Below are 144,179 nucleotides of genomic sequence, written 5' to 3' on the forward strand. Positions count from 1 at the left end.
TATGTTCAACCTTGACCGATACACTTTCAACTAAGCAAAGCCTAGCAGTCCCACTGTGTCAACCATGCTACCGCAGGTCAGCAACTGAAGAGACCACAGGCAGTGTGGTACTGGGCAACACCAGCCTTTTCTAAGCTGATGAAGCTGTGTTTAATTCACATGTCCAACTGTTTACTTGGAAACTTGCAAAGCCTATGGAGAATAGAACTGGTATTGTACCATATATCTCAGTACAGAAGGGCCACCCAGTCTGACTTGAATTTCCTTTAGGGGGTACTGCTAATCTAACACAAGTATTAGGGTATAGGGAGGTTGAGTAGGGGGTCTGTTAGTCTCAGCATAAATAAAAAAATAGCTATTTGTTAATAGGCATATACTATAAGTTTATAATGTATGTTAAGCTGTTGGGGGAGGCTGTGTAAAGTTTAAAACAAAATATTTTGTTGACAAACCTGCCATCACGTATGTTTGCACCATTTTTAATGTATGTGTTTAGCATTAAAGAAATTGTTAGAACTTCCAGCTATGTTTGTATTGCTGTTGGTGCCTTCCTGACCCAGTGACAGCCTCCACCTGGTGACAATTTTTCCCCTAAGGAGTCACTAGACCTGACAGATATATTATAACAATATAGCTTTATTGATGGTTTACAGCGCTCTTAACATCGCCTATTTGAATAGCAGTTTGAGAAATCCTACCCTCAATATTTTAGGCAGCTGGGCTTACTGCAGTCCATCCATTCCATGTCATACACCTTTAAAAAGCTCCACTTTGAACACTCCTATGTAAAAGCCCCAATAGGGGACATTAAAGGAAACTCAGCTCATGCCAGAGAACAAATTCTAACATGACTGAAGAAAAGGAGAGGCTTGTTCCTGAAGACACCAAAGTATAACAATTATATTGGTAATATTTCCTGTAAATAATTATTAGTATGACAAGTAACATCCAGTTGAACTGACTTTAAAGAAGAGTGTGTAATTCTCACGTGGATGTAGGTTTACTGGCCTGGGTGGTGAAATGGTAATTGTTGCCAATTATTTTCTTAAAAAATACTGAAAATGACGTTTATATTTGCCCATTCCTGGAGGCTTCACTCTTGCAAAGTTGCCCAAAGAGTTTTCACCTTGAAGTGTGACAGATGTCTGCAATCATTGTGAGTAGTGTTGCAGGGCCATGGGATGAAATCAAAGCACATGGTAAAGGATAAAGGCAAAATTTATAGTAATGTGTTAGATTCTTCAGGCAACTCTTGACTCCAGAAGGCAGGCAGACTCCAGAAATGGGAACTGGGTAAGGCAAGTGAAAGTGTTTTTTCCAAAGGGATGTTTAAGCCATTAGAGACCCTTTAAAGCCATGTTTTTATTCTTTTTATTTTTTCCTGTCCCTCTCAGATAACAAACGAGGAAATGTCCACACTTACGTCACAGTCACCACTGCAAACTGGTAGGGGTTCGAACTTTCTCTATCCTGAAAAGAGATTGAGTAGAGACATGGTATGGAAAGAGGTCTTCGTGCTGATAAATTAAATGTGTACTGGACTGACAAAATTTAGAAGAACCCCTGAAGTTTAGAACAATCATAGAAATTACCCTTTAGGTTCTCTCCAATTTTATTAGGACCAGGTAAACCTCCCGAATGTGTTGGGTATCATAAAAATGGAGACTGAAAACAAAAACTGAGCCTTTTGTTGCTGTGTTATATTAGTTGCAGTTTCCCTATTACTTCTTGGCAGGTAAAACTATTATCACAGTGTTAGTGAAAAAAAATATATCCTAACTTTGAATAGCAGATGCAATCCAAAGTGTATATTGTTTTAAATCCAAGATGCTGAAATCTGTCCATCATACTCATGAACAGGAAGGCATCAAGGCTATAATAGTGTGGGTCATGTATAAAACTGTCATTCCACCAGTACATTATCTGCTAGGTTGTGGTTCAGCTACTTCCACCAGCCAACTCATAGAACTGGCAAGATACAGGTGCTTACTATAATCTGGTACATTTAAGATATACCATATGTAGTATGCAGTTGTCCAGACTCCTGGCATGACCCAGAAAAGAAATAAACACTGAGCTGGCTCTACATTTGTAAATGGCATTTATGTTAATCTGGAAGGAAAAAAAACACAGAGTAGTCTGTAATTTGAATGTCATTGTAGTATAATTTTATACGTTCATTCCTTGATCTATTATCTTACTAAATGTATGCTAAAAAGGGATTTTGGTATATTTGATGTTATTAGGAGATATTTTTAAAAGAAGAATAAATTACATGTTCCAAGCCACCTACAGGCAGCAGGTGTACCAGGTGTAACTTATATGAAAGCAGCAATTTTATTAATAATATTTATTATATTTAATATTAATATTACTAATATTGGAAAATACTTTAGAAACTACATTGGTATGTAAAAGCTTATATAAAGTTTTAGTAATTAGATTTACATAAACTATATTTCAAAAAGAACCTTCTCAGGTTTCACCTATTCTCTTTTCCACTACTGTGGCCTCAAAAAGCCAGGTTAGCGTCCGGCACATGCAGAAATTTTAAAATGCTTGTGTTCCCTTGTGCATAAAGGTTCCTCCTGCCTCTATATCAGTGGTGGCGAACCTATGGCATGCATGCCAGAGGGGGGAACTCAGAGCCTCTTCTGTGGGCACGCACTGTGCCATTGTCCCTCTGTCAGCCCATGGGGATGGGGGATCTTGTTTTGCTCTGTCCTAGTTAGGGGGAAGTACAATATGAAAGCTGAGGACACTAACCAGAGCTACACAGCCCAGGGACAGGAGTATCAGTCTGCTATACCCAGTCAGGACCAGGTGAACACAAAGCTTGTGATAGAAAGTAAGGGTCTGTTGGATGTAATAGGAACCCTGTAACTGTATTTTGCTGTCCACAGTGCTTTATTAATTATTATTATTAAACAGGATTTATATAGCACCAACATATTACGCAGTGCTGGACATTAAATAGGGGATGTAAATGACAGACGAATACAGACAGTGACACAGAAGGAGAGGACCCTGCCCCGAAGAGCTTTCAATCTAGTAGGTGGGGGAATTAGCACACAATAGGAGGGGAGATATGTAGTGGTGGGAGGTAGTGGTGGTTTTAAAAGACAGAAGAAGATGGGTAGGCAAGTTTAAAAAAAATGGGTTTTGAGTGCTCTTTTAAATGAGCAGAAAGTAAGAGCAAGCCGAATACGATGAGGAAGACCATTCCAGAGAATTGGGGCAGCTCTAGAAAAGTCTTTTTGCCATCCGCGTGATGACGTTATGAGAGAGGAAGTCAGTTGTCCATTATCGAAGGAGCCGAGAGAGTGGCTAGGGGTGTATTTTTTTACTAGGTCAGAGATGTAAGTTGGACAAGAACTGTGGAGTTATTTGAAGTCAAAGCACATGAGCTTGAATTTGATTCTAAGGTGAAATGGAAGCCAGTGTAGAGAACTGCAAAGAGATGCAGCAGAAGAGGAGCAGTGGGAAGGATGAGTCTGGCAGCATTCATAATAGATTGGAGGGGAGAGAGTCGGGTTAGTGGAATACCAGAGAGGAGGATGTTACAGTAGTCCAAACGAGAGATAATAGCATGTACAAGGACTTTGGTGGTTTCTGGGAACAGGTAGGGGTGGATTTTGGAGATGTTGCATAGGTGAAAGTGGCAGGACCTGAAAATGTTCTGAATATGGGGGTAAAAGAGGGCAGAATCAAAGGTGACGCCAAGACAACGTGCCTGAGGGGAGGGACAAATAACAGTGTTGTTAATAGAAATATGTCAGGGGGAGATTTGGAATTTGGTCAGACATCCATGATGAGATTGCCGACAGGCACCATGAGACCTTACCCAGGACTGAAGGAGACAAGTCAGGGGTGGACAGATAGATTTGAGTGTCATCAGCATACCAATGGTACTGTAAGCCAAAGGAGGATATTAGACTACCGAGAGAGAAGGTGTACAGAGAAAAGAGAAGCGGTCCAAGGACTGACCCTTGGGGAACACCAATAGGGAGGAGAGTGGGCAAGGAGGAAATACCATTGAAGGAAACTTGGAAAGGAGCGGTCAGACAGATAGGAAGCAAACCAAAGGAGAGCAGTGTCACTGATACCAATGGAGCGCATGATTTGTATTAAAAGGGGGTGATCAACAGTGTCAAAAGCAGAGGAAAGATCAAGGAGAAGGAGGAGGGAAAAGTTGCCTTGAGACCTAGCTCTGGCGAGGTCACTGGCCACTTTAGTAATGGCTGTTTCAGTGGAACAGGCAGCTAGCAATCCAGGCTGGAGAGGGTCAAGGAGAAAGTTGTTGCTCAGGTAAACAGTGAATTGGGTCAAGTAGACAGATAGTAGATGGAGACGATGAAAGAAGAGAGTAGACTTTGTACACAATACCAGGGCTGAGGAAGGCCAGTGATGACTTACAGGTGAAGGTAAAGGAGGAAGGATGGTTGGGCTCATCCACTGCAACATTAAAGTCACAGAGGATGAGGGTGGGCAGGTCATGGGAAAGAATGTGTGGGAGCCAAGAGGCAAAGTTATCCAAAAATTGTGATAGTGAGCCGGGGGGGCAGGAGACATCAGCAACAATAAGGGGCAGAAAAGAGAAAGAGTGGACTTCAAAAGAGGTGAAAAAGAGAGGGGGCGGGGTAGGTAGGACTCTGTATGTACAGTTAGGTGGGAGAATGGGACCCACACCAAAAAAATAAAAAGTTGTATGCAATGTGCTGCATTGCTATGCAATTGGCATGCGTTTGGTAAAACTCCCTGCATTCTTGTAATATTAGATATAAAAAATATTTTTTATTATTATTGGTATTATTTTTGCTGTCTGCACTCTACTAGCAAGATGTTGATCATTTTTTGTTTTAGTGACAATGTCTTAGTTATTAATATAAATGAAGGCATTAATTCGCAACTGTGGTGATGGCATCTAGCCTAGATGCCTTAAAGAGGGAAGTGGACAAATTTCTAGAGGAAAAGTCCATCACAGGTTACCAGCCTGATGGGTATGTGCGACTTTCTTATTATAGATGTGGGCCACTGTGAGATACAGGAGCTGAACTAGATGGGCCATTGGCCTGATATAGCAGCCTCGTCCTATGTTCTTATCAGGTTATCAGTCTTATCAGGTTGGTGCTTTTTGCTGGCGTTGGATTATGGATTGGTTCTGTCATCCACACCTTTTGACATCTGTTCTATGTGTCCAGTACTTGAAAGGTTACAGTGTCATTGCATAGCAGCAGGTTACATTTACCTGACATCAAATGACCCGTGTAATGCTCGTTGTGCTGGGATAGGTTGGTGTGCAGGGTTCAGCTCCTATGGCCTGTGTGTGTGGTATATAAGAGGACAGAACAGACAAGGCACTCATTGTACTGGGATTGTCAGGGGGAACTTTGTATTGGCATCTGTTCATAGGAACCAACCTGGGCTCCTGCTAATGGGAAAATGAGAGCTTGAATGGAAGTATATAAGTAGTGAGAAGAGAAAAGACAGGCCTTTTATTGCACAATAATCGATTATGTATGGGTGATTTGTTTAAAAAGAATTATTAGAATTAGAGACATAACTCTTCTGTGCTAGAACCTAGCTCTAACACAGTCCTACTAATCTAAATATAGGTGACTTAGTGAACAGTATTGACATGCATATACAATGACAGACATAAGTTATTCTCTGATTCTAGACATGTTTCGCCCAAAGAGGGCTTCTTCAGGGAATTTTTTGAGAAATCAAAACTAGAGTAAAAACAAATGATATAATACAATTAATATAGTTCATAGAAAAACCTGACTTCATACTATATAACATTCACAGATATAACTAAAGATTATTCAATGCATGTGTTTCCTAATAACGGATAGATTAACATGCTAATATTTAGTAAACCAATTAAAAAAGTAATCAACTTACTTGTGTCTGTCGATAATGTCTCTCAAACACCATGTAGCAATGTAATATAAAGTGAATCAAGAACTGGTAGACATAAGACCAGAAAAAGTGGTTTCAACTACTACCGTGTTTCACCGAAAATAAGACACTGTCTTATATTATTTTTTTCTCCAAGAAATGCCCTAGGGCTTATTTTCAGGTAGGGCTTATATTTTGAGAAGAACAACAAACCGCAAAAAAATTAACATTTATTTCAAATGTTATCACATTCTGTGACATCATGGTAACTCTGGAGGCAAAATCTGGTTTCATACAGTTTTCATTCAGTTCCATTGTATTATACATCAAGAAGCTCTTTGTGCCAGGGAAAGCAGCAAAAATGGTGAATTACATAATGGCCCATGCTCTAAATTTGCAACAATTTAAGCACTTCTAGAGGGAGGTTCAGGCACAGTATATTTGTTTACTTATGTACAATAATGTCTGGTGGCTGAGCATAGGATGAGTGTTGGAGAGATTTGTAGTCTGCTTGGATAACATTAGGCTGTTTATGAATGAAAAAGGGCAGGAATATCCACAGCTCACTGATATGGCCTGGCTTACCAACCTCATGGGTTTTACACTACACTTCAACGTACGGAACAAACAACTACAAGGTGTGGGGAAAACAGCAGAAAGGATGTTTTGTGATATTAAAACATTTGGGAGAAAACTGCAGGTTTTTTGAAAATGACTGCTGAAATATTTTCCAAATCTATTAATGCATTTAGAAAATTTTACATTTGCAGACAATCCTACAATCAGGGAATCCACAAGGAATTTTCATTGGCATTGTAGCAGCTGCAAAGGTAAAATTAAATAACAGATTTTTACAGTTCCGTAAGATGGAGACAACCCTGTGTTAAACACTAGAGAAGAAAGAAGGGATGACAAATGACACTTTTACCTTTCAATAAAAAGTTGTTTGTAATATTGAAAGCTCTGTTATTGTGTATAAAAGTGGTGCGTGGGGGCATGGCAAAAGACAAAAGATGTTAAAGTAGGTTTTACTTGGTAGTGTTTGAGGTGTCCAAGGGAATTACAACAGTGCACAGAGAGGACAGGGACACCTAACACATTACACTATCTTTACAATGTCACAAAGTTTCCACATGTCAGGACTGCCAGGACCTATAAAAAAGCTAAATTATTGTTTATACAGTAGGTAAAGATATAGGATGAGCAGGTGAAATATAAAAAAAACATGGTAATTATTGGAATACACACATGTACTACCAACAGGTTCTGTTTATGTTTGTCAGAAAATAGGATATTGAAAAAATAAAGCAACCAATCATATGGTTATTTCAGGATGTGTACTAGGCATACCTTTTGGCTACTGAATGTTTTATACTCCCCTAATATTCTGCGCTGTTCAGGCTTAGTGGTGGTGGAATTTTATCTTATGATTAATATCAGCTGGATGTAAATTTCTTATATTTTATTATGTGCTTAAATACATGTTGATGTTGATTGGTATCACAATGATATGGTCTCTCTATATGCATACAGACATACATACATACATACATTTCTTCTTTTTCCAAATTACAGTAAAAGCTCTTAATAAGTGTATCTTATAAAGAAGCAGACTGTGAAACAAAATGAGAAAAATGTGAGGCTACTGGAACCAAAACAACAATTTTGGATTGTCCCAACATATTTTGAATTTCTTAACCTAATACATTTTTGGAGCCTTTTATTTGTTTAACACATATGTACTGAATTTTGGTTTTTCATTGTTCAATTAAGTTGTTGGGTTTTTTTACTCACTTATTTGTTATACCTAAACTCATGCACTTGTACATCTTTTATCCACATGTAACTGGGATGTGGACACCTCAGAGTTAGTAGATCTGCTTTATTAATCTGTGCTGTGTAAAGGTAGCCATACAAAAATCAATTGGTGCACAACCAGTATAAACAATCAATATCCCCCATATCATTACCATCATGCACCTACCAGCCAGTCCCATTCTTCAACCAATGTGCGCCGTTCTGCCCACCAATAATCGGGAGAGCTCATCCTGCTTAGCAAGGAATAAGAATTCCTGATGAATATTACATTGATATATTGAATAAACATTTAGAGGGCCTTGGTGTTTATATTGAATATAATGAAGAATGTATTAGAAATATCAACCAATGAATAGCCAATACAATTCTCCTTGAGACTGCTTGACTAATCACCAATAATATTTAGAATTCCAATTCAGGCAATGCCACTGTGGATGTGTTTGGGAATTCCTCTCCTGCATTACAAGCAGATAAGCAACTGAAGTTCCCAGATCACAAATAAAAGGGAGAGGGAAGACTACAGCAATACATGAATGTCAAGCTGAATCCCAATACAGTTAGTTTGTGCTTCTTAAAAATATACACGGGAGTAAATACATGAAATGGACCCCCATAATGTTTCTGTTTTAGCTCCAAAAAGTATATTAAGTCTAAAGGGCAATTTGTGTTCAGGTATTATGGGGAAACCTAAATGGAGTTAGGGTTTTTTTGTGTCAATCAGTTTTATTGAGTTTTCAGTGAAAAATAAAACAAACATACATAGCAAACATTATAACATAAAACACAGATATCTTATTTACCCGTAACGGCATTGGCTCCGTATGAGCTTAAAATACACAACCTAGATATAGCATATACTCTGACAAACATAGTAATAAACTGTCGAAGCCCTTAGGATTCAGAATAAGATAAATCAACACAAATATACAGACAATAACAAAAAATACTCATGGAGGCATATAATATAAATAATGCTCTAACAATCTTAAGCCGCCTATATTGATATATATGTATGTATATATCTTTTAACAAAGAACAATAATACCGTAATAAAAAACAAAAAAACAAAAACAATGCAGCCCAGGGGGGGAGGGTTGGGAAGGGAAGGGAAAGAGAGAATGTACACCACACAAGGTTGGAGGAACCATGAAAAGACCCTCAATACAAAGATAGCACCCTAACAAACATACAAGAACATTAAGATAAATACATTTGGAGTCGGGTAGATTCTTTAAACCAATCCCATGTGGAGTTAGGGTTTTTTAATATAATTTACACTTGTTATAAAACTTGTACAAAAAACAAAAACAAATCAACTGCAATACAGCAGAAAGTTAAAAATAGCTTTAAAGCAGGGTCACTTTCTTTGCAAGTTGATGGTAATCCAATGCTTCCGACATTTTATGCCTTTCCCAAAATTCATAAAAATGTACACCACCACATGGGACGCCCTATAGTTTCGGGCCTCAGGCAATTCAATAACATCTAATGCAAGTGAATTCATTGATTAAATTCTAAGACCTTTGGTCTCCCAACTACCATCGTACCTCAAGGACACGATAGAGCTCTTAAAATTTACCAACAACATGAGGATACCACAAGACACTATCCTTGTGGCAATTGATGTCAAAGCTCTGTACAATAGCATCACCCACACCAAATGTCTAGGGGTTTTCTCCAATATACTAAATGAATGCACTCCATCTTCTTGGAATCAAAAAGAATTCGTCCTATCTTTCTAAAATTTATATTTACCAAAAATATTTTTACTTTCATCGACTCCATCTACCACCAGATACATGGCGTAGCGACAAAGTGTGCCCCATCCTAAGCCAATCTGTATCTGGGTAGATGGGAAAAAGATGTTTCGGACACTAGTACGTTCCAATACTTACATCACATTTAGCATTGGAAAAGATACATTGACAATTTTTTGATTCTATGGACGGGTGCACTACATATTGTAGAAACATTTCTTTAGCACCTACAAAATAATCATCAATATAATCTCAAATTTACCATGGAATATAGCAAAATTTGCTTATCATTTCTTGACGTCAAGATAAATGTAAACTCAGACTTAACACTGTCTACTACACTATATAGAAAAAATACTGCAGGGAATAATATCCTCCATGCCAATAGTGCCCATCTATGCCCGCTAATCAGGAGTATACCCTTCTGCCAGTACTTGAGATTGAAGAGGATATGCTCTGACCAGTGGGATTTTTTGAAACAAGCAAAGGCCCTACAACTACGCCTTAAAGCAAGAGGATATAGTAAAAAAATTCTTTAAAAAGTATATTAAAAAGTACTTACCCTGGACAGACAGGAACTTTTAACACTACCAAAGAAATTCCCTATATCCCTTTACCACCTTCTGCACAACAAACAACAAAATCCTTGGTCACATCCTGCACCCCCTGCAATTTGCACCAAAACACCATTCCTGCTAACTTTTTGCTCACTGGCGCTCCAGCTGCAAAATCACAAGCTAGCCCACTCTCGCCACACCGCAGAATATTCTCAGATCCAGACGGGAAACCATGCTGCTCTGCTTCCGCTGACAGCTTGCGAAACCTGTCCCACTGAAAATGAGACAATGTGTCACTGATAACATAGTACAACCCAGGAATGTGACAAGCAAAAATGAAAACATTATGCTGCAAGCATCTCAAAAGCAAATGCCTCAAAAGCCACACAGATGACAGTACTGCCAGTACAGACGACACTGAGAATCTATTAGCAGCCTCAACCACTCCCAGATAGTCACAATGGAAGCAGACCTCCTTGTTATCTAGCTCCCGTCCCACCGCCACAATTCCACTGCCAAAACAATCGGAAACAACTTTAAAACCAACAGATTATGCACCAGCCCAGCCTCAACTCACTCCTTGGGCCATGCCCCCACGCACCACTTTTAAAAATACTCTCCTTCCCACTGAATACCCAACAGGCAAGACTCCCCTGATGTACTGGCAGCAACCGAAGTGTGGCCTCAATGTCCACCTTCGCCAACAATGCTCCTGGCCCCATAACGCCGGACCCACTAAATTGCCACATCAAAGGACATATACTCTGCCACGCATATCTCCGGGTTGATGCCATAATTCACCAACTCCCCCAGAGGAAACAAATGGTGTACCAACCAGAACTTACCTTACTTACTGGAACTATTTCCTCGGCACTATCCCCAGAGGGCATATCACTAAAGCTTCCAGCGGCAGATCACAATACTGGACACTCATCCTGCCCAAACTCACTTCTTTAGCCAATTTCTCCGCCACCACCTACGGGTGCCTCATCCCTGATTTCAAAATGTGCAGGGCCTGCATCAACACCCCTATAGCATTTGAAATACTAAATCCTATCGCAAACCCCGCCCCCAGCACCTAGCCGCCTCCGCGTCTGGGCACTGTAAAGTCTGGAGATTAGCTCATACCGTAGCCAGCACGCTTTCCACCAAAAGGATCTAACAAACGCAAGTCTTTATTGGGATAACTAAAAAACAGCTTCTTTTTAGCAACTCGGGCTATAAACAAAATAGAACATGGCTTACTTCAGCATAGTGGTGTAATTGTCCATAGTCCATCAGAATGGCCCCATAATAAGGATGAGTCCAATACAAGTCTCTCGTGAGGGTCCAATCCCCAGCCTGGGGTTTCCACAGTCCATAAAATCAAGTCAGCTTGAGCCCTTGGGATTCCCACCTTCATGCTGGGCAGGTGCAACTCCTAATGTGTACTTAAATGGACTGAAGAGGCCCACCCAATCCTTCCCCTTCAGTCCAGATTCCAGGTCCCGTGACAACTAGTGTAATACAACATAGTTGCCTAACAAAAGAATAATCCCGGACTCCTTTCCCAACAAACTAGTTTAAAGGGACCAGAGTCCATATATAAAGGAAATGTACCTTCTATCCAGGATCCAACCCTGCAATCCTGTACATATCCCCCGCCCGCGCTTCAACCTCGAGGAGGTGGAGGCACTTTGAACACCGAGGCAATGTATTCTAGAAAGGGCATCAGCATTCTGGTGTGCCTTTCCAGGTCAGTGTTCCACCTTAAAGTTATTCTATAAAGTCATCTTATTTCTCCTCATCCAACTTAGAGGAGCGTGGTGAGAAATCAATCTGAATTTTCTCCCTAACAGGTAAGAGTGGAGAGAGTCTAGTGCCCACTTGATAGCCATGCTAGTAACTCCGCTCTACTACCACATAGTTTTTTCAGCCACTGTCAGTTTCCTGCTTAGAAAAACGAGATGATCCTCTCCATCAATAACCCGGGACAGAACCGCACCCAATCCTACGTCTGAAGCATCAGTTTGAACCACAAATTTTTGTGAAAAGCCTGGCGACACCAAAACAGGCCGTCGGCGCTGTGCTGTTTTTAGACCCAGGAACGCTTTTTCTGTATCCTCATTCCATTTAATCATTACGGACATGCTGCTTTTGGTCAGATCAGAAAGGGGGGCTGCTATGGTTAAAAAATTGGAAAGGAATCGTCGGTAGTAGCCGACGATCTCTAAAAAGGCTCGGACCTGTTTCTTGGTGAGGGTACGGGGCCAGTTCTGAATTGCTTCCACCTTGTTCACCTGAGGCCTCACCAGTCCCCTACCCACAATGTATCCTAGGTACTTTACCTCCTCACACCAAACAGCACAGTTTTTGGAGTTCACTGTGAACCCTTCCCTTTTCCAGACTATCCAGTACCGCCTGGACCTTTGGGAGACTCACTTGCCAGTCTCTGCTGAAAATTACCATATCATCGCAATAGACTGATGCATATGCATGATGGGGACGTAACAGCTTGTCCATGACCCGTTGGATTGTGGCAGGGGCAGTCTGCAAGCCGAATGGCATCCTTTTATACTGGAAGTAACCGTCTGGTGTGGAGAAAGCAGTTTTCTCCCGGGCCTTTTTGGTCAAGAGTATTTGCCAATACCCCTTGGTCAAATCCAGCGGGGTGATAAAGCGCGCAGGGCCTAATCTCTCTGTTAACTCATCCACCTGGGGCATGGGATACCCATCAAACCTCGATATCTCATTTAACTTACGGAAGTCATTGCAAAATCGCAGAGTCCCGGGCTTCGGCACCAACACTATGGGAATGGACCACTCACTCTGTGATTCCTCAATGACCCCAAGTTCTTACATCCTTGTTATCTCCTCGGACACAGCTTTCCTCCAGGCCTCCAGAAAGCGATACGGTTTTACAAAGACCTTGGTATTTTTATCACAATATCTGGAGCATAACCCCAACTTGGGGCACAACTCTAGCACTGGCCATGGCGGGAACTGTCTCTCTCTCTCCAGGGTTTCAATAGGTTAATGTGATACAGCTAATAGGGTTTCCGTTTTCCCGGTTGGTGTATCTTATAGTTTACTTTGCTAACTTTTTCCCCCACCTCAAAAGGCCCCTGCCACCTGGCCAGGAATTTACTTTCCACAGTGGCTATCAACAGAGGGTATACCCCACCTGGAGTTGTATTAGTCTGGCACCTCTATTAGCTTTGGGTTTCTTGGGCTCTCAGGAGATGTTCATGTAACTTGGAAACAAACTCTACACACTCTGATGGGGACTGGTCTCGCTCCCCCATGTTTCCTTCAGCCGTTGGCCACCGCCCGTACACCAATTCAAACAGGGAAAATCCTGTGGAAGCAGGGGGAACTTCTCTAATTGTAAAGAGAACGGCCGGGGGTAGGCAGTCCTAATTTTTTAGTACCACCTTTTTCAACATTATTTTTGTGTTTTATTGAACCTCTCTGCCAGGTCATCTGTCTGAGGGTGGTAGACAGAGGTTCGCAACTGTTTAATGTTAAATAGCTTGCATACATCCCTCATTACCTTAGACATAAAGGGAGTACCCTAGTCTGTGAGGATTTCACGGGGGAAACCTGTCCAGGTGAACATGTTGAACAATTCCAAAGCGATGGCCTTGGACGAGGTCTTTCCTAAAGGAATCGCCTCTGGACAGCGAGTTGCATAATCTAGAATCACTAGGATGTATTGATGCCACCTAGCTGACTTTACCAGGGGCCCCACAATATCCATAGCTATTCACTCAGAGGGAATTTCAATTATAGGTAATGGCACCAAGGGGTTACGAAAATGTGCCATTGGCACTGTTAGCTGGCACGTTGGGCAGGAAGTGCAAAACTGTTTAACTGTCAGTGATACAGGCTTTAATTTTTTCAGCCCCCAGGTGACCCCCTAAAACCTAATTCAGCTCTATTTTCAGAATCATCCTCCTATACTGCCGGGGTACAAGCAACCTATCAACCTTCTGCTTGCGAATTCTGGTAACCTGATACAATAAATCTCTGTTAACCGCAAAATGAGGATGTGTCACGGATAATGGGGGAGGGGAGGAACACCAGAAGGATAAAGACAAGGGACTAGGCCTTCAAAGGCTAGGCAGAAGGAAATGGTCACACCCTACGGACACCCTAACCTAGCCCTGACTCCTGACAGTATGAATATCCCCTAGAGTGGGAATATTCATACACTGGAACCTAGGCCCTAGTTGCCCTGAACTGCCCTAGGAATAGTGATTAGGTTAGAGACTACTGGTTACTTCCCTGATGAAAGAACCAGCATCTCCCTGATACCTAGTAACAACAATAGAACAACAAAACACCAAAAGCAGTTCAACTTATCTTAAGTAGCAAATGGATGAGCAGGAACGCTGAAGAGGGCAACACACCAGCTCTTCCACATCCCAGAAGTGAATATCAACCACATAGCATGAAGTATGAGACCAGACTAAATGGAGGAGCAGAAATGACCACCAGCTGCACCTGATGCAAGAGGAGTGGTCATTACAAACAACAACACAGAAACAAGTAAAAACAAAGAGACTGTCAGATAACCGCACGTGCAGCTTGTCTCACAGATCTTCTAACCTCAGTCACGGAAGGGACCATGACACCCGGGTTCTTGAGGCACTCCATCCACTATCATAATCTGGTCCCTGACATTCACCAAAATAGGGTCCCTCAACTGGACAGTACAAAATTCCCCCTTATTTACTTTTAAAAAGGGTGAGGAAGATTCCCCCCCCCCCATCATCTCCCTCCGTAACCTGGAAGAGGAACCCCCCCCCCATAGGCTGGTCAGGCCCGGGTATGTCATAGTATCACCATGTATACACATTACACAAAGGGGTTTTCCACAAGATGTAACCTCGCTAACCACTTTAGCATGTATCAGAGTCACCATGCTACCGGAGTCCAACAGGGCTTTGGCCGGGACCTGGTTCACCCTGCATTCGAAACTGTACGTGCCTGTCTCGGGACTAGCAGTACACACTCCTTGAGTGTAGAAGGACCTCCTCCGTGATCCTCAACATTGCATAGGTTACTCCTGCAGGGGGCATTTGGCCCTAATGTGGCCCTAGGCCGAACACCGCCAGCAATGTACTGGGTCTCCTCTTCGAGGTTTGATATCTCAAGGCTGGAACTCCTGCTGGAAAGACGCTCAACCTTTGAGTGTAGTCATACAGGTTTCGGGGTTCCTCCAGACAGCATTATCTCCTAGTGAGGAAGACCTGGTTCTCCTGGTGGAGGTGGCATTTTGGGAACAGTGTATCGATCCACATATTCCACCAGCTGGTCTGCTGTTTTAGGGATCCCAATAACTTACTCACCTCTACAAATCCTCAGGCAGCGACCGCAAAAACTGGTTGACCACAATGCAATCCACTATCTTGGGACCAGTCAGTGATCTCTGCTTTGAGCCGGTCCCTTGAGGTAGGGTCATAATAGGCCTTCTGTGGATCCCAAGCCAGGAAAGGGGCGATGAGGCCAGCCCATTTATCTCGGGGCCACCCTTCCCCTTCAGCAGTCCTATCAAACATTAATAGAAAGGTTTCAACATCATCTGTGGGTGTCAAATTTTGGAGAAAATGGCTGGCTCCCCTCATGGTCTAGTTGCTAGAGGCAACCCTCATGGTTTTTTGCCCCTCTGCTAGCCGCTACACAGTCTCAGCCAACATCCTTGATTGTGCCTCTGTTGAATCCCGCAGGACCGCAGCTTGGGCTGCCGTTGCTTCCCTAAGCGCTACCATCTGCGCCTCTGTGGCTTCCTGCTGGTTGGCCAGGCTCCTCTGCAGCTGCACAGTGGCTAGGGCCAGTTGTCACAGCAGCTCCTCCATAGCAAAAATTTTGGGAGCCTAGCCCTTTAAATGTCACTTTACATTTTTAAACGAAAACTTTTTTCTGCAGTGCTGCTGCCTGCATCTTGCCCCAGTTGTAAAGTCTGGGGATTAGCTCATACCGCAGCCAGCACACTTTCCACCAAAAGTTTTTATTGAAATAACTAAAAAAAACTGCTTCTTTTCAGAAAATCAGGGGGTATAAACAAAACAGAAAAGTGCTTACTTCAGCCTAGTGGTGTGATTGTCCATAGTACATCAGAACATCCCCACTAAAAGTGTGAGTCAAATCCCCATCCTGGGGTTTCCACAGTCCATAAATCAAGGAAATCAAGTCAGCATCAACAGCTTCCATTGTAACAGAAACACCACTTCTTAGCTTGATTTCCTCCACAAGCTTGTTTGCAGACTACTTCCTGCAATTCTACTTCCTCTCCCTCTTGCACACCTGAGGCCTTATGGGTTTCCCACCTTCATGCTAGGCAGGTGCAACTCCTGGTGTGTACCCAGATGGACTAAAGAGGCCCACCCAATCCTTCCCCTTCAGTCCGGAGTCCAGCTCCCGTGACAACTAGTGTAATACAGCAACATAGTTGCCTAACCGAAAAATAATTTGAGACTCCTTTCCCAGCACACCAGCTTAAAGGGACCAACATCCATATCTAGGGGAAATGTACCCTCCATCCAGGATCCAACCCTGCAATCCTGTACAGTACCTATTTTTACTGTACAGTACCTACTTGTGCTGCATCCATTCAACACTCACGGTGTCATCCTTCTTTCCACCAACATCGAGACCGGTGGTGAGATATCCCATGGTTACCAGCACAGCCCAAGCACTCATACCTGAAGCTGCACCCCCTCAAAACTTGTATCACCCTAATAAAAAGCCAACAGACCCCCATGTTCTTACGCAACAGCAACCCTCCTGCCTGTGAACCGCAGCCCCCCCAAAAAAAACTGCATGCCCCCCCTGTCTCCCCAGCGTCATCAGTCACATCCACAAACCTTTATCCTTATGGTCCCAGAGCAGCGACGATTGCACAATTTTTCTTCCGGTGGAACTGCTCATTGTACCTCAGCCAAGCGACCACCCATACATCAGTTACGCCTCCCTAATAGTGCCAGGTAACAAAATTGTGCCAAACATTAGTCGGGCTGTTTTATATTGACCTATCAACCTATACCGCCGCTGATCACTCTTGTTGTGCTGCCCCTCACCTCTAACGCCCCAATCCAAAAAAAAGCTCTCCAAAGGCAGCAGGGAAAACACGTCTATGTACTCACCTTTCCAAATCCATTCACGCACTTCCTCCTTCAGATGCACTCTGAGCAGTCCCTTGAAACAGATGTAAACCTCCCCCCTTGCTGAATCGTTCAACCTCGCCGTCTCCGGTCTCAGTCCCCCACCCCTTCCTTCTCTCACGTGGCACCTCGCTTCCCCCTCCCCTCTGCTGCCTCAACCATAGCGCCTCTTCACCACCTCCTGCCTCATCCCCCAGTCCCGTCCCCGACACCCCCGCTGCACTCCATTCTTTACTACCTCCCGTAACCCCTCCAAAACTGCCATTATCCCCCCTTACTTCACCCCACTACCCCCCACATGTCACACAGCCCCCTCATGGCCCCCCTTCAACACAGGCCCCTGCCCCCCATCCCACTCAGCAATCCCCACCAACACCCCACTAGACTCCCCATTACGCCCCCAGACATCTCAAGGCCACTCCTCGTGCTGGGGAGCTTCCTAGAACAGGGCCACGGCTACATCACTTCCAGTCGACCACAGTGACGCAGCTCGACCCCTCCTCACATCACTTCCATCACATCACTGCCATCTTGGATCTCCTTCCGGGCCCGGTCCAGCTTCGGAATGCAGCAGGGTGCCCACCCCTCTTTAACGCCTTTTTCCTGCACCATTTGACCTCTAGTCAACCATCTTCCTCACCACACCCTAGCAATTCCTTTCTCCCCTTAACCCTTATGGCCCCTGGACTATGCCTCGCACCCTGTCATGTAGGTCTTACGCCTATACTTTGTTTGCTGCTGGCCTCTCTATACTTTCACTGGCACTTTTCTACTGTGGTAGATGGTCACCAGCCTTGCAGACAACTTACCCTTTTGGTCTCATCTGCTATAAGATTTCTTGTAATAAACCTTACACTATTCTTTCCTAGAACTGCAATGTACACAATTAATGCTAAACTCCATCCTATTTTATAGGTTCAGGGCATCCCTTCAGCTCCAATGTACACACCCCTGATGAACCTCCCCCACCCCATGAATAATCTGCCAGTACACAGCAACTTTCCTTTGAGTCACTTATGCTTGTTTACCCATACAAATCACTAGGAATGTCAGGGCAAAATGAATAAATAAAGACTACAGTCTTCTCACACCCCCACAATTGGTGCTCACGCCTTGATTTTTTTTGTGTCTTAGCGACACCTTGATTTTTTGTCCTCGTTATCCATTGAGCCAATTACTGTCTCTGACCATGCTCATATCACATTTAGCCTCTCATTCCCAGGTGGAGAACCCAGAATTAAAATCTATAGACTTAATCTTTCTCTACTGGGTGATTTTGCAGTGGTTAATGATGTTCAGTTGGAAGAATACTTTACATACAATGTTAGGCCAGATATGGACCTGGCAATGGTCTGGGCAGCACACAAGAGTTTAATCAGAGGTGCCTTCCTGAAGTGAACAGCTAAGTTTAAAAATCAAGGCAACAAGATTTTACTCTTTTGCTCTTGATTCGTATTCGCAGACTAGAACTAGCACAAAAACGTAGAATACCTGATGGACCTGACAAAAAACAGGCTGGCCTTGCGGCAAAGCAAGCTCTCAATACTGACATATACATCTGAAGTCGGAAGATATAGCCAATCAAGCTGACCTCTCTTACACACAACTATATAACCTACACCCACCCCAACAACCAAAAAGCAAATATACCAAAATAAGTGCTGCCATTTGCGCATTTTTAGGTAGATACGGCCTTTCTAGGATCTCATGAGTCATCTGAGAGACTGGAAAACCAACTCTCGGAAGTGAAATTTACACACGCCTTAAAACAATTATAGCTAGGGAAAAGTCCAGGGCCAGATGGTCTGACTGCCCCGCACTATAGATCTTTTACCTCCTCAATGTCTCCACATTTTCCCTCCCCTCTTTAACTTGTTTGGGGAAGGAAATGTTCCGTCCTCACAATTCTTGGAACCCCATATAACAGTAATCCCTAAAGAGGGTAAGGATGCATTGTGCTGTAATAACTACAGACCTATATCTTCATTAAATGTAGATCCTAAGATCTTTGCTAAGGTATTAGCCAAATGCCCACTTCCCCTCATCCCACAGCTAGTGGATCTAGATCAGGTGGGACGTATGGTGAATCTAGGGACAGCACCAACAAGGCCCTGAATCTGGCACATTTGGCCCAGGGATCAAACCAGCAGTGTTTCTTTCTCTCAACTAATGCAGAGAAAGCTTGCCCTTGCCCTAGAACTGCCTTTAAAACAGACCAGATTACTGACCACGATCTCAGGCCTACGCATTGGCAGTAAAGAATAAATGTTGGTGGCATCCTGATCCTGACCCAACCCACTTCCTCCCTTCTGGCACTTTTAATGAAACTAGATTCATTCCAAGATCTCTCATACCTCAAAATTAACTACTCCAAATCCTCAGCTCTAAACATCTTGATTCCCTCACAAGTTCTACAAGAATGCTAAACAAGGTTTTCCTTTATATGACAGAGGTAATCCTTTGGCTACCTTGCCATTCAATTGGCTATGTCAGTCACAGAACTTTTTACTGTAAATTTTGTTCCCCTCCTATCAAAGATTTCTGAAGAAATGGGATGTCAGTGTTCTCATGGTTTGGGAGAGTTGCTATCCTCAAAATAAACATCCTACCAAGGCTATTGTATCTAATGAAAACAATACCAATCCACCCACTAGAATCATTCTTTAAGTCTTTACTCTCAATCTTCCAAGCTTTTTTTGTGGGGGCAAAAACCCCTGAAAATAGCATTCCTTGTTTTGGCAGCACAGAAACACTTCTGTGGTATTGGGCTCCCATATATCAGGTATACTATTTGGCTGGCCAATTCGACAGGGTAATTCATTGGAATTCTTACTCACAGTCAAAAGACTAGGTTTTCCTGGAACAATTTTTTTCCCGTACCCCCATGGGAATGGCTCCAGAGACCTGATCTAGACTCAGGCCTTCTAACTCACCCTCTCATTGGTGCATTGCTGGGGATTATTCGGGCTGCAGTCTGTGAATCTCATATCTTCTCAGTCATGGGCCCACTTTCCCCAGGGGTTATTAAATCCAAGGATGTGGAAATTGTCTGTACAGCCCACTGTATGGGACTGGTTCATGCAAAATAATTGCATTGCGGAAATGGAGAAGCTTTTTCACTCCTCCCGTGACGGCATAGATTGTTAATATGCTACTTGGGTGTGCTGGTGGAATCTCCAGAATAGCACATTCTGTGTACTGAAAATCAATAGATGCCCATACTGACAAGAGAATCCTTTTTATCTTCCCCTCTGGTCCCTCTCATTTAACCTTCTTCCCTTACCCAACCCCAGAGGGAGCCTTTGAGGTCGCTTTGATGCCATGATAGATGAGAGACCATCACTCCTGCAAAGTTAGGGTTTTAGGTTTTATTGTGTCTATTTATTCTGCTCCTCACATGTCCTGAATAATCTCTCCAGGGATTTTGGTTTCAAATGTTTTACTGTGTGATATGGTTAGATTTATCCCCTACTGCATGTTAGTCACTTGTTAGTTCTGCGTCAACAATCTGGCTCTTTAAAAACTTTATTGTTTCAACTATGTACTAAGGGAAATAAAGGTTTAAGTTTGTTTCTTTTCCTCTGGTATCCTAATAAAGCTTGTTTTTGAAAAAAAACAAAAAAAGTTACCCCATGGAATTGTCTTCCCCTTCCTTCCTTTCTACCCCATCCCATTTATTTTTTAATAATGTTTTTGTCATTTCACTTTACAGTATTTAGGAAAGCTAGTCATTAGGATTGGTCTGCTCTCTTTCTTGTTTTTTCTTTCAGGTCTGCGTCTGCTTGGAGCTAGTGGTAAATGTTGAGAGTGAGGCACAGCTGATCATCGAATTGGCTACTCATATTTTGGCAGTACAGTCAACAGCCAATCATGTTCACAAAGAACTGTCTGTTTAGGCTTGCAGCAGTTTTATTTATAACAGCAGACAATAAGCTAACCACCCACCCATCTTGTCACGAGTTATCTTTAATTAGGGGTATTGTAGCCCTTCTTGTGGTCCACATAGTTTAGGATGGTTCAGCCTTGTATGACTAAGATTGTTGGTTATACAATGTTTATGGTTTAGACATTGATAAACTTTCTAACAAACCTCAATATGTCTGTTGTTTCATTATTTTATTTGTTGTTTATATTTTGCACTTTGTGGTTAAATGTAAAATTCCATATAAAACCACTTTGATTCAACTTAGAAGGAGGGAATACATAATATTAGCAACATATAGTGCACATTCACATGAATTAGTGATTATTATACATTGAAGTTTAGTCAGTAGATGTTCATGTTTTACCATCCAGTCCTGGATATGAGATTTATCTTTACAGCTGGTCACAACCTAATTGTACAGATTCCTTGACCTTTACATGAATATTAGTAATATCCCCTCTATTCATGTGTGCTGTGTTTTCCGAAATATAGATGTATGGCCATGCATGCTGTCATACTTTGCCTTTGGCATCCCATTCCTACAATAGACAATCCAATGCACTAGATTACATAGAAATGTTATTTATGATACACTTTGGAAAATGCAGCACAAAGGAACCCATTGCTTTTCAGTGCTCTGCTAAGGTGCCGTAAAGATGCTATTAACAATGAAAGCAACTCAGCATATGAATGCATGTCTAATAATACAATGCACTGGTTGAAATGGGCTTAAAAAGTGTTAAGCTGCGTACACACGTCAGATTTTTCTCGCCCGATAATCGGCATAGGCCAGATATCGGACGAAAATCTGGCGTGTGTACAGTCGGCGGCGTCCATCGTCCGAACGACCGTCCTGGTGGATCCACGGACGATGAACAATGACCGATCCTAATGCAAGGGAAGGGGGAGAGCGCGCAGCAGGGTGCCGCTCCGTCACTCTCCCCCTCCCCTCTCCATAGAGCAAGAACGGTGCTGTATGTACAACACCGTTCATCCATCGTGTAGTCCTTTGTCGTTGGAAAGGATTGTAAAAGATCCTTTCCAACGACAAAAATTGCTCGTGTGTATGCAGCTTTAACCAGAAAGATTTTTCTACAGCACAGACATGGGGTTGTTGCCTTCCCCTAATCTACAAAATGTAATGTTTTATTTCTATTTATGCTGCGGTTGGCGAGTTCTCCTCACTTCCTGTTTGGTGAAAACTTAGAAGAGCTGGAAGTTAGGATAAATCTCTCTAATGCCCCTCAGATATCAATAGAAACCTAACAGAGGGCCTATCCCTTTCTTGTTCTAGCCAAAGGTAACACAAAAACTGTTGATTAAATAATTATTATATGTGTAATATAGGATGGACATCGCTTTCCCAAACACATTAAGTGTAAAAGTACTGGTCCTATGGACAGCAGGGTGATCAAAATGGATAGAAATAGGTCACAAGAGTTGTAACCTGGGCCCATGTATACTTTTGTGTTTAAAACCATTTAAGGTGAATGTAAAAAAATCCTCCATTGTTCACTTTGGAGAAATGTCCTCCCATCCCTGTTGCATCTTTAGTGTATATATTGCATATTTAGTATAAGTGAAGAGAAATCTCCCTAACCCCTCAAGCCCAGACTGCAAAAAAAAAAAACCTGATAGGGATTGCAAGCTTTCCATTCTCTTCAAAACTAAAATAAATATTGGTACACACTAGCTAAGTAGGATATGTGATATAGCAAAAATAACTTCTCCAGATAAAGTTGCCGCTCAGTTCAACCAGAATCTTTGGCTCTGGATTAAGTTGCCCCTGCCACCTTCCGCTACCCCTGCCCTGCTAATCCCCAACCTTGGCACAACAATCACACCAAACAGCTACAAAAGACTGCTCGTGCAGCTGAGCACAAATCTGGAGGAAATCTGGTTTCAGTGCCAACTGCATGGATTACAAAACCAGACTACAACACTTTAACACTGAACTCACTATCACCAAGCAAAATAATTTCTCAGCTGTCATTTCCTCTCAAGCATCCCACCCACACATCCTTTTCTCAACAATTGATTCTCTCCTCAATCCCACACCTGCTCCCCCACAACGACCTTCTCTGCCCAAGACATTGCCACTTACTTAAAATAAAATAAAATTGTCAAAATCAGACATGATGTCTCTGCTCACTGGGCCACCATATCCTCCCCTTCCACCTGTAAATCATCACTGGCCCCCATCTTCCCTGTTACTGTGAATAATGTCTCCTCTGTTCTCTCATCATCTCCATCTACTACCTGTCTGCTTGATCCAATTCCCTCTGATCTACTCTGTGCCCATTCCTCCACCCTGGCCCCCGCACTAACAGAAGTATTTAACCTCTCTCTTTGTACTGGTAAATACCCCTCAGCTTTTAAACATTCCATTATTCTCCCAAATACTGAAGAAACCCTAAATAGACCCCTCGCTACCCTCTAACTACCATCCTATCTCCCCCTCCCATATGTTTCCAAACTTCTTGAACGCCTTGTCTACAAAAGACTCACCGACCTGAGCACCAACTCTCTCCTTGACCCCCTCCAGTCTGGTTTTCATCCTTCCCATTCCACTGAAACAGCCCTTACTAAAGTGACCAATGACCTCATCAGAGCTAAGTCTCAAGACAACTTTTCCCTGCTCCTTCTCCTTGATCTTTCCTCTGTTTTTGACACTGTTAATCACCCCTTCTACTCCAAATCATGCACTCTATTGGTATCTGGGCTTTTCTAGGAGGATGTTACAGTAGTCCAGACGGGAGATGATAAGAGCATGTACAAGGAGTTTGGTGGTCTCAGGGGACAGGTAGGGGCAGATTTTGGAGATGTTGCGTAGGTGAAAGTGACAGGACCTCATACACAGTGCTGAGATTTGGCAGAGTGGGAGACGTACCTGTAGAATTAGAGATAAATGAACATTAGTTGCAGGCAGATGAAGATGGTGAATTCATTCAGCAGTGATGTTAGTAGAGAATGATGATGATGATGATGGTGGAATTCCCTGGGTTAATTCCCATTGCACTTATAATTTGGGCACTTGAGATTTGGGCACGTGACCTTGCCTGTTATTTAAATAAAAGTGCTTTGGTACTTCCGCCCCCCTCTTGGATTGTAAACTCCTACTGTGTCTCTATTTCTATATTTCCATCATTTGCAACCCCTGCCAGTGTAATATGTTGGTGCTATATAAATACAGTTTGGTTATAATAATATTAAAATTAAGCATAAATTTAAAAAATCATCTTGGTAATTGCTTGGGTTTTTACAGTATAATTGTATACTTTAAAAGGGGTGCTGTAATCTTTTCACACTTTATTGCAAATGTTTTCTTCATCAGTGTTTTTTACAGTTTTTTAATTTTTTTTATCTGCAAATATTGTAAATTGATCTTTTCATAACCTTTTGAGATCTTGAAAAAAAATTCTTTCTATGCACTAGAGGGCAGCACTGCACTATTTCACATTCTTCATAGTTCTACGTTCTACCTGCCCAATGTTCACAGGGGGCGGGACCGGGATAGCATTGGGCGGAGATGAGCAGGAAGTTTTAGAGTTGTTATTGGTGTATCAGCGCCGGAAAAGGCGTGGTCTGCTGTCACAGAGTCGTAAATGGTCTGTTAGTCGCGGCCTGGGAGCGATGTGAGCACTTCCGGCCGTGGTTGCTCGGGAGCAGTCAGCTGGCCCGGCGGAGATGTGAGATGTGAGATGTGAGATGTGAGATGTGAGATGTGAGATGTGAGATGTGAGATGTGAGGGGTGAGGGGTGAGGGGTGAGGCTGGCCTGGTACTGACAGATTTGTGTATGTGTGTCATGTGTGACCGGCCTGCAATCTGCACACCCCTGCTTTTACATTGTACACAGCAAACCCTACTGTACAACATATATACCTTTCTGGAAACACAGAGTATTCCTTTTACTCTGTGTCAGGTGTGAACATCAGCTCGTCTGTGCGATATCTTTATACTTTATTTTCGTATACTCCTCATGTCCCTTTATACATTTGTTACAATTTGGTATTCCTTATATATTCACCACATCCCTCTGTAAATCCTATCCATTTGAGTATCACTGACCATGTTATATATTATTATCTTGTAGTTATATAGTGCTGGCATATTACGCAGTGCTGTACAAAGTCCGTAGTCATGACACTATCTGTCCCTCAGATGAGCTCACAATCAAATGTCCTTACCATAGTCATATGCCATTAGTACAGTCTATGGTCAATTTTGGGAGAAGCCAATTAACCTATCTGCATGTTTTTGGGATGTGGGAGGAAACCGGAGTACCCGGGGAAGACCCACACAAACATGGGAGAACCTACAAACTCCATGCAGATAGTTCCCCGACTGATATTCGAACCTGGGACTTCTATCCTTCATAACCTCTTTAAATTCTGTACGTCCCATTATATATTGCCATCTTCCCTCTATGTCTCTGGCTGTCACCTATGTCTGTCTCCCCTCCCTGTACATCACATAAACCTGTCACTGCCATCGATAGATCAGGTACAGCCGTTACTGTAACTATACACTCCTCACATCACTGTATAAATTATATATACCGTATTTTTCGGACCATAAGACGCACTTTTTTTCCCCCTAAAGTGGGGGGAAAATCAGGGTGCGTCTTATGGTCCGAATGCATATTTTTTTACTTACCTGTATCCCCGCCGGTCCCCGCAGCCAGTGCAGTTACTCCTCCATACACATTATATACAGTTATCACAGCCCCCCATCAATGAGATACTTACTGGTCTCTATATATTGTATACATCTACCATATCCCTTTAGAATTATATATGTATGTGTATCTGGGCTTTGTAGTTTGATTATTAAGTAGATGTATAACTTTTGCCAACTGAGGAATATGTTAGAAGTCCATATAGATCTGTTTTTTGAGGAAGCCCATTCAAAATGCAAGAGCTGCTAATGCATCCAAACGTGTAAGTAAAAAACACAATAGCTTTTTTTTTCCTAATGTTCCATACTGCAACAAAATACCTTACATTACTGTGTGTTGTGGCACCCTTCAACAAAGATGTGGTTCTATAGTGAGTTGTGGTGCCAAAATGAATGGTGTCACGATGCAGGAGATATTATATGTGTGTTACCACATGCATAAGTCTAAATGTATACTGAAAGTTTTTGTGTTCGGCTTTGGAAGTAGCCTAACGTAACTAACATTTCATAACCTAAAATAAACCTGAAGCATAACTGTCTCCATATTACCCAAACCTAAAAATGTTACCTTCATCAAGATCAGGCTGACACTGAATGGGTATCCACCCCCCCCCCCCCCCAATCATTTGCATCTAAATAATAATGGTTGTTTATTTTTTAGGGACAAGCATTTTTAGTCAAATTAACTTTTGTTTGTGTTGCAGCAGATATCGCAGAAGAGGGAATTGCTGCAAAATGTGAGATTTTCCAGACTCCAGCGACTAGAAAGCAGCATCATATTTATCCAAATGCAGTAGGTCAGTGAAGATCCACAACTTCAGTTCACATACAGTGTGATACACAAAGATATCAGGCTGCATAGAAATCAATCAATTATTTATTCAAGAAAAACTATTGTGCTCTAATATACCGTATTTTTCTGACCATAAGACGCACTTTTTTTTCCCCCAGAAGTGGGGGAAAAAAGTCCCTGCGTCTTATGGTCCAAATACAGCCTACACATAGGCTGTTAAAAAAAAATTTGTTTCAGAATCTTTTTTTTTCTTCATTTCCCTTCTCTAAAAACTGGTGCGTCTTATGGTCCGGTGCGTCTTATGGTCCGAAAAATACGGTATAAAAAGAAAGCCATATCTGATGTTCCAATATATGCATTATGCTGCAGTATAATGCACACCAATGTACTTTCCTATAGTGAGAATGAGGTCTTTTACTAATGTTGTCCATTTAGCTATTTGTTCCATATTTTTAGTAATACATTAGAAACATATCAATTATTTAAAAAAAAATATACATTTTATATTTCATCTAAATAACAGATGAAATCTGATAGCTATTTTCTTGTCTTTCTTACCTCCAAGCCTTATTTCTCAGTCACTGAAAGAACAGTTTTAGTCAAATATACTTTATAGATTTTCAAATATTAATATATTTTACCAAACTGTTATGAAACTATAAAATAGGCTATCACTTACCACTGTAGTTACATTCACTGTGCTGCAATTTATGTTCAAAGTTTACTGCAGAAACTGTGAATTCAGTCCAGTTGGGTCTCAGGAATTTTTATCTCTATTTTTCTGTGCTCCTGTCTTGCTTCTACATTAGTGATTTATTTTCTCTGTATATTAGAGAAGGCTGGTGGACTGTTATCTAACTGCTGGCAAGGGGAACTAAGCTACCAAGAGAAAGTTAAACCTGAAAAGCTAAGGCTGAAAACTTTAGAGTTTCTCAAGAGCACCTCTGGCTACAGGGGTCAGTGAAGATTTACTTTAACTCAGTTTTTGTTTTCTTCTTGCTTGTTAAAAATATAAAGATATTGGGCAGCACATTTGGCTTAGTGGTTATTACTCTGACCATTGCAGCACTAGGTACCATGTTCCAATCCCAGCCAGGGTACTATCTACATGGAGTTTGTATGTTTTCCTCCTGTTTGTGTGAGTTTCCTCACACATTCCAAAAATGTAGTTATGTTAATTGGCTTCCCCTAAAAACTTCACTGTGTTAATGACATGTGACCATGTTAGGGGCATTAGATTGTGAGCCCCTTTTGAGGGACAGCTAGTGATAAAAAAAATGGACTTTGTAAAGCGTTGCATAATATGTCCATACTATATAAATACAAGGTAAAAATAATAATACAATTTATTATTTTTTTTGTAGCCCGGTCTAAGTTTTGCCACTTTGAATAGGCAGGGCATATAGTTGAGGCTGTTTACACGTACAAGGTTCAGGGAGAGGTATTAAATGTTACATACTAAAATGTATAAATAATGTGCTGAATTATATTTTTCACACTTTCTCCCAGTATTTCCTCCAGAGTAAACACTGGTTAAAATTATTAAAACTGAAGTAAATCACACCTGCTGTGCCCTGCAAATATATTCATTCCTCCTAGTGGTTGTCCTGTTTTGTTGCATAACAACCTGGAACAAAATGAATTTTAATTTTGGATTTTTTTATAATATATATATAGTGGGGAAAGAAAATAAAAGTCCATATAACATGGTGGAAAGGGAGGTATTCATTTACAACTTAAAATATTTATGTACTGATATTGCCTTCTCATTCCAGAATCACTTTTGATGAGATGGAACCAGGACTGAACTTATTTCGTGTGGAATTTCCTGACTTTTCAAGCAATATACTTCAGAAGTTAAACCAGCAGCGCCAATTAGGACAGTTATGTGACATCTCCATTGTGGTACAAGGCCACCTATTCCGGGCACACAAGGCTGTCCTGGCTGCCAGTTCACCATACTTCTGTGACCAGGTTCTGCTCAAAAACAGCCGCAGAGTTGTCCTTCCTGACGTCATGAACCCAAGGGTGTTTGAGAACATCCTCTTGTCTACATACACAGGAAGATTGACTCTGCCAGCTCACGAGATTGTGAGTTACTTAACAGCAGCAAGCTTTCTTCAGATGTGGCACGTTGTTGACAAGTGTACAGAACTTCTGGAAAGCAATCCAACTCTCTTGTGTCAAAAATCTACCCATATCAATGATCGCCAGTCACCCAGCAGCAGCAACTATATTGGCCTAAATGAAAATTTTGAGCTGGGGTCGAATAGTCAAGCTGAATACAGAAAATCTGTAGAGATACGAGATGTTGAGAATGAGGAGGAGAGCCCAAAAGATGATGAAATGTGCTCTCAGCTCACTGAACACGAATATCTGCCCAGCAACTCTTCCACAGAACATGACCAATTAAGTACAGAATTAACAAGCCAAGATGGAGAGGAAGGGGCCAGTGACAGTGCAGATTATCACTACTCCCGCCCATTGTATATAAAGCCTAGTATCATGTCCCACAAAAGATGGATCCATGTCAAGCCAGAAAGGTTTGAGCAGGATTGTGAAGGCGTTGAAGCTCACCCTCCTTTTGAGGACCATATCTCGGAGTCTGTAAATTCAGAGCCAACTGAGCCTCCAATTCAGTCTTCAGCAGTTGTAGACAGTTTTGATTTCTGCAACAAAAAGTCCATAGAGAATGAAGTATCCAGTGACAACAGCCATTATGATGAACATGTAGACTTCTATGGCGCTTCAATGGAAGAATTTTCGGGGGAGAGGGAGGAACAACTTGAGGCCCATGCAGCAGATAATGCATCTGCTGGGTTCAGGGAAGGTATGGATGTTCCTGCTGGTATTAAGGAAGAAAGCTCATCCTCAGGTTTCACGGCTGTGGTGTATAAACTCTATCCTTGCCAATGCGGAAAAAGCTTTACGCACAAGAGCCAGAGGGACAGACACATGAGTATGCATCTGGGCTTGCGACCTTACGGGTGTGGCGTCTGTGGAAAAAAGTTCAAAATGAAACATCATCTGGTTGGTCACATGAAAATCCACACAGGAATTAAACCATATGAGTGTAACATTTGTGGCAAGCGGTTTATGTGGAGAGATAGTTTCCACCGCCATGTCACTTCCTGCTCCAAGTCCTACCATGCTTCAAAAGGCGAGTCGGCCCTGGCTGACCACTAAAGAAGTCTGGTTTATATCTGATTTTACGGGGCAATTCCTTTCAATATTATTGGTCTTGTGAAACACTATCATAATAATATTAAGCAATAAGCAGATTTTAATTTGAAGGACAACACATCAGTGTGGTCTGTGGTGCTTCATGTGGTGGTTCATGCAACATTTTGATAAAAAAAAAGATGTCCAAGCTGTAGTTTAGAGATATTTATGTTCACTAAATTGGCTATTCCAGTTTCACCAATTGCTCTGTATATTCAAGCTATTTCTTAGGTAGTTGGAGCATTGTGAGCAGAGTATTTTGCACATTTTAGCTGTAGTCTCCTCTATATAAATGGATTTCTAAAGCAGATACCCCAGCCTTCAAGCCTTGATAAAACCTTCTTGGCTTGAAGTCACCTGGCCTCAAGTGGAGAGTTTTTCAGTGTTACTAATAAAAAGCCCCTTCAGTTAAATGAACAATTGTTGTGCTAGCTGAAGTAAAAACAGTTTTTGTTAACTGTGACTTGTTTAATGAATGTTAACCTTTTTTGGGGTTCTTGTCATTGGAATGACGTTCCAAAGGGTTTAAGCGTTTTTTGTTTTCTTACTTTGCCAGCCCTTGTGTGTATTATTTTGCAACTGCACCTGGGGCAAAAAAAATCACAAGTGTCAGGGATCACTACCTGTAAATGCTTGCATTGAGCTCCCAGAACTTTTAAGGCATATTTTGCGCATTAAACATATTTTGTGCATATTTTGCACATTAAACATTCAAACGTCATGTTCCCCAGTAGTTTGGAAACTGCAAATGCGTGCTTTAAAGCTTTTTTAAAGGATCACTACTACTATTTGGCTGCAATATTTTTCATAAAAAAAATTAGTGTGAGGATCCACACCACCAGCCCAATGAGCTATTTTTTTGTGTATTCCAAATTAATTTGTAAAATCTTGTATTTTTTCAATGTAAAATTCACACACTAGTTTGGGACTGTGGGATTGCTATGTAGGCAGTTTAATAAGCATCTTAAAGGACCTTACATTGAAAGCTTGAGTTGCTAGAACAGCAATTTTTGAAATGTATCTTTAAGGAGAATGCTCCTTGAAATGAAGAAATGTGTTGTTTATTTTGGCGGCTAGGAGACTCCTAGCCTATTTCTCCTTTGTGCAATTACTGGCCCTACAATTGACTTTTTGTGCATGAAACTAGGTTAAAGAAAATAATTCATGCTGATGTATTTCTTCTCTCTCCTTCAACAGCAAGCACCAATCTGGCCTCATAGGTGGTACCTGCACTCTGGCTGGGTACAAAACATTTGTGTTTTTTCTTTTCTATCTTACTAAAGAAGGAAGGGCCAAAAAGATTGGCTTGCCGGATGAATAAGACCTGTCCTAACCAAATTACACAACCCAGTTCTAGCCAAAAATGTTTATTATAGCTGGATGGCATGGGGCAAGTTTTTAAAACTGTTTTGGGGTTTTTAATTTTTTGGTTGTACTTGGGTTGATTTCCCCTTCCTCTCTTGAAAAAATCCAACATGCTGGGGTTAGCAAGGGTATCACCGGTACAAAGAGAAATTCACCCAGTAAGGATACAGCACAAAAGATGTCTGAAATCAACCTATTTATTGTGACAAGGCTGTTAACAGCTATGGACAATATAATTAAGCTGGAGATCACCATGATTTACAGTGATCCCCTGACAGAACTGTGTGCCAAATGCTGTTTTGTCATTATGAGATAAGTGGGACAACCTCCTGTCCTTACTGTGGGTTAACATTTTGTAGCTTTAGAAAAAAGGAAATGTGGCATTTGCCCAAAATAACTCTAGTACTAAATGCTCAAATTAGCTTGGTAATGCAAGGGTTTTTTTTTTTCGTTTCTTTAACTAGTTGCACCTTTTGTTTACCAGGGCATTATAAATTGTGCACCTGGAAAATCCTTTTTGCAATATTTGGCAGGCACGAATGTTGGAAAAAAAATAAAGATTCAGCCTGTGGAGAAACAGGCACAAAGGCTGCCATTTTAGTTGACTTTTTATTTAATTTAATTGTTGTATCTTGGTGCAGAGCCATCTTAAGTATTTGAGTTCAAAGTTTAGCAATGCAATTGCACTTTAAATTTTAATTTTAGAAACGTCCTTAGCTGCTTTTTTTTGTGATGGTGTTACAAATAACAAACAACAAAAAAAGATGTTTTTGCCAAATTCATGGACTTCTATTTTTTGTTTGGCAATAGAGCAGAATTAGGTGTGACCATGATGAATCATGTTATGTTTTTTCACACTGAATAACCTATTTCAAATATTTAGCAGAGTTGGTATTGTGCAATGGTCTCTTTCGTGGTCTGTACAATCTTGAGCTTGAAAAATGGTTCCTTTTTACAAGGTGAATCTTTCTGGTGTCCTTTTTTTTGGGGGGGGGTTTGATTTTTAATCGGTAAATAAGCTAAAATCCATAGCACTTACTTGAATATTTTCTGTTGTTGTTTGTTCAAACGTTTGTTTGAAATGTGTTTGTAAGTCTTCTTAGAAGTTTAATTCCAGTGTTGACAACCCTCCTACGTTTTCTTTTTCTACTGTCTACTAAAAATATGTGATGAACCCACTATATATGTAAATAGTGGAGAATAAAAATTAGATTTCCCTCCATTGTTTTTTTTTTTTTCCTTTTTCACTGGTGTAAGGCTCCAGTTTCAATCGCAACCATCAGCCTGTTTAGGTTTCTCCCATATACATATGTTTTTGCGGTATGCCAGGCATAAGTGACCATTTTTGGGTCTTTTAGCTTTGCATGTTCAAGAAGCCGGGTAGCAGAAACTGTGATTCACTTGTTTGTAGTTTAAAAAATGCATAATAAAGGTATTGATCACTTTATTGTAACCTATCGGAAGTTATGTCCAATCGTTATCACAAGAGAAAAACGATGCTTGTCTCGGGCAAAAATTCTAGCAGATTGTTAATCTATTGTTGGTGGCAGGTTGATTGAATGCCAATTGGGAACATCTCCATTTTTTTGGAGATGTGTTTATTCATGGTAGGATTCTGCTTGCACCTCCTCTTCCTACCTTCTTCATAAAACAGAATGTATCTGTGTGCACAGTGCTTGTTTTTTCAACTGTCCCTGGAAACGATCATGGAAGAACATGTGACCCACTCCCTTCTCACATGACATTGCTGGTGCTTATGGGTTGGAAGCTGACATCCCTAGTGCTGTCACAAAAGGGCAAGGAAAGCATATTCAGTCCTGTGTAAGTTCCAAATCTTGACCTGGAGCTTGCAATGGACGACCTCTCTGATGTTACTTATAGCTAGGATAGTGATTACGTGCATCTGTGGTTGCCAGCAGTGAATGAACCTTTAAATCTGCCTAGTGTGGGGAAAAAGACGGTTCACTTTACATATTTTTTTTTTGCTATTCTCTTATAGAAAATAGTCAGTAGCAGGTATTAGGTCATAGTCGAATCTGTCCCAGGTAATTCCAGGAGTAGCAAAGTAGCTGACCATTAAATGCTTTTCCATGGTCCTCCCATGACATCTTTTGACAGCAGACAGGTGCCAGCAGCATTTGATGGCCAATCTCTCCCCATGTTTGCTGGTGAGCTGATATTGTGTACTCCTTTTATATCACCATTTGGGAGGTATCCCCACCACAACTCCCACTTCTGCCAAACTAAGCTATTGCAAAGCCAAACAAGGGCTTAGACATCTTTTATAAATTCTTTGTAATGTAGAATAAATTAGTGTGAAGTTGTACTGCAGGGAGGTGTAAGAATAGCTGTGGCCTAGTGAGTAGAATTGGAGACAAAAAGGCTGGCATCCCAGAGGCTTATAAAAATCCAGGAAGTGATTTCCCAAAGCTAAAATGTATATTATGGGTGGAATTGATCAATTATTGTAGCTTTTAGGAAGGCCCAAATGTTTTGGTGATGCAGACAACAATTTTTTTTTATATTTATTAATAACTCATTTTAGGCAATAGATTTGGTCAGTTCTTAATTCCCCAGGATCTTGCCAGAAAATGCATGCCATCGCTCTCACTTATACATCTTGGGCAGAAGATGGGGAAATGATAAGTTTATACTTTTTTCCCCCTAATGGTACACTTTATATTTACTATCCTGTAGTGATACAGGTAAAGGTGAACTCCAACCTAATAGGTGGACCTTGCATTTTAATTTTAATGTCTTCTTTTTCCAGCAGTCCATTGGAATCTGACTGGTCACTTTAAAAAATTGCTCCCTATTTTTGGTCTGTGAGTAAGGTTTTTGCCTGAAAAAGTTTTGTTTCAGTGTAGAGTATCGATTGGCTAAAGCCTATTCAGAGTACTTTGTGTATTTAATATCAGCTGAGTTGGCATAATCGTAATGTAGTCTTGTTACTCTTAGTTTATCATTGTTATTGGTATATAGGCTTATTTTGTTTACATTTTTTAAGTGGGGAAGTTTTTTGCCTGAGTTGTATGATAAAAGCACACAATGCACCTGTAATATATTCACAAAGTTTACTGAGGGATATCTGAAATACAAATTTTTCTGTATAGCCAGCAGAAGCTAATGGATATTTCCTTTTTATGTTGGATGTCTACTAAGGAGGGTCAGGTCTGTTTGTATGACCAACACAGACATCTCGTATTTCAGATCATGAGGCCCTTCAATTTTATTACTTTAGTTTTTGCTGCACCTAATACCTTGGCCTGACTGTTTGTTTTTTTTTAACAGAAGGACTTGCTTTACTTTATACTTTGTACTTTTGTTATTGATTTGTTTTTTTAGAGAAAAATGTGGTTCTTTTTCTGCTGTCCATAGTTCGGGCATATTTTTAAGATCCTTTACATTTACAACCACAGATAAATTAAAATGTATTGTTTTTTGTCACATCTCTACATTTTTACATCTTAACATCTTACATCAAACATAAATTAAGGGTATATATTAGAGCTGTTTTGGAAGAGTTTACACCAGTGTTAGTGTTCAAGACAGATTCACTTTAAGGCAAACTTGCCCTTGGTAACAGCAAACATGACATAAGCAGGTTAAGCAGTTTTCATGTGATACATTATTAGAAGAACTTAAAGTTTAATGTCAGCAAATATTTTTACCTAACCCAAGGCCTCTCTCTTCTCAGTTTGAAAACACTTTACAACACTGAGACACATTTATAATATATCTGACACTAAATGTTGGTCATATAGTGTTTGTTACCTATTGCAGACAGATTTTTCTTTTTCTCCCTTACTACAATGGGATATGGAAAGGAAGAATATAATTGTAATGAACTACTATGAATACATTATTCGTGAATCATGTGATTCCGAGTCCTTCATTTTTGACATTGTAACCAGCTGGGTGTTATTGTGGTGAGATGGTAATATTGTCATAAAGTGTACAGCCAGTTGGTGTGTAAGTCAATGTCTGTGTTATTTTTCTTCTTATAGAAGAGATTCAAACTGTTTTGTATTATGTGTTAAAAAATAAATGTTTCTGTTAACTCTTCCTGTCTGTTACACCTTTTTTCATTTTGTCCTGCATATACACATAAGAGTTCAGTTTGATGTATACAGGTGTTGTTAAATGATTGGAAGGGGAATGACTCCTGTGTTTCCCCATCTTTGAAAGTGCTGGGTATTGTTCTTTGCTTCTGGTTTCTAAATGAAGCTGTAGGGGAGCAAAAAGGAAGGTATATATTGCCTGCCTGTTAGGACATCTTTAAAACCTATTTGGAGGCAAACCTGTCAGTTTGTCAGCTGCCCAAAAGAGTTTACAATTTAAGAGGAGAGGCAAAACTAATACACAACACTTGAGTTCCTCTTCTGGTAAGGACTGTAAAATGTAAAAAAAATTCTCCTAACTTTGTGCACTGGAGACAGTGGTCCCCATAACATATAGTGAGGGTGAATCTGCCTAGTAGAGACATAGACCTATAAAAATGGGCAGGGATTCTAATACTTCCTTTCTTAGTCCCTTACAAGAAAATGACTATAGATACACTTGGTTAATTTGCAAAGCCTAATTCAAGTTTGGAACAGTTTCATTGTTAAAAAAAAAACAGCAGATGAAAGAACGTAAACATTTTATACTTGTACATATTGAAATTATATACATGCTGCAAGGACTGATGAATGCTGCTTTGATATAGAAATCACCTCCCAAATCCTGGTCATAAACCAGCACTTGGAGTGAGGCTAATTAACTTTTAATCAATCTCTTTAAATTGTAAGGCCACATAGGAGGGTTCCCTAATTTGCTGTATGTTTCCTTATACACTGTTTGTCTGTGTTACTCATTATACATATAGTTGTGCTCAGAATAATAGCAGTCCAACATCACTTACCTCATCTATCACATAATTAACTAGTAGGTGTAGAAAAATTGTATTGTAGAAAACAACAGACACGACAGGCATGCTACTGATTTTTAATCAGTAATTTAATCATTATTGATTAAATTCAAAATAATAGCAGTGCGAGTTTACAATTAGTGAGGCCATTTTCTTTATGAAAGGACAGGTGACAATTATAACCCTTTTTTAACGAAGGAATGCAGCAAATGTTGTACAGGATGATTATATTGCATAATCTGGGCAATATGGGTAGTTCAAGACATTGTTCTGAAGGACACAACCAATGCCTGAAACGTGGAAGAAATTGGAAAACTACTATTGGAATGCATAGAAGAAAAGCCAAAATGGGAGAGACTCAACCAATGATCAGGTCCAGGAAGATCAAAGAAGGTCTGCAGTTACCTGTGAGTACTGTTACAATTACAAGGCACCAATGTGAAGCCAAGCTTCACCCCCTGAAGCCCCTGCAATGTCCCAGTATTGAATATGAAGAACACATTGACTGGCATAAGGAGAAAATTGCAACATTTTGTGAACTGATAAAAGTAGAATTGTTCCTTTTGGGTTTAGGATTCACAGACAGTTTGTCAGATGACCCCAAACACTGAATTCAAGCAACAGTACAGTGTGAATACAGTGAAGCATTGAGGTACAATCATCATATAGGACTGTTTCTCATACTTTGGGCCTATTTATCACATACCAGGGATCATGGATCCGTTTGCACGCATCAAAATACTTGAAGTGGTCGTGTTGCCTTATGCTGAAGAGGAAACGCCCTTGAAATTGAAAGTTTCAACAAACAACGACCCAAACACAGCAGTAAATGAGCAGCGTCCTGCTTCCAGACCACCAAGATTGGCATTATGCACTGGCCAGCCCAATCCCTGGACCTTAATACAATAGAATATTTGTGGGTGACAAAAATGCTGTTTATGAGGCAAAACCAAGAAATGCAGAATTGTGGAAAGTAGTCCAATCATCCTGGGTTGGAACACCTGTTTACAGGTGCCAGAAGATGTACAGCACTGTCAGAAACATTGGTTATACACCTACATATTAGTTCAGTGATTCAAAGGTAATCAAAACCTTAAAACATTGTTCAGTTTATACAGTGAATATTTGAATTTGTAAAGAAAAATGCAGACACTGCTATTTTTTTGAACAGCCCAATATTCCCTTTTCTTCATTACTAGTGTTGGTCGAATAGCTCACTATTCGATTCGGAAGTCATTCACTCGAATATAGCAAAAAAATTCGGGTGGTCGAATGTCAAAGTCAAACACCATTAAAGTCAATGGGAGGAAAAATTCAGGTTTGTTTCAGCACTGTGTAAAGCTTCTACAGCCTCCAAACAGATGTAAAAAAATACATTGTAAAAGGATACATAAAAAGATACATTATAAAAAGATACATAACACTATTACATACCCCTGTACTTCACATGAAGATTAAAGAGCACCTGTCAAATCAATTTTAGGCTAAAGCTAGGTACACACTTCCAATAATTATTGTTAGAAAATGAACGATTACGACCGATCAACAATTATGCACAATTATACTTGAAAGATCATATTGTGCACAATTCTGTACATGCTGTAACAATATGATCGTTCATATATAATCCACCAATAGTGTCCACACGCTAGATACAATTGTTTGAACGATGCAGGGAGGGACATGTAAAGGAGAAAGTGTACCGCAGAAACATGCACAATCACTGAACGACACAATACTGTACACACGATAGATGGTGAAAGATCGTCGGCCAATCAGATCCACCGTGGCGGTCGTTCATTTCCAACGACAATCCTCATTCGTCAGCGTCCTTGGTTACTTTTTTTTGGCCAATCGGTTGTTCATTGGTCGTTCGTCAGTCGTTTCTAACGATAATTATTGGACGTGTGTATGCAGCTTTAGTCTACACGGACTGTTTCCCCAGCATTTAACCTGAGGCTTTTTAAAGCCCATGTTAGAAGTCCCCATGCATTCCCATGGGCTAATCTACACCAGGACGTTTCCTTCAGGCACGTTTTTGAGCGTTATCTTAAACGTTGCTTGCAACATTTAAAAAATTAAAACGCTGGATAAACGTGGGAAAACACTTCCATTGAACTCAATGGAGGCTTTTTCAAGCGTTTTTAAGCTTTTATGAAAGCTTCCACTGAAAACAATGGGGGCTTTTATAAACATTTTTAGCAGGACTTTGGAATCTGGAAGCCTCCTTTAATAAGGAGACTCCCAGATCTTCACCGCCCCACCCAGGGGAATGAGTACAGGGGTACATAAATCCCCTTACTCATTCCCTGAAAGGGTTAAAATATAAGTAAAAATGACGAGTGATCAGGGGAGCAGAGCTGTCAGCATAGTAAAGCTCCGCTGATTGCTCTGCTCCCTGATTGGCTGAGGAAAGGGAAACCCTGATGATGCTTGAGCTGTCATCACGGTTTTCTATTTCTCAGCCAATCACAGAGCAGTAGAGGTAATGAATGGAGATAGTATCTCCATTCAACCTCTATTGCCCTCGTATTGCCTGCTGTTACAGCTAATTGAAGGCACCTGCTTTCAATGAGCTGTGACCACAAAGCTCGCACGGTCCAGAAATCACACAATGATATTATGATTCATAATGTCATTGTCGGATAACCTGTAAAAAATAAAAAAAGAACAAGTTAAAATAAAAACACATAAAAATAAATTATTTTAGGAAAAATTTTCATTTTTTTTCCCCCCAAATTTTTGCTGTGTTTTTCGGGTCGGGTCTATCCAAATTCGAACAGCCATATTCGGGTCGAATATAGGGACAACCCGAATTCGAACATCAACACTATTCATTACCTTTAAAGGAATAACACAAATTTGATACATTTTTCTTTATGATTTGATTTGGAATAGAATGGGAAGTGTTCCCAATGTACTATTGTATTTGGAAATAAAAGCTTTTTTAAGGATTTTGAGCTTTATTCACATTTTGAGCAAACTGCTATTCTGAACACCACTGTAAATGTTATTTATCTCTTATGTACTATGCAGACATGTTGGTTTCTTCATAGAAGATCACAGCACTTTTCTATTTGTCAAAAATAATAGCTTATTTAAGTGACAGTCACAATAAAGTAATCTGAAACCCTAAAATACATTATGAGATTTATTTATAAAGCAGTGAATCTGACATTCACTGAAACATTTCCTGGTGGAGAATCAACTACTGACATTGAAATATATGGACCTGGAATATTCTCCACCAGAGAATATTTCAGCAAATGTCAAATTTTCTGCCTTATAAATAGACCCCTATTAGTTCCTATGAGGGGAACATTAAATGCCAGAGAATGCCATTGCCTACAACATAAACCTGCTTCAAAGACTTTCCCCGGCAGACAAGAACAGTAATTGATGATCCTGTAGAGGGTGACAAGCTATTAGTGTGTCAGTATGGGACATCTTTTTAAAGCAATTAAAAGAACATGATTTTTCACCAAACTTTCACCGTTGACTTAATCATGGTAACTTCAAGAATCAGAATTATTGCTTTAAAAATATGCCCTCATAGAATTTATTTTTTTTTTTTTGGGGGGGGGGGGTGAAATAGTTATTTAATGTGAGAATCAAAAAAAAAAGGAGTTAATAAAACTTGGCCATAATAGATTGTTGTCTGTGACCCCTTTGTGTGAAGATATTACTTCACATATGGTCCATGTGACAGCAGTTTAAGAAATTTGGGTATCGGTGGTCACTGGGACAAGAAGGCTTAGACAGTAATAGTATTACACTGACAAGCTCTCACCTTCCCTCTTTACGTGGAAAACATGATTTTTTTGCAGTCTGCATCCCCACTGAAGAGACCTTACATCACTTGTCCCGACAGTTAAGGTTTTTCCCCCCAAATGCATCATGGTAAATGAAAATGCAAGATAGGTTTTCCTTCTTCATTTCCACACTCAAGAATTTACATTTTTAGTTCCTGCTCCACTAAATACCCGTTTTGGAGATCTTGATCTCATATTCTGACACCCTAGAACAATACCCACCAGTTTGTTCTAAGGTAATTTTTGCTTGTTTCATCGTGTAGACACAGTGGTAATTCTCAGCATATTTTTTTTAACTTTATGGTGAATTATTAGGTGTGGCTTGTCCTTGAGCTCATGTAGATAGAGATTGATCTGGTACACAAGTTCCTTCCTGCTTTTGGCAGAGCTCATACTCATGCAGGATTCTTGGTTACTTCTAGGTTTTCTCCACCCAAACATTCCAACACCCAAAGGTAAACTTAGGACAGGTTAGGAAACTGCTTCATTCAGATCTTACAACAATAAAAAGGCAACCGCTCAATTACTTATTATAATCAGCAAGGGAGGTGCTCATCTGGGTAGTACCAGTTTATGGCTGGAGCACAGCCCTGCTAATTAGCAATGGGTAAATGATTACAATATGATTTACGATTTTACGATTTTATAAAAACACAGGTCTCTATTTATCACACATACAAGTATATTTGGACATACATGAATGCTTCTTGATGAAGTGTGTTTGTCTCCAAATTATGCAAGTGCTAACACATATACGCGGCAAAGAATAAGCCAAGTTTATATGAACATAGAAGACTTATTACATGTTCCCCACCTATCTGCTTGTAACTTTCCATAATGAACTTTTTATAAACTTAAGTAATGTTTAGATCTTAAGTTTTTTTTTTTTTTACAAAACAATATCCCGCTGTTTAATATGTCTAAAGTTTTTTTTTCTCAGACTAACGTTGGGATCCTAGCTTGTATTTTCTTGTGAAAATACACCTTGTGTCTTTGTGACTCTGACCAACACTCTCCTTTCACAGCTTTCACAACTCATTCTAGCTGTGAAAGATCCACAGTTATTTGCTATGAAAATAAAGAAATCCACAGCATCAGCTTTCAAACAGGTCACCCAGCGATTGCCGATGGAAGATCAACGTGCATGCCCCACCATTGTTTCTTTGTGTTCTACCCCTTTATATTCCTTTACCAAAGCTTTAAAACACAACAATATCAAAAGTGAAGGAATGGCCAGTAAACCCATGCATTTATCTAAACAGCCACTGATAGTTGTTGGCTACACAGAGGCATATATTGGCAGTTACAAAAAACATTTGAAGTTATTTAATCCCAAAGTGGAATGTTTATGTATTCAGCAAACAAGGAACAATAAGAGTGTTCTATGATCATTTTCCTAAGACTGGTAGGCCAGAATTGTTTCTTTAGGTTGCTGATTTCAGGTCTAATATTGTGAATTAGACTTGAAATATGAGTCTGCGTGACACCCAGACAATCAGCATTTTTAGAATTACAAGATCACAATGTCAGTTTCCATGCATCTCTTTTTTTTTACAAGTTTCCTTTAGTCTTAAATGTTTGGTAAATAATATTACCCTATGTCCAGATTTTTAAAGTGGACCTTTCAGTATTATAAATCTTCATGAATACATCCTAGTTATTCAATTCACAACAGCAATGTAAATATATACTGCAGAAAAAGTTCCCAAAAAGATGAGTTTAAAGGGACATACAAGTAACCTGAAATAAGCATGTTTATGGTATATTTATATGTTATTCAAGAAAAAAGTTTCATTAAACATATTCTAAAACCAATAATTTACTTATATTGCAACATACAGATAGATTACATAATAAATGAGAAACACATGGCGCCTAATACATAGAAACTAAACACTTTTTAAACTTCACTTAAAAAAAAAAAAAAAAAATATATATATATATATATATATATATATATATATATATATATTTATTTTTAGTTTTGGACAAAACAGGGACTGGTTAACACTTCATGTCAGTTTCATTTTCTTTGCACCACAGGAAAAAGTTGGGTATCTCAACAAAGTGAAAGGAAATTCTCTCTTCTCTCTCTCATGAAAAATGTGTTACCATTATGAGATCCTCCTCAATTCTTGATTGGGTCACATTTATAACATTTTGGATTCCTGTCCAGGTGAAAATAATTACCAGGAATCTCTCCAGTAGAGGCAAAGATGGCAATCAAATCCTTACAGGGGGTTTTCTCATTCCCCATTTTTTTTAAATCTAAAAAAAAAAAAAATTCCTGACTTAAACTTGACTTCACTTGCAAACCTTAAACACTACTTCAACCAGTCTCACACCAATAAATAAATGGTCCCCCCATACTACCAATATTTTCCACCACTGATTAATAGCTAGTCTGTCCTTATGTCTAAGGTATTTCCTAAAGCAGAAATAAGTGATAATTCTATGCAATAATCTAAATGCAATTAAAAAAATAATTATGCTCTCTAGAACATCTTGAACTTTTTCTGACATAATTTGAACTGAAGATGCTTTTCCAGCCAACTTGGCACCACTACCCTGGCACATCGAAGGGTACTCCATGTTCCTATCTCATAGATCTAAGTTTGAGGTGAAGCAACTCAGTTTATGTATATAAGTCCTATTTACCTGCACCTGACAGGAAATAAATACTTACAGAGGATCATCGACTTGCCTGAGGCCTGTGAACTTCAGGATCATTCAGTCTGTATGTATTATCTGAATAAATATCTATTTGTATGAGAACAAAACATAGTTAAACCTTTACTATGATGTTCTGAGGAAGTGGCGCCTAACCCTATCTTTATACTTGGTGTAAACTGCAAACAAATGTAAGGCTTTTTACAATAAAAAGCAAGATGTAAAAAGCATTCTTACCTGCATGATCACTCCCTTAAATTAAAAAATCAATAAGCTGTGTATGCACAACAGGAAGTTATGTCATCCAAGCCTGGCCAATCAAGATGGCCAAGGATTGAAATGCAGAAGGTATGAAGATGGAAGAAGATGGCGGGTATAAGCTTAGGTTAGTTTAGCTTTAAGATCAATGCTGAACTCCAAACAATTAAAGGCACATTTATTAGAGTTGTTTACCTGCAATATGTTTATGTCGAGACAGCTATTTAAATGTCTGAATCTAAACATATGACCAAATTCCTAGGCAGGAGAAGTTCCACCGTTGTAACTAATGAGCACCATTTTAAAAGCTTAGGAATTTTGTTGCATATAGTATTTAAACTAAAGATCTTGTTTTCTCCCTCCGCTGTATGTGCCTCGTCAACTCTTTTTTTGAAATTCTTCCAAACTTGTGTGTGCTCCAACAATCCAACAGTGACCATGATAATTTTACTACCATGACTATGTCACTGTCAGAGTTTAGAGAAGAGGGTGACAACGCTACAGCTGAACTGTTTAAATCTATCTACTTTTTGTAAAGAAGTGCCTGTGGATACACTTTGATAATATGATTTATCTGAAAGAAAGGAAACATGTCAGGAAGATGTGCAACAACCAGCAGTATTGTGTTTAGGTGTTTAGATCACTTTTATACTATGTCCTGTTTCTCCTTTATAGATTACAGTAAATTCATGGAGTCTGTTTCAAAATAAATTTCTTTACTGTGGAGGAGTTACTATGTGCTCCCTAGCCCTGGGCCAAGTCTTGTTGACACACAGTGACTGTTGAGCAGGATACACAGAGATCTTACCAAACGGGTTTTGTGCCAGCAGGTTCAAACAAGGTGAAGAAAACAGGAGTACACAGCATTCCCTGGATCACCTAACTGTTTATCTACTTTAGGTAGCCCGAGATTTGCCACAGGTAAATGACATGAAAATTGCAAAATTAAAGCTGTTTTTTTCACTGTGTAAATGCTAACTATGATCATGACTCCTATTCCATCAAGCAAACAAACAATTGTTTCATCTAATGAACTTCCACTGGATAGCAGAGCTTTAAAATTCCTTATTTAAAAACCAAATGCCCTTGCTCCTGTTTCAGACTGATTTATACAACTCTGCAAATAAATATATAAAAAAAATATAAATAAAATATATTATCTATTTTGCATCTTTAGAGAAAGTGGAGTTTTGGATAAGGAGCTCTGTTGGGTTTTTCCTTTGTGTTCCTGTATTTAAAAGAAAAAGCTTCATGAGTAAATAAATGTTTCTTACTGCCATCAGTGGGATTTAGACCCATTAAGCAAGTTTGAGCACTCCAGTGAAAATTTTGCCTGCTCATGTTCACTACAACCTAGCCAAATAGGCTGCAAGCACCGTTCCTTCCATTCCCATCCGAATGCTGCATTACAGGGTATAACAAAAGGTAAATATTAAGTCAAAATGTGATACTTACATTTTTTCTTCCTTAATTTTAGAACTAGATGCTGTACACAAGCATCATGACATTGTATTTTGTAGGTACATTTTTTTAGCAGAGTTAACTGTGTACTAACAGCTGTCAAATTATTTAAATTTACTTTTATATATTTAATCACATAAAATCTCTTAAAATGTATTTAATCACTACAAATCACTTTTATTGATTTAAATTCACTTTTTACCTCACGACGTGTATAGTATGTCCCAAATATTTTGCTGTTTTACTTATAGATCCAAATGCCCATCACATAATGCCTCTGTAATACGCTCTAAAGCCACAAAGCTTAATCTTGGCAACAATATCAAATGCCACCTATGTACCCCAAATTATCAAACACATATGTACACCCCAATCCTCAGATCTTTCAAGCTGAAGACTGTCTTTTCATCCTCTTCTGATGCATACCTAGTCAACTGCATAGCACTGACACTCTCATTGGAGGATGATTGCCATACCAGGTTTTTCTATTTTATGTTAGTAGTTGAATAAAGAAGTTGGGGGAGTACAGGTAAAGTGAGTAATTTCTGCCATGAAAGATAACCTGGTGCTTTAAAAACACATGTAGAAATTAAAGAAAAACAGACATTTCTGTAGATTAGCACTGAGAGAGTATGAGCTTTGTTGAGCCAGAAAGTGACTCTCCCAGCTAATATCATAAAGCTTGTTCTTCCAGCGTGTCCCCACCTGACCTAAGTTACAAAACCTGACTTGACTAACATGAGTATGTCTTTTTCTGCATACAACCTCAACTTACCTAGCTAATAAAACAATCTTTCTATTTTCTTTTAGTGCCAAAGTATATAATTCAGCCTGCCAACTGGTTTACGACAATTCCAACTTGGCAAGATCTGTGTACCTACTGTATTTGGTTTATTGCTCTGTGCAAACATCCCTGGGTCTCTGTGTGCCTTTTATTTCTTTTTTGTTTTTTCAGTCTTCATTTTAGATTCTCTCTAAAATGCCCAAATGCAAAAACAGCTGTTTATGCAACCAGGCTTCTGTGTCAGATTTGTTTTGATGATATGAAGAGAGCTGCTTCTCATTGTTTGTCGAGCAAGGCAACACTTAGCTGTATTTAGATGACCCAGAGCTTCCATCATGTTATCTCTGTAAAACTAGGTTGCACAGTGAATTTACACCTAGGACACTAGCTTCAGTGGAATTTGTATTTGTAATTCAGTGGAATTTGTATTGTATTTGTGAATAAAAAAGTCCTCCAGTAGCCCCCAACAAAAAAAAAAAAAAAAAAAAAAAATGGACTCCACTTAGACTGACCTTAATGTGTGTCTGTGATAGAAGCATTAGACTATGGGCACTCATGTGGGCAGAGACTAATGTGAATTGTACCAAAGTTTCAAAGAGCACTTCAAACAATGTTACCAATTCCTATTCCCTCTTTTTCCTTTTAAAATACCTTCCTTAAAACTGGGAATTGCAAATTAGGAATAAAATGAAGAAGATATACACAGAGGTTCCTATTAGTAAAAACTGTCTGTCAAAGCTATCAAAAGATATTGGTAGCCAAAAATATATGCAAATGACCAGCAAGCACTTTTTTGGACCTTCAGTAGTCCACTCAGCTTGGGAATCACTGATCTGAAATCTTCCATAAATGTGCTACTACTTAATATATTCATAATACTACTAAAAACTTAATATATTCATTAAACAAAATTATGTGAGTTACCACAAGACAGAAATACTATCATTCAAGAATCTAGGATATTGACTTGACCCCATGGGCAAACAGTATTCTCCAATGAGAAGAATAAATTCAAGTTGAATTGTTTCATCTTATGGGGGGTTTTAAAGTCTGACCAGGGTTTAAATACATCTATTACTTTGGCCCACCGATGTCTTAAAATGCCTTGGATCGGACCTTTGTAGTAGAGAATCCATTCTTGGACCATAAAACCATAAGGTTTAATGATTCAAACATTCATGGTCTCAAAATTCAATACAAACTTCACAAAAAAGTGAACCTTTACTAAAAAGTAAATACATCCCTATATTACCCATCCAAATAATAATCATACTTTATATAATACCTCAATTTAAAAAGAGAAGCAGACTGTTGAGTCCTAGATACACTGACACTTAGGGGTCCCAGAACAATAACATACTAACAATTTTGATCCCAGAACAATTATACATCGAAAATTGGAGCACTTACCTCTTGTCCCAGTGACAATTATTAGATAAAACAGGATGTATATTGAAATCTTCTCTGACACAAACAGAACGTTATAGCAGTTTTAATCCCTCTCCTTCTATAGCCAAAAGTTCTCAAACTAAAACAACCAAAATCAATCAAACCAACCAAAAAAATCAAGAAAGAAACCTGTGTTGAGTTAGATATGCCAAAATAATGTTCTTTTATACTGGGACCACAAGAGACCATTCGTACGTGCCTATAGTGCAGTTCTAGATATCCTAAATTATATTAAAGTTTGGGGAACCAGGATCAATTAGTTCTTGCTTTTACTGTGCAACTATACAAGGCAGGTACCAAATCATAAGTGATTTCAGTCTAAATCCATTTACAGACATGTATTTTTCTGCAAGTACAGAAAAATACATGTAAATCTGAAGGAAATGACCCTGCTCAATATGATATATTGGAGTATATGAAGCTATATATTGGAGTTTACCAGTCCTAAAAATCAGTGTTCAAGAATCAAATAGTGGAGGCCCACTGCTGTGAGAGGACTTAGAATGAAGGTCTTCTTCATGGGTAAACACACTCTAGAAAGCAAGATCAACAAAAAAATAGATTAAAAAATCTATATTTTTAGGGAATGTCTTGGATTGCTGGGGGTAGAATAAGAGATACAACTAATTTAACCTAAATTAACAACAAAAAATTAAAGAAAGCAATAAGAAAAGAAAAAGAAAAATGTAATAATGAACCAAAGAGCTATCAAATATAGCAGTTTCCTAACAGACCCTTATTTGTCCTTTGTCATACTGCCAGTTGTCCCTATTCTTTCAATATGCTGCCTGGTGCCACTCCCTGTTATCTCCCAGATGATCCTTGTAAGCTTGCTGGAAATGCTTCAAAGGCTATTTATTATAAAATGAAAAATAAAGAAAATGAAAAAGTTACAGGGACAGTGAAACTGAGATAAGAACCTGAATCTCATCTCTATCTATGACATTATTTTTCAAGTAATGAATTCCATTCCAAGTCATAGGATGCTCATATTAAAATTATATCAATATAATGTATTATTTCAGATCATAACCATCAAAAAGAAAAGAATTGCTCAGCAAATCATGATACATTATTGTATCTAATTTGATCTGTATACAGATTCATTATATCTCAATTTTCTTTTTTAAGACAAATAAATACATATACCGTAAAAAATTCCGACTTGACAATGAAAGTCACAAAAATGTATATTGTATATTGCAGTTTATCAGTCCTCGTGGTGGTGGCTGAATTATTTTCTTTGCTTAGGTGAAATTTGAGAACATACCAATTGATTTTGCCATTAATGTCCTTGTCACATCCTGTGAACTGAACTTCTTTCAATAATCTACTAATACCCCACCACCTATGCAATGGAGATAAACAAATATAGGTTTGTTTACAGTCCAGTAAGGGTAGCAGCCAAGGCACCCACCATGAATAGAGTGGAGGCAGTGTAGCCCGCAGAGATAGGAAATGAATTATTTGAAGAGACACTAGGTTAAAAGAAAGGGAAAAAAGTATTAAAAAAAACTAGTACAGCCTTCCTATATAAGGACTAGTAGGCTTCAATATATATTATTTGTGGATTTAGACCCTTACATCAGGTGTAAGGGTCTAAATCACTATAGGATCAATAAAACAATAGATGTAAACAGCTTATCAATAGTAATATAGTATGCACCATACTAGTACCTGTCAACAATGTTACATGTTTGTACTTCACTCTATTGTTGTAATATAACTCTACGAATTATTGTAGTTTATGTAGTTATTGTTGAGTTATTGTAGTCTCTCGTAATTGTCTATTCTTTTGATATATGTCCAGCTCTCCCCTGAGGAAGCCATACAGCGAAACGCATCAGGAAACAGAAACAACCCTATGCTTTGAAAATATTCTGGGATGATTGTATAATTTTGACACCTCATTTATGTGAATTGTGCCATATCTGTATGCTGAGTTTTAGCTCAGTTGAGCTTTGTATAGCATAGAATGCTATAAACCACTGAAGTTGCCATAAAAAGCTGTTCTTTCTCCTTTCTCTTTATACTGTTATCAGACAGCATAGTAACATGATAGAGGTTTTAACCCTTCCCTGTTCTGTACAAAAGCATAAAATGGGCTAACTATAAACTTTTACAAGGTCCAAAGAGTTGTCATGTTAAAAGCACACATGGCATCCAAAGGGAGATTAACTATGGCAATCATTTCTCATCATACACATAATAATGAGTTTATGCTTTTATTGCACAGGCTGCTTATTTTTAGGAAACAAGTCAAACATCATCAGCCTTTCTGATCTTTCAATCCACAAAATGCCCTGAAACATAAAGCAAAGTGATTAGAATATTTCTTGTTTTACTTTATATTGAAGTGCCCCATTTAACACACAATTATGCTGAGAGATTCAGATTAAATCTATTGAAACGGACATATGTAGGAAATCTGTAGAACATTCTACTTCTCCATCCACAGAAAAAAATCTGCGGTCTAGGACAAGATAGGACATGTTTATGCCAATGACAAACCTCTTATGCTAGTAATATGAACATGATCCTCAGGCCTTCTCTGAAAATCACTATTTCACCGGTTCTCTGTGACTTTAAATACTAGCCTGCAAGACAAGGATGGAGATCAGCTGCATACTTGGTTGACAAGGCAATCCCTTTCAGTTTCAGCATTGTCAGGACAGAAAATGCGAAATTAGAGGACAACAATAAAAACGTGACATATGTTCTAACACTTCTCCACAGTTTTGGGGAAAGTCCATCTTTATTATCACTGGTAGTTGATGGAAAGTGTGCTGTGTTATCTATATTTCTGACAGCTATAAAAAAGCTGAGTAGGGGGATGATGCTCTCATTTTTTTTTTTTTACATATGCTATTGTTGGTGTCATGGGGCACAATAAAAAAAGATTTCTGCTTTTTGTCGTCACGGCAAATTCGTTGCTGTGTAATTTTTTTCACAGGACAGGTATTTTATCAGAAGGTGTAAAGCCACAAATGATAAAAACACATTTTTTGATCACTAATTGCATTTACAAATCCAATTACTACCCAGTGACATCATTGCTGCACTGCACATAAGCTTGAAAAGAGCAATCTAAGGAACCTAGTGGGCCATTTTACCACAGGCTACTTGAAGAACATGAGAGAGGGTGGTAGGTGGAGACAAGACCAGTCACCATGCACAAGTAGAGAGAGAACATCAGTAGCTGATCTTTTTCATGGAAATCTTCATGCTGAATTACTGTTTACCTTGGAAATATATACTATGCACACCATAGTTATATGTTGGTGCTATAGAAACACAAGAAAAAAAAGTTCTCTATACGTGATTTTTAAAGTGCAGTTTCAGTGCTGTGTGATGGACTTCAATTAGGGTGTACTGTACATACAGGATTTTGGGAGCACACTTTACTTAGTCACCTTATAGTAGGAGTACACACAGTTAAAACATGCTTTCCATATTTGGCAGCGGTTGAGAAAAAAAGGGTTCAGAATGGGTATTAGTGGGGTTGGATTGGAGACCTGGGTCCCACCAGGCTGAATAGGGATTTTTTAGTATGGCAGAAGGGACCTGAGGCCATTCCTTATCCCCAAGATTTGCTTCACTGACAGGACCAGTTCCTCTCTGTGATGGCTGAATCCAAGTGTACTTAAATTGCATAAGAATATTGTCCAAAGGTGAAGTTGTGCTGGCGCCAGAGTGTACTCTGTCCCCTGGATTATACAGTCTAGGATGTATATAGGGCAGGCTGCAAAACAGCCAAAAAATCATGAAGAGCCAGCAGACATGTTGAAAGAGGCTTGTTCACCTTAGCACCGAGCCACCAAATTTTGGGGATTATGGGAAAATATGCTGGTGTAGCAGCCATGACAGTTCACTGGCTTTACCTCTTGCAGAATAGTGATGGCTGTGAAGATATAATTGGGGGGTTATGAATGAGTTTAATATGTATCAGAGATGCAATCTTAAGAAGGGTTGGTTTAAGGAGTGGAGGGTGTTCACTTTAAAAGTGAGTTTACCATCCCTCTACTGACACCAATATACCCCCCAATACTCCAATGTTTTGTCTACCTCACTGACACCAAAAAAGAACAGAAAGGTAGGTATTTGTATGGTAAATGTTGGCACCTTTTCACAGCAAAAGCGAATGGCAGTCCCTAGCTCCATCCCTGGTAATCAGAGACATTCTGCCTGTCGTGCACAGAACGTAAAGCTGATGCTGATGCTGATGCTGATGATGATGATGATGATGAATAGGACACATTGTTGTTCATTTACACGGTGTTAATAAAGTTTCTTGAAATAAAAAAAGTAAATTGAGTACCTCGAGTACCCTACTGTAGTGAATGATGTGTGATGTAAAGTTCGGTGGGTGGGGCGGGCAGGAGGGACGCCGACCCGGAAGTGTGTGCTGGGCGAGTCCTGAGAGTGTTTCCGGCAGCTGAGGAGAGCGGAACGCGCTGGGCCCGGCCGAGGTGTTCGGAGTGATGTGAGGTGGCGCGGTGCCCCTCATTACCGGCTGGTGAGTTTTCGGGGACCGGAATGTGTGTCAGGCGGGTTGTTCTGTCCTCATTAACCTAATACACCACATACACGTCAGCGGCGACAGAACGAGCAGCGCCCCCCAATGGTAGAGACCCCCGCCACCTGGTGAATCGCCCATCACTTACCGGCGATCCCCAATCTCTCTCCGTCCCAGACATATCAGTAAACACTTGCGAGGGAACTCTGTGGCGATGTTGGAGCCATTCCTAGGGAGCTCCTACCCAGTGACCTGCCAGAACCGAGTTCCTGGGTGCCCCCATGTACCCCGTACAGTGATTGCAGGGGCCCCTATACCCCCGGGGGAGTCTGGGACCAGAATATGCGATTACCTCCTCATTAAAATCACTACACCCAATATATCCTGAGCTTTGTGACATTACCCCAAACACCCCGCACATACTGAGATCACCCCGAAATCACTGAAAGCCCCATTCCTCTGTACCCTGCACATACTGAGACCAGCCTGCCCTAAATATTGAGACCCTCCCATCTCTCTATACCACAAACATAATCACCCCAACCTTCCATACCATGCACATACTAAGAGCCCCAAATTCCTGGGCGCCTTGCACATTGTGAGATCAGACCACCCCAAATCTGAGCACCCTAACCCTGTAGACCAGGGTCGGCAAACTTTTTGGACTACTAGGCCATTTTAGGAGGTCAAGAAGGCACACTAGGCCAGAAGAAACAAGGTGTCCAGGGAAAGGTTTTTTCCAACCGTGACTGCAAGCGAGCAGCCTCAGTCTTCCGCTCATCCGCGGGGTAGTCTTTGTACGTGTGCACATATTGCTTGGCATTGGGTGTGCTTGGCATCAAAATGCCCCTTGAGATTCGGCCGCTTGAAGGTGTTGTTGGTGTCATTGCACACTAAACACAGGGCTTTGTTGCCGCGTTGGACGAAGAATAATTCGTCAGTCCATTCGGGGTTGAAGACACAATGTTCAAGGTCAACCTTCCAGAGACTGGTAGCTGCACGTTGCTTCTGCTCTTTAGACATTGTAACTGTGGTTACTGTGCGGGAACTCGATGATATAGTGGTAACTCACGATACCACGACAATTCAGTTAGGCCGGATCCAACAATAAATAACTAGGGGGGGCATTAGGCCAGACAGGAATACTGGCTAGGCCAAAGTTTGCCTACCTCTGCTCTATACTTTTCTCATATTTTGGTCAGCCCACCCCCATATAACTGAGGCCCCCATGTCTCCATACCCTGCATATACTGAGTTCAGCACATTTCAAATCACTAGGAGTCCCCCTACCCTCCATACCAGGAACGTAATAAGTACCTCATCCTAAAAACAGTAAACCCACCCATCTCTCAATACTGTGCACATATGGGTTCAGCCCAACCCAAACCACTGAGAGACTTCATATGGTCCCTAAATTGGGCAGTTTCTGACAGCTGTGAACCTAAAAGTGTTTTTCTAGATGCTCCAGACTTCATTTAGCCTAAGAGCCAGGAAACTGGCTCTTAGGCTAAAATTTTCTGAAGAATATTTTCTGAAGGACCAGTGGCAACTCTAGTTACCTCAACAGATTTTCCCCAATTTCTTGCTCTGTGTAACAGTGGCAATAAAAATGTCTGCGATAATTTCTCTTGGATGTTTATTTGCCACATTTCTTCAGGGATCCTCAGGGATTTCTGGTAGTCTGAACATTGCAGTTAACCTTCTACTTCAATTTTTTTTCGGTTGTTATGGATAGCTGCCTTTACCTTACATTGCAGTTGTTTCACATCTGTTGAACATTTATTGAAGTGTAACATATTCGTTCAATGTGCGCTGAGAATAGGTAAGCAGCATAGAGCCCTAATGATGGTACAGGGAATGAATTGTAAAAAAATGTGTTTTTGTGACTGTTTGATCCTCCTTGAAGAAGTAAAACTTGCTTAGGGCAATTATCACACCCTCCCTGCTGGGCATCCGCAGAACAACCCCCCCTCTCCCATCAGTTTGCCAACACCTTTTACCTTCAGGCACGGCTTGGACGCACTTCTTGCCAAACTCATGGAAATTCGGCTGCGTAGGATTTAGGACAACCAGACTTATGGGTGACTTGTTTTAAAGTATTTTTTAAAAGTACGTTTTTTTATTCAACATTTGTAACCAGATCACAGTGCCTAAATAGCTTTGTTTTGTGTTGTTTGTTTTAAGTAACTGGACTTTGTGGAAGCCTATTAAAAAAATTAGTCAAACTTTTTTTTTTTTTTGTAGATGCTGGAAGTTAGGGCCAGTTCACACTAGTGCATTGCAGTAGTACACTGTAAAACTTATATTATACATGTGTTACAGAAACTTGTGGCAAACACATTTTTTGTAGTACCATTTATTTTACATAACATGCTAACACATTAACATTATGGACTTTAGTTTTACATGAGTGGTAATGGAGGTAACTGATTTGCTTTGCTTAAAAAAGGAAAAGGGCAACAGGGTAGGTCACATAATGAGAGTTCTGTTCCTGAGTTCTCACACGCCTATTGTGTTCTCTGCTGTCAGTGTATGGTATACTGCAAAGTTTTCACTACCTCTTAAAAGGGTCAGACCAATCAGTTTTTGGTGGATAATGGAGGATTTACATTGACACTGTTGGTGGGATCACAGGAAATGAAATGTGCCAAGGAACCCAAGAAATGCCTGGTTGACAGTAATCGTGTTAGCTGTCATGATCGAGGCTGACTGATTCCACCTATAACTAAAACTAAAAGCGCAACTTTCCCTAAAAAATAATACCTTATACCATTTCTTCCACAGAGTCGTCGATTCCCCCAGAGCTGGCCTCTGTGTCGGTTCAGTGCTGTAATGGACTCTTTCTTCGTCCCTGCATGGAGGAAGCAATGAGCACCTCCATCATCCTCCATCTCCTTCCTATAACACCCAATCTCGCACTGCGCAGGTGTGAATGCGGGTGACGTAAATTCCTGTAAATGTAAGACAAAAGTGCCGATCTCACTACACATGCATGAGACTGGCACATTTATTTTTTCATTGCATGGAAAAGCCCTTATTACACATGCTGAGCCGGGCAAGTGCAGAAGGAGCAGCCCAAAGCCTTCTGGGATAATTGACATAGGTATCCCAGGAGGCCCTGGACTCCCATTCAGTCTTTACCTCCATGGCAATAAAGACAGAAGAGTGGGGACCTTTTTTTTGCCTTATATCAAAGGGCTTTCCATCCTTTTATATGAAATAAAAATTGTGGTGATATGTATTCTTTAAGTCTATGGAAGTGGCAGGGGTGTCAAACAACCACTCCTAGACCCTACATGTAGAATCCAAAAAATGTGCGGCAACACTATTGCTTTCTACCACCTGTCTCTTTTTTGTTTTTGGATAGAATAGGGAAAGGTTAAAACCTGTCCAGATTTACTGTACTTTGGAGCTTTGTTAGATGTGTTTAGAAAGTGAGGCAAAATCTGCAGCCAGGAAACTAACATCAATAAAATGTTGACAAGGGTTCTTGTTTGTGCTAGTGCAGTGTACTTTTACGTCTGGTACTTGTAAAGCAACCTTTTTATCTGACAGGGATTGAAGAATTCTCTCTAAGGGAGCTTTTGACAACAAAACCTGAAAGTAGTTCTGTTTCCAGCTCTAGCCAAATTAAAAAAGCTCCAAGTTCTATGTGCAGATTTCTATGCAGTTAAATATTTCCAAACTAAAAAAAAATATTTGATATACCTGATTTAATAAAGGTCCAGTATAGCCGGTTTTTAGTGCTTTAGCCTAAAATTTGCTAGATGTGGTATTGGTGCATTTTAAGTAATCTACTTGTTTGATGTCATTTAAAAAAATCACATAGGACAAGACCCACAATCAGTAATATGTATAAATCTTAAGAAAGTGTTCCAGTAAAATCTAGGTTTAGTGTTAACTAGAAATCACACATTGTGTGGTAATAAATGCTGTGTGTTTTTTATTATTTATTTTATTTTATTTTTTAATAGAGTGGGGAAGAAAGTTATGTTTTTCCCTGCTGAGGGAGTTATCCTTTCTTTTGTGCAGTTCACAGCACTTTCACCAGACAGGGAGTAGGAGGGCATGTTCCAGCTGTATTCCTCGCAACCAGTGTAAGAGGACATGCTAATGGGGGATATTGCACTGACAAAAGTTGGACACACTGACAAAAATGGTTTCATGCATATGACAGAGTTTTTTTTCCCTAATTATAAATCAAACTTTGTGTGTGGGAGTGGTCAACTTATACTTGAGGTTGACTTTGAGTGTATATTGTATGTTGTGACAAAATACGCGTGACTCTTTAGAAGCTGTATCCATTGTTAGCTTACTTGTGGCATTGCTAATTTATAAAAATTAAGGACCTCTGTGTATGCTGCTTTCACATTGATACTGGTGAGTAGAATGCACTTTACAGTTTCATCAACTTATGTGTGTGTTGAATTCTTAGCACGGTGTGATATCTGTAATGCCCTGCGCAGTAGGGTATGTACTGCTGTCCCTAGAAGCACCATGGTTTATGATAAATATTGATTTGACTGTGGATTTGCACTTTTGCAGTTTGGTTGCATTCCTTTGACTGGTAAAGAATAGGCTATTAAACATTCTGACTAAACATATAGAAAAAATGACCCTAAATTTACTATATAAAAGGAAGTAGAAAATCTGCACCGCTTATTCTAAACTTTGGTGGGCTTTCTACTCACTCCCTTATTGGTCAGAAAGCTCTACAAATGTTTGACCCCTTTAGTATTTTACAGGCTGATGCCCAACTAATTACACACTCTTTCCCAAGCACTTCACAGTTTTTTATTTGACGCTGCAAGTCTCAGTACAAACATACACAACTCCTATGCAAAGTTGTACAGTGCAGCTCCTGGGTTCCAACCCTGGCAGCCTCACATCCTCAGAATTTATTGTATCAAGCCAGCAATACCCTAGTGAATTCAAAGTATCAGAACTTAGGACCCAGCACTATATATGAAATGTATCAAGCGTGTACCACCATATTCACTTCATATTTACAGTAGACATAACTGTGTATTGAGTTTACTGTCTTTTAAAATGCAATAGTACACAGGAACTTGTGGATAGACAACTGTTAACACAAAGTGCAATTACCCATTTTAAATTCCTTATATCCTCTCTTTAGGAAATGTTTTTAATATTGAATGTATGTTGGCATTATCTAGTTTTAGCTGGCACTATGTAAAGAAGTAATACCCCACTAAATAAACCCTGTTAAAGCGGATGGTTTGAGTTAGCCAAAGTATCAGACAGCTGCTGTTTCCAGTCTGATAGATATGAAGCACTTGTTTTCTGATTCTTCAGGAATTTCCTTTGAGTTTGACATTGTGTGCATTTTGAAACTTTGTACTGGCATCTTAACTTTTTGTGGTTAGGATCAAAAAGTGTTTTTTTTTTGTTGTTGTGTAGCGCTGGCTGTGTTCCATCAGCTGACTCTGATTACTTGTAGTTAGGATTGATTTACCTAGGTGGGCAGAGCTAATAGTTATGTAGTATTCCTAAAATAATTCTTGACTCGTATATAAAATGATAAATTTTACTTTTTAAAAATATGATTTATTGTTTTATATAACTGATTTAACTTATAGATCCCAAAACATTTAGGGGGTCAATGTTCTGTAGAATTATGAAGGAATAAAATCGGTTTCATCTCAATCTGTATCTGCATTGACTCTTCTAATGGAGGCGGTTTTATTTGCAAAATCATTTATTAATAATTTCTTTAAATGTCTGTATGTGTCACAAAATTGAATAGGAAAACCAAGCAGAGGCTGGAAACCTCCTTATGACACCATATGAAATTTTATGTGTACAGTATGATTGAGTATGTGTACAAAATGAGAGGTTATCCTTCTTCTTTTTTTTATCATGTCTCTTTTAGATGGGGTTACTTACTGCCATTGTCTTCATAAGCATGGTTATCAGTAATATAATGATATTGTGCCAATATATTATACTTTATTTTACAGAGTCCAAAGTCACTTCACTATCTGTCCCTCAGAGGAGCTCACAATCTAATGCCCCTACCATAGTTAAAGATTATGGTAGGGAGATTATACTAAGGCCATTTTTAGAGGGAAGAACAATTATTTGAATCTGTTTTTGGGATGTGTATTCGAGGAAAGAGTGTTCAGAATAAACAGGGAGACCATGCTTGCTCCCTGCGGATGGTGTCCAACCTGGGATCCTAGTGCCTCATTGTGAGACCTCCAGTCTCACATGTATTTTTATATTTTCTTTTCAGTGTTGCTTTGGTAATCATATAGTTTTAAATCTACCTTCTAGTGTTGCCCTGATAAATGTTGTTTGTTATTTGAACTTTAAGCCACAAAGAAAAGAAAAAGAAAAAACGTCAGCACCTTTCTGAATCTACTTTGCAATTGCAAAATGTTTAGAAGATTTTACATTTCAAGGGAAACTGAATTGGTAGTTCAGTTTTGGTCAGCTCTTTGTTTAGGTAAAAAATATAAAGACAGGCAGTAAATTCACAAGCTGTCGGACACACTTTTTAATTTTAGTAATAGGTTAGCACAGAATTCTTTAGCAAGTCATAACTAGTAGAACTTAAAGTGTAACTCAGGGTAGACAAACCCTTTTTATGTTAAGTAAAAATTCTGAGTGTTTGGTTTTTTTAAATGCAACATGCAAATTGAAAAAAAAAATGGGGGGGGGGGGGGGTGCAGCATGCCCCCTAATTCCACCCCCTAAGTGACAGGTGGTAGAAAGCAATAGAGTGGCCGCACATTGAATTGTACATGAAATGTCTAGGAGTAGTTGTTTGACACCCCTGCCATTTCATTTCCATAGACTGCCATTTCATTTCGCAAAGCCTCCTGGGATACCTACGACACACATCCCAGGAGGCTTTTGGGTGCTCCTTTCGTCAATAGGGCATGCACAGCGATATTGGCAAGTTTTTTCCCCCAACTACGTCACCGGATCTCGGGTCGGGTGACGTAGTAAGAAGAACCCAGAAGAAGAGGAGAAGATGGTGGCGCCCAGAGCGCCAGCCTGAAGACGGATAGCGGGCCGTATTTGAGTTTAGTTCCTCTTTAACTCAGTGATCTTGCACACCATTAAAAACAAGTATCCAACGATAGTAAGCATTTGCCCCTTGTAATCAGTTTTCATAACTTTTTTTTCTATTTAAAAGGGATTTTTTTTTCCGAGTACGGCACCTTTCTCTTTTTTTAATTATAGTTGTTAAGTTCAAATGCAATATTGCATTTCTTGCAGTTAAGTTGCTTGCACAACTGCTAAACATCTGTGTACTTTGAGACCTTTTATGTGTCTGTGCAGGATGGTAGGCATAGGACACGTATTCTTGTAAATTTATTACATCAGGAGTTATGCTGAATTTCAACAAAATCTTTGCGTATGAACCTGTTTATACCTGAATCTCTAGTTTTTGGACTTCATTGTGTTTAAAGTTTCTTGCCCATATAAAACAGGATATAACTTTTTTTGTAAATAATTATGAATTCAGTGAAAATGTCTGCATTTTAATGTTTTTGCAGGGAATATCGATTCCAGTTTAGTAGGACATGCAAAACACATCTTCACCAGGCTAACCTACTTTTCTGTTTAGTCCTGACTTTTTCTGCCCGTGTTGTTGGAATTCAATTTTAATCTCTTGTTTTGGTTATAATTAGCAATTATTATTTTTATTATAAGCAAAAAAAATTGTTTGAAAAACGCTGTTGTACATTTAATTAAATGTCTTTTTGCTGCCTTGCAAACTGTTGTTCCCAACAGAAGACAGAAAATTAACACACGGATGGTATTTATTTTGTCAAGGATCAGTGTCTGAAACACAACATTTCTCTATATGGAAGGCATAGTTAAACATCTATCTGGTATGGGCTGAGCATGATTTTTTTTTTTTCACATTTATAGATTTTTTGTTTTAGTTGTCTGTTTTTGTTTTTTTTTTACTTTTTTCTGACAGATGGCTTTCAAGCCATTAGTTTTTTTGGATACTTGTTGATTTGCATAGAGTGTAAGCTAAGAAACTTGTTAGTCATAAGATTAGTGATGCCATACATATTTTTTTATGATAATATATAGTAGTGAAAATGACAATAATGAAGTTTATGCTGATTGACACTATGGGCTCGATTTATAAAACAGGGATACAGGCATTTCATGAAGGAATGTCAGATTCCCTGTTTCCTAAATGGAGTTCTGTATGTGACAACATTTATGCCTAGCGTAAATCATGGTAAACTTTACTTGGGTGTTCATTCTCTTTAAAACTTTAACGTTTTTTTAAGTTATTTGCATATAATTACCTATGTTACTTACTTCAGGGATGACTAAAACAAGAATGTGGCCCCTCATTTTAAATTATTAGTAAAACAACTTTTGCTTCAACAAACAATGTATCTTTAAAGTCTTTCCTAGTTGTATACATAAGATTTTCTGGATGTAGTGCTATGATTATGTTTTGCTGGTGTGTCTCTAAAAGTTAAAAATGTACAGCTCATATACTAGATCAGCGGACCACGAGAAAATTTCGGTGGTCCACAGAAAAATGACATTATTTGCAATTTTTTTAAATTTTAAAACAAAAATAATCTAACAAATTCATATATTCATAATGACAGTTTTTTTCTTTATATTGTGCTAAATTCACGAACATGTGCTAGAGGCAGAAAAACAAGGGAGGTGCAGCATGACGTCAATGTAGTCTTAAGTTGTATGAGGCAATCGTTGCCAAGTCGTCTTCCATTCGAATAAAATAAAGCCATATTGAGTGAGAAAAAGCAAATAAATATTTTGCAATTCCTTAGTTATACCTAGGATAATGCAAGTAATGATAATAGTAACAATAGTAATACTTCACTTAACGGTAAGCTGATCAATTAATCAGAGCCTCCACAGTCCTTGTCAGGCACCATTAGGAAGATCATATTTTTAAATATGTATTTATTTTTAAATCATATTAATGGTCCACAAGGATTTAAAATTATTTTTAGTGGTCTGTGAGGTCCGATAGGTTGGCATCCGCTGTACTAGATTGTGGTTATAAGAATAGAGAATTATATTTAAAGCCTTCTGGTCCCCTGCTAGCTAGATGGGCACTTTTGTGGCACATCTGCCATTCCAAATGAACATTGCATTTAGGTTTATTTTAGGTGATTTTACCCTGTATTTTCAGAATTGCACTATTAAACAATGATTTTATTAATAATTTTTGTTTCTTTTTTTAGAAAGAGGACAAGATGGACAGCAACAGTTTCATCCAGTTTGAGGTGCCGGAGTACAGCAGCACAGTCCTCAACCAGCTAAATGAACTGCGTATGCAAGGAAAGCTATGTGACATAATTGTTCACATTCAGGGTCAGCCGTTCCGCGCACATAAGGCAGTCCTTGCTGCCAGCTCCCCCTATTTTCGAGATCATTCAGCACTGAGCACCATGAGTGGCTTATCAATATCAGTTATCAAAAACCCTAATGTTTTTGAACAGTTACTGTCATTCTGCTATACTGGAAGAATGTCTGTACAACTGAAGGATGTTGTAAGCTTCCTAACTGCAGCTAGCTTCCTGCAAATGCAGTGCGTCATTGATAAGTGCACTCAGATCCTAGAGAGCATCCACTCAAAAATTAGTGTTGTGGGTGTTAGTGGGGACGAAAGCCAGAATAACCACAATGGAATCAAGGATGACAGCTACTTTGCTAATCCGGTGGAGATTTCCCCACCATATGGTGGGCAAGGTGGACCTTCAATTGTAGGTAATGACTTAAAAATGGATGAGGTAGCTGGCAACAATTTAAGAAACCGTCCCCAAGAAGAGGGTCAGTCAGACAGAGTCAGTAATGGTAGCATTTCAGAGCATGAAAATCAAATAGAAGGCGATCAGGATCATGGTGAAATGGTGCAAGAGAACCAGATCTCTGAAGTTAAAATCAAAACTGAAAAATCTGACCGGCCGAGCTGCTCTGATAGCTCTTCTGTGGGGGATGATGGCTATCACACAGAACTGGTTGATGGTGAGCAAGTGACTATGCTGAATGTAGGTTCCTACGGGTCTGTATTGCAACATACATATTCCTATTCTCAAGCTGCTTCCCACACAACTAATTTGTCTGAGCCCTACAGGAGCATCAGCAACTCAAGCCCTTCCAGGTCCATGCTTAGTTGTTATCGAGGTGGCCGGGCACGCCCGAAGCGGGCATCAAATATAACCAGCGAGATTCATAATGTGATCCAAAGCCCTGAAAATGAAAGTGTTATAAGCACGCCAACTTTTGAGAGCAGCCCTCAAGAGAGGGCCCCCAGAGGATACTGGCATCCATACAACGAAAGACTCATCTGCATCTACTGTGGCAAGACATTTAATCAGAAAGGGAGTCTTGACCGACACATGCGGCTTCACATGGGAATAACGCCATTTGTGTGCAGATTTTGCGGGAAGAAATATACTCGCAAAGACCAGCTGGAATACCATATACGTGGGCACACGGATGACAAGCCTTTCCGGTGTGAGGTGTGCGGCAAGTGCTTCCCGTTTCAGGGTACACTAAATCAACATTTACGGAAAAACCATCCTGGTGTTGCCGAGGTGAAAAGCCGGATGGAATCACCAGAGAGAACAGAGGGATATATAGACCAAAATGATACTAATGTTTCAGATGTGAACTTGGACTCCAGTGTTGAAATTCACACAGTCACTACTACTCCTGAATAATTAAGACGTGCCAGGACACTGTATAAAGCACACAATTTAATGCCTATTTTTATTACTTATCGCCTATTTGGTAATCTCTTAACTACAGAGAGAAGGCTACACATAATGCTTCTGTTCTTTGAGAATTCTTATTGAATATTCAAAGACATTTTAAGATATCTGGGTGATACACTAAATGTACCTTGTTTTTGCTTTGAAATTTTTTTAATATATACTTTTTGTCCATTTTGCTTTTTAAGGAGACAGGGTACAATTGAACTCCTAAAGAAGCATATAGTTAGAGGTGGAAAAGAGAGATTTTGTTTAGAATTATTTGATGAATGAAATTTTGTTTAACAAAAGTTTTTGTTATATGAGAAATTTTATATATCTTAATGATTTCTGGATTGCTAAGACAGGAAGGTTTAGGATAGTGTTGGCCTTGACTAATAGTGACAGTGCAGAGTAATGGAATGCTACTGTAAGTTTAGTTCAGCAAATTTGTACTCTGCATTCATTGCTGGACACGTGTAGTTAGCTAGGCCAAGATTTGAGTTAGTTGAATGCTGAGATTTCTAACTAAACAGGTTTGGCTGTAAGGTTGGAAAACAAATGATTAGCTTGTTTTCTTGGCTTGAAATCTGTACTTTATTTGGATTATTTAAAGGCAATTAACAGAGAGGGAGGTAAATTACTCAGTATGCTCTGTTAAAAGGGGTTTATATTGAAAGTTGTACTTTTTCAGTGCTGCCGAACTTTTTCATTATTGCCTAATACTTAGTACATACTTTTTTTTTTTACAAAAGCTGCCCCAACATTGTACTCCTATACAAATATATTCATACTGAAAAGACATGTACATTATGGCCTGTATGATTCTAAATTAATATGAAGAACAGGTATATGTTATAGTTTATTTTTTATTTTTTTTCTGTTCACTCGTGTGCAAAAAAGTATGTTTATTTTTTTCACTTTGATGAATAATAATGAATATTAGCTGAATTAGTTTTGCTGCTTACTTTAAAAGCTAAAACATTTTTTCAAGTTGTTTTTTTTTTTTTTTTTGCCTTTTGACTAACCAAAACAGTAAAATATGAAATTATAACATACTGCCATGTTCCTATACCTTTTTTGTCAAGCCAAATAAATTAGACTTACTATGTCATCCATGGCAGCCATCCCCAACCGGTGGTCGGCGGCTCTGGCAGGTGCGCCCCACCAAGCGGGGTCCTTTTCTGTATGGAACGCAGGCTCAATGAAGTGGGCGGGTTGTGTCTCTGAACGCAGTGGGTGTGTTCTGGCATCATGACCCCAGTCTAGGGGTAATTTTTGTGGTCCGCGGGACCGAAAAGATTGGCGGCCACTGATCTATGGTAATATTGTGTATAATGCTATACCACTGAATAATCAGCTACAAGGCTAGCAAGTCATATAAAAGTCGTAAAAAAGACTAAAAGTGTCAAAAATAAGAGGACATTCAAAGCATTTGTGAACCCAATCACCTACACTTCTAAAACAAGTTGGTTGGAGTTAGGCTTTAAAACATTTTATACATTTTATAATCTCTAATCAGCAGAAAATATTTGTACTTGTCAGAAATTCAGAGCTGTCCTGGACACTTTTCTTGTGTTTTCTCAATGAGTCGGATTAGCCCTCCTGTTGTCTTTGATAACAAAGGTTAGTGTTTGTAGTGAGAGAGTAGGAGGGTTTAGATAATTTACCATAAGAGAACTGGGCAGGACCAACACTGCCATGTCCACAAAAATGTGGTGTGTTCCCAGCCCACAATAAGATTTAGAAGTGCATTTCAGGCATATTTACACATATTTTTAAAAGGGTAAACTTGTGTATATAACAAAGAGATGCACTGCATATGCATTTTAGTTCTACTGAAATACACTCAAAGCAAATATACTTAATATTAAGAAAAAACTAAACCAAGGTAATAATTATTAAGAAAGGTAGACAGAAGTAATGTGTACCTGTATGGAATTGGTAACATTGGGTGGCTGTTTTTGTCTGGCCATAAAAAACTAGTGGCAAGTCAAGGTACCCCAGAAGTAATTACAACAATTTAAGCATTGCTTGTGATAAGCAGGTATGTGGTAACTAGAACAAAAACAAGCATGTTTTGCAGACCAACACTTTTTGTGGTTCCCTACTCTCAAAACATCAGCATGTAAACCTCAGTAGAGTCAGTGAGAATGATTACAATAAACTAGCCTTTTTTTTACATTAGGGGAACATTTTCAGGTCTTGGGTATCCTTTACTAAAAATTCATTGGGGGTCACTGAGAGAAATGAACATAACACTGTTGGTGGTCAGGATTCCACCTTTACAAACCGCTAAAGAGATCATGCTGATGCTATCCTACTGATGATTCTTTTAAGTGACCCTGACTTTGCACCATAGTATGTGAAATCAATCCGCTACAGGTCAAAGAACCTCGGCTTCCACACTATCCTGCTTAGGGAATGGCTGCAATAGACACTTGTGAAGCACAGTTAGAGAAAGGACAGCCAGATTTCTTGCTCTTACATATTTACCTTGATATCTACATTTTACAATCTGCTGTTTAATCCTATTTTTCGATGCGCTTTGATATTTTTAATCAGATTTGATAATTGCAAATATTTGAGCCCGAGTCTGAAAATGGGCCTTGAGCTTCAATTTTAAAAACATTTTAGTAATCACATTTCTGAAAAAACAAACCTGCATTTAGGGTAAGCAGTTCATTCATTTTAGACTGTTCAAGCGGCAGCCGTTTTTTTTCCTGGTAAATCTTCAGCCACACATTACCACCCAGATGCCAAATGTATGAACGGACATTAAATGTTCCTGCCCAAAAGGTGGATTTTGTGGTGCTGAATTTTTATCTCTATTAATATTTTGGAATGTTTTAGTGTTTTTTTAGGGTTTTTTTTCTGTACTTGCATTTTTACTGTACGTAACCTCCTTTTTGGCCACATTTAAAAAGATCACATTTTAGTCTTTTTAGAGAACAGAAAGGGATAATATTTATTCACAAAGAATACCTCTAAATCTTCCATAATCCTGTTTTTCCTTCAAATCAAACTTTTTCCCACACACGTTAGAGGTTGTAATGTTTGCATATTTAAAAATTTTGCCAAAAGTTTTGTCCCATATACTGAATAGAGCACCTCTAGCAGAGAGGCGTACTAGAAAGGTCTTCATATTTTATTTTTTCAGTATGCTTCTGGATTTGGCAGTTGACCTCTTCTAACTGGGCTGCAGTCCAGCGGTTGGCGTTAAGAAACAACCAATTATGATTTTTTTTTTCTTTGCCTCCAAAATAGAACTTAATATTTCCCTTTAGAAACAATCCTGGGAATTTATAGGTACTCCTAGTATTTGTGTGGCGGCGTTCATTATCCTGTGGCTCATAACTGATTGTCCTGATGATTGTGTGCCAACAAAACCTAGAAGAAAAAAAATAGTAACCTTTTTTATTTTTTTTTAACTATACATTGATCAACATTCTAAACTTCCCAGGACAGTGTGTGGCAGCGAGAGATGTAAAGTGCAGATTTAATTTTTGATGCACCAAAGATCATGCAATAGATGTTTATCCATGATTGTGTAGTGACAAGATACTGCTTTAAGTTGTATGTTTTCTGTGTGAGCAGTGCATATGTAAGTTCTTAACTAAGGTTTTTAGAGGCGGAACACAAAGTACCACTTCACAAACAGCATAGCTGATAAAATACAGTTCATGATGATTTGCCTTGCACTTGATTTCCCAGTAGCATATTCTCAGTGGGTTTGTAAACTCAATAATTGCATACACACATGGTCTTGGTTAGGAACACATCAGAATGATGCTTGGGCTGTGTAGAAAGAACGGCATAGTGATCAGTAATGGCTGCTCTCTCTCCTTAACATTTCCTGTTGTCAGCATTCACCATGTAAGATTGAGAATGAAAGAATGTAATGTTTGTCTCTATTTTCCCCAGAAGTGTAAGTGTAATTGTAGTTTTGCTAATTTTACCAAAACTAATGTTCATAATGGGTTTATACCTATCTAGACAGGAAATCTTGGGATGGGGATGGTTGAAATTTTACTAACTTAGTCCAACCTTGCCACATCCAGTAGAAAACTCTGTGTAGTTATATACCCCCCACCCCCCTTCCTCAGCTGGATTTTTGAAATGCTGAAGAAATATCTAAAACCTTTAGCTTCATAGGTGACAGCTTTGTGATGCCAAGAAGATTGAGATACAAGCTTTTAAAGGCAATCTTATAATTGTTCTTTTGAAATATAAAAAGCTGGAGGATAATCTAACATATTGGTGCCTAATTAAATTTATTGTTTGTGGGAAAAGTAGGTTTTTGAAGGTTTCTGAAAATTTTAAAAATAAAGTTTAAGCCATAATGCATTTCTCAATTGTATAAAGAGCTTTTAGTTACGTTTCAAGCTTCCAATGCGTGCTATGATTTCAGTATGCATAACAAGCTTCCACCGCCCCAAAAGGTAACATCATGAAATGACAAATGCTTAAAAAGTACAGTGATGAGATGCTCACCTCTTTACTTGCGGCCAATTCATAAAATTGTGCCTTGTCATATTCCTTGCATCGTGGTTTGCTTCTGTTTTAAACTATATAACATTGTTGCCTAAGCTGGGATGGCTGTTGTTGGTCAGATCCTTGCTTCACGCTTGGTGGCCTGGAGGATCCTGTAAACTGACTCCATTCTCATAGGGGTTTATCCAACCAACACCTAAGCCGTTTTTCACTGTTTTCTTTTACAGAATATATCTCTTGGTTCACGTATCATTTCTTTACAGTGTTACTTAGGTACTACAGTATTGTTACATTTTTACAAACACAGACAGGACCGAACATTTTTCAGTCATGGACACTTTCCTTTATGCATCTCGTTAACTTATAAACATAGTTTGTACTTTATTGTCTCCGTTTTAGAGAAATGTGAATTTTTTTTTTTAATCTTTTTCTCTGAGATTTAGTTCTCCTGAAATCTATTTAACCTGTAATAACAGACTGTGAAATTGGACATTTTATACTGTTTTACAATATAGTTTGTGGTTTTTAAATGGTTTCTAGTTTTCCTAAGCTGTTCAATCTTAGACAATGTACTACTTCTCTGTATATAGGTAGTGCAGTGCTGTATATACACTATTCCCATTTTAAACCTCTTGACTCTCCCCTGGGGTGCAGAAACCAGCCATCTGGCACCACCAATTTCTGTGGAGATTGCTATGTAATGAGAATGGCTTCAATACAACCTCAAAATTAAGCCTGTCTTTTAAATTAGGCCAAATGTCATGGATCAAGTTCACTCCATCCAATGCTGACAATTCCCTGCTCAGTAGGTGCTGGAGATTTAAACCATCTAATAGTTTCTGATATTTTGTGGACTCTGGAAGGTGAAATCTCTGCACTAGAGTTCCCAGGACTTACAGTCCATTACAAGGGTTTCCCACCCTTTGGTAATTTAACTTGTTCTATATTATGGCAATTGTAACAGTAGGAGTGGGAAAACTCTGTGGTGGGTAGAAACTATTGGGGGGAGATTTCACTAGATATGGTAGAGTATTGCAGGTGACTCCCACCCATCTGATGCCACCTACAAATAAGTATCACTTAAAAAAGGTATTTATTTATAGCCAGGCTGTCCAACTACAGTCCTTGAAGGTCACATATAGGCCATGATTTCTATATAGAACAGAATCCTTTTCTGTTTTTTTGTAAAATACACATTACTAAATTTACTGTGGTCAAAGAAATACTAAAAATGTGTAAATATCCCAGCTTCCAAGGACTACATTTGGACACCACTGAATTATACTATCTAAGGGCTGGGATAAAGCTATATCACACAAGCTTTACTTTTAATACATATTTAATTTTTTCCTTTTTTTTTTTTTATAAATATGTATATTGACTGTGATATAGTTTGTGTCAATATTTTAAGAGGTTTTTTTTCTTTTTTCTCAAACAAAAAAACCTCCACTAAAGGGACTAAAATATGCAACCCCTGAACTATTTTATAAGGGACCCTTGCCCTTTTAATGGTGCTCTTTTGACTGGTCAGGATTATTTATTAAATTTTATATAAATATATATCTATATAAAAGCATATTTGGAAATTTTACTTGTGTAAATTCTTTATATAACAATTGTCAGTTGGAAAAAGTATATATTTCATATATCTCAGTGACCGAACAATTGTTTGGTGTCATGTTATTCAGAATGTTTGATTCCACCCCATCCCCCATATTGGGTGCTGGGATAAAGTGCAAGAGGTGTATGCATGTGCTTGCTCATACGCACGGCATGACCTAACGCAGCATATGTCTCTTCCCATGTAAGTAAATGTGGGTTAGAAGGCACAAGGTGCTACACATCAATGGCAACTTTTTTTCTTTTCTAGTTGCATAATCCATTTTGTGTAAGAATTCCTAACCGAAATGGACAATTATTTACATAATATTTGGTTGAAAGAAAATTTTACCCTAAGTTAACATGCTTTATCCGGCATTATTTGTAAAATATTTAAATTGTACAGCAAAAGTAAACTTTTCATTGGCAGTAATTAATTCCTGCTAGGGAAAGTGGGGGAATGTCAGATTCCCTGTTTTATATAGTGCCCATTATGTTCTTAAGGTAAAATGTTTTTCCCCCATTGATCACAAATATTTGCAGTGGTTGCTTTATTGTGGTTTTATGCAACTCGTTACAGTATGATTGCTTGCATTTAACAACAAAGCAAGTTTTTTTTAGAAACCTTTACCACAGATTGATAAGTATTACACTATACAAATATTTTTTACCTGTATATCCAAAAATGAAAAAAAAACATAAAAAAACTCAGAGCACCTTTAAACAAAGAGCTAAATGTTAAACTGTAGGTAAAAATGTACATTGTGGATATGAATAGCACCTCTTGCTAGAAGACAATCCAATTGGAGTTAGTGTTGTATACGGCATTATAAGAGCCTTATTGTGCGATAACTTTTTATCATGGCCCTTTTAATTTTTTAATGGGGTGACATTATAATTAGATATCATCTTTTTATTTTCTATGTAGGAGAATCAAACATTCTGAATGGCTCCGGTGTTAATAATGCCTTGGTGTCTGGTGTCTTGTACCAGCATTTCAGGGTGTTAACTTGCAATATAAACCAGTAACCTCATAACTCCACACTTCTATATGAAGTAACTAGCTAGCTAAACAAGAAAAAAAACATATGCTGTAACAACTAATAACTTGCCATTAAGGATTATTTTATAGCATGATTAGAAATATTTATTCAAATGATATTTTACTCTTTTATTGTTTTTGTTTTATTATTTTTTTATTTTTAGATTTGTGATATGACTCGGTGCTGCTTAATTTTCAGATGACTCATGGCTTGTATAATTGCTTTTTGTAAATGGTATAAAGTCAATGGGGATTGCTGTTTGTTTGTAAATAAAAATGCTGCTAAAGCAAAGATGGTGTGTTGTCTGTTTTTGCACATTTACCATGTGTGGATGCAAATTCATACTAATTGCTATCCATAAAGCATTGATATTCAATACATTGCAAAGTTACACCCCACAACAGCTTGGGCAAATGTACCTATATAATTTTAGATTATTAAAACAAGGTTGTTAAAAGAACAGCTTACATCGATACACTTGTTTAAATTAGGCTGATCTGCATTAAATGTATATTTTAAAAGGATACAGGTTTTATTTTTATATAGGGAGCTGTGTAATCTAACATATGGGCCGTGTTTAGTAAAAGCCTAAAAACAACAAAAGAAACATTAAATGCTAGAACAAGAGGTGCACACATTTGTCAAGGGTTAAGAATGAACAAGGTTCATTGCAAGCCTGGTATACGTTATTTTTGTTGTGTATGGAGTTCTGCTTTAGGGAGTACTTTAAATCAACCAACTCTGTCTTCCTAAGTTCAGTGATGGAAGTTTCTTTACATTTATAAAATGACATTTCAGGGAAATTGCTTATAAACTTTGACAGTAATGTTAAATATTAACAGGTTGGCGCTTCGAAGTTCAGCCTGAGAGTAATGATGCCTCAAAGCTTTTCAGAGCAATATTGACATTGGATGGTTCCCTGGCCTTTGTACTGCATCAGGTGGGATTCAATGTCGAGGAAATTTAAAGGAAGACAAATATTTTTTAAATGGCCTACACCCCTGACATGAATTCCTAATACATTTTGAAAGCTCTTGTTGGATGTATAAGAGGATTTTACTTACTAAATTACATTATTTGGCCAACAAGACATAACTTGCCTGGTGGTGGTGGTGAGGCTAGCCAAAAGGATTCACCAATGAAACTGTTAGAAGCACACCAGAGCCACAAGGCATCTATATCTCTAAATTCAACCACAATATCTAAGAGTAGTGGGTGGAACCTTGCTTATTCCTTTATACCCCTTGGGGCAACAATACACGATTCAAAACAGTTTTTCTCCATCCTAAAGCACAATATTCTAGAGCCAATTATTTGAAACTGCACACATTAGTTTCAGGCTTGTTGTCCATCCTCTGTTCAATGTGTGTAATTGAAACAGGTTCGTAATGATTTTGTGTGATATAGGCATAGTATTAACACAGCAATTTTATGATCATTCTCTGGAATCCGTCTTCACTTTCACCAGGTTAGTGACATTCATTTAAAAATTATTAGGTCAGATTAGTGGCCATTGATTGCTTATAAGTGACCAGTTTTAGTTTGGAATGTATGCAGTCAATTATTCCTGCCCTCTCCTTAAAAAGCTGTTGGCCTGGCAAACAGATTTGGACCAGACTTAAAACTCATGAGGGCATCAGATCACTGCCATGAAAGATTGTTTCCAATGACAGATGCATGATAGAGCACTGTACACACATTTCTGTTCCAAGGAGAGGGAAGCAGGAGCAAGCAGTACCCTGGTGTGCAGAAAAGGAAAGCACAGCAGCCCGTTTCTGATCAGTCATTCAGCAATCTTTCAGAGTGGATTGATGAACAATGTCAGGGGACTGCTGTATCAGGTCAGATTGCCACCTGAAACAAGCACAGACGTTCATCTTAGGCAACAGTTATCTGATATGTACATAGCTTGAGAACTAGTGATCAGCTGTGATAGACTAAATTTGGGTGACAATATAAAATGGGATGACTATTGCTAACCCAATATATTTCAGCTTATCTGACCTTAAGTGTGGTAGCTGTGCTAGGTAGGATTGGATTTTTTTTATTTGGTGGTCATCCCCGTAACACTTTAGAACAGTAACACTTGCTGCAATGTACAGCATTGTCACTATAAGACAGGAAGATGCTACCAAACATATTTTTCTTTTTCATTATAACATAAGGGAGGATAGTGTGTAGTCCACATGGAGAACTGATAATGCTGATTGGGGGCAGAGAGCACAGGAAGTTATTACCTCACAAGATTTCCTGCAGAAACAAAGTATTTTTTATCAACAAGTATACAATTGTATTCTAAATAATGGTGTTTAAATTTTTTTAATCAGATTTGTGTTTTGTTTTTGTTTTTTTGCAGAAGGTGACGGGATGGGAACATTAGGCTGTTCCAAATAATAGCAGTGTGGAGCTCAATTAGTGAGGTAATTCTATCTGTGAAAAAAAAAAAACAGGTGACAATTACGACCCTTTTTATTAAAAGGCAGCCAATGTCGTAAATGCTGGTTATAGAGCATTTCTCTTTGAAAATCTGAGTAAAATAGGTCATTACAGAGATTATTCAGAAGATTAGTGTAATTTGATTTAAAAGCTGATTGGAGAAGGAAAACAAAGAATTGCAGAAAATCGTTGGCTGCTCAGTTACATAATTTCTAATGCTTTAAAACGGCAACCAAAACCTGAAAGATGTGGCAGAAAATTGAAAATTACCAATGGAATGGAAATAAAAATAGCCAAAATTGCCAAGCTATCAGCAAGAAACCCCTGCAAAGCCCCAATGTTGAAAATACCGTGCTGAAGAGGTTACAGTTTGCCAAAGAACACATTGATTGGCCTAAAAAATTATGCCACATTTTTTTTGTCATTAACTAGTATTTATATAGCGCCAACATATTATCCAATGATATACAAAGTCTGTAGTCATATCACTAACTGTCCCTCAAAGGGGCTCACAATCCAATGTTCCACCATAGTCCTATGTCATTACCACAGACTAAGGGCAATTTGGGAGGACGTAATTTAACCCATATGTTTTTGGAATGAGGGACAAAACCAGTGTACCCAGAGAAACCAATGCAACCACAGGGAGAACCCTCAGTTCAACCACACTCTTTCTTTGGCTCTGGATTAAGTTGCCCCTGCCAACTTCCACCACCCCTGTCCTGCTAAACCCTGTCCCTGGCACAACAATCACACCAAACAGGTACAAAAGACTGTGCAGCTGAGCGCAAGATGAGGAAAACTGGCCTCATTGCTGACTTCATGGTCTATAAAGCCAGACCACAACACTTTAACACATTTAAACAACAGGAAAGGTCACGTTGGGACCCTGGTCACGTGCCCAAATCTCAAGTGCCCAAATTATAAGTGCAATGGGAATTAATCCAGGGAATTGACAAAGGAATTGGAACAGATTTGGACATATAAATATACTCTGCAGCTTCTATCTTCCACCTTTGGACTGATTTATCCACCTGGACTCCCAACACATCCTCTGCTGCTACAACCATTCTAAACTGGTATTTCATCAAACCATCTCTTTGACTGAATCTTCATCCTTCACTCCTGGAACAAGTTTACAAGCCTCGCCTGAACCCATATTATTGGACTGCTTCTCTTGGACTTCAGTCTGCCACATTGTTTATTGTACGCATATGGTTCCCAATTATCTGTAAAATGTATTATTCATCCTGCTCCCTCTCTGTTGGCACTACTCCCTGTCCTCCCCAGTCTGATAACTCATTGTCTCTCTGCTCCTTCACTCTCTTTATTTCTCTGTCTGTGCTCCTGCACTTTTTTACTTTACTGATACTCTCTGGTGACATCTCACCCAACCCTGGTCCCCCACACATCCTCTACTTTCCATTCACTCTCAGTAAGACATTCCCTTCTCCTAACCTCATCCCCTTTCACCCTACCCATAAGTCCTTATCCTCTCTCTCTGGCAGTCTATGGAATGCCAGATCTGTTGGCAACAAATTAACCTCATACACAACCTTCTCCTTTCTAAGTCTCTGAACTTTCTGGCTCTCACTGAAACTTGTCTTTCCTCCTATGACTCTGCTGCTGCTCTCGCCTATGGAGGCCTGCACTTTACACATACCCCTAGACCGGGAAACAAAGTAGGGGGTGGTGTGGGTCTCCTTCTCTCACCTAGCTGTACATACAGAGTCCTTTCTACCCCACCATCTCTCATTTTCACTTCATTTGAAGTCCACTCTGTCCGACTCTTTAGCCCCTTACCCCTCATTGTTGCTGTTGTCTACCGCCCCCCTGGCCCAGTATCACAATTTGTGGATAACTTTGCATCCTGGCTTCCACACATTTTTTCCCATGACTTGCCCACCCTAATCCTTGGTGATTTTAATGTTGCAATGAATGAGCCCAACCTTCCCTCCTCAGCCAAACTGCTCTCCATTACCTCCTCATTGGGACTCACATAGCACATCAACGGCCCCACACACATAGCCGGACACACTTTAGACCTGGTATTTTCTAAACTCTGCAACCTCACCCTCCTTGAAAACTCACCATTCCCCCTCTCTGATCATAACCTTATCACTTTCAACCTATCTGTCTGTATTAGTCTGTCATTTGCAATCCCTATTTAATGTACAGCGCTGCGTAATATGTTGGTGCTATATAAATCCTGTTTGTTATTATTAATAATAATAATAATAATCTTAATAACACTGAACCTACTGTCACCAAGCAAAGTTATCTCTCCTCTGTCACTTCCTCTCATGCTTCTAACCCACAAAGCCTCTTCTCAACAATTGATTCTCTCCTAAACCCCACACCTATCCCCCCCCCAACTACCTTCTATGCTCAAGACATAGCTACCTACTATAGAGATAAAATTTTCAAAATCAGACATGATTTTGTAAATCATCTATAAATAATCACTAACCTCCTTCAGCCCTGTTACTGTGGATGAAGTCTCCTCTCGTCTCTCATCATCCACATCTTATACCTTTCTGCTTGACCCAATTCCCTTCGATCTACTCAATGCCAATTCCTCTACCCTGGCCACCGCACTAACAGAAATATTCAACCTCTCCCTTTCTACTGGTATCTACCCCTCCACTTTCAAACATGCCATTATTCTCCCTATCCTGAAGATACCCTCACTCCCTACCTTTTAGCCACCGTCCTATCTCCTTTCTCCCATATGTTTCCAAACTTCTTGAGTGCCTTGTCCATAAAAGACTTACAGAATCTGAACACCAACTCTTTAATTTTCCTTCTCCGGTCTGGCTTTCGAGCCACCCATTCCATCGAAACAGCCCTTACTAAAGTGGCCAATGACCTCATCAGAGCTAAGTCTCAAGGCAACTTTTCCTTCCTGCTTATAAATCTTTTCAATCTGTTGACCACCCCTTCTAATACAAATCATGCGCTCCATTGGTATCAGTGACACTGCTTTGTCTTGGTTTGCTTCCTATCTGACCGCTCCTTTCAAGTTTTTTCCTGACTTGTCTCCTTTAAACCTGGGTAAGGTCTCATGCTGCCTGTCGGCCATCTCATCATGGATGTCTGACAGATTTCTGAAACTCAACCTGGATAAAACAGAACCCATCATCATATTCCACCCCTCAAATTCCAAATCTCCCCCTAACATTCTTAACTGTTAACAACACTGTTATTCGTCCCTCCCCTCAGGCACGTTGTCTTGAGGTCACCTTTGATTCTGCCCTTTCCTATTCCACTAACCAGACTCCCTCCTCTACTATCTATTATGAATGCTGCAGCCAGACTCATCCATCCTTCCCTCCGCTCCTCTTCTGCTGCATCTACTTGCAGTTCTCTTCATTAGCTTCCAATTCCAAGTGTGGAATGTAGTCCAATCATTCAGGTACCAGAAGTTGGTCAACTCTATGCAACACAGATGAGCAACAGTTCTCAAAACAGTCGTCATACAACTAAATATTAGTTTCATGATTCAAAGGAAAAGTAAAATCCTGAAACTTTTTTTGGTGAATTGAAGAATGCAGACACTACTATTATTTTGAACGGATTAATATTCCATTTTCTTCACTTTTTTTGTAAAAGAATAACATAAACTTTTTACATTTTCATGTTTTGATTTGGAATAGATTGTGCAGTGTTCCAAATGCATATGTCTGTATGGAAATAAAAGCTATTATAAGGATTGAGCTTTATTTGCTTTTTAAACACAAAGCTATTATTCTGAACATCTAGCTAATTGCTTTTATATCAAATAGGAGAGATTCATTGTTATATACACTTTAAGAACCAGTAGTATACTATGCACATTTTTTTCTTTGGAAATCAATTGGGCAAATAATTCCAGGGATGACTGAACATAGAGGACAAAGTTCCACAAGAAACTTTTAGTTGTATTTTAGTTGGGAGATTGCTGTAGATCTGTGTTTTCGTTAAATTGTCTTTACTTAGCAGAATTCCATTCTTGGTTACATTTGTTCCACATGGAAGACCCAGGACAAATAATTTTACAGAGAAGACTATATGCTGTAAAAACACTATGCTGCCAGGCCCTAAAGCTGCGTACACACATCCAATAATTATCGTTGGAAATGAACGATCGTCAAATGACCGATTGTCCAAAAATCAATCTAAAAAAAAAGTGACCAACGACGCCGATGAACGAGAATGGTCATTTGTATGATTGACCGGCACGGCGGATCTGATTGGCCGACGATCTTTCACTATCTATCATGTGTACAGTCATTCAGTGATTGTGGATGGTCCTGCAGTACACTTTCTCCTTTACATGTCACTCCCTGCATCATTCAAACAATTGTATCTAGCGTGTGTACACTATTGGTGGATTATATTTAAACGATCATATTGTTACAGCATGTACAGAATTGTGCACAATACGATTGTTCAAGTATAATCGTGCATGATTGTTGATCAGTTGTAATTTTTAGTTTTCTAACGATAATTATTGGAAGTCTGTACCTAGCTCAATACCCACCACAGTGATTGTGTCTTTTGTTACATAGTTACATAGTAGGTTAGGTTGAGAAAAAGTCCATCAAGTTCAACCTCGAGGAAGGCAAAAAAAAAACCCTGGTACAATTTGCTTCAACAGGGGGAAAAAAATCCTGATTCCATGAGGCAATTTGATGTTCCCTGGATTAACAGTTTGTTATCTTTACTTTAAATTCTTAATACCCAGTTATATTCTGTGCTTCTAGAAAAACATCCAGCTTTTTCCTAAAGCAATCTAAAGTAGTTGTTGAAGCTACCTCCTGAGGGAGCTGATTCCACATTTTCACAGACCTTACAGTGAAGAATCCCTTCCTTATCCGGAGCTTAAACTTCTTTTCCTCCAGACGCAAAGAGTGCCCTCTTGTTCTTTGTAATGATCTCAAAGTGAATAATGGGGAAGAGAGTTCTGTATATGGACTATTTATATATTTATACAGGGTGATCATATCCCCCCTTAAATGTCTCTACTCAAGGAAGTAGAGATTTAGTTCAGCTAATCTCTCCTCATAGCTGAGCTCCTCCATTCCTTTTATTAGTTTAGTTGCCCTTCTCTGCACTCTCTCCAATTCCACAATGTCCTTTTTGTGAACTGGTGTCCAAAACTGGACTGCATATTCCAGATGTGGTCTGACCAATGCTTTGTACAGGGGCAGGATTATGTCTCCTTCTCTGCAGTCTATTCCTCTTTTATTACAAGAAAGTACTTTACTAGCTTTAGATATTGCAGCTTGGCATTGCATGCTGCTATTATTAAGTCTATGATCTACCAGAACCCCCAGTTCCTTTTTCATTTCTGACTCCCCCCAAATGTATTCCCCCTGGACAGTATGAAGCATGCATATTGTTAGCTCCCAAGTGCATAACTTTAAATTTATCTATATTAAATGTCATTTGCCACTTGGCTGCCCAATCAAACAGTACATCCAGGTCTGCTTGTAGATTATAGACATCCTGTATGGACTTAATTCCATTACATAGTATGGAGTCACCTGCAAACAAAGGAATGGTACTTTTATTACCACACTCTTTATCATTTATAACGTTGTTAAACAGTAAAGGTCCCAACACTGAACCTTGGGGTACAACACTAATAACCTTAGACCATTCAGAGTAATCCATCTGTACCATGCCAGTGGTTAAAGAATCTCTAAAAATTAGAAAAAATGGTTTTGAAATAACCAAGCTCAGCTCTTTGAGGACATGTGGATGTAATCCATCAGGTCCTGGTGCTTTGTCAACCCTAATTTTGCCCACCTGTTACTCAATTATATAATTTTTTATCCATTGTGACTCATTTAAGGCAGGGACATTGCTATTATGAATTTGGACTTGAGCTCTGCCATTTTCCTTTGTGTACAATGAGCTAAAAGAAGTATTTCCGCCCTTTCTTTATCCCCAGTTACCAATCCAGAGACATTCTTTAGAGGCCTACATGCTCAGATCTGATCTTTTTGTTGTTATTATTATATTTAAAACATTTTTAGGGGTTTGGCTTAATTTCCTTTGCATTCTGTCCTTCATTTTGAAATTTTGCACATTTTATCTCCTTTGTACATCTTTTGTTATATTATTTATAGCTTTCAAATGATGAAGATGAGCTCTCATTTATATTTTTGGAATGCCTGTTTCTTGTTCCTTGTGGCTTTTATTAACATCAGCTGAGAGCCACATAGGTTTTAGTTTTAGCCTCCTAAACTTATTATCCATTGGAATATATTTTTCAGTGTACTTGTGTAGAACAGACTTGAAACATTCCCATTTCTGATCTGTGTTCTTTGAGAATAATATTGTCTCCCAGTCCAAGTCACAAATTATCTTGTATTAAATTCACAAATTTCCTCCCTTTTGCTGTTCCTGTAGTGCCATTACTCCTGTCAATGTCAGGGTAGTTGAAATCTCCCCTAATCAAAACACTTTCACTTATTGCTGCTTTTTCTATCTGTGCTAGTAGTTGACCTTCTATTTCTTCCTTAGCACTGGGGGGCCTATAGCAGACTCCAATAATTATTTGTGTATTGTGCATCCCCACATTCAACTCCACCCATAATGCCTCAACCTCATCACTTGTTCCATCCACAATTTCTTTTTTCACATTCACTTTCAGATCACTTCTCACATACAGACAAACACCACCACCCTTTCCTTTGACTCTATCTTTACGAAAGAGAGTATACCCAGGAAAATTGACAGCCCAGTCATGTGAAGAACAAAGCCAGGATTCAGCAACACCAATTAAGTCATAATCCTTATCACTCATTAAGGCTTCCAACTCCCCAATTTAGTTTGCTAGACTTCTAGCATTGGTGAACAGGCTCTTTAAACTATTGCTGCATTTACCAGCATTGTTTGCTAAATTGTTTTATTTTTCAGTACAACTAATACTGCACAATACAATGTTTGTTTGTAACATAGGAAGCTCTATACATTTATCCATAACCCTTCCCCCAACTATCCTTAATCCACCCTCCACTAGTGGCTTACCCCTGACTAACCTTTCTGCCACCTTATTTAACTGTCCCACCCCCCTCTGTCCTAGTTTAAATATCCCTCCACCATTCCTCTAAAGTTATCCCCTAGCACAGCAGACCCCCTTACATTTAGATGCAAACCATCTCTTGCAAGTTGTACCCCAACAAAAAGTCAGCCCAGTGCTCTATGAACCCATACCCTTCCTTTTTGCACCAGGACTTAAGCCATGCCTTTAGCTGTCTAAGCTCCCTCTGCCTTTCCTGTGTGCATGGCACAGGCAATATTCCAGAGAACATAACATTGGAGATCCTTTCCTTCAACTTGCAACCTATTTTTTTAAACTGATTTTTAAGGATCCGCCATCTCCCATCTATCTTGTCATTGGTTCCAACATGGATCAAGACAGCTGGGTCCTGTCCATCCTCTCGCAGTAGATTGTCCACTCGGTCCACCACATGCTGAACCCTGGCAACAGGGAGACAGCAAACCATTCAGTTGAAGGTATCCGGGTGACAAACCATTCTAACAGTCCTCCTGATGATGGAGTCCCCTATGACAACCAATTGTCTTTTTCTTCCTGTGTTTCCCTCCCCACCACTACTAGATGTGCTGCTCTCCCGGCTGTTAGGGGTAGCAGTAACATCTAGAGTTGCCACCACTGGGTCTGCCACCTGCACATCTTCACATAACTTTGCAAATATGTTAGGGTGCCCAAACACAGGGCTGGCCTTCACTTTCTGGGCGCCCCTACCACTCTCTCTAACGACAGTAGCCCAACTCCCTACATGTCTATTCTGACTAACCTCTCCACCCTTCACATCTAAGCCATTAGCTACCTGCTCAGGGAGCATGAGACCCCTATCAAGCTGATTGACTGATTTCAGTGTTTCAATGTGCTTCTCCAGCTCTCCAATGCAAGATACCAGAAGGACGACTTGCTCACATCTGTCACAGCGGTATTCACCTAGGAGCTGTTGCTCCATTTGTGCATACATATGGCAGACTGTGCACTAAACCAAACTTTCCACCTTGCAACCACTCATTTTCCCAGTTACAATGTTTGTTTGTTTACAAGGAGTATTAAAAGTTTACTTTTGTTTGTGGTTACTATACGGATTTAACTTAATTTGTTTTTAAACAACTGTGTTTTCTAACTCCACTTGATTCCATGCCACTTGTTTCATCTGCCAAGAGTGAGCAAGCCCAAGGTGAGTCTACCAGGAACTTAAATCACCTGTGAAACCTTGACCACTCCCCCTTAGACGTCAGCAAGGATAAAGGAAAAAAAAGCTATTTAAAACAAAACTGACAGTCAGTCCAGTCAAGCAGACACAACCCAACAGCCAAACAGACAGAACTCCCAAATGTACAATATCAGAAAACTGTGATTTCTAACTCCACTTGATTCCAAGCAACTTGTTTCACCAGCCAAGAGTGACCTTCAATTTTTAAATCAAACTGTCTAAATCTATTTTGGTAGGGAAAGATTCTAATTTATATAACAAGCTATGTGGGATAGTGTTCCATTAGGAGGGGGGGGGGGGGGGGGGGGGGGTAGGTGAGGGAGCGACTGAAGCAACTGTAGCTGCAGATTTCTGAGTTATACTGCTTCTTACAGGTAAGTCTTACAGGTAAAACTGAGCTCCCTCCTCACCGGGGAAAGATAAGCTATCTTCACCATGTCAGAGTCCGGCTTCTGCTCTGGTAAAGCTGTTGCATTTGAAAAAAACTGTTTTATTCCTGTACAGTGAATTTGTGGGGTCGCTCTTACAGACCACCGCTGGTTTTGGCATAGGGATGTTGTCTCTCAGGGATCTGCCACTGAGGCTAGGCTTGTCGTCGCAGCTGCATTTAACACGGAAATCCACAGATGCACTTACGTCAAGATAGTACCTTTATCTTGACAGCAATATATTCACAAATTTACTTTCCACAATGCATTTTAGCATAATATGAAAATGTATTTAAAAATTCAATACCACTTTATAGTTGTTGACTGGAAAAGACATTTAGGTGTAAAAGGAATTGGGCATTACCTGTAAACTGGAGTGTATAAGCTTGAGCAGCCCTAGCCTTAAAGAAAAAGTATATAAAGGTTTTATTGTGAATATACAATAAATAATTAGACAACTTACTTCAAAGTCCCTTAAATCAGGGCAAAAAAACTGTGAAAATAAACCTTCTTAAATATCCAGAAATGAGCAGAGAACGCATCTTACAGGTATTAAAACATCCATGCTGCTTTCCTGCACCAGCAAGAGTACAGCAGGTATTTACCTGCTGAAAGGCATTTGATGTCAGACATCCTAGAGCATTGTGTTACCTTACAAATGCCATGCTAAGAAGAATAGGCTAAACTAAAGAGGGGGGTGCCGAGCTGCTCCTCAGTGACCTGCCCAACATTAACCTCCCCAGCGGTTACCCCGAGTGTGACGCGGGGTAAAAAAAAGTTGCTGAAAGCGTTAGACTCGAGTTACAATCGGGGTGGCAAAAATAATGAAAAACAATGATAAATACAAGGTTACCTGGTCCACCTGGGTCCTTCTTCGTGATCCCCGTCCTCTCGCATCCTTCAGCAGGAGTCCTCTGCATCTGATGAGTCACCAGAGTGTTGAGTCACCAGGGAGTCAGGTGCGGCTGTTCCATTGGGGGAGTGGAGGGAATTTCAAATTATTTTGTATTGCATTCAATACAAAATAACTGTATTGAATGTAATACAGTGGATTTATGCAATACAGTGAAGTCTAAAAATAGTACATTGCCTTTCATGAAAATGGTCTGACATCACCCGCTGAAGTGGGGGGGAGAAATTCAAGTTTAAAATTTCTGATAAATTTCTGGCTAGAAGGACTCCCAAATATCGGAGGCTTCCCGAGGCCCATTTAAACGAGTAGTTCCTCTTAATCAGGTCCCTCTGTCCTTGGGATAGAGAAATGTTTAGCGCCTCTGATTTATTATAATTAATTTTATATTTTGAGAGGGCACCATGGGTAGCTAGTTCCCACATAGGGTTCATAAGGTTCGGGAGCGTGACAACTGGGTTGGAGAGTAAAAACAGTAAAACATCTGCAAACGCTGCAATTTTGTGCATTTTTCTCCCAGAAGCAGTCCTGTGATATCAGGATTTTCCCTTACAGACCGAAGCAGAGGTTCTAAAGTCAGAATGAATATGAGTGGGGAGAGGGGACAACTCTGACAAGTACAATTTGATATTGGAAAGAATTCTGAGAGGGCTCCATTACCCTAACTGCTGCAGAGGGAGTGGATAGATCTAATCCAGGCCAACATTTTCAGTCCCAGTCCAATATGTAGTAGGGTTTGATCCATAAATGTCCAATCTACCCTGTCAAAAGCCTTCTCTGCATCTGTTGATAGCAGGAAAACAGATGAAGAGCACGTGGAGGCCAGGTGGATCCAGTTAAGGCCCTAATTGTATTGTCCCTAGCTTCTCTTAGCGGAACAAAGCCAACTTGATCAGTGTGGATCAGCTTTCTGATGACCTTTTGCAACCTGATAGCTAGAAATTTAGTGAACAGTTTCAGGTCCTGGTTAGGAAGAGAAATAGGTCTGTAACTGGCACACTTAGCCAGGTCACAACCCCCTTTTGGAATGACTGTGATGTGTGCCCTCAAAAAATCTAGAAACATGGCCGCCCCTCCTGGGATAGCATTAAAAGTGTTCACCATATGGGGTACCAGTATCTCCCCAAACCGCTTTAAGTAGGGTAAAGAGAAACCATCTGGTCCTGGAGTCCTACCCGAAGGAGTACATGCAATTGCTCACTGGACTTCCTCACCACTGATTGTGGTTTCCAGAGCTTCAATTTCGCTAGCAGAGAGCTTGGGCATCTTAACTCTGGTCAAGTACTCCTGCACTGCCTTTACCATAGAGAGCGATTGAGGAGCAGGAGCTGTGGCATTGATATTGTAAAGGGACGTATAGAAAATCTGAAACTCATTTGCAATATCCCTGATATCTCATTACGGTCAACTATAAATGGGATAACAGTGTGTTCCCTCTGACCCCTAAGGGCTTTAGCTAAGGTGTGACTGCATTTGTTCCCATATTCATAGTAGGATTGTCTGCAGCGTGCTAGCGTAGCTTTGGCCTTGTCAAGGCACAGAGTTGATAATTGAGACCTCAGAGAGATCAACTTATGGGTCAGTTCAGTCGTGGGGTCTCTTTTATGCACCTTTTCTAGTTCCCGGATACTAGTAAGTTCAAAATTTCTTGCTGCCTAGCCTTCTTAAGTCTACCTCCGTGTTTATTGAGATGGTCCCTAATAACGGCCTTGTGGGCTTCCCGGACTATTAAAGGATTACTGTCCTGCGTGATGTTTTGGGCGAAGTAATGAAGTAATTCTCTTTCAGTCTCTTTTGTCACCACCAAATCCTTTAGGAGGTTTCTAGTTACAAAACTTGGGCCAAGTTTTCATTAGCTGGATATCTAGGAGCGCTGGGAAGTGGTCAGAAAAGAAAATTTCCCCAATCTTACAATCTTTAATTCTATGCAGGTCAGCTTGTCTAACCCAGAAATGATCTATTCTAGAATAGGTCTTGTGAGGGTGTGAAAAGAATGTATAGTCCCTTTCACTGGGGTTAACAATACCCCAGGCATCTAGCAACTGGTGTTGAAGAAGGCATTTCTTAAGCCGTGTACCCCCTCTGGGAGTACCTCCTGAACCAGCCCTTGTGGAGTCCACTGCCGGGTCAGGAGTAAAATTAAAGTCCCCGCCCAACACTAAGACACCCTCTCTAAATTCCTCTAGATGTATCTAGTGTAGACCTTAGAAAGGATTCCTGGTTGGTCGAGGGTAGGTATACAGTAGCCAAAGTGACCAGTTGCTCTCCAAATAGACCTTTCACACAGAGATACCGCCCCTCTCCATCTTTGTAAATAGCACTCAGTTTCCACAAACAGGAGGAAGCGAGCAAAATAGACACTGACCTTTTTTAACATGTGGTGCACCTGAATGATACCCACTAGGGTAGTGCCGATTGCATAACGAAGGCATATTTCCCTCTTTAAAATGTGTTTCCTGTAAGAAAGCTATCTGAACCTTTAGACTGTATATTCTTGCTAATATTGCTGTATGCTATATTCAAGCCCTGTACATTAAACGATAGTACCTTAGTTATCTCCATATCCGGAGGTGTGAAATTTTACATTACCTGGTCAACAAATTAATACCAAAATGAACCGACAAACTAAAACAAAATACAATAAGGGTAAAAGACTTTACAGGGAGGGGTGGGAGAGTATATCAGAGAAGTAGGGGAATTTTGGTGAGGGAATACTAAGATTGTATTCAGTCGCAGGAACTGTTGTGGTAGTCCTAATTGGGGTAACGTGGACAACCAATGGCGGGGCACCCGCCCCAGCTACATTTACATCCAGTGAAACCAATATAAACATAAGGGCACCGGCAAATATGCAGCTTGTGTCCCTGGGGTTGGGGGATTGGCTAGATCCCCTTAATCACAGTATTGAAATATCAAGGAGACATATGTAAACAGTAGGCATGGGCATAAGCATTAGGAACCTTCCATGATAAACATAGCATTAAGTGACATATTATACAAAGCAACAAGGCATTAAAGTGTAGAAAATCGGGTCAACAGACCCATTTGCATATGGACAAAAACCATAAAGTAGGCCAGTGGGTGAGAAAAGAAAAAAAGAAAAAAACAACACCCAACAAGTAAAAATTCCAAAAATATTTGCAGAGGTAGCAAACAGTAACAGTTGGTAAGGTCTCACTCATCTTGTCGCAGTCAGTGGCGAGCATGCTTACTCAGGGAGCCCCCTTGAGAACGAGTTCTTTTCTTGGATGAGAGTTGCCTTGGGTTTACTGGCGGATTAGGCACTTTAGAAGCAGGAATGGTCAATCCAGAGTATCAATCTGTGTAAGATATCCAAAATATCAGGAAGGTCATCCAAAGATCTTAACTTAGCTGAGTGACCGTTCTTAAACGCAACCAGTTGGAAGGGAACCCCCACCTATAGCCGATATTTTGAGCTCGCAGTACTTCCATTAGAGGCCTCAGGGATCTGCGCTGCACTAAAGTGCGGCGTGATAAATCCTGCAGTAGCATCATCTGGGTATCGTTGAAAAGGATGTTATCCTGGTCACGGGCACATCTCATGATCTCGTCTTTGACTTTGTAGGCATGAAGGTGGCAAATCACATCTCTCGGGCGTCTAGGGTCTGGTGATTTTGGGCCAATGGCTCTGTGTATGCTGTCTATTTCCAGAGGCGAGTCCTCAGGCTTTACAGTATAGTATTAAATATGGCCAAAGCAGCTCCATGAAGATCCTTAGTTTCAAACGACTCTGGCAGGCCCCTGATCCATATGTTATTACATCCACTTCTATTTTCCAGATGATCCTGGTGAACAAAGAGCTGCTCCAACAGAGCAGAGTGGTCCTTTAGGATAGAGGCATGGTTGGATACATGGGACCTAAGGTCATCGGTGGCCTTTTCTGCTTCCTCAATACTCTGTGTCATATCATTTTAAGAGTGGCAATTTCTGAGCAGAGAGTGTCCTCCAGACTTTTCCTAAAGTTCTCAAAGTAATCAATAGTGGGTATATTGCGCAGGTAGGGGCCACTATCCCACCCTGGGCGTTATTGAGTTGATGAGGGTCTTTGAGAAAGCTGGGGAGGCCTGTCAGAGCTAGCAGAGTGCAGGGAGCTCACCTCATGATCCGGAGCTGCCATCAACGGACCACCTCTCCACCAGAATCTTTGGGTAACTCAGGGAACTCTTCCTCTGCGGTATCTTCTAGCTCCCTCTGCTCTGTGTCTCCATGTGCAAGGGAGAGGGAGTGACCACGTGCAGGGTCGGGCACCATCTTGCCCCTCTTCCTCCTATGTTCCTCCAGTGGCGTGGCCGGAAAATACTGGCCAATCTTCCATGCTCGGGACCCGCCTGGTGTAGCAGCGGTGTCCCGCTGGTGTTTCCTGCCCATTGATGCAGCTTTGCAGCAGAACAAGCCGGTGCAGCCTGGGTTAGAAGGTAGACGGTGCAGGAGCAGTGTTTCCGTGCTGCCTACCCTCGCACCGGCTAGAAAACCTTCCTTTCTTATAGTAAAGTAGCTTGGCAATAAAGATATATACAATCACAAATATACTTAGTAGATTTGAAACTATTGAATAATCGAATGTGGGTCTGACATCTGATCTGATGTATTTAAATGTATAATAAATGGAAAACATTAAGGTGATATGCATTGCTTTACAAAAGAAAATATATATATTCCTAAGTGATGGATGTGAATGTAAAATTAAAAATTGGGATTTAAATGTATGAGGGTTAAATTCAAAATCCTTATAATTGTTTTTATCACCATACACAAATGTATTGGGAACACTGCACATATTATTCCAAATCAAAACATGAAAAAAGTAAGGAAAAGGGAATATTGGGCTGTTCAAAAAAAATAGTTTATTAGTGTCTGCACTGTTCTTGACAAACTCAAACATTTAATGTATAAACTGAAAAATGTTTTAAGATTTTACTTTCCTGTCAATTACTGAACTAATTGTTACTAATTGTTATAACCATTGTATCTGACATTGCTGCACATCAGTGTTTCATGGAATTCCCCTGTGAACAGGTATTCCAGCCCAGGATGATTGGACTACATTACATTTTTAGGTTTTACCTCATGAACAGCATTTTTGATGTTTATTACAAGTTTTCTATTGGATTAAGGTCTGGGGATTAGCCAGTGACCACATTCCATAACGTCAATCTTGTTGGTCTGGAACCAAGACGTTGCTCATTTACTGGTGTGTTCAGGGTGGCTGTCTTAGTGAAACACCAATTTAAAGGGCGTTTCCCTTTTGGCATAAGACAACGTGACCTCTTCAAGTATTTTGATGTATGCAAACTGAGCCATGATATTTGGTATGGGATAAATAGGCCCAACACCATAGTATGAAAAACATCCCTACATGATGTTTGTACCACAAACTCTTCATACTGTACTGTGGAATGAATTCAGTGTTTGGGGGTCATCTGACAAACTTCCCCCAGACCCAAAAAGAACAATCTTGCTTTCACCAGTCCACAAAATGTTGCCTTGTTTCTCTAGGCTAGTCAATGTGTTCTGGCAAACTGTAACCTCCGCAAATTGTTTCATTATAACTTTGCACATCTTCTTCCTGATAGTTTAACATAACATTGACTTCTTCTAATTGTAACAGTTCCCACAGGTACCTTAAGACCTTCTTTGATTGAGTTTAATAAATGCTTCTCCAATGACCAGCTGTGTCTGATTACACAGGTCAACATGTAATTTTCATCAGATAGATTTTATGTGGGCTTTGTAGTATTTTTGATGCAGACTTTAAATCTGTGTTTAGTTTTTCTCTAGCACGTCTAGTTTTTGTGATGCAGCTTATTATATATTGTGTGAAATTCGTTATAAATAGCCTTAACATATTACAACATGTAACAACAGTTTTCTCATTTTAAGGTTAGAGACTGCAAATGAAAAGGATTTAATTTGTCATTATACCTAGAAATTACCTTAATGATCCAGACAGTTTCTTTTATGTGTGTGGTTCATTCACAACGAAAGCACAACGTTGCCAAATTACCACAGAACTTAAAAAGCTAAAATTATATTTCAGTTGTCCACTTGGTGACCAGGATAAATCTTGGGCTCCACATGTTATCTGTACAACTTGTTCCAAGGGACTGCGTGACTGGATAAATTGGCATATCTTCATTGATTCTTCAAAAAGAAGCAGTCTTACTGCATATTGGTAATTCCAAACCAAGTTTACCGATTGCCCATTCCGTTAACCTAAGAGTTCTATGACAGCATGAAGCTACTACTTGAAGCAATCCAGTATAAAACACACCAGTGGAACATCTGTGGGAATTTAAAGGTCATTGGCCTGCTGATGGGAATGCAAGGAGGTTTCACAAAATATTGCTGTTTCCTATGCCTTTGTGACATATGATCTACAGGAGACCATTATGTCAAGCGTGATTGGCTACTAAGAGATACCTAGTTTCTGCCTCTGGTTGATCTGCATAAAATATTTCTGCCACCTCTCCATATCAAGTTAGGCTTGATGAAAAACCTTGTAAAGGCCATGGGTAAATCAATTCAAAATCAATGATGGGTATTCAGTACCTTGTTGAGAAGTTTCCAAACATAAGCACTGCAAAAATGAAGGAAGGGATATTTATAGGGCCACAGATCAAGTCTGTTTTGCAGGATAACGTTTTCAAACAATCTCTCTCAGCAGCTGAGCTAGAAGTTTGGGATGCATTAAAGTGGCTGTGTAAAAAGTTCCTGGGTAACCAAAGGGCTCCTGCATACAAGAAAGGAGTTCAGAAAACTTGCTTGATTCATACCAGAAACTGGGTTGTCGCATGTCATTAAAAATACATTTCTCGCATTCACCTCTAAAATTCTTCCCAGAAAATCTTGGTATGGTGAGTGACGAACAAGGAGAACATTTTCACCAGGACATTCAGTTAATGGAGCACCGCTACCAAGGTTTCTGGAATGAAAGTATGATGGCTGACTACTGCTGGATGCTGTACAGTGACAATCCAGACAGAGAGTGCACAGGAAAATCATACTCTAAGCATTTCTGAAGAAACAATGGTACCTGACTGACACTGTTCACAAGATCTATACCACAGTGTGCCTTATTTTACTTCACACTGAAGATGTATTAACATTCACTTCAATGGTCCTTACGTTTAAGTACAAAATACATGTACGTACAATGTTAACTATAATAGTACTCATAACTCAGGAACTGTACTGGTTAGAAAAATCAGATTAGATAGATAGATAGATAGATAGATAGATAGATAGATAGATAGATAGATAGAAACGTTTGGTGTGGTTTCCGATGATTATCAAAAGTACTTTTTTGTTGACCTGTGTTATATGAGCAGCTGCAGGAATGGCTCACATGTTTTTGACTCTATATAAGTGATTATAATTTTGCAGTACATGCTTATGATGTTTGAGTAAATATGAGCTTCTTTTTAACCATCCGATAAATTGGGGGGTTTGTGAACTGTAATAAATCAGGTTCTGGACTGAAAACATTTGTCATCTAATAACAAATAATTTTTTCAGAAAACCATTCCAGGTTTGCTGGATCACCCATGATAGTCTATCTTCTTCACTTTTGGAGAGCTTTAATAGATCAGGCCTTTGACACAAACAGAGGATTAAAATGTGCTACAATGTCACAAAGGTAGAGAGGAGGAGGAGGATTAGAACTACAGAACATGTATGTGTTAGGGAGTGAAAATATCCCAATCTCGATGTCAATGTTGTTTCATCAAACAATGAAATTCATGTAGGTCAAGCCAACAATATATTTTTCAACAACTGTACAGTAAGTAATGAACCACTCAAACAATGCATTTCATTTATATGCATTCAGGGAGGCTCTGGCACCACATACAGTAGTTGTGGGTAAAGACATTGAACAGGCTTAACATTTGTGGACACCTTTAAACAAATTATGTTGTTATATTTTGCATTTAACTTAAATCAGCAGATCAACAATCTATAACTACCAACATGTGCTAAAAACTATAAAAAGCTGTAGGAAACATGTATAAATGTTATATGTGTCTTAACATTACACTTCAGAATTCCCCAGGGAAAATGGCAGTTAATTTGCTGTGCCTAGGCAGTGACAGATGAATGAGCTCTGGTTCATGCATTGCCATTCTGTTCAAGGAGAGGGAAAGGAAAGCAAGTGGCATTCTGCTTAGCTCTCAGATTTTCACCCGAGACGAGGACAGCCATTTGTTTTGATGTGCATACACAGCTTTACTCCACCAGTCATGAGATCACCAATCATCAGATGGCCAGCTTTGACATGAGAAAGCATAACATCCATTAAGATGCCCATCTCAACACGGAGACATGTGGAAAACATTATGTGGTAAGTCAATACAGTAGGGCAGCTGCAGAGGAGACAATGGGCATACCTGGCAACCTTTGAACCTTTGCCCTGTATTCTGGTACAGCTTCCACAGTTCAGTTCCTCATTTATTATTAATGTTTGTAAATGTGGATAAGACACAAAAGATTCACTATGGGCCTATTTAGATTTCTCATACTTTATGGTGCCCGTCCTTATTTAGGGATACCTAATAATTCTCATTAATTAAAGCACTAACAAATGTACCTTTTTTATCAAAAGACACAACAAGTTCTTTCATTTCTATTTGTTGTGGTGGGTTGAAATGCATGTAAATTGAGATGTGCTGGCAAAGTCCATTGATAGTAATTGATGTCATTAACGTTATGACAAGGCCACTGTGAAAAATATTTTACAAGCATGCAAGGGATCAGTATCAGAGCTGAGAAAGTCAATAACATTTTATCTTGAGAAATTGGTTGCTGTCTTCACTTTAAAATACCATTCTTAAAGTCTCCTAATCAGTAATTGATTGATTGAGCATCCGTTATTGAAAGAGCTAAAAGAAAAATATAGAAACATATGTTTAGCACACATATAGAAGATATAGGTCTTATAATAAAACCCACCTTCTATAATAACTTAATAAATTAATAAATTTAAAAAGAGGGGTAACACAGGGAGGCAGGGTCACTTTTTCAGGGTCAGATTCCTAGAATGTCCCAGCCAACTCAGAGATCAGTTGCACAGTTACCACAACCTACTTTCTTAGCAGCCTCTTTCAAGATGACAGACAAGTTCATTGGATGGGACTCAGCAAATATGAACCAGTATTGACAGTAACCATTGCATTGTAAATAGTCTGAGCTAGTCAAGTCTGTTACAATGCAAAAGTAGATCTTCCCCCTATTTTATGCTATGACATATGTCCCTACATGAAAACAATTGCCTCTAACTTCTTGAGCACCTTGTCTATAAAAGACTCATTGACTATCTGAACACCAATTCTCTCCTTTTTTGGCTTTCGAGCTGCCCATTCCACAAAAATGTTCCTACTAAAGTGGTCAATGACCTCATCAGAGCTAAGTCTCAAGGCAACTTTTCCCTGCTTCTTCTCTTTGATCTTTCCTCTGCTTTTGACAGTTGATCACCCCCCTTCTAATACAAATCATGCACTCCATTGGTATCAGTTACACTGCTCTCTCTTGGTTTGCTTTCTATCTGTCTGACCGCTCCTTTCAAATTTCTTTCAATGGTAACTCCTCCTCACCCGCTCTCCTCCCTGTTGGTGTTCCCCAAGGGTCAATCCATGGACCGGTTCTCTTTTCTCTGTATTATAGGCAGGGTCCTCGCCTCCTCCAGTGTCACTGTCCATATTTGTTTGTCATTTGCAATCCATATTTAATGTACAGCGCTGTGTAATATGTTGGCTCTATATAAATTAACAACAGTTTATAATAATATTGGAAATTCTTAGCAAAATTTCCATCAGTTGTCATTTGTAGAGTGGTTCCTAATGCAATACATTCATCAATTGTTGCCAGCTGTATGGCGGACATTTCAGGGGTCATATATAGTACTAACATATTCTTTATTTCGGCATGTTTAAATCAATGATCTTTTTTCAGCACCAACCTGGTTGTCATCATACATTGCCACTAGGGGTCCAAAATATAACAAGTATACCAAGGTGTGTATATTGTTTTCTGTTATTCTCTACAGTATTTTTTGATGATGTGGTCTCCATATTGTAAAAATGCAAGCTGCAGATCACGAGACTTAGCTCTCCCTATGCTTTTTTTTTTTACCTTCCATTATATTTTATCACACTTTATCCACTTTGGTTATACAAGGGCCATCAGAGTGCAATGCACAATTTTAAAGTGCATTCTCATGCTTTATAATTTTTCTCTTGTCTTTGTAATTAGTGCTTGCTCTTTGTATTAGTCCGTATCACAGCTTTCTAAATGTACTCAATAGTTGACATTTATGTAGACATGGAGAGAATACTGAGAGATGGAAAATAAATATATACAAATAAGGAAAATGGTTACCGGCGTAGTAAAGTCTTTTAAGTGTATAACGATGGGCTATCCTAGGGGTCTCAGAGGTAAAAAAAAAAAAATTGTGACGTCATGTTGAGTTGAATTGTTTTCTAATATGCACGCTTGTTCCAGGTCAGCTATTTACATTTTTGAAATCCAAAAACCCCCAGATAGCTATTTTTCTAAAAAAAGAGTTCAGTACATGATTACAGATTTCCTTTAAAGTCCCTTTAAGAACACGTCACATGGCTCTGTAGTACTCAGGTTTAGCCAGCAGATGTCACAATTGTTATTACAGTGACTTTGCAGAGAGAACTACTAAGTGATTTTTGACCACCAATAATATTTCCTAAAAAGGCTCCAGACAGCAATACAGGCTATTAACATATTAGATTATTAATATACAATATATTAACATAACAATGTAGGAGAGCAACCTACATACCATCACCAAATCTGTAAAATAAGTTTAAAGGTGTTCTCCCCCTTCATATGCCTTAATTCTCTTAGCTTGTATTTGCCCTGTAAATAAAAATAAAACTTTTCTTTTACAGGGAAGTGTTTTATATTTTTTATCTGTCTCTTTAAAAAGGTATCTATTAAGAACCAACATGGGGTTCCAGACAGGGAAAAATGGAATTCTTAAGGCATCAAACAGAAAGACACATATCCTAAAACCATACTATTTATTAGAGGGAAGTTTAAAAAGCACAAATATCAAACAATAAAAAAGTCAAGAAATAGAAAAATCAATAACCATGCCAAATAGGCGATAAAAACAGAACTTAGAGTTCTATCACTAAAACATTCTTCTTTCTTTCCACAAGATATAATGGTTGGTTCATTCAAGTTAGGTTCATGTTAATAGTGTCTTCTTCTAATCATTGTCTCTTTCAAAATAAATTAAATTAAATGTGGAATTTGCAGCCTGTTCACCATATGGTTGACACCAATTGGCCATTAGAGAAAAACATTAAGTCTCATACTTGAGTTTATAAGATTTGTACATATATTTCATATATTGTGGCACAACTGTATCAAACTGCAGTGATGTAGGAACAGCTGTTGTCGAGACAGAACCCCTACTACTAAAGGGATTCCTTTTGCTATATAAATAGCCTCAATCCAGGGACTGCGATGCCTCACCCCTGTATCTCACTTTTTTTTTTTTTTTTGGTGGTACAATGTTTTTGAACCCCTATCTATAGCCAAAACATTAATCTGAATTTTGCGTAATGAAGAAAAAAATTGAGCTTCTGTTGGACAAGAAAGTGAGAGGTAACTATTTTTAAAAACATATTTTAGTAGCGTAGGACATGGCTGTCCCCTTCTTTTTCTTATCCCCATGAGAACGGTTTTGCATTTTTTGGCCTGATGTCACAGAGACACGAATTGCAGTACAACTTCCCCAGACAGCCAAAATACTTCACATAGATAATACAATTTCCCCACACTATCCAAAACTGTACAAGAGAATTTAACAGGAGTTTGGCTTTAATGTGGCCACTGTGTTTCGTCACTGCATTGTCAAGTGCCACAGCCTTGCAATGATCATGGTGGTAGAGAAGGCCTACCCATTCCAGGAAGAAAAGCTCTGTCGTGTATAAACATACAACAGAATTTTTTTTGTAAACATTCATGTGCAGTAGTTTGACAGGCTTCCCTGTCTTCAGATCATAGTGTTATATTTGTGTGAAATTATTAGTATTAAACTGGCCTGGGAAATAGGATTAAAGTTACACCATGGACTTAAGAGCCATTGGAGCACGGGCGTACAGTGCAGCTCTAATACCATCCATCTAGACTTTTTGCCATTGGTAAACTCCTCATACATGGCACATGCTTGAAAAAGCTAAAACTTAATGGCAATTTGCAGATTGAGTATGTTCAGCAAAATATAGGAATTTCATATGCTTGCATGAAATTTGTGAATTAATGTGTTCAACTTTACTTTACTGTGACCTAAAGCGCAACTGTAGTGATTTACTGTCAAATTTTAAAGCAACATTTTCCTTCCAGTGGTAGCCCTCAGTTAATAATTGAATGGTCAGCTAAGCTGTTTCACAGTTTGCCAAAGCAATATTACCATTCTGGAGCAATGTGGTGAAAGGCCACTAGATGTCACTTTCCAGGATTGTTTGCATCTATTGTATACTTGTAAGTATTAATTACCTGTTATCATAGAATTCATGTATAGATAACACTTCATGTCTCTGCTATCTGGGTGAGAAACCCCAGACTGGAGGACTATGATATCACCCATAGTCCTCCAGTCTGGGGTTTCTCACACAGATAGCAGAGACATGAAGTGTCTAGGGAGTAATAACCTTGTAATAATACTATTTGGTGAATCTGTATTAGAGTTTATATACAGCTATCTGTACGCTGAATAGCTGTCATCCCCTTTTGGTCTGGGAGCTTAGTGCAAAGCTCATTAAACAGAATAGGATAGAGCCAGGTATGGCAACCAATGGCCCATAGGGAGCTAGAGGTCTGGTTGCAGCAGCAGGATAGAGACTCCTTGGGGACTGAGTGGCAGAATAGACAGGCTAAACTTGAGTTCCAGTGTCACACTGCTGACTTCTTCAGAGAAAAGCTACTTTTCAAGTTGTTCCAGCACCTGTTGGAGGATTTTCCCATCACCACCATCCTGACTCAAAGGAATTCCAGCTAATGCCACATCTGAGCTGATCTTCAGGGCCCCTGCAACTGAATTTTGCTACAATCTGTATCTGGAAGTATCTTTGCTCTGCATGTGTATACAACTACACCAGGACTCTTGTTGGGTTTATCTGTTCATATATTGTTACTGTATGATGATTTTTTATGCTTTTAATTAACATTTACTTTATAAACGTATTGCTACTCCTATGCTGTGTGTACATAAATCTTTTAATGCTGGTATTGTATGCGGGATGCAGTAGTTCCTCTGCTCCTAAACATCTCATTTAGATTACTGGTTAATGTCCCAGGAAAGGTCCTATCCGGGGTGGATGCACTGCCAAATGTATTACCAAATCTACTCTTCCACATAGCAAAGGCTTTACTTCCCCTTGAATCCCAAAGGTTTAGCTCTATAGCCTGTTTGGGGTGGGTCATCTCATATACCACCCCCCCCCCCCCCCCCCAAACAGGGCTACACAGCCATTCAAGTATTCCCTTCCCAGCAGTGACTTGACATCCTTTTAATTTCTAAATGTAGACTGGGTGTGCTGGGAGCAGGGGAGCAGAGTGCTGAGATCAGAATTAGACAATTTATAGGGCTCTGTTAATAAAACAGGGAATCTGACATTCCCGCAAACATTCCTGGTGGGAATTGCAATTACTGCATTGAAACACATTGACATGCAATGCCAGATTCCTTGTTTTATAAATAGAGCACAAAGTGTATATATAACTAAAACTATATTAGGTTATTTGTCTTATTTTATCTTATCTTTTAACGTTATTTTTCCTGTGAAAGGGAAAGGAATGAAACATGAGTTCCCATTGAAGGATTAACCTTTTCTCTGCTTGACCACTCTAAAATGTGTCATTCACTTTTACTTTCTGGCCAAGTGGTAATGGTCACCAGGGAGGCAAATGTATGAGCCATCATTGAAACAGGAAAAAAAGATTTTGGCTTATAAATATAAATATACTTTCAATACATAATGACATACACCACATGGCAATAGAGCTGATACTCTGAGCATGATTTGGTAACATCAATATTGTCATATCAATATTGAAAATTTGAAATCAAACATATTTATATATAAAATCGTGTGTGTGTGTGTGTGTGTTCCACCATCACTCGAAAACGCATAGAGACATTTCAACCAAACTTGCTATACATATGACTAAGACTCATGTGAGTGCAGAGCTTTATTTGGATGTATGAACATATGTATCAATAAAACTTTTAAAAGTTTATAAACTGTGTTATGTTTTGCGGCTCCAGACTATTTTTCTTTAGTGGAAGCGGAGGCAAAATGGCTCTTTTGATAGTAAAGGTTGCTGACCCCTGGCCTAGTCCCTTGAATTTATCTTTCTGTTTTCCTCCCCCTCCCATTTATTCGTGACAGAAACATTGTAACAGATGAAGGTAAAACGCAGGAGTACATTTGACAATGTGGCAAACTGAAGTCCAGTTAAGCAGCTGTACTTCATGGTATGGGTTGTACTGTGAATGTGTGAAATTTACCACCATAATGCCATATTCAAAGTCACTTAAGTTACTTTCTTCCCCATTTTGAATCTCAGTTTGAACTTCAGCAGGTCGTCTTGACAATTTCTACATTAGTAAATGCATTTAGCTGCTGGCATGTGATTGGCTGATTAGATATTTGCATTCACTTGCAGTTGAACATGTCTACCTAATATAGTGACTGGACTGTGAAAACAGAAACTGAAAGAAATCATGAAGATAAGAACAAATTCATGTGATGGGACTTTTATAGCCTACTAGCTGATAACCTAAGTCTCTTCATTATAAACAACAACACAGAAACGAAGTAAAATCAAGGAGACAGTCAGATAACCTCACATGCAGCTTGTCTCACAGATCTTCTAACCTCAGTCACGGAAGGGACCGTGACAGTTTCATTAACCTTATACTCTCCTTGCTGATTCTATCCTTTCTCCTCCTCCCCAGTCCATTAATCCCTTGTCTGACTGATCCTTTCCTCTCCTGCACTTTTTTTTTTACTTTCTGGTGACATCTCATCCAACCCTGGTCCCCCCACAACCTCTCTCTTCCCCGCACTTTCCCCATACTCCCTTCGCCTAACCCCATTCACCCTACCCATAGGTTCTTACCCCCTCTCTCTGGCAGTCTATGGAATGCCAGATCTGTTGGCAATAAACTAACCTCCATACACAACCTTCTCCTTTCTAAAGCTACGTACACACGCCAGATTTTTATCGCCCGATAATCGGCATCGGCCAATTATCGGGCGAAAATCTGCCGTGTGTACAGTCGGTGTCGTCCATCGTCCGGACGACCGACCTCCCGGATCCACGGACGATGGACGACAGCCGATCCTAATGAAAGGGAAGGGGAGAGCGCGCAGCAGGGTGCCGCTCCGTCGTTCTCCCCCTTCCCTCTCCATAGAGCATGAACGGTGCTGTATGTACAGCACCGTTCATGCATCGTGCACTCCCTTGTCGTTGGAAAGGATCGTGAAAGATCCTTTCCAACGACAAAAATTGGAAGTGTGTACGCAGCTTAAGTCTCTGAACTTTCTGGCTCTCACTGAAACTTGGCTTTCCTCCTCAGACTCTGCCTCTGCAGCTGCTCTCTCCTATAGAGGCCTGCACTTTACACATACCCCTAGACCTGGCAACAGAGTAGGGGGTGGTGTGGGTCTCCTTCTCTCACCTAACTGTACACACAGAGTCCTTTCTACACTAACACAAAAAATACACTAACCTTCAATCCCACAGAGCAGGAAAGAAAGAGCAGGCTTCTTCCATCAGGTTCCATTTTGTCCCGGTATCCGTCTTCTGGCCAGCGTGCTAGGCGCCATCATCTTCTTCCGGTTTCTTCTTCCTACGTCACCTGATGCGGGCACAAAATCGGGTGATGTAGTTTGGTAAAAAAAAATTGTCCGATCTCACTGTGCATACATGAGATTGTCTTTTTCCCCCTTTGACGAAAGAACTCCTGGGATGTGTGAAGTAGGTATCACAAGAGGCTATGTGCTCCAATTTATTCTCTATGAATTCGATTTCTCTACAAAAATTAAGGGTGTTGCACTTAAAAAAAAAAACACAGAATTTTTACTTTAAATAAAAGGATTGTCTACCCTTTTATGTAAAGTGAAAATTCTGAGTTTAGGTACGCTTTAGGTTCACTTAATGTTTGGGTTGAAGGGGAAAAAGTTGGCATAGCACGAATATGCATTTATCCTTCACACAAAATGGGGTCTTCTAGGCTTAACTTTCGTGGCTAGTCCCAGACAAATTAGTGGTCACCTAAAATTTACACCACCTGTATATTATTTCTGGATGACTGGAAATCTAGCAGATGATTTGAAAACAAGTCAAAATGCTTTGGTATTCTTACATTGACCTGATTTAGCAGGACTCTCCAAGACTGGAGACTATAAACTATCATGGGCACTTGAGTAATCTAGAAAACCTAGACTGGATCTGGTTCCAGGAATGACAGATATAGTTGCCAATTAGTAATAAAGGATTTTTTAGGAAATCTATTCCAGGTTTGCTGGATTGCCCAGGTTCTCCCTTGATAGACTGTCTTCTTTATTCTTGGAGAACTTTAATAATCTTTCCCATTGGGTCACCTTTCCATATTCTAGTCAAATTTTATTCCTAGAATTCTGACTGAGGTACTGAGAACAGTGCATCTGCCCTCTGCTCACAATGCATCCCTCTCCATATTATATTCATATTGCAACAACCCTCCCTTATCTGGCGACACTAAGATGCATCCTCCCTCATGGAGAGGTGACATTTCCACCCCCGCCCCCGTGCTGATGACATTATATCCCCCTCATGTCCTGGTCATATTGTGTCAGTGAGGAGCACAGCGCCTCCCCGCTGCTCCTCCTGTCATCGCACTGAGTGACAGCGAGCACCTGCGCACTGCTCCAGACGCTGCTCTCTACATAATTCCGCCTCTCGGCTGGCTGTCTGGCTCCTGATTTGCCACACAGGAACTGAGCCAGAAGCCCATTGGTCTGTTACCCTGTCGCTCATCTTTGCACCTGACGCTTCCTGAAGTCCGGACTGTGTAATTTGTGGGAAGTGCCATGTTCAGCCTGGAAAATTAAATGTCTTCTGGAGCTGGGGTCCCGGAGAGGTGAGTGCCAGGGGCCCTCCTGTCATAGCTGTATAATGAACGCTGCTTGCCATCACTGTGTCATTATGTAAATCTGTGTATCTAGCACTGAGACATTGCCTGCTCTCTTTACATCGCCAGCACTGCAGCACTGTCTGCTTCTATACAGACCTGAGGGTCATCTCTATCCCTCTGCTTCTCTTGTATGATTGCAGATCGGTATAATATTAGGACATACGTACACAATATTGTAAATGTGTCATACATCGTGTGCAACTAATTCCATCCATCCAAATAGCATACAGCCCAAATCCTGTGCAGCCTTTAAATCCTGATATCATACATAATCTATTCTGTACATGTTATTTATATCTTGATAGAATCTAACCTGCAAATATCATACATCATTTTATGGGATCAAAAATAAAATGGCCAAAATCCCATACATCCAGTCACTATACACACCCAGTTCTGTACATACTACATGTATCCTAATATGTTCAATCCTGCAAATATCTCATATTATCATGTATAGCACTGCCAATACTCCATTTATCCTGATATCATACATCCCAAATTCAATGCAAATTCTATATATCTTGATGTCATATGAATGCTTGCACATATATCATATAATATTATATCATGTCTAACACTGTCAGTATATATAAATAGTGATATATTACAATTCTGTACATATCATGATCAACCCTGCATTATTCTGTTCATCCTGCATTAAAATACTCAATTCTGTTCCTAACCTGTTTAATCCTAAAATCACATATCCTGGTACCATATATATCCAGTTATTGCAAATGTCACATACATCTTGGTATCATACATACCCAATAATACCAATATCCCACACAGCCTTGTATTTGTATCATTGAAGTCTGCTGCCATTACTATATACATTTTGCTATCAACACATATTCAATGCTGCCAATACTAGCAGTATTCCATAAATCCTGGTATCATTTATCCAATACGTTCTGGAATCATAAATACAATACTCCCAATATCCTATGTATTCTGGTATTCTACATACCAATAATGCCAATATTCTATGTATCCTAGTATATTACATGTCTAGCACTCCCAATATTTTATACCACTGATAGATTCAGCACAACATGTATTCCATATAATCTAACAAACCCTATTTTGTGTTGCAGTAGATCAGGGGTGCCCACATTTTTTTGGCTTGCGAGCTATTTTTGACCAAGTCAAAATGATCTACAAAAAATAAAAACTTGGATTTTATAACGCCTGTGCGTGGTAGAGTTTATTTTGAAAGGCAGGGCTCCGCATTCTACTTGTGTTGCCTTTGCAATGTACCGGTAGATTGCGATCCACCTGTTGGGCACCCCTGCAAATAGACTATTATATATCCTGTACTCTAAAGGTTACATATATCCTGGCATCATATATAATCATATATTCCTTATAATATTAGTCGGCCCTGTACCTTTCCCTCACATCTTATAATTTATTGAGTGGAAACTAGTATGTACAGTCCCATGTACCCAGCCACACATCATATATTCCATATTTTCCTGTATGATTCATATCCAGTATTTTTCAGAATCCCTGTATAGTGGATTCATGTCTTTATCTTTATACAAACTCGCAGTACATATATGTTTTCTACACATGCAATGCTGCACATTTACTTATTTATTTTCATAGTGTGCATGACAATCCTGTCTATATGATTTCCCCATACCTCCCTTGTACTATATACAGAACTCAATGTAATATAGAACCTTTACATACATCCTTAGCATGTCCATACTGTCCTAAATACATTAGCTTGCTCCTGTGGTGCTGTCTGCTCAGTCTGGGGCCAGTCTTCCCTACAATCTGATAGTTTAGTAGCTGTGTGCAGGTCAGGGAATGTGTCTGCCTTTTTATGAGGAATAGTTTTTTGGAAATATTTAGTTCACTTTCACCAAACCGTACTGATATTGGCAGTGCACTGATTCAGATTATTTTGATTGGGCGGGTAACTGAATGTTGTACTGTCTTGTGTATCTCTCATATGTGCCAATTTGTGTCTTCACAAATCCCAAGTTACTATTTCCTGGGCTGTATCTTAAAGCGTCTTTCACCAACCGGTAGACCGGGAGAAATTTTTGGTGGTCCATGGCTCTGTTCCCCATATGGACACAACCCTCCCCTCTCTCATCGCAGGGACAGACCTGCTTGCTAAACATCCTGGGGGGACAGTAGGGCAGGGCTGTGGACACAACTTTTGTTGCATCTACAGCCCTGCGCTACTGTCCCCCCTGGAATTTAGCAAGCAGGTTCAGCCCTGCAATGGGAGAGTGGGAAAGTTCTGGAATTATGATATCACTCTGGGGAAAGTTTTTTTTCCCCTTTTAGTGACACACGGCTCCCCGCACATGCTCAGTCCGAGTTTGGTGAATTTGGTGGCCTGTGAGGTCTGAAAGGTTGGCGACCACTCTCTTAAAGTGTTTTTCCACCGAAATCTTTTTAAATTGCCTCCCTTTAGGAGATTCTACTTGTTTGTTTACTGATAACATTTTACCAAACCAGAAGCAGGGCCCGCTTGTGTGTTACCTCAATAGGATAGTTTTTTTCCTATCCAGGTTATGATATTGGCTATATGATTGATAATGTGAATCTCTTTAGGCATCCCTGGGAAAACATTCATTATCATAGAAGTAAACATTGTTCATTGTTTCCATCCTCCAGCAGACCATTCATTCCCTACAGGAGGAAGTGGGGAGTAGTTTATCTTTTTACCCTGGCGAATATTCTCTATGGGTATCTCACAGATGCTGTGGGTAACAGCCTCCCTTGAACGTCACTTTACTGGCTAATCAGAGCTGATCACTATGTCTGGGCCAAAACAGTGAATAATTATATTTAAGGCCACATCATGCTAGTGATTGTATCACTGGCGGCAACAAATAAAGAGTCCACTCACCTTCTCCTATGGCGTTGCTCCCTTGCTAGGCCAACAAGAAGTAGATATTTCCCTTGCTAGCAATTGAGGTATGTTGCATTTGGGCTAGAAAGTTTCAAAATTTAATGTGGCTGACCTGTGGCAGAATCCCTAGTATGACTCACTCTTAATGTTTTTTGTAGTTCATTGCTTATTCTGGCTAAGCAGCTGGTTGCAACAGTAAAGATATTCTTCACATGGGCCTATGTAGAAACTATGCCCAATGTTATTCAGTAATAGCAAGTTGCAGCACTATTGTAATTATTATAATAGTTTACCCAGAATTCTTTTTTACCTGCTTAATTTTAAATAAATGTTCCCCATTTCCATGAATGTGTGCTCCTGCAGCCCAAGTCTGAAGGGTATGTTAGGAGGGCTTATGCAATCTCAGAGCATCATACCATCTGCCATACTAGTTTCCAATTACCTACTTTACTTTCCACATACCCAATATGTTGTGCAAGTTGAGGTAGGCAGATCTAGGCACAGTCTTGTGGGTGGGGATAGGTAAAGCAAGGCTTGGTTTACCATTGATTTGAAAGCTAGGCGCTTGCTTATCAAAGGTGACTAGGAAGAAAGCATTGCCCACTATGGCATTACTGCATCGAGCTATAGTTCCAAGAAATACAGCTGACGCATTTGTGGCTTTGCATCCATGATTTTGCTGACTTAGCTGAATCAGTCACTTGATTACAGGAGGTGAGGAAAGGGTCTTACAAATGCTTGTGTTGAAGATTCACATTCACGTGAGGGAAGGTTGGGAATTTCCCAACTTGAGAAAGAGTCTGTGTACCTATAAAACACTCTACTGTACTGTAAGTGTCTCGCAATTACTTATTTAAAAAACAAATCATTGGTTTTGTCCCATTATTCAACAATATTGGTCACGTGTTATTGCTTTAATGTCAGAAGTGATTCAACAACCTATAACGTTATCCCTTCTCACCCATCTATTGGGTCAACCATGCCTTACCCTCCCTAGGATTTCTCGCAAATTAATCTCCCACATGCTTGTTGCAGCGCGTACGCTGATTCCCTCTAGATGGAAAACAGTTTTGTCTCCCTCCATGGAGAATCTATATGTGAGAATCCAAGAGATCCGCCTTATGGAGTGCCTCCTCCTTAGGGACACAGTGGCCAAATTTGAGATGGTTTGGGAGGCTTGGGACCACTATTATGCTGGCTTACCCATTTGACCTCTCCCCCGCCTGGTCTCTATCCTATTGAACAATGCTTTAGGTCCTATATCTTCTTAGACTCTCCTGATATTCCAGGAAGCTTTGTGATATGCTCTGTTTGAGAATTGGTTGTTACTGTTTTTGAAACTGAACTATGATGTATTTTGTTCCTATGGTGTTGCCTTCCCCTATGTGTTATTCTCCCTTTTTCTTTTCTGTACCCTGTTGAAAACTTCTCAATAAAAATACAATTTAAAAAAAAACAAAAAAACAAATCAACACAGAGAGCTAATATTTTGCCTGGGCCTACCTTAAAGGAAAACTATGTCTATATCTATGTCCTAGACTGGTGTTCTTTCCCACCTCTTTCCAAGACTATATAAAGCCTGCAGCAGCAGGGCATAGAAGCAAGTGTTCCTCCATTCACCTGAGGAAAACTGCCTGGCGGCTCTGATCAATCTGTAAACCTGGGACAGTCCCATTGAGTTTCAGATGGTTTGGAGTGAATGCTTTATGGATCTCCATCGTAGATATTGGAACATTCATGCTTCACTGAAGGACTACAGAGAAACATGAAATGAGTTAGGACTTCTGCATCCATCAGACATAAAGATGGGCAATAAACTATTTTCAAAAAATGGATTATTGTTATCATATTTATTTGCATACACAGCAGTACAATGCAAGCGCATGTCTCCATGGGATGTGTGGTCCCAAAGCCAGGGCTTTAGCTTGTAAATTTGTGGGTAGTTCCTGACCAGAATTTAGGAGACATGCGGAGAAGTGGAGAAAGTGTAGGAGTAAAGATATCTGTAAAGGTGAAACAAAAGATTTCAAATGCTAGATGGAAAATAAATGTAATTCATGTGTTTAAGGAGTTATGTAATTTTTTGAGAGATTCATTCTACTGTAACATTTTTTTTGCTGCATTAAATGTTTATGTTTAGTTTTAGGCAATGCTTCTACTTTCACAACATGAAATTGTGTACACACAATGCTGTGTTTTGCCTTCAGAATTTCACAAGGTAGCAGAAACTGGGAGTTCATGACACGTTTGCTGCCAAAGTCCACCCAATATGTTTTTAATTTTTGAATGTGTAGGAAAGGAACCCCTGTTATATTTTTAACTGCTGTTAGATTGATTTTCCCTTGCTTTCTGTCCAAGTAATAAAGGTAAATCGGACAGGAATTAAGGAAAATTATACAACAGTGACAGAGCAATAAAAAACTGATTGGGCCTAGTTTTCCCTTCTCATTTCAGTCTGAGTTGCTGTTGGTGATTCTAGACTGATAGAAGGGGCTTGACTCCTCCCTCACCTTATTAAAAAAAAACAAATGAAAAAATCAAGAAATGAAAATGTTTTGGATATATGTACATTTTAGGCAGTGAATATTTATTGAATTTCTATAGACTAAAGAGTCCCATCCCAGTCCTGCTAGACATATAGTCTTTATGCCAGTAGTTTTGTAGTTTGATGGGAATATTACATTTTTGAGAAAGTAAAAGGGATAAGCTTTTTAATTTTTTTATTTTTTTTAATTTTTTTTAATTTTTAGAGCTCATCTTACGGACCAAGCTAAAATGATTTAAGTAACAAATGCAGCAAAGCAGATGCCCTAAGGTCTGAAAAACATGTCCTGACTGACTTCCTTGAGGATCATAGTATATGAACAGTAATCTAGATTGTGGCACATAAAGGGCAGGAAAAACATTTTTTTTCCTATTAAGTGATTGTTTAAACAACAAGACCCAAATGCTTGACAAATATGTTTTGGCAAAATGATTTTGTGTCCTGAACTACAACTTCTGAGTTTAGGCAAAACTTCACTCCTTTCATTTCTTTTCATGTCGCACAGTAGTTTAGGTTTATCTGCAGTATTAAAATACCGACTGTGATTTGACTGCACACTGAGCTTAAAAAGCTGCAGTAGATCAGCTAGAGTCTCCATTTTCCTTGCTGGGGAACACCCAGCATCATCCAGCCTTTTCAATTGCGTTTGTTTGAATTTCTTTTAGTAAAGGTCCATTTGGTGTTATCACAGCATTGTATTGTCATGAAGTAAAGCCCCCTGCCATCCACCTCCACCATCCAAGACTTGTAAAGAGAAGTACAGATCAGATCTGAGCATGTAGGCACCTTTAAAGATATCTCGGGGTAAAATAGCGATTAACCAGACACTTTTTTTTAGCTCTGTACAGAAAAGAAAATGGCAGAGCTCAAGTTCAGAATGCAAATAGCAATGTCACTGCCTTAGATTAGCCACAGTGGCTCAATATATAGTGCATTTGGGCTTTGCAAAGCATTTGAAATGGTACCCGACAGACAGTTAATAGAACTCAAGAGAAGTGGTTTAATGACCACATTCAGAGTGGTGATTAATGATTCACACTCTGAATGGTCTAAAGTTATTAGTGATGTACCCCAGCGTTCAGTGTTGGGACCTTTACTGTTTAACATCTTTATAAATGATATAGAGTTTGGGATTAAAATGTGCATTTCTGTGTTTGCAGATGACACCAAACTATGTAATAAAATTAAGTCCATACAGGATGTCTATATTCTACAAGAAGACCTGGATGTACTGTTTAATTGGGCAACCAAGTGGCAAATGAATGTTAGTATAGATAAATGTAAAGTTATGTTCTTGGGGGTAACAACATGCATGCTTCATACTGTCTAGGGTGAATACATTTGGGGGAGTCAGAAATAGAAAAGGATCTGGGGGTTCAGGTAGATCATAGTCTTAATATGTATAAATATATAAATGGTCCATGTAGAAAAAATCTCTTCAGAAATATTCACTTTGAGATCATTACAAATAAAAAGAGGGCGCTCTTTGCGTTTGTAGGAAAAGAAGTATAATTTCCGGATAAGGAAGGGATTTTTCACTGTAAGGTCTGTGAAAATGCTCCCTCAGGAAGTAGTTACAGCAACTACTATAGACTGCTTTAAGAATAAGCTGGATTATTTTCTATAAGCACAGAATATAACTGGGTATTAAATGTTTAAAGAAAAGACAAGTGACTTGATCCAGGAAAAATCTGATTGCCTTACAGCAGGGGTGCCCAAAACATTGATCACGTTCTACCAGTCCATCGCAAAGGCAACCCGAGTCGATCGCAGAGCCCTGCCTTACCCCTCCCTGCTGTTTTCTAGCAGTTGGGGTGCTACATCTATAGGGATGCTGGGGATGTCTTTTTGTGTGTGAATGCTCCCTGTAACAGTGGGGAGGGAGGCAGAGAGGGTAGTCTGAGGTGAGCAGTGCTGGGCGGTTTCTTGTGCAGCACATTATTCTCCTGTGACAGGTGAACTGTAGCTTTCCTGTCACTGTAGTCTTGTATTGCAATTTCTGTGCAATGTTCTACCATTTAATGTCTCATTAGCTTCAGTCACTTCTGTGTCATACTCGGTGTATATATATAGTTAAGTATATGGTTAGCATTTTTATTGTTGGTAGATCATTTTGACTTGGTCATTTAAAAAGTAGCTCGCCAGCCAAAGAAGTGTGGGCACCCCTGCCTTACAGAATGAGGAAGAACTATGTCTATAGGATTTTATATCTGTGATATGTTTTTTCCCTCAGTGGTTGAACTTGATGGATTTATGTCTTTTTTTCAACCTTTTCAACTATGTATCTTTGTAACTCCGACCTAGTGAAAATGTCACTGGGTCACCCAAAAGATGTAAGTACTAAAAACAGAAAGATGTGATTTAATTGGCATAATTCATAAGGGGATAAAGGAAGAACTAGGGAATGCAAAATATGAAGGGTAGGGCTACATTTTTGCTATGAATAGATTTAAAGGTAAAGTCTAGGCAAACAGATGCATACGTGTGAGAGAGTTGCTTTACCTACCAAAGGATTTGCATTTCTATCCAATCCCTTCTGAGATTTTTACATCTCTGCAAAACCATACAACTCTGTCTAGCAGTAGAGGAGACCTGGTTTGTCTTTACTGCATTTAGGTAATCCTCTCCACACCCAGCCTGTGACTGAACAGAAAAAGGGAAAGCAGCACATTGATGGGTTTATCTCTCTTTCATTTTGCTCTCTCCTTCTATCACCATGTTTCCTGTGCTGTAAGAGACCGAAATGGACCCTGGGCTGCTTGTTTCCCCTCTTTTACTCCAAGCACCTTTGTATAGGGACTGCAGGAGGCTCATAAGTCAAACTTAGTTACTTATTGTTGTTTTTAAAAATACACTTGGATGTATTCATAACACTGCTGTTGTTGGTAAAATTGTCTATTCCGATTCCTGTATTGTAAGAACTAGAGCCAATTCAATGAAACTGATGTAATTTCTGGATTCAGCAGACCTGAAATACACTAAATATATTGAAAAAATCCTTGGCACGTGAAATTTTTTTTGTTGAGCTGTGTAATTACACATATTATTATGTTCTGCCTGGAGTTTATAGGTACTTATAAGTTTATAAGTTATAAATAGTTAAGGTAAAAAGTGAAACCAAATCTACAAAGGATATTACATTCTCATTTGACCTTACCGGTATGTACCTGTTGATCCTCCCAGTGCAGAGCAGGGGTGTCAAACTCAAATATACAGAGGGCCGAAATTAAAAACTTAGACCAAGTCGGGGCCCAAACTTTAAATTTATTGAAAAAATTGAGGAAGTTTACTACTTCATCCATAACTAACAAAAACAAACCCCTCTACACATACTTTAGGGTTGAAAAGACTAATTTCTATCTATCTATGCAGGCTGTGTGTTGTTCATCCTTTCACATCACAAGTTTGTCTGACACTAAATATTACAGTATGCAGTCGGGCACCATGTGATTATTGCCCAGGGTTTTGTGTCACATGATAGGTGTACAGAAATAATGTCTATGTATTGCATGTATTGAAAATGATGATGTGAGGTGGTAATGCGTGCGGGCGTTCATTTTCAGGAAATCTTTGGGGGATCAAGAAAAAGGACCTTGAGGGCCAGATTTGACACCTCTGTCCTAGGTCAAAGCTGTCTGTAACCAGATGAATGTATCAAAACAGCTTTATTACTTGGCAATGCAATGTAAGCACCAATTGGCTCGTAGCTACAGTTCTTGAATAGATTTGATTAAAGATGGCACGACTGTTAATAATCAATTGGCACCAAATAATGAAATGAATGTTACACATGAATAAATTATGTGCTCATATCCAATATCTTCAAAAAGAAAGTTATTTCCAAAAGAGACAGAAAAGAGTGACATCCCTTTTTGATGGTTTCACACAACCTAAACCAGATGATTACCTTGTAACTTATTTTTTTGTTTCCTGCAGATCTGAATGCAGTATTTGTATTTCACCAGCTGTGAGCTTGGAATAGCGACCACAGGCTGCTGCTCTATCGACGCGAGTGATGCCGTAAATTGTAGTTGCGGCATCACTCACTGCAGAAGGCAGTGGCGGGCAGGCGGGCCATATGCCATTCATTTTCCTAAATCCTTGGGGGGCCACACTAACTGACCTTGCAGGCCAGAATTTGACACCCCTGCTGTAGAGGGTCTTCCTGTGCAGCAGAATTTGCAGCAGTGTTATCAACCCTGGATGTGGGACCCAGACATGCTAATGGTGGTGCCAGTTGTGCTGGTGGTATTGTCAGCCTGGAAGAAGAGCTAATGTTACCTTTCCTATAGGACTCCATGTACTGGCAGTCAGTTGACTGATGCAAAAACCATACTATTATGAATACTTTGTGAATCTGATGTGATTTGAATAGGCTGCTAATGTTGTACTCAAGTATATGTATGAGTACATATACCTTACCATCTACTTTAAATCTCTCCATAGCAAAGAGATTTTAATGTCAATGTAGCCCTAGGCAGATAGTATAAATGCACCTTCACTTCAGGTATATTTATATTGTTTCCAATTGATATTGCTGCCAAGCTGCTAGGAAAAGCCTGGCCTGCACATCAGTTTAATGGAAACTTTATTGCACACACATAGCCTAGATTGTAATCAGTATCGGGGACAGCAGGATCAGTGAGCATAAATGTTTAGGGTGGGTTGGAGGCAGACAACAATACAATATATATAATAAATCTAAAAGTACACTTACCTTTCAACTTCTTGCTGGATGCGAATGTAATAGGGCTATGCAGCTTGATTTTAGTAGCTCAATTGTACTCCTAAACTTTCTAAGATTGCTAAACCGATAATGTGGATAATGTAGTCCAGTAATATTTTAAGAAGTCTTTCTTTATTACTTCTTGTTTCCTCCCACATCACCATCTCATGTACTGCCAAGGTCCACTTTTCTTTACACCCTGCTTTAGGGCAAGGCATAGAGTTTTTATTCCAACTAACGGAAATGCTCACCTTTTGTGTTCTTTAACACGCATTGAGACCAGGAATACAGCTGTGTAACCATCCAATGAAGGATTATGAGCCTGGTGCTCAACCCTGTCCATTTAAAATGCACAAACTGTAAATTTAAAAAAGTGAATAAAAATTATACATATTTATATTTAGGGCTACATACACTCATATGCTATGGGTGAGTATATGGTCACAATAGGGTCCTGTGCTTTCTTATACTTGTCTAATTTTCTAATATAATGGATACAGAGTTTTCAAAAAATATTTTTAACGCAACACACAAGTAATCCAAAGGTAACTACAATTATGACACAAACAAAAAAAAAGATGAGAAAAGGAAAAAAGACAAAAAGAGGGAAAAACCCCTCAGAAATGCTTTGCCTGCCCTCTCATCTTAAACAAAGTCACCTATTGCCAATATAATAATGTCCCATTTATTGTCCACTGCATATTGTTGTATAAGGCATGAAGGATGTTTCTTAGTAAACATATCCTTAGGACAAGACAGACATACTAGTAGGAGGGAGGGGGGAAAAACAGGAGCATATTTTCTCATATATGTATTTTTTGATAGATTCAGCTGGAGTTTGGCCCAAAGTCTGGTAGAGGAACAGTTTGTCTTCTAAATGATGAGTGATTGAATTATACAGAAAACTGTGTACATTGGAGGGTAGCAGCTAGTATATTATTAAAACCGTGAGCTTAGACAGCCCATGTCCTTCAGCAAAGGACATTCGTGTAGTGGCATGAGAATGCGCTCATCAGTTGGGCAAACAAGATACCTGCAGACTGTTTAGTCTTGAAATTTGCATGCATGGAGACTATGTGCAGACTACATAGATGTGCTAATATGATTTATAAATTAAATTTGTCTTTTGGCTTCTGGACTGCATGAGGAGCTGTCCGCTCACAAAAAGTGCTGAAATAATGGTTCTGTCTGGCTCAGGTATACATGTTGAATATAGTCTAGTGTGTTTTTATTAACATATTTTCACACCATGTCGCACACAACCCGATTGTAATGGAAAAATTTAATTTGGTTATTCAACCACTGATCGTCAAGCTGCTGTGGACAATGTTCAGGAAAAGACAGAAATGGTGCAGTAGATCAGATATCTTGACTATTTGATTCATTTTTTATAATCCTTGTTTGTTCCCTGAAAGGAAAATTAACTAGCAGTTGTAAAAAGTGGAGAAAACATTATTTTTTCACCTCCAGCGGTTAGATGCTTGTGTATTTTGTAGACTGTCAGAATATATACAGCAGCTAGGAAGTGAAACAAAAGACATTTCTATGCCCTACTTACTGCTTACTATGTAAAAGAAACGAACAGTGCAAGAGACGGTAATAAAATAGGTTATAAAAGCATAGGGGCCTGATATGCCATTTATGCCATCCAATGCATTCCAAAACTAAGTCTGAAACTCAGAGTGTACCCTCCAATCCCTATTACTTTTGCTGCATGAAATTTTAGATCCTCCAAGTGTTTTACAGCAGATTCTAAGTTTCTTCAGAAGCCCTTAAGTAAAGCTTTGCCTATACTTCTAGTTCCTGTTGCACAGACAATATGATATAATATATTATGGTTAGCTCTGAAAGTTAATCTGTCAACAGTGGGTCTGAAGTAAACATAGCTCATGTCTTTCAAGTTGCTGATCACTGATTTTCGTGAGTATTCAACTTATGAGTGTGCTAAATACTTGCTCACCACATTACCAGTTTTTGTGACAGGTTCACTTCATAAATGGTATTCTCTGTACAGTATTTATTTCAGACTTCTACTTTCATTTTCTAAGAACAGTGTGCAGAAAAAAATAAAAACATGGAGTTCAAGTATAGGAGAAGGTAACCCTTTGTTTTGTGTTTGTTTGAATATACAATTTGGGTTCAGTTTTCCTAGAATCAGAACTCATTCAAAACAAAATATAAATATGCAAAGGTATTTGATTTGTTGCTGGAGGTACAAAACCAGATTATAGGGATCTTCACTTGTGTAACTGCTTCTCCGTTGCACTGCTATAATTTTGTCAGATTACAGTTGCATTCTGAGCATTTTGTAAAATTTGCTACGTTTGTCAAAAAATAAATAAAAGAATTTATGGTGACACTGATCTGTGGTGAATGGATAGGCTGCATTCTTGCCGTTTTACTGGTCTGTGATGTCACTGATCTTAATTGACTGCATAGTTGCTGTCCCATTTATATGAAACAACCTATTAAAGTAACTGGCCTTTACTGAAAGGATAGGCTGTGTTCTCATGTACATGAAGTGATGCCACTAGTTGTTAGTGAAAGGATAAGCAGCATTCTCATAAAAAATGTTACCAATATTGCTGCTCTATAGTAAATGAATAGGCAACACTTTCATAATTATAAATTCTCTGTAATTTCACTGGTGTCCAGGGATTTAATAGGCTGCATCCCCATAAACGTGACAATTCTCAGTGATTTCACTTTACTTGCATATACTTTTCCAGGCTGCTCTATTATGTCCTTTTTTTCTTGCTGGAAACATATTTATTTCTAGTCTTTCCTCTTCAAAGACAAATCTAACTATATTTTGTTTTCTGTGAATTTTTTATTTTTTTTTTCTACTTTTGTGCTATTGTTTAAGAGACACATTGTTAAAATAAAGTCAAGTATTTTTTCGGGATTTCAGGCTATTTCTTTCTTCTCATTGTTGCCCCCAGTGTTGCCCTAGTGGACACCTGCAGCTCATTCTGATTGTTTTATTGTTTCCAGCCTGAGAACCTTTTCCTGGCTCAGTTTTCCCCTCACAGAATTTCATCTGTGCCTTAAAAATGTTGAACAATAACTCATTGACCAGCACCAGTGAGTCTTTTCTTACCTGCCCTTCAACTGTAATATTTTACATTCTGTGGAGGAGCATGACTGACTTGGAACAAAAATGGGACTTTTTCAGGCAGACAATGAGGACCTTTCTTAGGAGATTAAGGGAAGGATTAAAGGCGAGCAGGCTCTCTGCAGCTGTGTATTCAGGTGGATGGGGTGGACAAAGGCCAATAATTGTTTATTTAAAGTGTACATGTGTTTACACAAAACTTGCAAACTTGTTGACAGCAGAGCCTCTACCTGTACGGCATGGGAGAAATTCTTCTAATTTCTTTATGGAGACATTATTGTAATATGAAGTAATGACATAATTACTGCTGATAATATAGATTCCATCAATTTTGCTAATCTGATGTCAGTTTATGGACTTTTTATTTCAAAATTTCACCTTATTTAGGTGCATTCACAATGTTGTGACAGCTCCTGAAGGCATTTTTAACTAATTTTGGTTTAACCCAACATGGTATCTCCCCATTGGAATGCACAAAAAATGGACAGGGGTTTTAAGCATTCCATACTTCTTTCAAGAATCCCTGCATTGCCACCAGGTCAAATGACTTGCAGCATATAGGTCTGTGTATCAAAATCAGTCTGTCCTATGAATTTGAAGTGAATAAATAGTTGTGTTGGTTGCATTGATATGAAGTAGGATGGATGAAACTGGCAAGCAAACAGATAAGGAACTAATACACTTATAATTCTGCCAGAGTAATACTATATTATTATTAATGTATCCACACAATATGCATGTGATATATTACACTCATATTAACTATGATAAAGCTGGGAGCAGCTCCATCAATGCTGTTTTTATGTTGACAAGCAAAAAGAGATTACAGAAAAAATCGCTTCCTTGACATGAAAGTTGGTGATTTTGAATTCTTTATGTTTTATGAGGGTCCTGCAGCTTTTAAGTGGCAAAAACATGTTTACTGTTTAACTAGCAATGTATGTTTAGTGTGCAGTTTTAAAGAGGAAATATGGAGACAGCCATTGAAAAAGGTCTCTTTCAGAAATGAAAAGCTGTTGTGCTGATGCATTTCATTCAGCACTTTGAGTTACTAATCACAAACAAGTATCCAGTTTAGGAATTGTGGCTTACAGGCTAAAGCTACGTACACACTTCCAATTATTATCGTTGGAAAACGAACGACGAACGATCCTGCACGATATCTACGAACGATCGTATAGCACCGATCCTGCACATAGAGATAACGACATGATCGTTCGTAGATAATGTACACACAATAGATACGATCGTTTGAGCGATAGAGGAACTATGTGCACGACAGGAAAGTGAACGAACGTTCGTTCATTACGCATGCTCAGACCATGGACGATCAACGAACGACCGTACACACGAACGATGTTCAACGATCGTCGTCCAATCCGATCCGCCGGTCCGGTCGTTCGTTTCCAACGACTTTCCTCGTTCGTCGGCGTCGTTGGTTACTTTTTTACGAACGATTTTTTGCCCAATCGATCGTCGTTCGTTTTGAACGATAAAAATTGGAAGTGTGTACGCACCTTAAGTATTGCAGCCAGAGACAGTCAGGTAATTGGCACATTGACAAGCTGCAGCCCCCTGAGTATTGGTTTCTTCAAAGAACCAATAAATTAAAAACATGTATTTGGGGGTAAAATACCTACTATTCACATTGAATGGCATCTGTGACAGTACCTGAACTGAACAGGTAACAGTAACTGAAATGTTAATATGTTTGACTTGTAGTCTGTTGTTCTACAACAAATGTCATTTTAGCCTTAAAAAGGCTGGAAAATAACAGTGAAATGCCACTGTCTATTATATCAATATCATAATTTTCTGGTTCAGTACTTTGGGTCACTAATCTGAAACAAGCATGCAGCAAGTGAAATCAGAGCTCCTGATCTAGATACTTGTTCTGGATCAGTGGTTTAACCATTACTAAAGTCAAAAGATTGGATAAGAGCCAGATAGCTCACATTTCATGGAAGTGATTGGCAGTAACTGTTTATATATTTGTGGTGGGTTTGCTCCAAATGAACACTCTGCAGTTTCTGTCTTGACTGTTTTATCAAATTTAAAAAATATAATTATTTAGGCTTATTATTTTCTTGTCTTATTTATTCTTCTTGTCTATGTGCAAGCACATTTATCACTGCACAAATACACGGATTTGCCAGCAGCAGTTGTGTTCAATGTATAAGTGTATACATATGTATAGACATATGCATCTTTCTGATGCAAAAAAAAGGAGGACAATGCTCTGATAGTGTGCATTCATACTTTACCCTTTTAGAGTGTTTGCACATGCATTTATTATTATTATTATTATTAAACAGGATTTATATAGCACGTATATATTACGCAGCGCTGTACATTAAATAGGGGTTGCAAATGACAGACTAATACAGACAGTGATACAGGAGGAGAGGACCCTGCGGGGACCAGGGTTGGGTGAGATGTCACCAGAGAGTATTAGTAAAGTAAAAAGGTACAGGAGCACAGACAGAGAAATAAAGAGAGTGAAGGAGCAGAGAGACAATGAGTTATCAGACTGGGGAGGACAGGGAGTAGTGCCAACAAAGCGAGAGCAGGATGAATAATACATTTTTACAGATATTTGGGAACCATATGCGTACAATAAACAATGTGGCAAACTGAAGTCCAAGAGAAGCAGTCCAATAATATGGGTTTAAGTGAGGCTTGTAAACTTGTTCCAGGAGTGAAGGATGATGATAATTCATCCAGAGATGGTTTGATGAAATACCAGCTTAGAATGGTAGAGGCAGCAGCAGAGGATGTGCTGGAGTCCAGGTGGATAAATCAGTCCAAAGGCAAGAGGTAGAAGTTGTAGAGTAAAATAGTATGTCCAAATCTGTTCCAATTCCTTTGTCAATTCCCTGGATTAATTCCCATTGCACTTATAATTTGGGCACTTGAGATTTGGGCATGTGACCAGGGTCCCAACGTGACCTTGCCTGTTGTTTAAATAGAAGTGCTTTGGGTTCTGATTAAGGATGGACATGCATTGCAATGTGCATTGGTCAGCATCACATTCACATGCAGCATATCACGCACAAGTGTAGTCTGCATTTTTTTAAAATGCAGTAATGCAATTTATGGGGTTGAATAAGCTATTTAGACTGGGTTCATTATAAAATACATGTATTGTCAATGCAGTGTGACACTTTTTTATTTTATTTGATGCACTGTAATGTTATATCCAGACACAAATGCACAATAGCCAGGTATTATTACCCTAACTAACCCAAGTAAAATATTTAGTGATTCCTTACAGTCTGATGAATAACGCTTTTTGGTTAGGACTGCCAATCTTTCCACTAATGCAGCTTACCTAATTTTTTAAATGTGTGTGTGTGTGTGTATATATATATATATATATATATATATTTATATTTCTGGAAGAGGTGGTAAACTTTTTAGACTTCAGTGATACTTTAATAAGTAGATTTGGCTTCCCAGACTTTAAGTGTTACAGAATCTAGATTCAGGGTTTCTAGGAACATCTGGTTACCAAATCAAGAAAATTTCACAATAGACTAGGCACACAGTTCATGCCCCTGTTTTTTTGTAGTCGTTGTTGTTTAGAGGCATCTGCTTCGAGCTTGAAATCCAGTTGCTGCTATTCCCAGCAAGGACTTTATTTTTGCTGCTTCACAAGGATCAGGTGTGTGAATGTTTGTCATTACAACATAAGGGCTGATTGTGTGACTATAGTCAGCAGTTCTTTCTGCCCTGCACTGTTTTAGCAACTTCATCCAGCTAGTGTAACACAGTATCTGCAAGGGAAAAAGCAGCTAGGAATGTGCAATTTAGTTTACTTAAATAGGGGAATGTAAATTGATGTTAGAGAATTTCATTGTTCTGGTAAAAAGTGAAACTGAAGTTTCATTATAATCGGAGCATAACTTCGAGCCACAGCATTGCAGATTGTCTCGAAACTGAATATTTCAGATGCTTCTCTTATGCACAGTTACAGCCTCTGAGTGATTATGAGCTGACTCTGGCAATCTGTACATCTGTTTAACAATAACTTTCGAGTGTGTAGGATTGTGCATCAATAATTCACCATCCACAAGAACAATGAGTCTCTGAGGCCTACTCTGACTGTAACACAATGGTAGCTACAGGAGAACAGGCATGTTCCTTAGGGAAAAGATTAATTAAAGTATGATTGTCTTCAGTACTGGAAGCAGCTATATTGTAGCAAGCATTCAGAGAATGTTAGAGAACTTCATGGCTGCCAGTTATAATGGATCATTTCAGAAACTTGTGACGACAATTAAAAGTGTCAAATTTCAGTAGCACATTGAGGACATGATTGATCCAGAAGTGATGATTGTTGCTGGTGTAATGAAAAGCTGACAGTCTACCAATGTCATGGATTTTAGGTGGAGTAGTAAGTACATTTTTGACATCACCTGGAATGGCTATACTTTCCTTAAAGTTACCCTGTCACCACTACTCACTGCTCCAACGCCAAAATTGGATTCAATCTGTTTAACCTCCCTAGAGGTAACCCCGAGTGTGACTCGGGGTAGAAAAAAGTTGCTAAAAGTGGTAACCTCGAGTCACACTCGGAGTATGTATACCTATAGAAAGGTTAGTAAATAGAACCTTATCTGATCTGCCGGCATCCAAAGGCAAGAGGTAGAAGTTGTAGAGTAAAATATAGTATAGTTGCTAAAAGTGGTAACCTCGAGTCACACTCGGAGTATGTATACCTATGGAAAGGTTAGTAAATAGAACCTTATCTGATCTGCCGGCATCCTGCGCCGTCTAACGCTGCGATCTCTGTCTTCTTCCATCTTCCTGCTTCTGCACCCGATGAGTCACCGGGGAGTTCCCAGTGACGTCGGTGCGTGTGTGCGTTGCCGGCGGGGCGGGAAATTCAAAATCCAATTGTAATGCATTCAATACAAAAAAACTGTATTGAATGCAATACATTGGATTTTTACGTGTAAAAAGCAGTACATTGTTTTCAAGAACATTTATTTTACAGTATGTAAAATAGTATGAGTATAATGTGTAACTTTGTTTTTAAATTTAAATTTTTTTAAATATATAGTTTTTTTAATTTATTCAATTTATTGTTTTTACATAATTTTGTGTTTCAAACTTTATTATACTCATATTATTATATTATACTGTAAAATAAATTTTCATGAAAAACAATGTACCGCTTTTAGACATATAAAAGCGGAAAGAAATGAACTGCTAGGCAGGTTAAAACAAATTTTCTTGTCAAAGTAGCAATCAGAATTCACCCAAGTCTTTATTTTTAGTAAACCGCAATACCATATATCACAGTTTACCTGATTAAAGCGGCAGGGACCTGGATTTGTCATGGTATTGAGTTTTCAGACGTGACCTTCTGCACAGCACTGCTGAAAATAGAATAGAATACATTATTTTGTTATTCTAATATGAGTTTCTTCACTAATGACCCCCAGGATTGCAGAAAGTGACAACAGGTTTCCTCCTAAACCAGTGGTCACCAACCAACCACAGAACATTATTTGCAATTTTTATGTTTATTAATAATAAAACAAAAATAATATTCTAATAATTCTAATATTCTGAATGACATTTTCGCCTTTCTATTACACTAAATCTAGGAACTTTACTAGGGACGGTAATCTGAAGTTGTATGAGCCAACCGTTGCCGAGCCATACGCATTGTTTTCACCATTACAACTGTCACCCCGCTCCGCGAATACTGATTCTCATTCAATTATTTTATTTGTTTATTACTCAGATGATCTTTTAGGTAAGTATGACCTTACCTGTGTATTTTCTTTAAGTGTTATATTTAATGGCATCAAATAGTTTACCTATCATTTCTTGTTTGGTCCGAAATTCAAATGAAATAAACCCATAATGAGTGAGAAAAGGCAAACAAATATTTTGCATTTCTTTAGTAATACCAAAAATAAAGCAACTAATGATAATAGTAATAATAGTAATACTTCACTTAACCATGAGCTAATCAATGAATCAGAGCCTCCACAGTCCCCATCAGACACCATTAGGAAGATCATTCTTTTACAAATGTATTTATCTTTTTTTAAAAGTTCATATTAATTGGCAATGGCTGTTCTAAATTACTCTGAGGTTTTTTTTTATAAAACAAAAAAAATTGTTTTAATTTAAGTCACCAATGAAAAAATGTCCACTGATATGCCAGTCTACATACTGTATGAAAAATGCCATCTGTTCTATTGTGAATGACATTCCATGTCAGGGGTTTTTACACTAAATGTAAACATTTAGAGTCTGCCGGAGGTCAGTGATGATACAGATTGGAGTTCTCCAGAGGCAGTAAAAATACACCTTGTGCAATGAATAGGCAATCTCAATAATATTTTTATCAGTTTAGTTGGTGTTAGTGATGGGTTTCGCATTTACATACAAGTCTATGGGAATACAAAACCTTTTTGTAGCAGGTTATTTGCAGTTCAACTGTACCAGTCTATAAGTTCTGAATTATCTCCGAAGCCTCTCAAACCGATACCATTGACCCACAGACCCTAAAGGTGACTGGAGTGAGAGGTATGCAGTTGTCAGTATTATTATAGATTGCTGTCTATGCTGTAGCCTTTCAATGTTGTTTTAATGAGGTCTTGTCATGTAATAGCTGGTCCACTTTAAATGTAACTCAGAAATAATATATTTATATTGTTGCATCCATATGCTGTATAATCAGTTATAGCAGAGGTAGAGTAAGTGTGTGATGGGACAGTTCTGTGTAGAATCCACTTGGGATAATAGACAGAGCTCTTAATTAAGCTGCAGAAATCCCTTTTGCCTTACTTGGCAGGAAACCCACTTGATTCCTAGAAATGTTCTCATCTTTTATTTTAGGACAGAAATTTCCTTTTTAATGTGAAATAATTACTTTCTGCTGCCTTCATACTACTGATGGCCAAAATACAGTGGTACCTTGGTATAAGTTTTTAATCCGTTCCAGATCCCTGAATTTATACCAAACAAATTTTTCTCATAAAAAATAAAAAGAAAATGATTAATCTGTTCCCATAAAATAAACTCTATTGTTATTGGCATATTATACATTGATGGGGCTGTATGAAATAATTTAAACACTGCCTAATATTAAAATACATAAATACAAAAACAATTAGATGAAATAAAAGAAAATTTAACCTCACTTTACCTAGCTGAGAATAGTAGAGTGCCTACTAGGATGGTGCTGAGAAGGAAGGAGGATGAGTTATGTAATTCACAGAGAGTTTTGTCTCGAGAGAGGTAAATAAGGGTAGCGTGCGGTGTTGTGACTCATTTTGACACATACACGTTCTAGCACAAAGGTTGTATACCAAGCAAAATTTTTCATGTCCAAAGACATGAAAACTTATACCAAGTTGGACTTATTCCAAAGCGGACTTATACCGAGGTACCACTGTAAATATAAACCCTTGTTGGGCTGTGCTCTGGATCACTTCTGGTCAAGATATATGCAGTTGCATGCAGTTGTGAAGGCTCCATTGGGCTTATGTGGTTTTCTGGCATACATCCATGTAAATGTCTGTGTGTAAATGATAAAAGTTAGGTGGTTGTTGTTTTTTTTTTTTTTTTTTTAATATGGATGCTTCGTACTAAAGATGATGTGGCTGTAACCAAGACTTTTTGAACCTGCCTTCACTACTTGACAGTGTTGTGCTTGTTGTTCGGCATGCTACTTTGCTCTTGTAAACAATGAGGGACTGCTTAACAGTAAAGGTTGCTTTGCTGCTTGTCTCTAAACTCAGTAATTTCTGACTCCCTAACCTGGAACAAGCCACACCCATTTCAGGACTCCTGATCTATATATAGTATTTGTTTCAGGTCTGTAATTTGGACAGTATTAAAGCCTGAGGATGGTTACAGCACTAGCTGCTTCTCTACTGTTGTCATGAAAATTATATAAAAGATGAAAAGTCCAACATTTTTATTTGTCCTTGGCACAGGAAATGATGTGAAAACCTCCAATGGTGGTCAACTGTTCTCATGACAGATTTTTTCTCACTGTTTTCCACTCCCTTCCCGTTGTGCATTATACATAGATAGTGAGTGAAATCCCACAGAGGTTCTAACCCTTCTCTGCTTTTCCCAAAACTATGGATAAATGTTGTGAGAAAAATTACTTTTATTAGTTTTTTTTTATAATCCTCTGCCCTGCAAACCAATTTTCTGAGAGTGAGAGGTTTTGCACTGTAAGTAAGCCCCTATTTTATTGTGCAGAGCTGAAACCATTGACATGCATGTATTCCAGCTTTATTAGCTTTGGTCACACCATAAGGCAGCTAGTAAACTGTTCACTGGGCATTACTATACCTCGAGCTGGCTCTGTACCAGTAACATTTAAAAGCTATTTAATAAGCTGCTCATCCAATGCAAGGAATTGGAATTGCACAAACCTCCTGATGGTGCTTTTTTTATATAGAAAATACAAATTTGAATCTAGGAGTATGCCATAAACACCCAATGCTAAAGCAGCACAAGCCCCATTAAGATGTATTAAGAATTCTGCATTTCCTTATCAAAGTTACACCCCCATGTTGTTTTTTCAATGTGCAGTTTAGTTTCCTTTTTATAACATCAGTAAAAAAATATCTCTGCCACAAATGTATGGTGATGTTATTATTTAATGAAGATATTTGTTGAGTAAATTTTAGTGCAGCTCTGGGGAAGTAAATAAATTAGATGTAACAAAACAAGTTGACATTTGAACGGTGAAGAAAACAAAGTATTCAAGTACTCAAATTGATCCTGTGGGATGGCAATTTAAAGTGCATTACATTTAGAACAATTTATTTTTATAAAGAGATACTTTACAAAATTCTTCTTTGAATTTTAGTAGTGTTTCCATAGATGTGCTTGGATCTGAGAGAGTCAGAATTACATCATCAGCGAAAAGCCCAATGATATGTGTATTAGAACCAATGGTAATGCCTTTAGTTTTAGGGTTAATCCTAATAGATTTAGCTAGAGGTTCCATAAGCAATGTAAATAAAATGGGTGATAAGGGGCACCCTTGTCTTGGCCCATTTGATACAACAAATTTATTAGACATAATACGTGTGTTGAAAACTCTGGCTGAAGGTGCAGAGTATAATGCTAAAATAGCCAAGGCAATGCCTGCTTGGAAACCAAACTTTTTCAATACTGCTTTTAGATAGAGCCAATTAACTCTATCAAATGCCTTCTCAGCATCCAAAGTAAGGAGTACTTTGGGCATTTTAGAAGTTTCTATTTTACTTGTTAAGCATACATCTAGTTCGGTTGTAAAAATGTTTTAATTACTAGACTCATTGCCAGTGCATTTTTTTTCTGTTTCTGTGTGTCTGTGTTCAATAGTGAGATCGGACAGAAATTTGGAGGCATATCTGACTTTTTACCTGGTTTAGGCAGAGTGATACTTATAGATTCTAACTTTTCTGCTGGAAGAGATCCTGACTGAGCAGCAACATTGTAGATTTCTACTAGGCAGGGTGTTCATTTATTAGCATATGTCTGGTAATATTCAGATGTAAAGCCATCAATTCCCGGTGCTTTATTATGAGGAAGATTACGGATTACATTCTTAATTTCTTTCATTGTGAAAGGTTTGTTTAACAAATTCATTTGTTGCTCATTTAATTTTTGAGTTATGAATTGTAAAAATTTCTCAACATGTAATTCAGATGGTTGAAACGTATTAGGATCGTTGTCAAGACTGTATATTGTGCTGTTATATTCAGTGAATGCATCAACTGTACCAAGGGTGGTATATCAATTATTGTGTTTTGTGGTGTTTATTATGTGATAATTGGTTTTGGATTTGTTTATTTTTTAATTGGTTAGCTAATATCTTACTGGCTCTATTACTCTGACTATAATATTTAAATTTTAATTTTTGGAAATACTTTTCATGCTCTCCAATTAGTAAATTTCTAAGATCAGTTCTGTATTTATATAATTTGTTCAAAAATTAAAGTGTTTGTTTGGATTTGTTGGTGGTTTCTACTATTTCTATTTTATTTTTAAGTTCTTCTATAGACTGCCTCCTTCTTCCCCCCCCTTTTTTTTTATTAGGTTTGATAAGGATACCCCTCATATAAGCCTTGTGTGCACACCATAGTATGTTGGATTGGCATACTGAATTAGTAATAAAGAGGGAGTAAACCCAAAAACGACCCAAAACAAACAAACAAAAAAAAACTTATCTTCAATCCTGCAAAGCATTCGATGCATCCAGAGGGTACCTCAGGTACTGAGTCGTCTCATTATCTGTCTTTGGGACAGGGTGCTAGGCGCCGCCATCTTCTCCTCTTCTTCCAGGTTCTTCTTCCTACTTCACCTGGCGCATGATCGGATGACATAGATGGGAAAAAAACTTGCCAATCTCACTTTGCATGCTTGAGATCGACAATTTCTTTCCCTTTTGGTGAAAGGAGCAGCCAAGAGCCTCCTGGGATGCGTGACGTAGGTATCCCAGGAGGCTCTGCGCTCCTATTCAATTAGGGGGTGGTGCTGCATCCTTTTTTTTTTTTTTTTTTTTTTAAAAAAAGGTGTTGCACAAAAAAAAACACTAGCAAACAGCATTTTTACCTTAAATAAAAAAGTTGTCTACCCTTTTATGTAAAGTGAAAATTCTGAGTTTAGGTACACTTTTTAATTAAAATGTTTTGGTATATTTTCCCCAATTTGTTTAGAGATGGATTGTGATTTAAATAAATAGATATTGTTTCTCCACAGTGAGAAAGCTAAGAGAAGAAGGTAGTAAAACCCAATTGGGGTTAAATAGGTTTAAAATAAAAATGTGATTGTGATTTCCTTTTTTTTTTAAGGTTTGCTAGTAATAGCATTAATTGTATAAAACTTGATGTACACATGTAAAAGAAAGCTGTTCTGTATTTATGAACAAAGCCTGCAGTTTAGGCTTTACTCACACAATAGCCTCTTCTCAAAACAGAAAGTCCAACAATTAAACCTGGCTGTTTGTGCTCAGTATGGATGTGTGGAAAGGAAGATGAGTTCTGGTTTGCTATGCAGACACTTTGCTTAACATCAAAATTGGATGGCTGACAATACAAAGTATACAGCAGCCTAGATGGGCCATAGGTTTGGCTACCTGTGATACAAGGATAATACAGGTAATGTTTTACCTATATGCAAGTAAATAATTTCCGAGAAAAAAACTTGTGGGCGACTGCACATTATTATTGATAATGGGCAGTATTCTCCTGCATGGCTGCATTGTGTTTACAGCCCCTATCTCTCCCCAGGCTGCAGAGTAAGGGAGGGAGGACAGAGACACTCAGACTGTCAGCATCCTAGAAAGATATTGTTACTGTCTCCTTGGTAACGGAATCCACTGGTGTTTAAGATGGAAACAAGTGGGAGTATTTGGCAAAATCTCTGTGTCAAGCGAATGACTGTGTCTTTGTGTCAAGAGAATGACTGCAAAAAAAAAGATCAGGGATATTATATTCTAGCTGTATTTTTACCCTAATCTCAATATTATTAATAACAACAAGGGGAAGTTAACATTAATATTTTGTTACTAGCAAAGAGAATACCATCACACAAAAATCCACAAGGGATTGATAGTAGTTTTGTGTTTATATTATTCCTTTTTTATGGTCAGCTTAAATTAATAAAGCATTTTTGTTTTTTAAAGGATTTTTTTTAAATGAGTTTCAGAATGCCTCAGTGCTCTGTGTAAGACTGGTCATGACAGCTGGCTGCAGGGCAGATATATTCAAGTGCGGCAGATATTTATTTTTTGTTAATCACAGGGTAATAGGCATCTGTCTGTGGCCAGTTGCATCTTAAGCAGCACTGACATAAGGCCTCATGGGTGACACAGACCTTTACATCTCCTTCGGTTGGTTTTTGATGACGGTGAGCACAGACAGATGGGCACCGATTTTGTCTGTGCAGTCAGAAGGATATACACATTCTGTATCTTGCTCACTGACCCGCTGTTAGTGCGACCTCTGGAGACACACAATTGAGCACACAATGATGGTATTCCCTTCCCAGCAGCAGGAGAGCTGATGCCAGGACACTCATCAGACAATTTTAATGTACTTAAAGGTAACGTGCGCCCCCTAAAAGATTTGGGCTTGCAGATATTGGGGGGAAAATATAGGGGTACTTCCTATTGTCCTGTAGAAGTATGTGGAATATACTATTGAGCCACCCTCTTTAGTAGCAGTACATTCAAGTGATTGCAAAAAGAGAGCAAATAAAGAGGTTTGAGGCTCAAAAGTTGTGGGTCTGAGTATAATGTATTCATATGTATTAAATTTAAACATAACAACTTTATTTTTATAAACAAAAAGTAAGCAAACTTTTGTGTGTGTCCCCTAGATCTGTTATAATTCACAGAAGTAGGGTATTACACTAAACAAGGTAATAATAGCACAATTAAATGATATGACCGTGTTTCTGTATACATTCCCGACGCGTTTCGCTCGGGTTGGGCTGCCCCAGGGGTAGGTCATTGTATACGATTAGTGGTCTAGATGTGTAGACATTACATATAAAAGAGGATTACAGGTTAGTAAAACAGGCTAAGAGGTAATGGATGTCATATACTTAGAGTGGTATAGGTATTTGTGAATAAATTCCACATCTCTTGGATATATCTGTGCAAATATAGATACTGATATATATGAGTATAGGTTGCATAGTAATGGGTATAACCCAAATTGTTAAAGTCACACATTAAATAGCGAAAGGTTTAGACTAATAGTCTTATGGCACTTACAATTCAGGGGAGAATCATAGTGGAAAATAGTGCTTAGTACAAATGGTTCCGATTAACAGTACTGGTGGGCTGTAACATTGTAATTCATTATACATGGTTCAGTAAAACCTTAAACATATATAAAATAAAAATATAATATATTAATAAAATATTAGAAAATGTACCTGACAGGAGGATCAGGGTTAGAGATTGTGAGTTTGAGTAGTTCCAGTATATGGACTTTGAGGAGTTACTAAATCATTGAATTTAATAGGCTGAAATGGGTAGTTTGGAGGGTAGTCACTAGATAGTGGAATACATATATATAAGAATGTTGGTATGTGTATCAAGGGATTTATTGCATAATAAAGGTGATATTGTTAATATGAAAGGGTGAAATTAATTACTTATCAAGGATTAAGGTGTGGATCTATGGTAGCAATATTACTAATATAAAGAAAGGTGCAGTTGAAGTTGTTTAGGTATGTGGACGTTTGTCCTATAAAATAAAATATATGTCAAGAGTTGGCGTAAGGTAAGTATGTAGATAAAGTGGAATTAGTGGGGAGGATAAGATAACTTACTATTAAATGGTATAAATGGCGATGTTATGGGTGATGATAGAAAAGGAGAAGATTGTACACCTATGAGGTAAAGTATAAAACGTGGTAAATGAATGTTTAAAGTTTGAATTGATGATAAGGAAATAGTGACAAATATTTCATAAGAAAATGGGATCATATGGAGGTTGGTAGCTTACCAGCATCTGTTGGTGTCAGGGTTTAAGCATTCAGACATGTCAGGCACCGCTAGAGGGGTTGTAAGGATTGTTTGTGCGCTTTTATGCAGGTCTTAATTGGACTTCTGTCCACTGTGTGACGCTGCAGGCGTGCGCGCCTCCAATTGAGCACGCGCACCTGCAGTGTGAAGGACTAGAGGCCAAGAATCCTCTCCGTGCTGTCAGGGCTCCTGCTAGTGCTCGGGGAAATCGATCATACAGCTTCCCCGAGCCTAGGAGTTGACCCGCCCTTATGGGGGCAGTCATACAGAGGACAAGGCTGCGACCAAGCACAGGCTGAAAGTTGCCTGTGTGGGGGCCCGTGGAGGAGGTGGCGCCCCGTCCCATGTAAGTCCCGACAGCTGGCTGAGGGAATCCATAATGTTTTAAAAAGAGAGAGTAAAGTATAGCTGTACTCATCATCAAACCCAGGAGGGGTGGGGGTTGGGTGTACTGAAGATAGTAGGCACAAAATACAATGTAAGTGTGTATATGCATAAACAAAAAAGCCCAGCTTGTAGCATATGTGAGCAAATGTACAGAAAATTAATAAATAAAAAATATACAATATGAAATCATAGTTGACATAAGAAACTCATACAAAGAACAAATAACGTTTCATGGTATATATAATAAGTAAAAAACAAAACAACCTCAACCCCAATGTTTGGGTGATAAAGTATGTGTTCGAAGGTAATCAATAATGCGTTTATAGGAAATATTGTGGAGTATGTATTTGGGTTTAGTATGGGGTATGTATTCGGATATGTCATGTATATATGTAAATATGCACATATTGTGTATGTATATACATCTAAGATTAGTTTTTATATATAAAGTAGGTTGGGGGTAGATGATGGTTTGGGCAAAGGGGGAATAAGGAATAATGGTATGTAGGAGATTATTAGATAATAATTTGAGATCAAATCATAAAAATGGTTTGTAACTGAGAGTGTCATTAAGGCCTTGGGGTTTGGTTGCTTGAAGTTTGACAATCCATTTGGATTCTACTTGGAGCAGTTTCTTATCTAAATCCCCTCCACGGGGGCTACTAGCGATATGATCAAGGTCAAAGAATTGGGTTGCTTGCACATCAAAGTTGTGTCTCATGCCTACATGATGGCATATTGGCGTGGTGATTTTGCCAATTTCAGTGGAGTGTTCATGTTCATAGATTTGTTTCTTGAAGAGGCGTTTTGTTTTCCCTATGTAAAATGCTCCACATATACACGTGATCAAGTAAATTACGCCAGGGGTGTTGAAATCTATAAAGTGGAAAGGTCTGAAGTTGGTGCCATTGTGTAGGGTGATAGTAAGTGCTTCTCTTATCCAGTTGCACTGTTTGCAATTTTCACATCTGAAGGTACCTGGGGTATCTATAATAGAGCTCAAAGGTGAAAGTTGATGAAAGTGACTTGAGACTAGGTGTTTTCTCAGTGATTTGGATCGACGATAAGTAATTTGAAGTTTTTTGCCAATGAATTTCCATATTTTAGGATCTGAGTAGAGAATATGCCAATGTTGAATAAGAGTATTGTAAATAAACTCATGATTGCGGTTGAATCTAGTGATTATTCTAGATGTGGGTAGAGTTGTTGTTGTTTTAGTGTCAGTTACTTTGAAAAGAAGGTTGTGTCTCACTTGGTTAAGGAACAAGGTAGTGGTGACCATATTGTTTTTTTCTATCCTGATGAAAAGATCCAGAAACCCAAGTAGTTGGGTGTTGCTATGTTCCATTGTAAATTTAAGGGTAAATGTGTTAAATTGAATAGAGTTAAAGAATTATATAAGTTTAGGTATGGGGCCTGTCCAAAAGAATATCATCAATATATCTCTTCCAGAAGAGAATGTGTTTATACGTGGATGTTTTGGGGTCCAAAAAGGAGAGTATTCTCCCATACCCCCAGATACAGGTTCGCATGTGATGGAGCACATCGTGTTCCCATAGTGACTCCCTGTATCTGGAGGTAGGTATGGCCATCAAAGGTGAAAATATTGCGATAAAGTATATATGTTAGGAGAGTGGTAATGAAGTTGTTGTGGATGAGGGAAGCAGGGTAGGTTTCGTCAAGGCATTTAGATATAGTTCGTACTCCTAGAGCGTGGGGGATAATACTGTAGAGAGCTTCCACATCAATTGTAACAATTAAAGTGTGGGGAGAGACTTTTATATTGTGTGTAGATTTCAAAATGTCATTGGTGTCCTGTAGGTATCAAGGGAGATTAGTGACTAGAGGACGAAGATAGGTGTGGATTAATTCACTTGCGTTGGCTGTAAGTGAACCAATACCAGAAATAATGGGACGTTCAGTGGGGTGTAAAAGGTTCTTATGGACTTTTGGCATAGCATAAAATGTGGATAATATAGGATACTTATTGGACAAGTATTCTTTAGTTTTAGAATTAATAATGTTGTTAGTGTAGGCGTTTAAAATGATGTCATTATATTCATGATAGAAGTCTATGATTCTATCTTTGGAGATTTCTTGATACCAGTCCTTGTTATCCAGGATTTGGTAGCAAATTTGTTTGTAGTGTTCAGTGTTTAAAATGAAAATATTGCCTCCTTTATCAGAGGGTTTTATGTTTGTTTTGTGCATGTTTAAGGCTATCCAGGGCTTCATAATGAGCTGATGTGAAGTTGGTGTTATATGGTAAAGATTGTGAAAAAAACTCTGAAGGATATGTTCTGTGATGATGTTCACATACGTGTAGATGTGAAGATTGGTCGTAATGGGAGGGAAGAAGGTAGATTTGGGTTTCTTTTGAAGTAATCGTGTTAGTAGGTGGTGATGGAGCGGTGTCTGGATTGGTGAATGATGGTTGGTCATTCTCCATAAGTAATTGATATAGGTCCTTCATGATTCTGTCTTGTGTATTAAGGTTCTTGTATAAATCTGGTTGGAATGGTAGGGGATCTTGCGTAGGTTTGTCAAACATGGTTTTCAAGGTAATATTTCTTGCAAACAGGTTAATGTTTTTGATCAGTTCAAATTTATCTAAGCGTTGATAAGGGCAGAAAGACAAACCCATTTTGAGGACTTCCACTTCAGATAACTGGTATGATGATAGATTAATCATTTTTAGATTGTTGGATTTGTATTCTTTTTGATCAGGTAAGGGTCTAGGATGTACTTCTGTTGTATGGGAGAGGGTATTTGTTGATGAAGAACTCCTAAAAACGATTGTTTGGCTTTGGGGATGGCGCCTGCAGATGGGATATGTGCTATATATGGAGTTTTTGTAATACATGTCAGAGTAGGGGTTCTATCTGGCGGGGTGTTTATGATAGGGGTGTGATTGGAGGTACCAGGTGGAGAAATTTGGAAGGATATGTGTGATTAGAGGGTAGTGCGAAGTGGTGGTTTGGAAGAGGTTGGTTCGAGCGGGATGTTTGAAAGAGTTATGGAAGTGTTGTGGAGTGGTGTAGTGGTATTGAGCAGACTCCCCAAATTGGGGAGGGGGGGGGGGGTTAAGGATGAATAGCTGGGTAGATTCAGAGGAGTAGGTGATGGAGAGGGAGGCACTCTTTTAGGTTCCTGTGCGTTGTCAGATAAATCGCTGGGAAATCTTTTTTTCTTGTTTTGGGTATGTGTAACTTCTAGTGTTGTTGGTCTAGGGTATTTTTTTTTCCTATTATATATACCATGAAATGTTAATTGTTCCTTATAGGAGTTTCTTATGTCAACTATGATTTCATATTGTACATTTTTTATTTAATATGTTTCTGTACATTTGCTCATTAATGCTACAAGCTGGGCTTTTTTGTTCATGCATATACATACTTGCATTGTATTTTGTACCTACTGTCTTCAGTATACCCAACCCCCACCCCTCCTGGGTTTGATGATGAGTACAGCCATACTTTACTCTCTTTTTTTAAAACATTATGGATTCCCTCAGCTGGCTGTCGAGACTTACGGGGAACAGAGCGCCACCTCTTGTGGCGCCCGGGCTCCCACTCAGGCAACTTCCAGCCTTGGCTGCATCCCTGTCCTCCGTATGACCCGCCCTCATATGCCAACTCTTGACATATATTTTATTTTATAGGACAAAGGTCCATATACCTAAACAACTTCAACTGCATCTTTCTTTATATTAGTAATATTGCTACCATAGATCCACACCTTAAGCCTTGGTAGGTAATTCATTTCACCCTTATAATCTTAATAATATCAACTTTATGATCCAATAAATCCCTTGATACACATACCAACATTCTTATATATGTATTCTACCATCTATTGAGTACCCTCCAAACTAACGATTTCAGCCTATTATATTCGATGATTTAGTAACTCCCCTAAGTTCATATACTGGAACTACTCAAACTCACAATCTAACCCTGATCCTCCTGTCAGGTACATTTTCTAATATTTTATTAATATATTGTCATGTTACACATGCATGGTTTGCCTTTCATTATGTGTGTCCCTTTTCTCTTCCCCTAGCTTCTGCTTAGTCTCTTGTCTCCTCCCCTCTTCTTTATTCTGTCATTTACTCTCATCTCAGTTGCATGCTCCTGTTAGCTACCACAGCATGATATTTTGACCTATCCATCTGTTCATCGGGATTGAGTCACTGTCAGCCAATTCACCTAAGACTGCAGTTATAGCCATCTCATCACAACTGTAAGTTTTCAGAGATCACACTGTAAGTGCTTAGACTGGAGAGGCAGAACATATATTATATTTTGACTGTTTGTACTAAGCACTATTTTCCACTATGATTCTCCCCTGAATTGTAAGTACCATAAGACTATTAGTCTAAACCTTTCGCTATTTAATGTTTGACTTTAACAATTTGGGTTATACCCATTACTATGCAACCTATACCCATATATATCAGTATCTATATTTGCACAGATATGTCCAAAAGATATGGAATTTAATCACAAAAATCTTTACCACTTTAAGCAAATGATATCCATTAACTCTTAGCCTGTTTTACTAACCTGTAATCCTCTTGTATGTAATGTCTACACATCTAGACCACTAATTGCATACAGTTACGTACCCCTGAGGAAGCCCAACCGGGGCGGAACGCGTCAGGAATGTATACGGAAATACAGTCATATAATTTAACTATCCTACTTCTGTGAATTAGAAAAGAACTAGGGGACACACACAAAACTTTGTTTACTTTTTGTTTACCGTATTTTTCGGCGTATAAGACGCACTTTTTCTTCCCCAAAACTGGGGGGGAAAAGTGGGTGCGTCTTATACGGCGAATACAGTTTTAAAAAATAATTAAAAGAACATACCGGTACTCACCCGATACCGCGATCCGGCGCGCTTCTCCTCTTCTCTCTTCTCCTCCTGGCTGCAGCGCGTGTCACCTCCTTCCTTCAGAGCCGAGCGAGGAGAAGCCGGCACACGCGCCCCCATGATCCTGGAAGCACGCTGATCTCTGCCCTAACGGAGTTCCCCGGGCGGAGAGAAACGCACGGTAACTGTAAGTGGGAAGGGGCTAAATTGGCACAGAGTGATCAGCAGGGGCTAAATTGGCACAGAGTGATCAGGATTATTGAAGAAACTATTCATGCAACTGTAATATTAGCAGCTCCTATAGACTGTCTGTACTGTCAATGCATTCTGTCTGCAAGTCAATCCAAACTCTGTCTGCAGCAGCCCTTTCTGAACTTCTCTCTACTCTTTCTCCCACTGGTTGCCTAGGCAACCCTCTCCCCTCTGCCAGAAGATTGATACATTTCTATGTAAACACCTGCCTTGTGACTTAACCCTCTGCTTGTTATGACAATGCACCAGCAAGGCAATGTACAAGCTGAGGAATCTGAACTTCCTACAGATCAGCAGTCAGATCCTCAAAGCCACATAAAACAAAAACGTTCAGTAAAACCAACCTGGAAAGTCCAAGAGAACTGAGGCTGACAGGGAAGAACTGCAGCAGAACATCAACCACTCATGGTCGAACACTATTGAATGTATGTCAGCTCTGACTCAACCAACTCATAAGGTATTGCACCTAGAGGGCGCTGTTAAGCAATTGAATGCTGCCTATGAGAATTACCAAAGACTGTCTGCTAAATATGCTGGTCTCTTAAAGCGGTATAACACAGAAAATTCCTTAAAAGAATTACAGGAACTGAATGAGCTCAATCTTGAAAGAGATGATAGTATTACAAACAAAGGCAAAAACAGATGTAAAAATCGCACATCTCCATGAATCCAGATCCCATCTCTCCACAACTTCTAAGCGCTCCACACGATCTTCCAAATCCTTAAGATCAACATCTTCTACTCTCAGCCAACAGCTCATCAAAGCCCGCGCTGATGCAGAAGCTTCTAAAATCCAGGCAACTTTCACCCAGAAGAAAGCAGAGATGGAAGCTGAGGCTACACAGATGGAAGCTGAGGCTGCACGGAAGAAAGCAGAGATGGAAGCTGAGGCTGCAAAGAAGAAAGCAGAGATGGAGGGTGAGGCTGCACAGATGGAAGCTGAGGCTGCACGGAAGAGAGCAGAAATGGAACTTTTTGAAAAACAATGTGAACACGCCAAAGACATGGCAAGACTAAGAGTCTTAGAGCAGGCTGTAAGTGTCAATGAAAGAGGTGCCAGTAGCAATCACTCTATTACATCTTATGCATCAGTTTCATCACAGACCTCCTTAAGACTCCATCAGTCTGTCATAGCAGCTAAAGAACTCAACCAAAGTGTTTCCTCTTCATCTACTACACCTTCTCAAGTGGCAGAAACAGGGACAGATAGAAATGACTTACCACACTATCGCACTAACCTGCCATTCTCCAACCAATCCACTATTTTACAGCCACAAACCAACACACCTTTGGACTGTACACCAGCTCCAGTGTTAAACGCCTTAGCACCATCTCATGTGCCCAAGCTACCCAACGTCAATGTACCAGCTACTGCAACTAACTTAGTCCCGCCTGCAATTGTAAATCCAAAGTCTGAAAACACAGACATGTCGCAGTTTGCCAAGTACATCCTTCGCAGAGAACTCACTAGGATGGGCCTCACCATGTTTGATGACAAGCCTGAAAATTACAGAGGCTGGAAATTCACCTTTAAGGCCACAATAAACGAACTAGATATCACTGCTGCAGAAGAATTGGATCTACTCATCAGGTGGCTAGGTCCCCAGTCAGCTGAAGATGAATTGGCACAGGGTGATCAGAAGGGGATAAATTGGCACAGGGTGATCAGAAGGTGATAAATTGGCACAGAGTGATCAGAAGAGGATAAATTGGCACAGAGTGATCAGAAGGGGATAAATTGGCACAGTGTGATCAGAAGGGGATAAATTGGCACAGAGTGATCAGAAGGGGATAAATTGGCACATGAGTGATCAGAAGGGGAGTAATCTTTCAGAATCTTTTTTTTCTAGATTTTCCTCCTTTAAAATTTTCTTTAAAACATTAAAATTCTTATACGCCGGAGCGTCTTATACACCGAAAAATACGGTATATGTATGAAGTTGGTATGTATGAATTTAATACATATGAACACATTATACTCTGACCCACAACTTTTGAGCTTCAAACCTCTTTCTTTGCTCTCCCTTTGCAATCCCAGGAGATTATTCTCTCAACAATCGCTCATTTATGTTCACTGGGAGCAGGAGATTAATCACTCAACAAGGGAGATCCTTTGACAATTTTTCCAATTCAAATGCACCCCATGGGGTGAATCCCATGAGATCAATCTTTTAACAATTTATTGCCAAGAATAACAAATAATCATTTGTTTGTTGAGGATCCAAGATTAACAATGGTTGATGTAGCCCTCTGCTTAGTGTCAGAACACATGCTAGTTGCAGACAATGTTTAGCTCTGTGACAGGTTCTTTTTATATCAACTGCATAACTAAAGCTATTAGTCAGAGACATTGAGGCACCAGGCTATCTACAGAGAAGTTTTGTTTTTTATTTTTTATTTTAGAATGTTGTGCTGTGTTAACCCTTTAAGCATGCAAAGAAGCATTTTAAACTATCTGTCACCAAATAGCTCATACACCTATACATTCTTGCTTAATACTCCATTTGCATTTTGAGTAAAGGGAGTAAGTTATGTGTGAATTCCAGGTCATGACCAAAGCTTACACACATAGCAGTTTTTCCACTTCAAGAAGTGTGTCGCTTGCTTCCCAATACTATGACTAGATGGAGTGTTGGGGTAGCAAAGAAAAAGTGAGTATTTTGAGCTGGGGTTGACAGTTAAGGGTTTTGAAAAATCAGCTGGCAGTTCTCTATCCTCCACCAGAAGTGCAGAAGGGGATATGTCCATTTTTATTTTTAGTATTTTGGGGAGGGGGGACGGTTAAAAAAAGATTACTTAAAAAACTGAATAGTGACGGATCTGTTGTTAATTTCTTTATATTAGTTTAAATATTAGTTTAAAATCTTCCAAAAAGAAATTGTGGACCTAAAGTAAAAAATACAGTAGGACTATGAAGTTAATAATTAACATATGAAGTTAGTGATACACATGGTACAGCTGTTTCATCACACATTCTGGGTGGTGACCTCAAGGCCATGAACTTCATTTTCTTTATACCAGCAAAGGATTCTGACTACCCTGTTGCAACACACAGAATTTTGCTCACCTGGTTGATCAGCTGCGGGTGGGGGGGATTAAAGTTAAAAATTATGCTTAGCACTTTTGCCATTTGATCATGGAGATAATAGTCACTGAAATTCTTTTGGGTCAATGTGTTTACCTAAATCATAAATTAAAGATAAGGAATCTATTTATGCATTTTAAGGTTGTTTTTAAATCAGCTTTGGTGTTCTGTTTTTAGGCAACAAGAGCAGTCAGTTCACTAGCTTCTAAATAAAGATATAATAAAGTTCACAAAATTCTGGTAAACCATGCAAAAACATATTGATTGACTGCCTTTCCACATTTTCAGTCATTTGCCAGCCCATTTTCTCAATCACCCTCAGTTGTGTCATACTCCAAATCACCCTTTCTTAGCCAACTTTTGAATTTAGCATTAGAATTTAAGGCTAGGGGGAGTGTTTTAAAAATACTAATTAGGCAGTTGGTTTTGTTTTAGGGTTTGAGGGTTTGCCCATGGGTCATGTTAAGGATTAGTGTTGAGGAGCATTTTTCACACCTACCCCCAAACTTTCGAATGCTAGATTCTTTATAATATTATTATACAATTATTATATAATATTTACCATGGCATAATGATCATGGTGAAACAACAAAACAAAAAAAGAAAAAACAAGACATTACTCATGGCTGGTCAGGTACAGCCTGATATGACTATGTTAAGATATAGTTGACATTCAAAAATCCGGCCTTCAATAATCCGGATCCTTCAGTTTTCCAGCATGGATTTCGGAGCGCATTTTCAAATTTACACTGTTTTCTGGAGGCGTTGTTTTTGTTTTGATGGTGCTGTGCTCCAGAATCAGCTGTTAGGTCTTGCTTTTCCTCCATAAAATGGAGCTGTTCCTGTTGCTGAGGATGCTGTTTCTGTCAGTCATAAAGATGATCATCCTGACAGCCCATCCGCTATTAAGCTTCTTTTCGAGTGTACAGTATTGATTAGAATTCTGAGGCACTATTTTGTTTAGTTTAACTAAAATTCTGAAAAACTGTTTTATTTAGTTGGTTAACATTAAAATTTAATTTGCTCCACGACCTAGCCAGGTGCTTCGGCTTCGCCAACAATTTTTCTTGGATCTCGGGACTCCTTTAGCACTGTACTTGGAACTTCTACCTGCCATCAACATTTTTCTTTTTGTGTTTTTTTAGGGATCTCAGGACACCTTTAGCACTGTTCTTGGACTTTTTATTGCCATCCTAATTTTTTGTGTTTCTTTGGCTACTATGCATCACCGGAATACCTCTGACATCAACTTATCCTGCCACATACCGTGTTTGGTCGAGAGAACAGCCCGCCTTTTTATGGAGACTTTATGTTCCTGTGCAAGACGTTTCTCCTCCACAGTGGGACTTCCATTCATTGGTAGCTATGCTGAGCGATATTTATTTAATATTTATCGTTGCATACTCTGCTGTTAGTTGGATGGCTATTCTTGCATGCCCTTTTGCTCCTGTGGTTATATATGTTGTGGGCCTACTGGGGGGCGCGCAAGCTATTTTGCTCTCGCCCCTCTAGTTGGTCCTGTTATGGGACCTGAGATGTTGTATCCCCGATACCTCAGACTATTTTGTCAGGAGCTTGTTAAATTGCCTATTTAATGCTGATGTCTTTTGATTTATGCTCTAAATTTTAGTTAATGTGTTCATAGGACTGTTTAGTTTACTGGGCGCATGCCCAGGAATTGCTCATTCTCTATGTTGTTTTTGGTTTTGTGGGTTCCCCCAGGCGGGACCTGTTGGTATATTTGTTGGTTGTCTGCTTGCCTCCCCCGCTGCACACAGACACTTTCCCCACATAGGCCTGCTGCCTTACCAGGCGGTGATTTGGGATCTCTGGGATCCCGCTCTAGTTTTTCACCCCACGGTTGAGGTTTAGCCCGCCTCGCCCGTCTGGTGTCCCTCCCCTGACCCACTTCCCCTGATGTCCTCAATAAAGGAAACAACACAAGTTTTGAGAATCCGCACCCTCAATGTGAAGGGTTTTAATAGCCCGAACAAGCACTCTCAAGTGCTCTATGCCCAACATAAAGCGAGAGTGAACATCCTACTCCTACAGGAGACCCATTTCCACTCTACTAGATTTCCCTCTCTCTGCAATCGTTATTAAACTGTTTGGCGTCACAGCTCCAATCCTGAGTCTAGAACTAAGGGGGTTTCCATAGCTTTCCATAAAACATTGCCTGTCCAGATACTTGACTCCTGCTCCGATCCACAGGGCAGATTTCTGATCCTCAAAATTTCTCTTTGGGATAAGAAATTTACATTGGCCTCTTTTTATGCACCTAATCATCAACCCACTGTGGCTCTCACACAGTACCTGGCAACTCTGAAGGGGTTCGCCGAGGGATCTATCATAGTGGGCGGCGACCTGAATTGTGCTCTGGATCCCCGGATTGATACCTCCACCGGGAAAACCCCGGTATCCTATTCTAAATTGAACTCCCTTCGTTCTAGAATACACGATCTTAGACTAACAGATGTGTGGCGCACTCTGCATCCCAACACCAAAGATAATACCTTTTACTCCTACCCACACAACATGTACTCCCGTATAGATTATATTTTGGCGAGCCACTCTATACTTGATTGGAACCCTGTTACCTCTATAGATTCTTGTCCTTGGTCCGATCATTCCTCAGTATCCCTCTCACTCCAGATGCCTCAAATGGGCCCTAGAGAATGGACCTGGAGGTGTAATGACTCCCTGTTCGAGGACTCTCTTTGTGCGAAGGTGGTTTTAGAAGCGATCACCAATTTTATAGGGGATCATGTTTCGGACCCCACTCCCCTACCTTTGCAGTGGGAGGCTATGAAGGCGGTGGTTCGAGGGGTCCTAATTTAACAAGGAACTCGGCTTAAAAGGATCAGATTACAGGATATTACACTTACTTGTGATAAAATTCGCTCCTTGGAATGCCTACATAAACAAAACATGACCCCGGCTGTATTTTTAGAACTGACTGCTGCTAGGACTCACCTTCTGAAGCTGTACGACCTAGCATACCAACGCCACCGGGATCGCTTCCGCAAATTAATTTACCAGTATGGGGATAAATGTGGCCGATTGTTAGCGCGGGGCTTACACCCTCGCACTTCCACTACTTATATTCCATCTATCCGGACCGCTAATGGCGGCTTGACATCCATACCTAAGGAGATCTTACAAACTTTTCCTAACTACTATGCTGATCTCTATCAAATCCGCCCTGCCCATGCAAGTCCATCCCCCTTGCAGGATTATATAACTAAAACTGCTCTTCCGACACTAGACTCTGAGCTGATATCGCAATTGGAGTCTCCGTTCTCTGAGGAGGAGGTCTTTGCCGCTTTACGCGCTACACCGACGGGGAAAAGCCCTGGCCCTGATGGCTTTACTCCACCGTTCTATAAACTCCATGCCCTTAATCTTGTTCCTTTTATGACTAAGGTGTTCGCGTCCATCTCCGTCGATACGCCATTCCCTCCGCAGAGTTTGGAAGCTCATATTACGGTCCTTCCTAATCCTGGCAAAGACCATACGGTTTGCTCTAATTATAGACCCATTTCTTTGATCAATGTCGACGCAAACATTTTTTCTAAATTGATTGCCACTAGATTATCTCCTCATATGCCCTCACTAATTCATATGGATCAAACTGGGTTTATCTATGGAAGGGAAGCCAGGGATAATACTATTAAGACTATCCTTCAGACCCAATTTGCTAAGTCTACGGGTACTCCTATGTGCCTACTGTCCATAGATGCTGAAAAGGCCTTTGATAGGGTTTGTTGGGAGTTTATGTATTCAGCGTTATGTCAGATAGGCCTGGGCCCCAGTATGGTCTCTAGAATTGCTGCTTTATATTCCTCACCAAGGACCCGGGTGCGGGTCAACGGCACCCTCTCTGATTCTTTTCCAATTAAGAACGGCACGAGACAGGGATGTCCTCTTTCCCCATTGCTCTACGCATTAGTTATGGAACATTTGGGCGTGGCCTTGCGTCGCAATCCGGATGTTAAGGGGATCAAGATAGGAGATAGCCATTATAAACTCCCCTTATATGCGGATGATCTTTTTCTATATATAACATCCCCTCATGTCACGATGCCCTCGGTATTGAAGGAATTTGCTGAATTCGGATTGCTCAGCAATTTTAAGGTTAACTACTCCAAGTCCGAACTTCTAAATATTACCTTAAACTCGACCCAACTGTCCTCTATACACAATAATATGTCCTTTCAGATTTGTCCTAATGCTATCAAGTACTTAGGTATAATGATACCATCGGACCCTTCCGCTTTGTTCTCACTTAATTATTCCCAAGCATATAATAGAATTCAATCCGACCTTCAGAAATATGACTCCCTGCCTCTTTCCTGGTTTGCTCGCATAAATACTCTAAAAATGGATATTGTCCCCAGATTGTTATATATATTCCAAACGGTCCCCATATTTTTACCAACTGCATATCTGCGTAAAATACAGAGGTTGTTTTTACAATTCCTATGGCAAAGGAAGCGCCCCAGATTGGCATTCGGCATATTGGTTAAACCCAAATGTAGAGGAGGGGTGGGGGCCCCTGATATTGCTTCCTACTATAGGGCGTCGGTTTTAGTGCGCCTGACAGACTGGTTTCACAGCCGGGAGTTGAAGGAATGGGTGCTGTTGGAAGAATTTTTGTCTCCAGTCTTTGCCATGGGTGGGGACCGGTCGTTATTACGGCTGACCTCCCCCATACCTCAACTTACTATGGATTTATTACGTATTTGGGATATTATCCTTAGATCGGGCAAATTGTCTACAAGTCCGGGGCCCATGACACCATTGTTCGATAACCCATCATTTCCACCGTCAAGGAGGGCTGCCAAATTTTTATCTTGGTCCGCTTCCGAACACCGTCACCTTAAGGATATAGCTCATAACGGGCGGGTCCCCCCTTTATCCTCCCTAGACCTTCCGCACAGAAGTAAGTTGCTATCCTGGCTTTCGTACAGGCAGTTAATGTCTTTTGTAGTTTTTTTTTCTGATCCATCCCTATTACAAAGAAATTTGACGGAATTTGAGCAGCTCGTTAGTTCACCTGCTCGCCCTCCCCATATTGTTTCAAGGCTATACGAGCTACTCACACAAAATCCTGAGTCTATAGCCCCTATATACACTAGATATTGGGAGAGGGAATTGACTGACCTCATAACTGCAGATGATTGGGAAATATCGTTTACCCTCACACACAAGCTGGCATTGACATGTAAAGCCCAGGAGGTTAACTATAAAATTTTGTCTAGATGGTATTATTGTCCTGTGGATATGCATAGAATATCTCCCACAAACTCGGATCGCTGTTGGCGATGCCTGTCGCATAGGGGGACAATGCTTCATATTTGGTGGGAATGCTCAAAGATATCTCGTTTTTGGGATATGATTATTCAGATCTTTAATGACTGCTACGGTTCTACCGTACCCAACACCCCTAATGTGGCTCTTTTATCTATGATCCCGGGCTCGCTTAAAAGTATTAAAAGAGGTGCCCTACGTCATTTTCTTACCGCAGCTAGGGTCCTTATTCCGAGATTGTGGAGGCAACCTGTTGCTCCCTCTATAGCTGACTGGGTAACCGAACTCGAAAAAATCCGCCATATGGAAATGCTGGTGGCGGAAGATGATGACAGAATGGAACAATTTAGAATAGTTTGGTCCACATGGGATTGGTTTAAAGAATCTCCTCGACTCCAGATGTAATTATCCTAATGGGCCTGTACGTTTTTTAGGGTGCTATCTTTGTATTGAGGGTCTTTTTTATGTTTCCTCCAACCTCGTGTGGTGTATATTCTCTCTTTCCATTCCCTTCCCAACCCTCCCCCCCTGGGCTGCATTGTTTTTGTTTTTTGTTTTGTTTTATTAATATTGTTCTTTGTTAAAAGATATTTACATAAATATATTAATATAGGCGGCTTAAACTTGTTAGAGCATCATTTATATTGTGTGCCTCTTTGAGTAATTCTGTTATTGTCTGTATATTTGTGTTGATTTATCTTATTCTGTATCATGAGGGCTTTGACGGTTTACTATCATGATTGTCAGAGCATATGCTATATTAAGGTTGTGTACTATATGTTCAAACTGATCCACTACCGTTTCGGGTAAAAAAGATATCTGTGCTTTATGTTATAATGTTTGCTATGTATGTTTGTTTATTTTTCACTGAAAACTCAATAAAACTGATTGACACAAAATTTAATTTGCTTTTTCTTTAGTGCTATTTCATTTTAATATATACAGCATATATAACTTTCAAAAATCCAGGATTTTCAAAAATCCGGCACACCTCAGGTCCGGAGGTAGCTGGATTTTTGAACCTGTACTATAGTTTAGAAAACTTTTAGTAATCCTATTGTTTCCCAGTAAAGTTAGTGACATGACCTGCTTGCTCTGCTGTTCTTACAGTTACAATATTTTGTAATATGAAAACATGCTGTATATACAGTGCATAGAAAGTGTCACGGACATCACAAAGGCGGTGGAAAGTAAATTATAATGGTAAGGCTTAGTCTACACGGACGTTTTCCCAAGCGTTTAACCTGAGGCTTAAAAAGTCCATGTTTGAAATGCCCATGCATTCCAATGGGCTTATCTACACCAGGACATTTCCTTAAGTCACGTCTATGAGCTTTATAATAAATGTTGCTTTCAACGTTTAAAAAGTTAAAACGCCCAAAATTGCAGGTAAACACTTCTATTGACTTCAATGCGATGTTTTCCCGCGTTTTTCGGCATTTTTAAGCACTTAAAATGTAAACATGTCAAAACTGCGTGAAAAAGTGGCATAATAAAAGGGCTTAAAAACGCATATAAATGCAATAGGAACATTTACATGTGTTTTTAAAAAGGTTGGTGTAGACCCAGCCTAAAGTAATTTTTTAAAATTATTAAAGTTTAATTTTGTGTTATAGGTATGCATATTCTTGCAAATTTGAAAGAGAAAAATACAGGCTTTGCCTAGAATAATATTGAGCTCACAGCTAGAAGATCTCTGTATTTCAGGATTTAAATTTGTTTGTGTTCATTTCTCACTGAATTGGTTTGTAGATTTGCTGTAGAGACACCTTCTGAGCTTTCGACTAAACCCATATGAGGATCAAATTAAAGCTGTTGTATAGACAATTCATGGAAAAACACAGACTAGATTGTTAGAAAGTCATTTCACAGCCAGAGCTCTCTGTTTGTCTCAGCAGTGTCTCCAGAATCGAGGCCCACAAAGTGAACTGTGACTTACTGAACTCCCAGCTGACAGCAATACAAAGCAACAGAAAAGGGATTTAGCAGATTCTTAATGTCAGCCTGTTGAAGGCATGCATGTAAGTGACAAACAAATAAATAGCATTCGAAGAAGAGCATTTAAAGCAGAACTAAACCCAATTTACAATGACCTGTCCCCATTATGTGGTGGACCTTGCCATCTTCTCCTACTTGTGCCAACCTTTGACCATCTTGATTGGTCAAACGGGATGAATTAACTCCAGGCAGGCATGTGGGGGTTTATTCAGTCCTGGCAACCACAGGGAAAGCTAGGATGTTCTGGGTATCGCTAGCTACCAATTTTGACAGATGAGAGAGCAATCAGGCAGGTAGGAATGCCAATTGCAGAATGGACATTGCCTGCCCCCTTCTGCAATAAAGACCTGCTTGGTTGCGAATTTTTAAAGTGGAACTTTAGTATTTCTACTTTAAGCTCCATTTTTGTGTTTGCCAGTGCACTGCCAAACTGTATTGTAGCTAATGGAGGGTTTTCACTGAATTTGGAAGATACAGACAATTAAAATATCTTGACAGAGGATCTTACTCTTCCCATTTTACTAAAGAAAACGTATTTTGTTGCAATCTGTGTCCCCATTGGAGAGATCTCAATTTGTGAATATGTAAAAGTAAATTTCCCAGTGATGGCCCCAAATAAAGTGGCAATGGCTCTACCTCTTTCCTGCTGTATAAAACTAAGAAATGTGCTTTAAAGCTTGCAGTAGATGTTTCTGTTTTGGTTATTTTTACACTTGTCACGCAGTTCAGTCAAATTCCAACATGTAAGTCAATGTGGTTGGTGTATTTGGCTGTCAGGAATGTTTGTGCATAAATGTCGAGTATGTAAAAATGTTGTCAATTTTTGTGTTGTTACTCCACAAACTCCATATGGAATGTGAAGTATGGGTTCTCGATATACAAGTTTTAACAATTGCAGTTTTTAAATGTTTTTTTTTTCCCCTTCTTTTGCTTTATTAATCTCCATAGAAAGCTTTTATTGGGTTTGTACAAACAACCAAATATTTTTTTTTCCTATAGTAAGTTAAACAATAAATAAAAGATCCCTTATGGGGTACTGGTAAAGCTGCTGAAGATCTTTTTAAGTACGGGAGCGATTCGTCAGAGTAGATCTTTCTCCCTGTGCAAAAACAGGCAACCAGAGGGCTTAGCGCAAGAACAGGCTTCGTTTGCCTGTTGTTGCACTAGGGGAAAGATCTATTCTGAAAAATCACTCCCTTAAAGAGATCTTCAGCAGCTTAATCAGTCCCCCCATAAGGGATCTTTAGCAGCCTTAAAAGTCTCTCTGTGCCTGTATGGAGATAGTGGTTGCAAAGGTATCTGGGATGTAAACCAAGATTGATATATCAATCTCAGAACCTGCAGTTTTAATTGTACTTTTTTTACAGGTCCATTTTAGAGATGATCTGTAGGCAGATAAAAAAGTGCAAATTATATGGCTTGATCATTAATATATCAGCAAATTAAATTTTAAATGTTTGCAGTGTAAGAACATGAATTTGAGTATTTGACTCTTGCATAAGAAGCCAGTTTGGTGTATTACAGTGCAAAACAGCATTCTGATAGGGAGATATTTTTAAAAATCTTTATAAAAAGTGGTAGAAAGAAGGGCAGAAGTGCACCATGAAGAAGAAAAGGCTGGTCCTTCACCCTATTCCTGCAAGCTTTAACTAAAGTGAAAGTGCAGAAGATCGGGTCACCCGCCAGGCAGAAATGCGCGGTGTGGCAAGGCTGTGTAAATCTCAGGACTGAATAAAAAATAATACAAACCTGTGCCAGGTAAAACCAATTATCAATTGCCTGGAGTCGAGCTTTAGGATGCATACATGCATGTAATCTGTAGCAAAATGTGCATTTCCAGTACAGATAATATGCAAAATCTGTTCACATATTGTCCAGGATTTGAAAGTGCAATAAATATTTGCCCATGGATAACTCTCAAAACATTGTTGCTATTGTAATTGGTGATTGGAAACTTCCCACCCTGCCAGTATCTGTCAAATTCAAATCTGTCGATTTATAGCTGAAATTCTATTAGATTGAGAAGCTCATAACTAAGGAGGATACATGTCAGCTGTTACTTGCACATGTATGTGCAGGTTTTACAGCTCTACAACAGCTGGCACCATTGAACAAACTCAGCCAAATGTATCACCGGCTCACACCTGAACTGGTGTTACCTCTGCCCATTATAGGCAGTGCTGATAAGGATTGTAAATAGGATTTACCTTTTTATTCAGCCTAATCAGTCATAATCTGTAGGCTGTATGCATGTATTCAGCTGGGTTTAGTTGTATTTTCTCTAATCCTACCTAAAACAATCAGGGAGGATTATTTTAGCACTGCCCACTCTTCACTCTCACTAAGCACACATAATTTTCCCTAATGTTAATGTTTACAATTTTTTTTTTAGGCTGTAATGTGTAATTTCCCCCAGGACTCCCTAACACAGAAAATAGCCTGGACATACAGCAGCTTACTACTGTGAAATGTTTCCCTCCAGTCTGACTCTGCACTGATAACATTAGCAAAATAAAAACAAGTTTTCTATGGGTTTGGAAAATATTATCAACATTAAAGTCTTATGCCCCATACAGCTTTCTGATGAGCAGTAGAAGTATTAAAGCAGAACTCTATCCAAACCACTTTGTGAAGAATTAAATTACATACATGTCCTGGATTCACTTCTTACTGAGCTGTGAAGCTTTGTTCAGGACCCACCACTGTCTTTTGATTGGACAGGGAAAGATCAGGAGCACATTCATGAGGTCTTGCATGTTCACCCACTGTGGGCTAATACCAATTGTTGCATTGAAGACACCACCTCTCTCCACCTTTTCCTAGTTGCTGTGGTGCAAGAGGTTATAGGAGACAACTATTAAAACTACAAAATACATTTTGCCAGTTTTCTTTAAAAATACATTCATTGAACATGCAACTAGGTTAATCATGTTTTTGTCTATATATGCCTAGAGTACAGGTTTACAAGGGCAGAAACAAAGGTAGAAAAAAAAAAACAATTCTCACTGCTGATTTTACAACAATGCTAGCTTTAATGGTAATCAGATCTCTGCATTGTCTGCCCTGCAACATTGTTGACTCATATGTAATAGTTTTCCTTTTTGCCAAAATTTAAATGAAGACTTTTCAGTGCAGCTTGTTTGCTTTTTGGAAGTCTGTGAGTAACTGACGTGTGTGGACGTTCCCAGGTCTGCTGGTAAAAAGTTGCAAATCATCTTGCTGTTAGAACTGGTTGTTAAAAATGCTTTGCATGGCTTTGTGTAAATATGTGTGAAATATTTATTTGCAGTAATAATTTTTCCAATGTTAATAATTAATAAAATTT

General features: G+C 39.2%; 3 protein-coding genes across 13 annotated transcripts in view; all 3 read left to right on the plus strand.

The window, feature by feature from the left end:
- Window positions 1-24,728: 24,728 nt before the first annotated feature.
- On the plus strand, window positions 24,729-35,230 carry ZBTB43 (zinc finger and BTB domain containing 43). Of its 6 annotated transcripts, none has more exons than XM_072429551.1 (3): window positions 24,729-24,802; window positions 26,493-26,582; window positions 28,354-35,230. In XM_072429551.1, the coding sequence occupies exon 3, from the start codon at window positions 28,370-28,372 to the stop codon at window positions 29,762-29,764; it is 1,395 nt and encodes a 464-aa protein (XP_072285652.1). In that variant the 5' UTR covers window positions 24,729-24,802; window positions 26,493-26,582; window positions 28,354-28,369; the 3' UTR covers window positions 29,765-35,230. The 6 variants fall into 6 exon arrangements, with proteins under 6 accessions (XP_072285652.1, XP_072285655.1, XP_072285653.1 ...); XM_072429554.1 differs by having other exon boundaries at window positions 24,745-24,795; XM_072429552.1 differs by having other exon boundaries at window positions 24,754-24,802; window positions 26,490-26,582.
- Window positions 35,231-50,918: 15,688 nt separating this feature from the next.
- Window positions 50,919-69,187, plus strand: ZBTB34 (zinc finger and BTB domain containing 34). Its single transcript, XM_072429515.1, has 2 exons — window positions 50,919-51,024; window positions 60,249-69,187. Exon 2 carries the CDS (start codon window positions 60,261-60,263, stop codon window positions 61,728-61,730), a length of 1,470 nt encoding a protein of 489 aa, XP_072285616.1. The 5' UTR covers window positions 50,919-51,024; window positions 60,249-60,260; the 3' UTR covers window positions 61,731-69,187.
- A 28,781-nt stretch (window positions 69,188-97,968) lies between these two features.
- RALGPS1 (Ral GEF with PH domain and SH3 binding motif 1) overlaps window positions 97,969-144,179 on the plus strand; it is a 380,912-nt gene continuing 334,701 nt past the window's right edge. For 3 of the 6 annotated variants that reach the window (XM_072431079.1, XM_072431084.1, XM_072431083.1), the window contains exon 1: window positions 97,969-98,110. The gene's annotated coding sequence lies outside the window, so the exon portion shown is untranslated. Of the gene's footprint in view, window positions 98,111-134,721; window positions 134,906-140,774; window positions 140,878-144,179 lie in introns of those variants that run through there. The other 3 variants (XM_072431085.1, XM_072431081.1, XM_072431080.1) reach the window with 3 other exon arrangements.

The sequence above is a fragment of the Pyxicephalus adspersus genome, chromosome Z, assembly GCF_032062135.1.
Source record: "Pyxicephalus adspersus chromosome Z, UCB_Pads_2.0, whole genome shotgun sequence".
Classification (NCBI taxonomy): Eukaryota; Metazoa; Chordata; class Amphibia; order Anura; family Pyxicephalidae; genus Pyxicephalus; species Pyxicephalus adspersus.

Coding starts and splice junctions, on each gene's coding strand:
- ZBTB43 (XM_072429551.1), top strand. CDS start 28,370: ATGGAACCAGGACTGAACTTATTTCGTGTGGAATTTCCTGACTTTTCA.
- ZBTB34 (XM_072429515.1), top strand. CDS start 60,261: ATGGACAGCAACAGTTTCATCCAGTTTGAGGTGCCGGAGTACAGCAGC.